The sequence below is a fragment of the Gopherus evgoodei genome, chromosome 24 (genome assembly GCF_007399415.2).
Source record: "Gopherus evgoodei ecotype Sinaloan lineage chromosome 24, rGopEvg1_v1.p, whole genome shotgun sequence".
Lineage (NCBI taxonomy): Eukaryota > Metazoa > Chordata > Testudines > Testudinidae > Gopherus > Gopherus evgoodei.
This window is the reverse complement of record NC_044345.1, coordinates 502,926-632,686: the sequence shown is the minus strand read 5'-3', so window position 1 is coordinate 632,686 and position 129,761 is coordinate 502,926. Positions and strand designations below refer to the sequence as shown.

At 58.0% G+C, this 129,761-nt stretch overlaps 6 protein-coding genes and 1 long non-coding RNA gene across 17 annotated transcripts; 1 reads left to right on the top strand and 6 right to left on the bottom strand.

Moving 5' to 3' along the window:
* Positions 1-5,545: 5,545 nt before the first annotated feature.
* Positions 5,546-10,769, bottom strand: LOC115639599 (lysosomal acid glucosylceramidase-like). Its single transcript, XM_030542581.1, has 10 exons — positions 10,703-10,769; positions 10,167-10,382; positions 9,916-10,062; positions 9,631-9,764; positions 8,271-8,443; positions 7,217-7,454; positions 6,829-7,053; positions 6,566-6,729; positions 5,954-6,079; positions 5,546-5,705 (listed from the first exon to the last, which is right to left on the bottom strand). The coding sequence occupies exons 1-10, from the start codon at positions 10,767-10,769 to the stop codon at positions 5,603-5,605; spliced, it is 1,593 nt and encodes a 530-aa protein (XP_030398441.1). The 3' UTR covers positions 5,546-5,602.
* An 11,879-nt stretch (positions 10,770-22,648) lies between these two features.
* Positions 22,649-34,911, bottom strand: LOC115639394 (lysosomal acid glucosylceramidase-like). 6 transcript variants are annotated; one of them, XM_030542088.1, is made up of 14 exons: positions 34,830-34,911; positions 32,346-32,499; positions 31,798-32,016; positions 31,189-31,322; positions 30,652-30,843; positions 30,401-30,547; positions 30,084-30,217; positions 29,297-29,469; positions 28,627-28,864; positions 26,935-27,159; positions 26,675-26,838; positions 25,529-25,654; positions 24,908-25,009; positions 22,650-22,988 (listed from the first exon to the last, which is right to left on the bottom strand). In XM_030542088.1, the coding sequence occupies exons 4-14, from the start codon at positions 31,253-31,255 to the stop codon at positions 22,982-22,984; spliced, it is 1,575 nt and encodes a 524-aa protein (XP_030397948.1). In that variant the 5' UTR covers positions 31,256-31,322; positions 31,798-32,016; positions 32,346-32,499; positions 34,830-34,911; the 3' UTR covers positions 22,650-22,981. The 6 variants fall into 6 exon arrangements, with proteins under 6 accessions (XP_030397952.1, XP_030397948.1, XP_030397949.1 ...); XM_030542089.1 differs by having other exon boundaries at positions 31,856-32,016; XM_030542091.1 differs by having other exon boundaries at positions 31,798-31,982.
* Positions 34,912-37,677: 2,766 nt separating this feature from the next.
* FAM189B (family with sequence similarity 189 member B) lies at positions 37,678-49,280 on the bottom strand. The gene is made up of 12 exons (XM_030542296.1): positions 47,395-49,280; positions 46,386-46,442; positions 46,012-46,122; positions 45,426-45,557; positions 45,003-45,110; positions 44,449-44,609; positions 43,976-44,075; positions 42,910-42,994; positions 41,994-42,584; positions 41,545-41,613; positions 40,911-41,173; positions 37,678-39,131 (listed from the first exon to the last, which is right to left on the bottom strand). Exons 1-12 carry the CDS (start codon positions 47,611-47,613, stop codon positions 38,958-38,960), a joined length of 2,070 nt encoding a protein of 689 aa, XP_030398156.1. The 5' UTR covers positions 47,614-49,280; the 3' UTR covers positions 37,678-38,957.
* Positions 49,281-50,308: 1,028 nt separating this feature from the next.
* CLK2 (CDC like kinase 2) lies at positions 50,309-81,856 on the bottom strand. 5 transcript variants are annotated; one of them, XM_030541877.1, is made up of 20 exons: positions 81,760-81,856; positions 77,302-77,471; positions 76,705-76,942; positions 74,777-74,873; positions 74,358-74,424; positions 73,911-74,027; positions 73,484-73,650; positions 72,954-73,048; positions 72,380-72,509; positions 71,990-72,072; positions 71,595-71,674; positions 70,973-71,063; positions 56,857-56,934; positions 55,137-55,280; positions 54,849-54,972; positions 54,575-54,703; positions 54,069-54,228; positions 53,429-53,530; positions 53,107-53,224; positions 50,309-52,822 (listed from the first exon to the last, which is right to left on the bottom strand). In XM_030541877.1, the coding sequence occupies exons 2-20, from the start codon at positions 77,469-77,471 to the stop codon at positions 52,676-52,678; spliced, it is 2,337 nt and encodes a 778-aa protein (XP_030397737.1). In that variant the 5' UTR covers positions 81,760-81,856; the 3' UTR covers positions 50,309-52,675. The 5 variants fall into 5 exon arrangements, with proteins under 5 accessions (XP_030397737.1, XP_030397735.1, XP_030397732.1 ...); XM_030541872.1 differs by lacking the exons at positions 50,309-52,822; positions 53,107-53,224; positions 53,429-53,530; ... (3 more) ...; positions 55,137-55,280; positions 56,857-56,934 and adding an exon at positions 69,871-70,529; XM_030541873.1 differs by lacking the exons at positions 50,309-52,822; positions 53,107-53,224; positions 53,429-53,530; ... (3 more) ...; positions 55,137-55,280; positions 56,857-56,934 and adding an exon at positions 69,871-70,529 and having other exon boundaries at positions 74,777-74,870.
* Positions 81,857-87,528: 5,672 nt separating this feature from the next.
* On the bottom strand, positions 87,529-90,829 carry LOC115639425. Its single transcript, XR_003997662.1, has 3 exons — positions 90,694-90,829; positions 89,837-89,946; positions 87,529-88,200 (listed from the first exon to the last, which is right to left on the bottom strand). It is a non-coding gene; the product is annotated as an uncharacterized LOC115639425 (long non-coding RNA).
* A 2,698-nt stretch (positions 90,830-93,527) lies between these two features.
* On the top strand, positions 93,528-118,645 carry HCN3 (hyperpolarization activated cyclic nucleotide gated potassium channel 3). Of its 2 annotated transcripts, none has more exons than XM_030542055.1 (8): positions 93,528-93,922; positions 107,806-108,235; positions 108,483-108,644; positions 109,913-110,131; positions 110,507-110,653; positions 110,801-111,041; positions 113,225-113,389; positions 114,005-118,645. In XM_030542055.1, exons 1-8 carry the CDS (start codon positions 93,528-93,530, stop codon positions 115,147-115,149), a joined length of 2,904 nt encoding a protein of 967 aa, XP_030397915.1. In that variant the 3' UTR covers positions 115,150-118,645. The 2 variants fall into 2 exon arrangements, with proteins under 2 accessions (XP_030397915.1, XP_030397914.1); XM_030542054.1 differs by having other exon boundaries at positions 113,225-113,464.
* Positions 118,646-122,322: 3,677 nt separating this feature from the next.
* Positions 122,323-129,342, bottom strand: PKLR (pyruvate kinase L/R). Its single transcript, XM_030542056.1, is given in 13 exon segments — positions 122,323-122,559; positions 122,833-123,014; positions 123,573-123,739; positions 123,992-124,144; positions 124,405-124,555; positions 125,115-125,385; positions 125,650-125,836; positions 126,191-126,322; positions 126,765-126,856; positions 127,238-127,260; positions 127,262-127,403; positions 127,745-127,902; positions 129,111-129,342. Coding segments are annotated over 12 exon segments (1,668 nt in total). The 5' UTR covers positions 127,806-127,902; positions 129,111-129,342; the 3' UTR covers positions 122,323-122,452.
* Positions 129,343-129,761: the final 419 nt, after the last annotated feature.

Here is a 129,761-nt window from a genome sequence, read left to right as displayed (position 1 = left end):
TCTCATTCTCTAGGCAGCCCGAGGCTTGGTTTGCTGTGGCCGTGCTGCATGCAGAGCCCTGCTCTGAGCTGGCCATGGTAATGCTCAGGGCCTTCCCCACACGCTTGGCCCCCGGTGCCCCGGTCAGGTTTATGAGGGGTTCATGGGGTTCCCTCCAGTGTGCGTTTCCCTGGCACTTGCTGACAGTGCAGCTTAGCTACTTCTTTCTCACTGCCTTCCCCAGGCTCAGCAAGCTAATCAGTCTGTGCCAACTGCAAACGTCACCTCCCGTCACAGGCTGGAGCCCTGTGGCAGCCACCATTAGCCATGTGCCACGCTGAAAATTCACCATTAGTCCTGTGCTTTCTCTGGAACCGTAACTAGTGTCCTACCCTCTGCAAGGGCCTTTGACAGTCCAAATGAATGTCACCTTTTGGTGCCAGATCCAAAGACTGCCAGGGCTGCACTAGGCATAGTCCTGTCCCGTTACTCAGTGCCCACGCGACGCCATGGGGCAGGCAGGGGAGACGGGCTGAAATCCAGTTGTGCACAGCCGTGTCCAGTGCTACGGCCCAGCTCAGAATGCTGCTTCCTGGAAGGTCTCCAGCCCAGCTCAGCTCAGTGACTGACCGGCCTCTATGCCCACCCCACACGATTCCCGCTAGGGCCGGTTCCACTGCAAAGCTGGCAGCTTTAGGACACTGGTGCCCCAAACACAGTAGACCCAGAATGCCAGGCCAGCACCCACACATGGGCCCTTTACTTCTGCCCCCAGGTGCCAGGAGGAGCTGCAGGAAGAGAAACACCTGTCAGGGATGGTGCAGGAAATCTTAACACTGCCTCAGCACAGGGCTCTGGATCTGCCCTCGCAAGCTCTTGCCTCACCATGCGTTGCTGTGACACCTCCAAGGGCAGCAGCATGTGCCTCAGGCCCCCACTGCCAGAGCCCCGACAGCACCACCCGCTCTCCTAAGAGCCACAGCCCTACCCCAGGGCCTGACTGGTGACCTCCTGGCTGGTTTGCAACATCTGTCCAGAGCTGCAGGCTGCACCTGGAGAGGAAACGCTTGGGCACATACTGGCTGGAGAAGTCTCTGCCAGGCTGCAGCAGGGTTTATCCCCCGCACCCTGGCCCTTGTGCCTCACCTCTGCAGGGAGGAGAGTGACCTGGGCTGAAGGGGGCAGAGAGGTACTGCTCCACTAATGCTTTTCCACAGTGGCTACTGAAAGACCAGGAGCTGGGACTGACTGTTGGTGGCAGGCGGCCTGGGCTGGCTTTGCTCTCTGAGGGAGAGGGAAGAGGTGCTGGCTCCCTGGGCAGTGGGAGCTGAGGGAAGCCCCCTTACCCCAAACTCACTGCTGTGATTTGAGAGGGGCTAGCAGGGAGCTGCTGGCCTGTTCAGGTTAGAAATTCCTCCAGTGCTGACAGCTCTGTTTGCATTCCTGTGTGCACACTGGCCAGGACAGGGGCGTTCCTTGGGGCTGCCAAGAGCGCGACGCTCCAGAGCAAGTAGCCAAGGCCCAGAAGGCGGCAGAGTGCAGCGTGAGTGGCTGGAAATGCTCATCTGAGGAAGGAGACCGTGAGATGGGGAGGGCAGGCGGTTAGTGCATGGTGCTGCACCTACCGTACAGGGCTCCCTGCCCCTCGCTTGCTCTTGGTGCTGGCAGGAGGCCCAGGATGACAAAACGCAGTGCCTCTGAGTGTGTGGCGGTGCTAGTGGAGAGCCCTAGCTTCATGTTACCTGTAACCCCAGTGCTGCATCAACTGCACCCCCCCTTATCCGAGGCTCAGCTCTCGGGGCCACGCCAGGGTTTCCTCCAGCTGCTCTCACATTCTTAGGCTCCACATGGAAAAGCGGCTCCTGGGCGACAGCTGGCAGGGGAGGCTGTTTGCACTACACAGCCCTTGCTTGTTCTGCCCTGTGGCACCTCTCCCAGGATGCCTGAATGCAGAGCTGTGGCTGCCCCAAAGAGAATGCCAGGGCCTGTTTCCCTCCAATTTAGCCAACCAGGCTGCAGCGCTGGCATGAGCCCCTGGCGCTACTTGCAGGACAGAAGCTCTTCTGCTGTGGACTCAGACAGCCTGACGTCAACCAGCGCCCACATGCCGGTTTCTACAGTGCAGCCCCCTGGGGGGGGAACACTTGCTGGGGAACCATGCATAGCAGACTCTCAGGCACTGCTACGACCCCCAGCATCAGAGGGCTGAGATTCAACTCAGTGCCATGCACTGCCCTGTGCTCAGCTTGTGAGGCCAATCAGTCTCGGGATGCCTGTAATGGGCACTTTCCCAGGGCATGACATTCACCCACCTCTCTGGGTGCCTCTTGCCTCCCAGATGTACATGTGGTAACCCCACAGTTCAGCACCCCACCCCTGCAGGTCCCCCCGTGCTGCCGCTTACCCTGCACTCCCTCCTTTGCAGCCAGCTTGGGAGTGACCATGCAGGGAGCGATGCAGGGCCCTGGGCCAGGCTTAAGGCAAGCTGTGTGTGACGACCTGGGCCCCTCCTCTGCAAAGGTGCCAGCTGAAGGTGTTGGAGACAAAGGGATCAAGTGACCTCCTGGCCTGGGAAAGGGGCTGAGCAGAGGAGGGGCTGGCTGGGGACGAGGATGAGGACAGACGTGGGGGGTCTGGCTCACTGCCCCCCAGAATGGACCCGGCTGAGGGGTCCCGTTCTCTGTACCTACAAGCTCTCTTTTAGACTGTGTTCCTGTCATCGAATAAACTCTGTGTTACTGGCTGGCTGAGAGTCACGTCTGACTGCAAAGTGGGGGTGCAGGACCCGGTGGCTTCCCCAGGACCCCGCCTGGGCAGGCTCACTGTGGGCAGCGCACAGAGGGGCAGAGGATGCTGAATGCTCCAAGGAGAGACCCAGGAGGTGAAGACGTGTGAGCTTCTTGCCCTGGAGACAGTCTGCTCCAAGGGAGAGGAGGCTCCCCAAAGTCCTGTCTGGCTTGGTGGGAAGCAGTTCCAGAGCATCGCCCGGGGACTCCCTGACACTGTGATGCAGGAGGGAGCAGGTGGATTGACCAGGGAATATTGTTTAGTTTTACTAAGGCCATGGCTACACTGGCGCTTTACAGCACTGCAACTTTCGCGCTCGGGTGTGAAAAAACACAAAAACATGTAAGGGATGTGGTTTACGTGCAGCGCTGGGAGAGCTCTCTCCCAGCGCTGGCGCTGCGACCACACTCAGACTTCAGAGCGCTGAAGTTTCAAGTGTAGCCAGACCCTGAGACTGTCTGCATGAGGGATAGGAGATCAGGGATGGCTTTAGGTGAGGGACGGTACCTGAGCCTGTAACCTGAGCCAGGAGGGGCGGGTGGGGCAAGGTGATGCCTTTGCCAGGAAACTGGACAAAGGGAGAGGGGAGAGAGAAGGAGGAGGAGAGCCTGCTGGAGGGGTTTTTGGTTTCAGTTTGGGGCTGGCTGGGAAGAGACAGAGAACCCCAAGTCTGGGGTCTAAGCTCCTTGCCCCTGAGGGACCTGGCTGAGGGGTTCTGGTTGTACCTACAAGCCCTGCTTGAGACTGTGTTCCTGTCATTTAATAAACCTTCTGTTCTACTGCTCCCCAGTCACTTACTGCAGGAAGCGCTGTCCATGGGGTTCAGTAGATCCCACTTCTGGCACCAGTTGTCATGGAATGTGGGGGATTCAGGGGCCTGCACCCCCGGCTTCCTGCGATTCACTGGGACTCTCAGCCAGCCAGTAACACAGAAGGTTTATTAGATGACAGGACCATGGTCTCAAGCAGGGCTTGTAGGTACAACCAGGACCCCTCAGCCAGGTCCCTCTGGGGGGCAAAGAGCTTAGACCCCAGACTTGGGGTTCCCTGTGTCTTCCCAGCCAGCCCCAAACTGAAACCAAAAACCCCTCCAGCAGGCTCTCCCCCTCCTTCTCTCCCCCTCTCTCTTTGTCCAGTTTCCTGGGCAAAGGTGTCACCTCGCCCCACCCCCCTTCCTGGCTCAGGTACCATCCCTCACCTAAAGTCACCCCTGCTCTCCCCTCCCCCATGCAGACCATCCCAGTAAAACTAAAGGACATTCCCAGGTCAATCCACCCCGCTCCCTACTGGGTCACACAAGCAGAGCCCCCCCACTGCAAGTCTGTGCTTGGAGCTGGGCCTGCCCTTCCTTGCACACAACCCCAGCAGGCAGGACAACTGGCAGGGGCCCTGCCCCTCACCGTGAGGGGAGAATGACTCACCCCCCTTGTCAGACTTCTGCCTCCACCCCACCCCCACTGCCCTGGATAACATCATTTTGGAAGTATGTGCTGCATTCTCCCACTTCCCATTAGCGAGGGGAGGGGAGAGCATTGCTGCAGCCTCCGGCCCCTGAGCTCCCTGCTACTGGAATTACTGATCCAGCATGAAACCGCAGCGGACGGGTTCCCGCTCCCTTTGGAAAGGAACCGCACGCTTGGCTGACGTCAACGCTTTGATTACATTCCCATCTGCCTCACTCCGCATCACCTTCCAGCATAGACGCCAGCTGGTGGGCAGGCTGGCGCTAGGCAGTGTGCAGGGATGGCACCATAGCGCGATCACAAGTGCGAATTCCCTGGCACCACCCGGTCCCAGCCTGACCCGGGGCCTGCTCCGGACGCTCCCAGCTCCCCGTGGAGACATTGGCCTCCACGTCATGGTTGGAAAGAGCCGCAGTGACAGGCTGGGCCTTGCCCACGGGCACACAGCGTGTCCCTGGCACTGCTGAGCTGGATCCCAGCCGTCCTGCGGCCAGGCCCCTCCGCTAACCACGCTGCCACCTGTTCCTCGCACGGCAGCTAACCCCCCTGTGCTGGGCCCAGGTAGAGGGGCGTGTGGCTACAGCCCAGCTCATGGAGAGGGGGTCCCAGAGCCCTAGGCAGCCCCGTTTCACATGTCTCTATGGTGGGGCAGGCAGCGGGAGAGGACTGGACAGCAAATGGGCCACAACCCTCCAAACTGACTCCGGGGAAGCAGGAAACACCCCCAACCTCCCCAGCCTGAGCAGAAGCAGGAGCCCTTGGCTTTGGAGCTGCCCACAGCCATTGATGGGCCAGTGCTTCAGGCTCTGGGCCTGCTCAGAGGGAACATTCAGCTACTCTTGGGCCACCAGCCCTGATGCTTCCTCCCCTTCACATGTCTCACCTGGGCCCTTCCCCACCTCACCTGGCCCCTCCCCAGCCCCTGACTCTGGCCAACATCCAACCAACCAGGGAGGGGTGGAGGAAAAAACACCAGGCAAAGATGTAGAAAACCTGTTTCTTGTATTAAAATATCTAGAAAACAGTGGGAGCCGGTGCTCTGGGAAGCGGCTTATCAGGCTGGGGAAGGCGGGAGCCCTGGCCCTGGAGGCAGGTACCCAGGTGGGTCGGTGCTCAGCCCAGGGTCCTGGGTCTGTCATGAGCAGATTGGCGTGTCCTAGCACGACGACACTCAGTGTGACACACACACCCCCAAGCCCCCCCCCTTGGATCCTTCAGGTCCCCTGCACTCAGGTGAGGTAGGACCCATCCCCAAGTCCCTCCCTGGAGGGATGAGGGGTTTCTGTGTTAAATGGAGAGATATCAACGCAGGGGGGTGCATCCTTCCTCCCCCCACAGCCCCAGCTGCAATCCCGCCTGCCCTGGCCTCTTCCTTAGCGTCTCCACAGGTAGGTCTGGATGGAGTCAGCTGGAGCCACAGCCTCAATGTAGCCAACACCTGGGTCTGAGATCCCGAATGGCACATCTGTGGGGTACCTGGGAAGAGCGAGGGGGGTGGTGAGGCACACGGGAGAGAGGGAGGCAGGTCTGACAGAATCGGAGGCAGATGGGGTTGAGGAGGGGCTGGAGGGCTCTGAAGGGCTTTGGGGCTCTCCCCCAGGAGGTTTCTTTTCTAAAGCACCCACATCCTGGGAATCCACCTGCCGAGCTCCTGCCCCACTCGGAGAAAGGCAGGCCGGGTCTAGCCCAGGATGCTACACTCATGGGCTGTGCCAGGCACCCACCTGTTCAGGACCACGAGCACAGCGGCACCGTCCGGGCGCAGGAAGGCTGCGTACTCCAGGCTGCACCTGTAGCATTTCTTGGAGATGACCAGCCGCACGCGCTGGGAGCCCTCGGGGATGAACTTGCTGCACAGACAAGATGGGGAGCAGTGAGTGCGCAGCACAAACAACATTTGGAAAGATCATTAAGTGGCCCGCCGAGACCCTCCGCAATTTTCGAGTGGTCCTCAAAAAAAAAAGTTTGAGAACCACTGGTTTAGCGCTCCACTCCAGCCCCAGCTGCATTAAAGGCTGAATTTAGATCCAGGAACCACCCAGGAGCTGTGCCTTTTCCTAGGCTGCTGGGATCTAGTGCACGGCTGGCTACTCGCTGCAAACCAGCACAAGGACGGGTGCTAGGAGCAGCAGGATCCCATCACAGCACTGCTGCAAGTCAGCTGGGGTCAGAAACACACACTCAGGCCAAAGGGGCACATTCAGCCTGGCGTGTCCAGGCACACGTACACACGTGACGAGCTGCACTCACCCCCCTGTTCACGTGCACAGGCCATACAGTGCCAGCTGCACCGTGCAGCTCAGCCCTCTCGGAGTCTTCGGCAGGGCCCAGCTCACCTGAAATGCCCCATGTGGTAGAACATGGGCTGCTTGTAGAAGAGATCCTTGCTGCTGTCCACGATGATCGGGCTGTCCACATAGTTCTTGCTCCAGTTGGGCCCTCCCTCCAGGTCCAGGGCCAGGTTCCAGTCGGTCCATCCAGTGACGTAGTAGTTCAGGTTCTGTGAGACGATGAAGAGGCTCAGCTGAAGGCTCGTGCGGGCCGAGCTGCTCCTGTCCCCCAGAGGAGGCTGAAGCAGTGTGCACTGGGGAGGCCTTACCATCAGGATGCTGTGGCTGTACTTGCTCCCTCGGTCCCAGCCGCCCAGAACCACCCTGGGCTCCCAGAAGTAGGACCCTGTGGAGGCCTCTGTGGAAAGCAGGTAGTAGCTGGGGAAGAGGTGGTGGGTGATGGACAACGTGAGGTCAATGGGAGCCAGGAAGTCCAGGTACCAGTGGATGCCGATGCCGTTGATGAAGCTGGCGGCCACGGGGTCATTCAGGACCTGAGAGGAGGATGGAGGAGGAGTCACCTGCTGCCAAGGCCACCACCAGGGGCAGGGAGCCAGGCTGGTGCCAACCCCCCTGCCCCCACAAGCCGCGCTGCCTGCTCGGAACAGCAGGCTCCCCAGCGAGGGAGCTGGGCAGGGCCCAGGCGTGTGGACTCACCACTTCCGCCCAATAAGGCAGCATCACTCGCTGGTCGTCCAGCATGATGAGCTGGATGCCCTTGTGCGAGCTGTTGGCCAGTGCCGGGCCCAGGTCCTGAGCGATGAAGTCCCGCTGGTGCTCGGGGGAGAAGCCCAGGCATTGGAAGGGGTAGAAGACAATTTCCCCAGCCGTGGGTTCGTTCCCAGCCGTCACCGCCCAGAACGTCAGGTTGTGCTTGGCGTATTCGTCCAGGAACCTGGGGGCCGGGGAGACAAGAAACATTAGCAGCCCCAGCCCCGCCCCCCAGTGCCCCTCCTGGGGTGCAGAGATCAGTCCCTCTGCCCCCCATCCACATAGTCTGTAGAGACCTTGTGACGCAGGAGGGAATGGGGCAGATTGACCTGGGAATGTTGTTTAGTTTTACTGGGGCTGTCTGCGTGGGGGATGGGAGATCAAGGATGACTTTAGGTGAGGGATGGTACCTGAGCCTTTAACCAGAGCCAGGAGCGGGTGGGGCGAGGTGACACTTTTGCCCGGGAAAACGGACAAAAGGAGGGAGCCTGCTGGAGGGGTTTTTGGTTTCAGTTTTGGGCTGGCTGGGAAGACACAGGGAACCCCAAGTCTGGGGTCTAAGCTCCTTTTCCCCTTGAGGGACCTGGCTGAGGGGTCCTGGTTGTACCTACAAGCCCTGCTTGGGACCATGGTCCTGTCGTCTAATAAACCTTCTGTGTTACTGGCTGGCTGAGAGTCCCGGTAAATTGCAGGAAGTGGGGGGTGCAGGGCCCTAACTCCCCCACACTCCGTGACAGACCTCACCCACAATCAGATTATTTGGGGGCAGTTCTCTGGGCTGGACGATACTGGGGGTCAGACTGATGCTCACAATGGGCCCTTCTGTGACTCTCATTCTGATGGCTCAGGGAGCTCACATGGACTCCTCTGATGCCCCGTCCCCAACACCCATCCAGCCCCTTCACTCGCACAGCCCCAGGGCCAGCTGTACCCACCGAGACCCGCGCCATCCTGCCAGCTCCTCTCCCCAGGAGAGCCCCCGCCCCAGGCTGCCCTTTACCTGATGAAGTAGTTGGCCCAGGTCTTGTGATACTTGTCCCCCGGCTTCCCCTTCAGTGTGCCCCTGCCTGTCATGGCTCCATTGGTTTTCAGCCAGGTGGGGGATGTCCAGGGACTGGCATACAGGAAGAGCGGTGTCCTGGCCACGGCCTGGGCATGCTGGAGAATGGGGATCTGAGGAGCATGGGGAGGCAGGGGATCATGTGTTGCAGTAGCCCTATAAGCAACTCTCCCCAGACCCCCTGCCCCATGGGAGCCTCCCTCCACCCGCAGCCTCTCCTATGAAATGGAGCCCCCATGTCAGGCTGCCCTGGGGCGAGGGCTGAGCAGAATTCGGACATTGTACAGGTGAGAGCAGGCACACGTGGGACATGGCACCTCATGGCCCTGACCCAACCAGCCAGCCTGGCCTTGATGGGCCTCAGGGGCCCCAGTGCCCCCAGAAGGGGCTGGGAGACACCTGCCCACGGGGCTGTCAGGAGCAGCCAAGCCAGCATCAGCTGGAGAGATGAGGGCGATGGTGATGGGGCAAGTGTCGAGCGGGGACTCAGCCCCAGCCCGTGATGGCCACAGGAAACACCTGGCATCAGGCAGGACCTGGGAGCTTGGCCAAGGAGCAAACTGAGACTGGTCCCTGTGACGAAGTGGGAGTGTTCTTAAATGTTTCCTCTGAATACTGTGGGGGGCCCTCAGTTTCTGGCTGACCCTCTGCCAGTTGGGAGCTGGCTGGGGATGAGGAGTGAGGGCAGACATGGGGGTCTGGCTCACTGGGCCCCAGAATGGACCCAGCTGAGGGGTTCTGTTCTCTGTATCTACAAGCTCTGATTTAGACCATGTCCCTGTCATCTAATAAACCTCTGTGATATTGGCTGGCTGAGAGTCATGTCTGACTGCAAAGTGGGGGTGCAGGACCCTGTGGCTTCCCCAGGACCCCGCCTGGGAGGACTCGCTATGTGAAGCGCACGAAGGGGCAGAGGATGCTGAATGCTCCAAGGAGAGACCCAGGAGGTGAAGCCGTGGGAGCTTCTTGCCCTGCAGACAGTCTGCTCCAAGGGAGAGGAGGCTACCCAAAATCCTGCCTGGCTTCGCAGGGAGCAGTTCCAGAGCATCGCCCGGTGACTCCGTGACAGTCCCTCCCTGCTCCATCCTGTGCCGGAGGCCTTGCCCTCGCCTTCCCCAGGGTAGGCTTCCCGTCCCCGCCTCCAGCACCACCCCCAGCCAGTCCCCTTTCCTCGCTTCCAACACCACCCCCCCAGCCAGCCCTCCTTCCCCTCTTCCATCACCGCCCCCCCAGCCAGTCCCCCTTCCCCACCACAGCTCCTCCCCGCCCAGGGCCCTTGCTCCCCAAGGGAACTGCTCACTTTCAGCTTTGTGTCCTCCTCAGTCAGGCTGAAGTTCCTCAGCTCAAAGTCCCCCTCGGAGTCATCATAGGTGTAGAGGCGGACCGAGAAGTCACAGCTGGCCATGGGGATGCGGACCAGGTTGTACTCGATCCCTGTGGGACAGGAAGGAGGTGATCCGGGGCCCAGAGCTGAGTGGACAGTAGGAGGAGGGAACCTGGCCCGTGGGCATTGTTTGTCCTGGGGGTCAGCAGCCCTGCTCGCCCCGCCATGCCTGTATCTCCAGGGCTCAGCCCCACAACTCACCTTCCTCTGAGAAGTACGACTTGAGTAGGTTGGTCTGGGCATCCGGGGACAGGGCCATGATGTTCATGGCGGCAGAGTCTGTGAGAGCCCCACCAAAGCCCTTCACTTTCTGGTACCGCTGCGCCATGTCCAGCTTCAGCAACAGATCTGCGGGGCAGAGAGCAGCCCAGCTCAGAGCCCTGCAGCTGGCAGCAAGAGTCAGGGACAGCGGCCAGCCCTGCCCTTGGCATCCCAAGTGCCCAAGCCGATACCTGGGGCCGTGGAGTCGCTCTGGAACCTCCCCTCGCTGCGCTCCAGCCGCTTGCCCATCTTGCTGCTCTCATACTTGGCGTACGTGCCCAGGGCCGGGACGACAACGGGGTCCAGCGTGTCACAATAGGAGGCATTGCACTCACACACCAGAGAGTCATGGCCAAAGTTCTTGGCATTGCAGGGACGGCCGCCTAGGGATGAGGAGACAGACAGGGCTGGGCAGGGCTCCGGGTACAGTTTGGGGCTTCCCCACCCCTCCTGGGAGAGGATATCCCCCCCCCCCTGACCAATCCCATTCCTCCGAGCTCTGGGGATGCCCCGAGAGAGGTCCCTCCCACACAGTCCCAGGCACCCATCCCAGGTGCAGCAGGATTCTCAGCACACCCGTTTGGTCCCTCAACCCCCAAGACTCCTGCGCCAGCCAATACCCCACTACGCCCCCCACCCCCACCCCGAGGAGAAGCGCAGAGGCTGAGCTGCACCCAGGAGGAACTCTCCCCCCGGGGCACACACATGACACATCACAAGCACTTACCTGCCACCCTGGGCACTGTCTGGATGAAAAGGAACCAGCCCATGATGCTGGCACACCCGGCCCACATGGCGCCTTTCCTGCCCAGCGCCACCCCCACAGCCAGTCCCAGCGAGCACGGCACTGGGCACCTGGGCCTGAAAGCAGGATGGAGGCTGTGAGTGTCGGGGCCGCTGCGTCACTCGCTCCCCACTCACTGCGCCCTCAGCAGCTCCAGCCTCAGCAGCAGTCAGGCGAGCCCAGCACCGTGGGGCGAAGGGGAGGGCAAGGGGCTCACGAGAGGCTGTGTCATGGAACAGAGTTGGATGCCCCAGCAGAGTCCTCTCTACCTGCGCCCCCTTGGGTAGCTTGGGCTGAGTCTGTCACCTGCCCTCAGCTCTGTGGCCCCAGGATAACCTCTGTCTGCCCTGCCCAGTTCCCCTTGCAGCCAGGGCCTGGCCCGGTCCTGCTGCTTTTCCTTTTGTGGCCCCCAGACTATCTTCCGGCTCTGCCCCCACAGCAAAGGCTCCTATCTCTGCACAGGGCTGGCACCTTGTCACGGAGTCCCCAGACAATGCTCTGGAACTGCTCCCCACAAAGCCAGGTAGGACTTTGGGGAGCTTCCTCTCCCTTGGAGCAGACTTGTTCAGGGCAAGAAGCTCACACGGCTTCACCTCCTGGGTCTGACCTTGGAGCATTCAGCATCCTCTGCCCCTCCATGCGCTTCCCACAGCGAGCCCGCCCAGGTGGGGTCCTGGGGAAGCCACAGGGTCCTGCACCCCCACTTTGCAGTCAGACGTGACTCTCAGCCAGCCAGTAAAACAGAGGTTTATTTGATGATAGGAACAGGGTCTAAAACAGAACTTGTAGGTAGAGAGAACAGGACCCCTCAGCAGGGTCCATTCTGGGGCCCAGTGAGTCAGACAATCCCATCTGCACCCACTTCTTGTCCCCAGCCAGTCCCAAACTGACTCCAGCCCCTCCTTTCTGGCCTTTGTCTCTTTCCTGGGCCAGGAGGTCACCTGTTCTCTTTGTTCACCTTTAGCCATGCCAGGAGACAGAGTGTCGGCCATTTATGCGCACTAGAGACTTAAGAAATGCATTGGGGAAACTGAGGCACCCACACAGTGTTCCAAGAAAACATTAAGAACAGTCCCACTTCGTCACACCTCTCCCCCCGATCTCAGCTCGCTCCCCTTCTGCCCGTCTCAATGCCAGGGAGCTGCTTCACTTAGGACTCTGGCCAGGATTCCTCCTTGCCCAGCGAGGACCGCTCCACCTCCTGCATGGCCAGCTCCAGCTTCTCTCTCACCTTCAAAGCACTACCCAGCTCCACTCCTGGCTCCAGCAGCGTCTCTCCACTCCTACACCTGCTCCACCCTGGCTTCTCCGGCTCCACCCAGCCGCTTGCCAGCGCTGCTCCCTTTCCCGCTCGCCCACTCTTGAATGTGAACCTTCCCACTCAGCCCCCAGCTCTTCCCATCGCCCCATCCCCGGCACAGATCCTCCGGCTGGAACACAAAGTGCCCCCATGGGACAGGCAGTAACAGCGGGCGCTCTGTATTCCCCATGGGGGGGCTCAGCAGCCGGGCATGGCTCAACCATTCCGGACACCTTGGGAGACACTATACACAAGGGCTCCCAAGTGATGGCTGCACCAGAGCCCTCAGCTCCGGAGAGAGGGGCTATTTGGTGCCTTTAACCTCAGTTTCTGAGCCCTGCTCTGCACAATTGCACCCGCAGCTAAAGCATGTCCGGGCTCCAGCTCAGCTGTGCCCACTGCTGGTCGTACGTTTTCTGGGCATCAGCAAATGCAGCATTGCCCCAGCTGGCAGTACATAGGGAGCCCAGCTGGGCCCTGCCCACCCTGCAGAACTTGCTTGGCATTAGGAACATAACTTACATAAGCGACCAAGCAATGCGTCAGCTCAGCAACCACAACTGCCTTTTGCTGGGACTGGCTGTGCCTAGGGGCAAAGCCACCACCACATCCCAGAGCTCCGGAGTGGGGCAGGCGGTGCAGCACAGCCATGCAAACGCCTCCCCTTCCCACTGCCCCAGTGTGTCATGCATGGGCCTGGGAACTCGGGGTTCACTAGGTCTAACCACGATTCTGCCACTTCTGGGACTCTGGGCAAATCTCTGTCTCCCACAGAGCCCCCGTTTGCCCATGTGTGGAATGGGGCAGCTCCTCCCTGCCTCCCTATCGGCCTGTGTGGGTTAACTAATGAACACGCTTCATATTCCCTGTGAGCAGCTTCCCACTTCCCCGAACAGCCTCAGTCAGCCCCCACGCCCAGCACAGAACAAACCGGACTAGCCCCACTCACCTGGTGAGCCAGCAAAGCAGAGACCCCCTGCTGCCAAGGCCACCGGTCCTGCTCTGCCTCTCTCCCCAGTCCCCAAGAGACTGGGATGCAGCCGCACCTGCCTGGTGGGGCAGCAGCACCGTGGGAGGAGATGAGCCGACCTGCTCAGCCAGAAGAATCTGTCACGGAGAGAGGGCGGCTCCCTGAATTCTAAAGGGAATCTGGGGAGGATTTTGCAACTTTTGCTCCAAAGTTCCCAGCAGCATTTGCAAATCTCTGGTCACACAATGCAACCCAGGAGCGGGGTAGGTCCCGAGTGCTAGTCTGGGGCAGAGGGAGAGGACCCTCAGGGGAACCCCCTGCCTGCCCCTCCATCTCCCCTGAATTCCTCCTGTGGACTTTCCCTGATGCCCCGGAGCAGCCCCAGCCCCAGTCCAGAAACCTGGGGACAGTTCAGAGTTTCTCCTCTGTAATGTGTTTGTGCCACTTCTGCTCTCATCCCTTTTCAGGCTGTTGTCTCAGGGTCCCCCAAGCTCTCCTGGGGGTCTCTGTAAATGCTCAAGTCTCCCCCAGTCTAGACAGCAAACCTAGGGCTGTCTCTGCAGACATCTCCAGTTCTCAGCATTGTCTGAGTCACCCCGACACCCACCTGGCCTCTGGCCACAAGTCTCATGGGAACAGTTCTGCAACCTAATAAGCTTTGGTTTACACGTCTCCAACTATCTCCTGCACTGGCGTCTCCCGTGAACCCCACCAATCAGCTAGTTCTCGGCTTTTGGCAGAAACCCTCCAACCCCCTCAGTGAATAGCGAGGAGCTGGCCGGCCAGAGGGTAATACGCCTGCCCGGCACGTCTGCGTCACAGTCACCCCAGCACTGGTGCCCGTGGGCTACCTTTCGCGGACTTTGTAAATAGGAATGGGCAGTGGCAGGTGCCCTGGCCTCCCAGGGAACCCCTGAGAGCAGCTCCCTCCTCAAGGACCAGTCCACTGGCTTGTCTGGAGAGCTCAGAAAAGCCCCGTGCTAGGAGCAGCGATTACCCTGGGACTTCTCAGGAGGCAGAGGTCTTACAACCTTGTTAAAACAACTGTTTATAAAAGCCACCCACACCCACACACTTTCCAGTGCTGCTGTTCACAGAGGGTGGGTCTGACTGTCCCCCCCCCAATCTCCACCTCTCTCCTAAGAGTTAAACAGGCCACAACAAACAGGTCCCCTGTCTTTCGGTTGCTCTAAAGAGCCAAGATCTGGTCAGTGCTGGCCCATTCCCGGCTGTCTCAGCTGCCCTGGCTAGCGTACCTGCCATGGACTGTGGCAGACCCAGCCCTTCCAGGCCAGCACCGAAGGGCAAACTCTGGGACATGAACCCCTCCAGTCCTGCCTGGAGCCAGCAGTGCTGGTCTTGTCTGGTAGATTGTTTCCTAGCACAGAGAAAGGGTGAGAACATCGCAGGTGTGGCAAAGGCTAAAGGGCAAAGCAGGCGGCCAAAGACGCAGCTTCCTGACACCTCTCCTGGCTTGTGAAGCAGATGCCAGCCACAGGCTCCTGTCAAGCTCTGCACCAGGTGGCAGGGGACAGCGCAGCCTGTCTGTGTTATTCAGCAGGACAGGAGACCCCAAGAGCGTCCTGTGCCCTCAGCCTGGTGGTCCCCCCCCCCCCCCAGCTGCCAGCCCCCTTTCCCCAGAGCCACTCCACAGCTTGAGAGCTCCCAGCATGGCACCTGCAGCTGCATTGCTCCAGCAGAGCAGCGGGGCCACAGTAGCACGTTGTAGTTATTGTGGTGCTCAGTGTCGGAGTGCCCCAAAGGTGCTGGCAGCAGGCCAGGTGCATCGCAGTGTAGATGCTTCAGCACCAAGGCCCTGGTGGCTCCCAGGAATCATGCAGCTGCATTGCCCAGGGAAAGGGGCTTTCCCTGGGGCAGGCCAGAAAGGGGGAGGCTGCAGAAACCCCAGGGATCAGCTGGTTCCGGTTTGGGCCCTGGGCAGTCCAGCTGAGCCAGGTCTCTGCAGGCTGGGGAGCCCTCTCCAGCTCATTATCTATTCCAGGAAAGAGGAGCTGGCAGGCTTCCAGGGCAGACTCACTGAGTCTGTCTCCTTGGCGCCCTCATGCACTGGCTTCTTGCCCAGCCACTGCTGCTCCCCTGCAAATCCCATGCAGCCTTGTACCTGGCTGTAACATCCGGCACTCGCAGTCTATCCCACACACAGTTCTGCAAAGGGTTTCTTGGGGTTCTCCGCTGCACCCAGCTCCTCTGCAGAACCTGGCTAGCCTGGGGGCCTCTGCGCCGAGCTCCTCCGCGGGGCCCAGCTAGCCTGGGGGCCTCTGCACCCAGCTCCCCTGCAGGACCTGGCTAGCCTGGGGGCCTCTGCACCCAGCTCCTCCGCGGGGCCCGGCTAGCCTGGGGGCCTCTGCGCCCAGCTCCCCTGCAGGACCTGGCTAGCCTGGGGGCCTCTGCACCCAGCTCCTCTGCGGGGCCCGGCTAGCCTGGGGGCCTCTGCGCCCAGCTCCTCTGCAGAACCTGGCTAGCCTGGGGGCCTCTGCGCCCAGCTCCTCCGCGGGGCCCAGCTAGCCTGGGGGCCTCTGCACCCAGCTCCCCTGCAGGACCTGGCTAGCCTGGGGGCCTCTGCACCCAGCTCCTCTGCGGGGCCCGGCTAGCCTGGGGGCCTCTGCGCCCAGCTCCTCTGCAGAACCTGGCTAGCCTGGGGGCCTCTGCACCCAGCTCCTCCGCGGGGCCCGGCTAGCCTGGGGGCCTCTGCGCCCAGCTCCCCTGCAGGACCTGGCTAGCCTGGGGGCCTCTGCACCCAGCTCCTCCGCGGGGCCCAGCTAGCCTGGGGGCCTCTGCACCCAGCTCCCCTGCAGGACCTGGCTAGCCTGGGGGCCTCTGCACCCAGCTCCTCTGCGGGGCCCGGCTAGCCTGGGGGCCTCTGCGCCCAGCTCCTCTGCAGAACCTGGCTAGCCTGGGGGCCTCTGCGCCGAGCTCCTCCGCGGGGCCCAGCTAGCCTGGGGGCCTCTGCACCCAGCTCCCCTGCAGGACCTGGCTAGCCTGGGGGCCTCTGCACCCAGCTCCTCTGCGGGGCCCGGCTAGCCTGGGGGCCTCTGCGCCCAGCTCCTCTGCAGAACCTGGCTAGCCTGGGGGCCTCTGCGCCCAGCTCCTCCGCGGGGCCCGGCTAGCCTGGGGGCCTCTGCACCCAGCTCCCCTGCAGGACCTGGCTAGCCTGGGGGCCTCTGCACCCAGCTCCTCTGCGGGGCCCGGCTAGCCTGGGGGCCTCTGCGCCCAGCTCCTCTGCAGAACCTGGCTAGCCTGGGGGCCTCTGCGCCCAGCTCCTCCGCGGGGCCCGGCTAGCCTGGGGGCCTCTGCACCCAGCTCCTCTGCAGGACCTGGCTAGCCTGGGGGCCTCTGCACCCAGCTCCTCCACAGGGCCCGGCTAGCCTGGGGGCCTCTGCACCCAGCTCCTCTGCAGAACCTGGCTAGCCTGGGGGCCTCTGCGCCCAGCTCCTCCGCGGGGCCCGGCTAGCCTGGGGGCCTCTGCGCCCAGCTCCTCCGCGGGGCCCGGCTAGCCTGGGGTCCTCTGCGCCCAGCTCCTCCGCGGGGCCCGGCTAGCCTGGGGGCTTCTGCGCCCAGCTCCTCCGCGGGGCCCGGCTAGCCTGGGGGCCTCTGCGCCCAGCTCCTCCGCGGGGCCCGGCTAGCCTGGGGGCCTCTGCGCCCAGCTCCTCCGCGGGGCCCGGCTAGCCTGGGGGCCTCTGCGCCCAGCTCCCCTGCGGGACCCGGCTAGCCTGGGGGCCTCTGCGCCCAGCTCCTCTGCAGAACCTGGCTAGCCTGGGGGCCTCTGCGCCCAGCTCCTCCGCGGGGCCCGGCTAGCCTGGGGGCCTCTGTGCCCAGCTCCTCTGCGGGGCCCGGCTAGCCTGGGGGCCTCTGCGCCCAGCTTCTCCGCGGGGCCCGGCTAGCCTGGGGGCCTCTGCACCCAGCTCCCCTGCAGGACCTGGCTAGCCTGGGGGCCTCTGCGCCAAGCTCCTCCGCGGGGCCCGGCTAGCCTGGGGGCCTCTGCACCCAGCTCCCCTGCAGGACCTGGCTAGCCTGGGGGGCTCTGCGCCCAGCTCCTCCTCAGGGTCATTGTGACTCTTCCCTCTGTGGCTCTTCGGCAGAGCGGGGACAGCGCATTAGTCCTTTGGAGCAGACTGTCTGCAGGGCAAGAAGCTCACACGGCTTCACCTCCCGGGTCTGACCTTGGAGCATTCAGCATCCTCTGCCCCTCTGTGCGCTTCCCACAGCGAGTCCGCCCAGGCGGGGTCCTGGGGAAGCCACAGGGTCCTGCACCCCCACTTCGCTGTCAGACGTGACTCTCAGCCAGCCAGTAACACAGAGGTTTATTAGATGACGGGAACAAGGTCTAAAACAGAGCTTGTAGGTACAGCGAATGGGACCCCTCGGCGGGGTCCATTTTGGAGCCCAGTGAGCCAGACAACGCCATCTGCCCTCACTTCCCCTCCCCAGCCAGCTCCCAACTGACACCCCCTCCAGCCCCTCCTTTCTGGCCTTTGTCTCTTTCCCAGGCCAGGAGGTCACCCAATCTCTTTGTTCACCTTTAACCATCCCCTTGCAGGGGGGGGGAGGGCCCCAGCCATTTGTTGCCAGGATACAGAGTGTCGGCCATTTATGCGCACTGGAGACTTAAAAACTGCATAGGGGAAACTGGGGCACCCACAGAGTATTCAGAGGAAACATTAAGAACATTCCCAGTTCATCACACACTGGCAGTCTCCATCGAGAGGCTGCTCCAGGTGCATGGGGTGGCATGAGGTTCTGTCTGGGTGTCACTCAGGCGCCAGATGATGGGGGTGGTACTCTTCCAAGCTCCACCCACCGAATCAGCTCCTCCCATGTGACACCCTCTCAGACATTGGTGCAAAATATGCCCATGCAGCTGGCTCCACTCTGTGGGCTTGGCTAGGCTCTGTCTTGGGTGGGTGGGGATGGCTCTCCCATGCCCGCCCACTCTGGGTGCGGCAATAAGCTGGCATGCACTGCAGCTGTTCACACCGAGCTCCTCCCCATGCGCTCTGTCCGATGAGCCGACAAACAGGAGATCGGCTACACGCTGGCACAGGGTACCGGGGTGAGCCCCACAGAGGGGATGGGCAGCGCATGCTCCGCAAAGCTAGTGGTCCCAGTTCTGCAGACCCAGACGCTGCTGCCTCCCTGGCACTGGGGCATATTTTGCAGGCTTTCTTGCAGCCCATGAGTTCAGTGTCTAGCTTAGCAGAGCCACCGTCCTGCCTGGGGCTGCCATGGCCATCGAGACGTTACATCCCAGCAAGGCTCTTAGTCAGCCGGCTGGTGCCTCCTTGCTGCCAGCCGCTTCTCTGGCCCTGGGCTGTCCATGGAGCTGCATCACAGGAGCAGCTGGAGAAAGGAGGCTCTGGCTGAACTGGCGCCATCAGACACCCAGCTAGAGGAGCTGTGGTGGGTTCATCAATCACGGGGGGGGCTCCCTACATCCCCCCCAAATGATCCCAGTCATAAACTCACCCACCCCCAGCCCGTGCCGCCTTTGCCCCCAGCCGGACAGGGCAGAGTCCAGCCCCATAGTACAATGTGATCCGCATCGAGCATGCTGGAGCACAGGCTGTGTCTCTGGCTGGGGGCTTGGCCCTGTGGCCAGGTTCCACGGTCCCCCCCCACCCCCACCCCCACCCCCAGGGGCCTCACTGGGTCATTCCATCCCCGCAGCAGCTGGGCGGGGCTGGGAAAGCTGGATTTTCTAATGACCTCCAGCTCCAAGGTCTGCAAGCAGAAACCTGCCCAGGCCTCCACCATGAGAGAGGGCCCAGCCCCCTGCCACCCCCATGGGGGGCTGGGGGAGAATCTGGATTTGATTTTGCAGCTTTGGACCCTTTCTTCCTCCCTATCCTCCCATCAATGCACCTCGTGGCGGCGGGCGTCCCACCCCGCCCCAACCATCGCCCCACTGTGCCCACCGGGCAGGGAGCCAAGGGGCTGGGTCACGCACTCCCTGGGCCGCTGCGCCCCCTGCTGGGTCACTGTTTTATAGCACCACTAGTGCATCTCACCTCTGCGCCAGGTGACCTCTGCCAGCAAACTGCCCCGGCCCTGGGGCTCCCAGCCAGGCAGGGCCCCTTGGGGGTGTCTGTGCACACAGGGCTCGATGCAGGACCAGCGGCGAGGGAATGCAGATCCCAAAGGCTGTGAGACCCAAGCCCTGGTTTGCATTACTGGCTGCTGTGCCATGCTGGGCCCTGGAGCCCGGGGAGTTCCCTGTATTTCTATTTGAGCCACACACAACCTGACCCAAATGTGAGCCACCCCACACGCCTGCCCCAGCAGGAGGCTCAGTGCCAGCGCCCCCCCCACCAGAAGTGGCCCCCTGGGGCCTGCCACTCCTGCCGGCTGGCTCTGGCACCAGTCAGAAGGGGCTGGCGCAGAACCCGCCCCTCAGCCCCATGAGTGGCTCCAGATGCTCTGAAGAGCTTGTGCAGCCACCCAGCAACACGCTGCACTCAGCCAGTCCTTGTGCAAGGTGCAGCTGGTGTGACTCTGGGAGCGCACTGCGCTGGCATCCAAACGCCTGCCTCCCTTGGCCCACATGCTGCTGCAGACCCCACTGGGACACGGGCTGCATGTTCAGCTCCATACAACGGGGGTGGGGGACGACTCCACTCTCAGGTAGAGGCACCCAGTGCCCCATGCTGTGCCCAGACAGGGTTGTGGGAGACCCAGAGACGGGCAGCTCCAGGCACCAGCACACCATGCACATCCCTGGAGCAGCAAGCCACGGGGGGGGGGACACTCTGCCGGTCGGTCGCTGCGAGGGCAGCAGGCAGGCTGCCTTTGACGGCTTGCCTGCAGAGGGTTCGCTGGTCCTGTGGCTTCGGCGGACCTCTCGCAGGCGTGCCGCCAAATCTGCAGGACCGGGGACCTCTCGCAGGCAAGCTGCCGAAGGCAGCCTGCCTGCTATGCTTGGGGCAGCAAAATACCTAGAGCCACCCCTGCCCAGAGAGACCTTTGTCCTGCTCCCCCCAGCCATCTGCCCCTGCCCCCCATTTCTCCCCATGTCCCTGCCCATCTGCCACCCAGGTTCTGTCATTCACCTCATCTGCCTCCTGCCCCACTGGGGTCTACTCCCTTCCCCTATGCCCCAGGCTCCAACCCCCCCCACCATTTGCTTTATTCTCTAGCATTCTGCCTCCCCGTGGCCTATCGCCCACCCCCCATCTGGCCCCGTTTTCCTAAGCCCCCCCCACCTGTCTGTAGCCCATGTGCTAGCTCACACTCAACTGCATCCTGACCTTCATCCCCTCTCCCCCATGTCCTGGTCTTCCTCTGGGTCCTTGCCCCCCACCATCCCTACTCTCTTTCCTGGATGTCCCTCCAGCCTCAAGTCAGGGACCACCCCCCTTGCACTCTGAGCGTTTGGGAAACTGAAAGCACAAACGTTACAGATGCCGGCAGCGTGGGCATTGCGGGCATGGGATGGGGACTGACGGGGCAGCTCCGCAGGAGCACACAGGTCCTGGGGACGAAGTGCAGAGGCTGAGCTGCCCCCAGGAGGGACCCTCCCCCCGGATCACACACGACGCATTACAAGCGCTTACCTGCCACCCCGGGGACTCTCTGGATGAGAAGGAACCAGCCCACAATAGAGCGGACGCGAGGATCCTTAGGGAGGCCAGTGCACAGGATGCACCCGACTGGCAGGCTGCAGCCAGGCCAACGTGTCCTAGGAAGACTGGGGGGGTGGGGACTGAAATCTCCAAGGAGGCTTCATGTGGAATGTGACCCACCAGAGAGAAGCCCCTTGTCCCGACCCCCCACAGCCCGCAAGGAGATGCCTGGCCAAGGGGAGCCCCTCAGCCCTCTGCCAAGCCCCATCTCAGAGACGCATTGTGATCAGCCCCTCAGCTTGTCTCTACCTGCCTGCCTGAGGGCTGGGGAGCTCCAGACGGACGGGGCCGGGCCGGGCCAGTCAGGGAGAAGGCCTCTTGGTCTCCCCTGAAGCTGCACGGGGGCTTGGGGCCCAGCCCATTCCCAGGGTAGCAATTCTGCTTTAGGAAAGTGACTTTAATAATGGCTCCAAAGCGTGACTCGGTGCACGGCCCTGCTCCGCAGTCCAGAGCCAGGCAGGCAGCAGGCCACTGACCGACCCACAGAACCATACCAGGAGCAGGAAGGTCAAAGCACCCCACCCGCTGCCTACATCACTGGTGTAGCTCCAGGCCCCAAGGCCACTGCTCGGCCTGGGCTCTCACCTCTCTGGGCCCATTTCCCCAACTCACCCCCGGAAGGGCTGCTGTGGTGCTCAGAAAACAGCCCACACTCACTGTCTGTGTATGCACCTTCCCTGTTCCCCTGCTCCCCTCAGGCCAGCCCCAGGGGCCCTGGCACCCCCCCAGGGCCACCACAGGTTCAGGTCTCACACGAGCAGCCCTGCTCACCGGGCGATTCAGCTCAAGCCACTGGCTGCCAGCCAGCAAAGCCAGACTGGCACCTGTGCAGCAGGCTGCTGAGGTGACAGGAACTAACGGGCTTTGCCCTGCTCTACAGAGCTGACAGGGACACGGTGACACCTGCCTTGCAGGCCGCACCACTCGGTGATCATTCCCTGCTCAGTCCTGGTGACAGGGCGCGTCCCTAGCTTTGCATGAACGTGAGGGGGAATCCAGGGAGGATTTCTCAACACTTGCTCCAACGTAACCGTCAAATCCTCTGGCAGCACTTGCAAATCTTTGGCTTTTCACCCACTCCAGGGGCAGGGAGCAGGCCAAGAGGATAAGACCCCTGCCCCTTCCAGCCCTTTGGGGCTTAGGGCAGATCATTCCCTAGAACCCCCCCTGCAAATCTGGCCGGACACATGGTCGTCTTACAGCTGGTCTTGGACCATGTCAGAGGATGGGGTAAAATCCCTCAGAACATACATTCCAGGAGTCCCAGCTGAATGTGGAGGTGAGTCTGAGTGCATGGCAGTGTCTTAAAACCGTTACGGGGACCACAAGCCTCACAAACCCAGGAAAGGCCAAGTGAAGGTTAAACACAAATGCAATCCAGACATGGTTATTAGGGGCTGGAAATGCCCAGCTTACAGCACCCAAACAAACGTGCGGCCGCCTTGTAGCAACATCATGCAAGAGCCAGACACTGATCCCTGTGTAACACCACTTGCACTTCCCACTTAAACAGATTTAGACATATTAGATTTTCTCCCTTCATTTCATCCTGTTGCCAAAGGCTGGAGTTAGAGATGTTTGCAAACCTTAAATTCTGCATTCCCAAGCCTTAAGGAACACGTAGCAACTGCTTTTAACTTTCTTCACTTCAGGATTTCCTGGGTTTATAATGCCTAGCTTGGTGATAATTGCAACATCCCTGTAACATTTGCAGGTTCTGATAGACACACACAGGCTTAATGCCATTTCAACAGATTGCAGCTGGTGATTTCCCTGCTTTCTATTATTATTACTACAAACTTACCATGAGAACTACACATTACTAGTGATACTGCAAATGAGGTGATGCTGGGGTACATCAACCTTCAATGTTTCATTGATGGGGCAGCTTCCCCACAGCACTTTGGCTGTGCACCCCACTCTGGAGCAGTGCAAAGTAGCCAGAGCACACAGGCCACTTCCCCCCACCCTCCACCCCCCGCCCACGAGTCCCTTGCTCACACCCAGTTCACCTCACACTCCTCTGGGTGCATGCAAGCCCAGGTCCACCCTGAAGCTTCCCCCTGTTCCCCTCCCTGAAGAGCAGATTGGGTGAAACAAGGAGCTTTTCAAAGCCATTTGTTTCTTTAGGACTGACAGTCTCTCTGCTGTCCAGCCCCACCAGCATCCCTAAGGGCAGGCTGGCTTCATTTACCATGGGTCATTTTGAAAGAGAGCATCTTTGCTGAGGGCACTTTCAGCTTTGCTGCCACTGAGCCAAAGGAGATGGGAGCCAGCCGTTGTGTACGGAACTCTCTGCAGAAGTTGATTAGTTGTCAGTCCCTGTTGAAGAAACTTGCAGTTATGAAGACCGCTGCCAAAAAATTACTATTAATCTTTTCCAAAAACAAAACAAAACAAAAAAAAGTCTTCAACTCTAGTCAATGCACCAGTTTTCAGGGAGCCTGAAGTGGGCAGTTTGAAGCATCTGTTATCCCATTAATAAGATCATTCAGGACACACAGAACAGTCTGACACCAGGTGCTAAACTTCTTAAAGGAACCATTTTAAATTAATTTTTATTCAAAGTAACCAACCAAATTACTTGGCAATGTACAGAAATTTCATTCTGTGCTCCAAAAGTAGGAGGTGGAACGTGGAGGAAAGTATGCTGTGTTCCTCACACAGAAACCAGTGGTGAAACACCTGCCTTACGTACAAAATGGCTCAGCTTCAGTCACGGGGCCACTGGTCTGCTCGTCCCTCCTAGAGCAGTAAGCCACTGGATCACACTCGGAAGCAGGAGGGGTTAGATTTTGTCCAAGCTTTGGTTTTATCCTCTCGAAATATAACTATGGGTGTTAATCAGTAGCCATATAAATGGCTAATGCTTTTTTGGAATCCTATCAGCTCTTGGCCTCAGTGAAATCTTGTGGCAGTGAGTGCCATAGGTAAATTATGCACCCTGTTAAAATTATTTCTTTTTATGTACTTTGAACATTTATTTCCTTTCAATTTCATCTGCTGGGCCCTTGCTCTGCTATTTGCAGAAAAGGTAAAGATGCTCTCTCACCCATTCCCTATTTCCTCTCCCTCAGGCCTGCTAGCCCTGGGCCAGGTGCTGTCAGAGCACCATGTTCCCTGGGCTGCTGCACCCCCTGCTAGTCAACAATTATTCAGTGTATACAGCACCATCCACAGCATGAATTCTGCCAGGCAAAGTCCCTGGCCTGGGGAGCTTGGTGGGGGTGGAACAGCATCCAGCATGCCCCACTGGAGCCCGATTCTGTCACAGAGGGACAAGGAATGCAGGGCCAAGAGGCTGAATGAGACTGGGCTCTGGTCTGTGACCCCCTCCTCCAGTTATCAGCCACTGTATGGGGTGGGAGGCCAACCTCAAGGAGCTCTCTGCCATTCCACATCTTGCAGCCTGACGGGGGAAGGCCAGAGATGCCGACAGACAGCACCAGAACAGGCAGCCCAGCAAGCCAGCGGGAGGTTGGGAGCCAGCTGTGGCACCCACCCCAAAGATGGACCTCCCTGGGGCAGACCAGTCTGCAGTGCTCAGCCTAGGGGTAATGGCTCCTGGCGGCTGCGCAACACCTGCCTACTGGATCTCCGCATGAAGCCACCGTCCTGGCCCAGGGGACTCGCTTACTACCCTGTGGACTGAGTCTCCAGCAGGGGGTTTGTAAAGGAGACTATTTACCAGCATACTAAGGTGTTTCCCCTCCAGACCCAGCTGTTCCGGTCTCCTTGGTTCAAGCCAGGTCCTGCCCCAGAGGCATCCAAGGAAGTGTCACTGGGGAGGGGGCAGCCAGGGACGCAGCACATGGGAGGGGAGAGGCAGTGAGGTTTTAACTCCCAGTTGATGTAAAGCTTCAGACAGGCACCCAGACCGCTCGCAGCCAGAGGGGGGATGCCCAAAGAGAGCTGCTGTTTGGCAGAGCAGCAGCGATCGTGGTTACAGCACGTGGCTCTCTACTCCTGTGGAGCAAAGGGAGCCAGCTCCCTCTGTCCCCTGGTCCAGTAGGGCCCACCTGGTTCTAGACATGCTGCAGGCTTGTGGCTCAGCTCTGCCCCTGCTCAGGTGCTGTGCTTTGCAAGGGGCAGATCTAGGTGAGCACTGGCCTCCCTGTCCCCCTGAGGGCTCCACCCAGACCTGCCTGCAATGGCCCCACAGAGCGACTCTCCAGAGCAGCATGCCAAGTCCTCCCCCACCCCCCACCTTCCTCTGCCCCAGGCCCCCCGAGCCTTCTCACTGCCGTCTCCACAGGTAGGTCTGGATGGAGTCAGCCGGAGCCACAGCCTCAATGAAGCCAACGCCTGGGTCTGAGATCCTGAATGGCACGTCTGTGGAGTACCTGGGGGGGTGAGGGGCAGAGTCAGTCAGACTGCATGGCTGCCCAGTAGAGCCAGCTCCACTACTGCAGTGCCATGTGGGCCGCAGGAGCAAAGGGAAGGGACCACAGCTAACCTCCCCCTGCTCCCAGGCCCCTCTCCGGATGAGGATCAGTGAATGTGACCAACAGAGCTCTCACCCACCATGTGTTCAGTGCCTCCCCTCTGCCCCCCTGCCAGCTGCTTCCACGGTTCCCCAGTCCCCTTGATTGTACTGTGAGCTCGTGGGAGCAGGGTACGTGCCTCCTGCAGGGCTGGGGGCACCTGCTAATGCTCAGGCCAGCGGCTTGGCCCTCCTCTGCCCCCACCAGCACTGTTCTTGCAGTGCAGTGAGTAGCCTGGTTATCTCCAAGTCTCTTTCGTCCTGCCTGCCCCAAAGGCCAGCTCCGGGCTCCCAACTCTCATCCCAGCACTGAGTCCCTCAGCCCCTGCCCCACTGCCTTTCTGGACGAGGCTCCCACACTCCAGGCCCAGCCACGCACCTGTTCAGGACCACAACCACAGCAGCGCCGTCCGGGCGCAGGAAGGCTGCGTACTCCATGCTGCACTTGCAGCTCTTCTTGGAGACAACCAGCCCGATGCGCTGCGAGCCCTCGGGGATGAACTTGCTGCGCAGACAAGAGGGAGTGGTGAGCATGGAGGGAAGGACAGCAACAGTCCCCAGAGACAGGGCTGGGCCAACGGCCGCGGCCTGAGGTGAGAGGGAGAAAGCCTGGCTCACTGGGCACTGCTGTCATTACTGGACCTAAAATTGATCCCCGTTGTGAGCTCTGGCGTAAAAAGGCTGCACAACTCCCTGGGGTGTCAGAGTACCTAAAACCCTGCCGGCTCAAGCGTGACCCAGGAAATAGGTCACGTTGTTTTCAATCATTAAATTGAATGGGTGCACAGAACCCAAAAGACACAAAGCACGTGAGCCCAAATGCAAAGGGCCTCCTAGCCTCACTCAAGAGCAGTGCTACAATGACGCAGGTTAAAGAACAGGAAATGTGGAACTGAAAATTAATAAAGCAAAATCGGTGTGTCAAATGTTTGGTGGGCAAAATAATGCAGGAATAAACCAGGCAGGCTGGCCACGTTTTCCCCTTTGGGCGGGGGTTCTTAAAGATACTGGGTGTGAGGGGAAGAGGGAGAACCTCAGCTTCCAGTCACCCAGCAGGCTGCCTGCCTGTTAGAAACAGGAGACATGAATACTCTTTGCAGATCAACATTAACCCTTTCCTTTCCCTCAAAGAAAGTTGTTCTAAAAATGAAAAACTAAGATTTTGCCTCCCAAAGGAGAAAAATTTTCAAGGTTTTAATTAAGTTTGTTTTGCATAATCACCCAATTTCGATTTCTGTATAAATGTTTCTTTTAACTTCTTGTTCTTCCTTGTGTTTAAATCAACAAACTTTCAACTTTAGAACAAAGGGTTTGGGTGTTGGTCAAGAAATCGAGTAAACCGAGGTCCCTCGGAGAAAACTCGGGCCTCTTGGTATCTCATTTTCTGGGCCGGACTGGAAAAGCATTTCACACACCTGTGACTCTTTTGACCCTGGGAGTTCACTCACCAGCACACGTGTACTGAGCCGGCTGTGGGCACAATCTCTGCAGCCCTCACCAGCCGACCAGGAATGTCCCAGCTCACCTGAAATGCCCCAGGTGGTAGAACATGGGCTGCTTGTAGAAGAGATCCTTTTTCCTGTCCACGATGACTGGGCTGTCCACGTAGTTCTGGACCCAGTTGGGCCCCCCCTCCAGGTCCAGGGCCAGGTTCCAGTCGATCCAGCCGGTGACAAAGTTGTTCAGGTCCTGTGAGGGGATGGCAGAGATGCTCAGCTGGAGGCAAGGGACAGGGCAGGAGATGCTCCCAAGGCAGCCTGCGTGAGGGACCCGAGCGGGCCTTACCGTCAGGATGCTGTGGCTGTACTGGTTCCCCCGATCCCAGCAGCCCAGGATAACATCCCTCTCCCAGAAGTGGGACCCAATGCAGGCCTCTGTGGCCAAGATGAAGTAATCAGGGAAGAGGTCATGGGTCGGTAACAAGGTGTCCTCTACGGGAGCAATGAAATCCAGGTACCAGTGGACGCCGATGCCATGGACGTAGCGAGCAGCATTTGGGTCACCCAGTATCTGGGAAGGAAGGAAGGAGGAGCAGTCACTTACTGGCCCAGGCCTTCAAGGGCCTTCCAGACCCACACCCTTGGAGACAGCAGCAGAAAGAATGGCCCAGCGACGCAACCCATTGGAGAGCACACTCCAGATGGGCTCTGCCCAACAGCACAGGTCCAAGCACTCTGCTGCCCTGAATGACAGCGCAGGTGCCGAGAGATCAGCCCCTATGCCAGCCGGGACACAAGAGCTGCTCACAGCTCTGCAGCTGGGAACAAGTCCAGAGACCAGGGCAGCACAGGGTGCTGGCAGGACTGTCTCAGCACTCCGCTCTGCGCTGGCCCACCCAGACATTGCGAGGGAAGGCCAGGATTTCCTGGGTGGAAAACAAAACGCAGGACAAGCCCCTGCTGCTTCCCAGGAAGCCAAGATTACTCGGGGCCCAAGAGTCCCAGGAGAACAGCCAGGGCAGGAGCCCCTGGGGCTCCCTAGCCAGCCAACTTTACCCCTGCTTCATCCAGGCTGGACATCAGGCACTTGGTTCCTAGCCAGGTCTCTACCACGGCCGGTCCCTGGGAAACCCAGAGGCTGCATCCTCGAAAGCAGAGAACAGGCAGATAGGGCCAAGCACCCCCAGCACTGAGAAGACCCTGCAGCCCAAGCAGAGAGCAAACGGGTCCCACAAATGAAAGGAGCCATCGGAGAGCTGGGAGCTCAGCGCCCTGGGTTGCTGGGTCCTGGCTCCCCCAGACCCCAGGCATCATCACACCCATGCAGATCGGCTGAGAGCACCGGATGTGTGCTTGGGAACCCCAAGCTGGGCAGCCCGTGGGGACTGGGGGGAGCCCCATGCTGGGCTTGCTATTCTCCATCAAAACTCCCCCAGGGCCAGGAGCTGCTTTGCTGCAGCAACTGCTGGTCGCCACCAGTGTCACCTCCTGCCTGCCTAAAGCACAGCCTCCTCCACACTGCGAAGCAGGGCCCAGCCTCCAGGCACTGCTGTGATAAACAACATGAATGGGAGGGCTGGCAGCTCTCCTGGGAGCAGCGGTTGCCAAGCCAGGCGGCCAGCACAGCCTCCACGCTTACAGCCAGGCCGAAAGGGCTGGAAATCAGAGGCAGCTACATGGAATCCCACTGCCCCAGCAGGCACCTTGAGGAAGGATCAGGCAGCTGTCTCTGGAGAGCTGTGCTCTCTGCCCCAGCAGGCCCGCAGTCATCCAGGGGTAATGGGAGCAGCTTTGGCAGGACTGGGGTCTCCCTGTATGTCCTGAGAGCACCCAGCCCTTGGAAGAGGGAGCACCCTGCTCAGCCTGGCGGGAAGCCCAGCAGGGCACACGCCAGGCACCGCCAGGAATGTGCCGGTTGAGTATGCTCAGACCACAGGCCAATCCCAACACGCAGTATCTCCCCACAGAGCAGAGCTCATGCACAGCCAGCCCCAGAAGAACAGGCGAAGGAGCAACAGGCCCCAGTGTGCAGACTCACCACTTTGGCCCAGCGTGGGAGCAGCATTCTGTTGTCATCCAGCATGATGAGCTGGGTGCCCTTGTGCGAGCTGTTGGCCAGCGCCGGGCCCAGGTCCTGGGCAATGAAGTCCCGCTGGTGCTCGGCAGTGAAGCCCAGGCACTGGAAGGGGTAGTTGTTTATCAGCCCAGCCGTGGGCTCGTTCTGTGCCGTCACCGCCCAGAACGTCAGGTTGTGCTTGGCGTATTCGTCCAGGAACCTGGGGGCCGGGGACGAGAAATATTAGCAGCTCCAGCCCCATCCCCCAGTGCCCCTCCTAGTGTGCAGAGACCAGTCCCCCTACCCCCCACTCGCATGGACTGTACAGACCTCGCTCACAGTCTGTCATTCTGCTGGCTCAAGGAGCTCACACCCAGGGCCGACCGGAGGGGGGGTGGGGGGGAGTCGGGACAAATTACCGGGGCCGGCAGTCCGGAAGGGGCCTGGGGTCCGGCCTTGCTGGGGGGCCCGAAAAAAATTTTTCATCGGGGCCCAAATCTGCTCTCAGCGGCCCTGCTCACACTGACTCCTTCAATGGCCCGTCCCGCCCCTTCCCTCGCACAGCCCCAGGGCCACCTGTACCCACCAAGACCCACTCCCCATCCTGCCAGCTCCTCTCCCAGGAGAGCCCCCGCCCCAGGCTGCCCTTTACCTGATGAAGTAGTTGGCCCAGGTCTTGTGATACTTGTCCCCTGGCTTCCCCTTCAGACTTCCCTTCCCTTTCATCTCCCCGTTGGTTTTCATCCAGACTGGGGATGACCAGGGACTGGCGACCAGGGACAGTGGCTTCTTGGACAAGGCCATGGCTCGATGGAGAATGGGGATCTGAAGGGACACAGCATCGGAACCAGCTCACCATATGCCGCGGGGTCTCAGGAAGGAACGTGCCTAGACACAATGGTCCCCTGAGGGCTGCTCCCTCTAAGGAGGGCAGCACGTGGCAGCTCAGGGCTGCAGACGCAGAAGTGAGCCCAGAAAGGCTGCAAGACAGGGGCGCTGGGTCACTCGCTCCCCACTCACTGCATAGATGGGACTTTCCCCTCACAACCTCACAACTCGCCACGCAGGAGGGGCTGGGAGACGCCTGCCCTGCAGGGCTGTCAAGGCAGCCAAGGAGCATCTGATGGACACCCAGAGCAATGGCTGAGGGGTGAGTGCCACAGGGGGGTGGGGGGTCATCCCCGGCCCATGATGGCCACAGAAAATACTCTAGATGAGATGGGGCCTGGGAGCTTGGTTGGGGAGCAGAAAACCTGAGCAAATTGGGACTGGCCACTCCCTGCTCCATCTTGTGCTTCAGACCTCCCCATGGTTGGCCCGCCGTGGCTAGGCTCCCTTCCCCACAGCCAGGCCCCCTCATCCTTCCTGCCTGGGCCCCCTCACTGTGGCCAGCGTCCTTCCCCCTCAGCAGGGTCCCCTCCCCATCCAGTGCTGCTCACTTTCAGCTTTGTATCCTCATCCTTCAGGGTAAAGTTGAGGAGCTGGTAGTCGTAGGGGGTGTCGTCATAGCTGTAGGGGTGGGTGGAGAAGTCACAGCTGGCCATGGGGATGCGGAGCAGGTTGTACTCGATCCCTGTGGGACAGGAAGGAGGTGACTCAGCTCCCAGTGACTGCACATGGGGACAGGGGGCCTCAGGCTGCAGGACACGGGACGTGCAGCTCCTGAGAGCCATGAGCCCAGAGCTGGGGCCTGCCTGCCCCCCACCAGCAGGTCAATTCCATACATTCCTGCCCCAAATCAGCCCCCAGCTCTCACCTTCCTCCATGAAGTAGGATGCGAGCAGGTGGCGTTGAGTCTCCTTGGACAGGGACAGGATGTTCATCGCGGCTGAGTCTGTGACGGAGCCACCAAAGCCCTTCACTTTCTGGTACCGCTGTGCCGTGTCCAACTTCAGCAACAGATCTGCAGAGCAGAGAGCAGCCCAGCTCAGAGCCCTGCAGCTGGCAGCAAGAGCCAGGGACAGCGGCCAGCCCTGCCCTTGGCATCCCAAGTGCCCAAGCTGATACCTGGGGCCATGGAGTCGCTCTGGAACCTCCCCTCGCTGCGTTCCAGCCGCTTGCCCATCTTGCTGCTCTCATACTTGGCGTACGTGCCCAGGGCCGGGATGACAACGGGGTCCAGCGTGTCACAATAGGAGGCATTGCACTCACACGCCATCAAGCCATGGCCAAAATATTGGGGGCTGCAGGGACGACTACCTAGGGATGAGGAGACAGATAGGGCTGGGGCAGGGCTCCGGGTACAGTTTGGGGCTTCCCCACCCCTCCTGGGAGAGGATATCCCCCCCGCCCTGACCAATCCCATTCCTCCGAGTTCTGGGGATGCCCCGAGAGAGGTCCCTCCCACACAGTCCCAGGCACCCATCCCAGGTGCAGCAGGGTTCTCAGCACACCCGTTTGGTCCCTCAACCCCCAAGACTCCTGCGCCAGCCAATACCCCACTACGCCCCCCACCCCCACCCCGAGGAGAAGCGCAGAGGCTGAGCTGCACCCAGGAGGAACTCTCCCCCCGGGGCACACACATGACACATCACAAGCACTTACCTGCCACCCTGGGCACTGTCTGGATGAAAAGGAACCAGCCCATGATGCTGGCACACCCGGCCCACATGGCGCCTTTCCTGCCCAGCGCCACCCCCACAGCCAGTCCCAGCGAGCACGGCACTGGGCACCTGGGCCTGAACGCAGGATGGAGGCTGTGAGTGTCGGGGCCGCTGCGTCACTCGCTCCCCACTCACTGCGCCCTCAGCAGCTCCAGCCTCAGCAGCAGTCAGGCGAGCCCAGCACCACGGGGACTCCTGGAGCAGCACAGAGAGGCGGCCACCTGCCGGCGGAGGTTGTCAGGGAGCTGAGCCGCTCTGGTAACTAGCGTCTCGATCTCACCTCCCTGTCCTGTCCTTCAGCCCAGCCAAACCCAAGCTGTGACTCAGCAAGGCCTCCACCTCCACAGCCAGCCCCAGCCTCTCTTTTAAAGGGAGCCTTGGCTCCAGTCCCTCCCACATCTGATCTCATTTCCCCAAGTCTCGTCCCAACCACTCCCCTAGTCTCCTTCAGCCACCCTGACTTTGTCCCTTCTTATCCAGCAGCCCCTGCTCCTGGGATACCAGCTAATCCTTCCCCTCACCCTGAACCCCACCTGCCCCTGAGGCTCACCTGACCCAGCACTTAAGCGGTTGTAGTGGGCACCTCAGAACTCTGGTCTTATATTTACCAACTTCATTAATGATCAGAGCAAGGGAGCAGAGAGCAGGTCCATCCCATTCCCACACAACACTGATCTGTGCATTGGTGCCGGCCCCAGCCAGAGAGAATCAGGAGGCCCTGGAACCATCAGACACCTGGGCAGGAGACGATGACAGCATGGGACTCACCCTGTGAGGGCACAGAGTGAACGACAATGGGTGGGAGAGACGGGGGAAGGCGGTGAGAGAGGAGCTGGGTGCTGACATAAGGACCCCATCCATCTTCCCTAGCCAGTAACACAGGCATCTTTTGCAATGGCTCAGTTCCACCTGACCTCGATTACGAAGGCAGCCTTAAAGAGGGACTAGCAAATGCCCAGTCATACCAAACTACATCTACTGCCACACGACTTCTTACGTGTCCTTATTAACCCTGGCATCCTGGTCAAATTCCCACTTGGGCAATACTCTGCCAAACTAGAATTCCCTGCAATGTCAGGGGATGGAGTTATTACTCACTTCCTGTAACACTTGTTGAGCCGTTCTTCCTAGTACACAACTGCTGCATTCCACCCTGGAGCTGGGCGCATTTCAGTAGTAAGTACTCACTGTGTGGAGAATATGCAAAGTGCTTACTGATGCCTCTAGCTGAAAAGCACTGTGGGACAACACACTGAAAATAAAACCAAAAAAGAAATCTTTGACCCTGCCAGCTGTAGGTTAGTTCAGGCCACATGGGGAAGAAAAGTTACTTAAAATCTGGATAATTGGTAATGTCACATTCACCTCTTGCCTGGAAATGACACCCACTCCCTCCCTGAGAACATGCATGGTCATTTATCATAGTCCAAGACTCACTCTGGTTTAGACTGCCAAGAATTCCCTTTTCCCCAAGAGATAGATTTGGAGAGGATGAGGCCACATAATTATCGCACCTTTACTGGGATTATTTTTCCTGTGGATTCCACATCAGGATTAAAATTATGAATTTGAAAGAGCCTAGATCAAAACTCCAGCACTAGCCCTGATTGACTGCAGGCCTCTGTGCTTGTCTCCACGGGTCCTTGAGGCAGGGATTCATAGATTCCAGGACTGGACGGGACCTCGAGAGGTCATCGAGTCCAGTCCCCTGCCCTCATGGCAGGACCAAATACTGTCTAGACCATCCCTGACAGACATCTAACCTACTCTTAAATATCTCCAGAGATGGAGATTCCACAACCTCCCTAGGCAATTTATTCCAGTGTTTAACCACCCTGACAGTTAGGAACTTTTTCCTAATGTCCAACCTAAATCTCTCTTGCTGCAGTTTAAGCCCATTGCTTCTTGTTCTATCATTGGAGGCTAAGGTGAACAAGTTTTCTCCCTCCTCCTTATGACACCCTTTTAGATACCTGAAAACTGCTATCATGTCCCCTCTCAGTCTTCTCTTTTCCAAACTAAACAAACCCAATTCTTTCAGCCTTCCTTCATAGGTCATGTTCTCAAGACCTTTAATCATTCTTGTTGCTCTTCTCTGGACCCTCTCCAATTTCCCCACATCTTTCTTGAAATGCGGTGCTCAGAACTGGACACAATACTCCAGCTGAGGCCTAACCAGCGCAGAGTAGAATGGAAGAATGACTTCTCGTGTCTTGCTCACAACACACCTGTTAATATATCCCAGAATCATGTTTGCTTTTTTTGCAACAGTATCACACTGTTGACTCATATTTTGCTTGTGGTCCACTATGACCCCTAGATCTCTTTCTGCCATACTCCTTCCTAGACAGTCTCTTCCCATTCTGTATGTGTGAAACTGATTGTTCCTTCCTAAGTGGAGCACTTCTCATTTGTCTTTATTAAACTTCTTCCTGTTTACCTCAGACCATTTCTCCAATTTGTCCAGATCATTTTGAATTATGACCTTGTCCTCCAAAGCAGTTGCAATCCCTCCCAGTTTGGTATCATCTGGGAACTTAACAATCGTACTTTCTATGCCAATATCTAAGTTGTTGATGAAGATATTGCCCTGTGTGCCCTTCTAATGCCATAAAGAGTCCTGGGTGAGAAACAGAGATTGGGCTAACAAAACAGAACACTGCTGGCCCCACCCCCTCATTCAGGTCCTATTGGTATCCAGGAAGCAGGCGGGCTGCTGCTAAAGGACCTCCCCCAAGCCTAAGGGGAGGATCCACAGGTCTGTGACACCAAATAATTGCGTGGGACAATCTATGAAAAAAGCAGGATTGGGAATGAGGTCACAGGACTAAATGAAGGGAACCTGATGGGGACACCGAGCAGAGAACCCCAGACAATGCCCACTGCTCCTCAAAGGTGTCAAGGGAGCCAGCGGACACCACCCAGAGGAACTCTGCCCCGATGCATGAACGGACGGAGGAGTGGAAATAGGCCCCACGGTTGCAGGAAATCCCATCGGCCAACCTCCTCTCCCCCCACTCATTCAGGTGCTAGGCAGTTGGCACCCACAAGCACCAGGAAGGATGAGGGGAGGGGCTCAGAAAAAGCCTTGATATTAATCTGACTGGCAGAGTCAAGCACTTCCCCTGGGGCTGGCTGGACAAGCTCCCACTCACTCGGCCCCTCCCTGCCAGCCACATGGGGCAGGGGAAGAGTCCCACGACTGCCCCACCAAGCTGCAGACCCGGTGGGAGAGGCTCCAGGCCCCTGAGCAGCGGGGGGAGCAGGGCTGCTGGAGCAATTTGTATAGCTAGGGTGCTGAGAGCCACTGAACCCAACTGTAAACCCACTTCAGGCCAGCGGGTGTGGCAGCCCCCCCGGACCCCTAGTTCCAGCACCTATGGGGGGGCAGCTGCTCCCCTGGCTGGGCACCCGGCGGCCGTATCCCAGCACCTGTCTAACAGCGCCAGCCTCAGTGTGCCGGGCTGAGCAATGGGAGCAGCGGCGGGGGCCGATCCCGGGCCACAAGCCGCCTCCTCCCCGCCGCACCTGTCCACGGTGAGAACCCAGGCGTCCGGGCATCCGGCTCCTCCGGCCACTCACCTGCGGGACCGGCCGGCGCCAGGGTCCGGCAGCAGCGACCGCTCCGCGGCCTCTCGCAAGCGCGGACTGGAGTGGACCGAGAGTCACATGACTGCGGTCACATGACCCTGCCAGCTGCGCCCGGAGGGGCCGGGCCGGGCCGAGCCGAGCCGGAACTGCCTGGGGCTGGGCCGGGCCGAGCCGAGCCGAGCCGGAACTGTCTGGGGCTGGGCCGAGCCGAGCCGAGCCGAGCCGAGCCGGAACTGTCTGGGGCTGGGCCGGGCCGAGCCGAGCCGAGCCAGAACTGCCTGGGGCTGGGCCGGGGCCGAGCCCGAGCCGAGCCGGAACTGCCTGGGGCTGGGCCGGGCCGAGCCGAGCCAGACTGCCTGGGGCTGGGCCGGGCCGGGCCGGGCCGGGCCGAGCCCGAGCCGAGCCAGAACTGCCTGGGGCTGGGCCGAGCCCGAGCCGAGCCGAGCCGGAACTGCCTGGGGCTGGGCCGAGCCCGAGCCGAGCCGAGCCGGAACTGTCTGGGGCTGGGCCGGGCCGAGCCGAGCCGAGCCGGAACTGCCTGGGGCTGGGCCGAGCCGAGCCGAGCCAGAACTGCCTGGGGCTGGGCTGGGCCGGGCCGGGCCGAGCCGAGCCGGAACTGCCTGGGGCTGGGCCGGGCCGAGCCGAGCCGAGCCAGAACTGCCTGGGGCTGGGCCGAGCCCGAGCCGAGCCGGAACTGCCTGGGGCTGGGCCGGGCCGAGCCGAGCCGGAACTGCCTGGGGCTGGGCCGAGCCCGAGCCGAGCCGGAACTGCCTGGGGCTGGGCCGGGCCGAGCCGAGCCGAGCCGGAACTGCCTGGGGCTGGGCCGAGCCGAGCCGAGCCGGAACTGCCTGGGGCTGGGCCGGGCCGAGCCGAGCCGAGCCGGAACTGCCTGGGGCTGGGCCGAGCCGAGCCGAGCCAGAACTGCCTGGGGCTGGGCCGGGCCGGGCCGAGCTCGAGCCGAGCCAGAACTGCCTGGGGCTGGGCCGGGCAGCCTGGGCCGGGGGCTCCGCCAGCCCATCACACCCGAGTTCCAGTGGCCCGGGGGCTCGGTCCGGCCTGCGGCCTCTTCCCACCGCTCTCCCCGGGGCGCAGAGGACACAGAGTCCCGCAGCAGGTCCCCTCTCCCTGGGCTGCGGAGAACCACGGTGCCAGCTGGGGAAGTGCAGGGGCCCGGGAGCAAGTGGGGAGACCAGGAGCCCGTCCACCTTCCAGTCCCCCCAGCAGCCCCTTCACTTATACTCAGGACCCTCAGTTCTGTGAGCAGCTCCCCCCTAGAGCTGAGAGATCCCCTTAGAAAGGCAGCAAGAGGTGGCAGATGCCCACAGCCTGCCAGCAGAGACAGCACGGTTCGCACACCCTGGCCCCAGTCCTGCAGTGAGTCCCTGGCCTGTTGTGCAAGGGCCTGGAGAGTTATGTAACGGTCGCTCTCTCTGGCACATGCACTCAGCCCACTGCCTGCACCTGCAGTTCCCCTCAAATGCCTCCCCCCCCCAGCTTGGCCCCCAGTCCCAGCAGCCTATGCTGCCCCCTTCCATCCCCCCACAATCAGCCGAGCAGTTTCCCCAAGGAGTGTGCAAGCTGCTGCTGGTAGCCCAGGCCAGTCTGGTGGCGTGTCTCAGCTGCACAGCGAGGGAAGCACTCTCTCTTTTGGCTCAGGGTAGCTCCTGCCCACCCACAGCCGAGGAAGCAGAGCCCAGGACCAAGACTCCTAAGAAGCAGCCCAATCCTCCAGCCAAAAGCTAGAGTGGGGCTGGAGCTGGGAGGGACTGGCCTCCTCCAACGCACGTGTGCACCGAACAGATCCACCCACCGAGTGCAGGCTCATAGAATGGAGGACAGGCCGGGACCTTCAGAAGTCACCTAGTCCAGGCCCCTGCCCGGAGGTAGGAGTGAGTATTATCTAACCCCGGCCTGACAGGTTTGTCTAACCTGTTCTTGAAAACCTCCAGTGACTCTGATTCCACAATCGTCCTAGGTCATTTGATCCAGTGTTTGACTCAATGCACATACCTCCCCCCGCACGGCCCTCACACTTTGTGCCCAGACACACACCTCGCCCAGCACAGCCCTCACACGTTGTGCCCAGACACACACCTCGCCCAGCACAGCCCTCACACGTTGTGCCCAGATGCACACCTCCCCACAGAGCCCTCCCAGACTGTGCCCAGACGCACACCTCCACACACACAGCCCTCACACCTTGTGCCCAGACGCACACCTCCCCCCACACGGCCCTCACACCTTGTGCCCAGACGCACACCTCCCCCCACACGGCCCTCACACCTTGTGCCCAGACGCACACCTCCCCCCGCACGGCCCTCACACCTTGTGCCCAGATGCACACCTCCCCACAGAGCCCTCACAGGCTGTGCCCAGATGCACACCTCCCCCTGCACGGCCCTCACACCTTGTGCCCAGACGCACACCTCCCCCCGCACAGCCCTCACACCTTGTGCCCAGATGCACACCTCCACCCGCACGGCCCTCACAGACTGTGCCCAGACGCACACCTCCACACACACAGCCCTCACAGGCCGTGCCCTGACACACACACCCACACACACAGCCCTCACATGCCTCCATACACAGATGCACCCCCCCCCCGCCCCACCACCTGCAATGACCAGATTCCCCCCCACACACACACAATGCCAGAATGGGACCATTGTCCCTGTCCCAGAGAGCGGTATGTTTTCTTTCTCATGACAGATTAGTGAGGGCCCCAGGGCTCCTTCCCCCACTCTCCTGGATTGAGCCAGAGCTCTTCCCAGCTGCAGAATGGAGGCAGCCAGTGCAGGTCCATGGCAGGCCGGCCAAACACCAGGCAGCCCAAGCTGGCTCCAAGGGTGTATAACTTTATTTGGTTTCTTGTATAAGTGTCAGTGCAGCTTAAAGCGCCTGCAGTGGAGACTCCCTGCAGGAGTTCCCAACATGCTTCCTGAGGTAAAAAGGTGCAACCCACACTCCCCCCACCCGCCCCAGAATGGGGAGAGCTGCATCGCGGCATGCGGCATACAAGCAAGGGCAGCGGTTGGCGGGGGGGAGGAGGAAGAGGCTGCCAGAGCCCAGGGATGGGGACTCAGTGCACAGAGGGCTTTGGTTTTGCCCCTAAACCTGGTGGGGCCAATTGACCCCAGCTCCCAGAAGCCCTGCTGGAAGCTGGGCCTTGGTTGTGCCCTGGCCGTAGCCCCATTCTCAAGCCAGAGCTCCAGCATAAGATCCAGGCCCACAGCTCAGGCCAGCCCAGGGTGGGGCGATGAGACGGGCTGGAGCAGAAGGTCACGCTCTAGGGGAAGGGGCTACGGACTTGCCAGAAGAGGAGGGCAGTTGTAGGGAAGCCCAGCTTGGTCTGCCCGGCCCCTCCTTCACCCACTCCAGAAAGGGGTGCATAGCATCTACGGGGAGCAGGGCTGAGTTGGGCTCAATCTCCCTGGCACAGATGGCGAGCATTCCCTGAAGGCAGGGGCCACATGAGGCCCAGGCCTGTCGTGGGAGGACATCACCGGGCACATTGAGCCCAGCTCCCTCACCCTGGGAACCATGTTAGCGTCTGAACCAGCAGACTGCAGAGCAGGAGGCAGGACCAGGCTCAGCCCCTGCTCTTAGGTTATTACTACAAGGAGGGCCTGTATGGACACCCCCCCCACACACACAATGCGCAATAGCCCTGTCCAATATACAGCAAGGGCTTAGCCCCAGGAACACCCCAAAGTACGCTGGCCCCTCGGAGTGAGCACGGGGGCAGGCACTGCCTCTCAGCACAAAGCAGGCTGTATCCATGTTCCCCAGTCCCCAATGCAATCTACAGACTGCAGCACCTCCTCCTTCCCAGAGTCCCACATGGAGATCTGCTGAACCAGGCCACGATGCTCTGCCCTTGGCAATCTGCGTTTGTGTCCCCAGCTTGTGCTTTCTCCCACTGTCACCTGGCAGTGAGGAACGTCTGCAGGGAATGAGCCAGCCCATGGCCCCTCCCCAGCACTGGGGGGAAGGCCTGCCCCGGCTGCTTCCAGTTCTCGCTGTGGACCCCAGGCAGAGAGCCTGATGCTGGTGGAGACTCCCAGCTGGGCTTGGGCATGAGGGGGTCAGACAAGGCTGAGGGCAGCGTGGCGGCTCCCCTCAGAGGATGCTCTCTTTGTAGACCCCGTTGAGGCTGTGCGGACGGCTGCGCTCCAGCCGGCGGGCAGACAGGAGGCGACGCAGCGAGGAGGTGGAGCTCAGGTCCCCACAGCTCTGCAAGTGAATCCCTTCTGGCAGCGTGTGCTCTTCTGCCTGCCACGGGCTCCAGGGCACCTGGCAAGCCACAGCAACAAGGGCAGGGATGAGGACAGCAGGAACCTCGCCACAAGAGCACATCCAGGAGAAGCCCTGCCAGGCAGAACAGCCCCCAGCGAGTGCTAGGATGCAGACTGGAGGGGTGGGGGCCGCCCCAAAGAGGAGCCCTGAGAACCCAGGGAGCAGGCACCTTCCCCCCAGTCACCCCTGAGCAGAGAGGCCAGAGCCAGGAGGCAGCTGGCCCTGGCGCGTGACAGTGAGAGCAGGCTGTGACTCAGCTAGGCAGCAAGCAGAGGTGGTGCCTGCTGTCCTGGCCAGGAAGGCAGAGTAGCCTTGGGACTCCCCAGAGCAGTTCCCAGTGCACAAAGTCAAGAACAGCTTCAGGGACCCAGGGAAGGATCAGAACTCTCCAGGACAAGTAAACAATCTCCTGGGCTCAGGCCCATCAGGTCTCTCACAGCGGCTTTAAGCTCCCAAAAGGGGCGAGCTGTGACCGAGCATCGTCCCAGGGACAGAGCTGCCCTGCACTAGGAGGGGAAGGTGAGTGCATAAAGTCTCAGCTCAGATGCCAAGATCGTGACCTAAAAGCTTCATTAGAGTAGGGAGCCTAACTGCAATCTGGAGAGATGGCTGCAGGATGAGGAACGTCAGCATGGGTGGCCTGGAAAGGAGAGTGCAGGGGAAGAGGGCTGGTGACATGCGGCAAAGGTATGCACTGGGCCCACAAGCTGCAATTACAGACCAGCCAAGCCCCAGAGTTCCTGGAGACTGTTACCCAATGCAGGCTGGGTCCTTCCAGAGCCTCCTGCACTGAGCAATGCAGGCAGCACCTCACCGACCTCCACTAACCTGGGAGCAGGGAAGGGTCATGGGCACCTTTTTACAAGTGGGAAACAGAGGCCAAAGTGGGACTGAGTCAGTGGCAGAGCCAGGAGCACTGAAGGACTCAGGAGTCCCCTGCTCCCAGACAGGCCCTGGACCACAGGGACACTGAGCTCCAGACTGCAGAGCCACATCCTGGCCCTACACGTCCCACTGATGTGGGACCCATCCCCTCTCCTAGCTGTAGCCGCCATTGCTTCCTCCATGAAGCCCAGGCGGGAACCAACAGAGAGAAACAGGCAGGCCCCCGGCTCCTCCAGAACAAGGGGCAAATGCTCCTGAAGCCCAGGGCATGCAGGAGCCTGAGAAGCCCTGCTCAGAGAAAAGGGAGCAGGACCGGCTCTACCATTTTTGCCGCTCCAAGCAAAAAACAGCTCTGACTGCAGCTGCCCAAACTGCAAAAAAAGCCCCCCAGGCTGTGCTCCCCCAAGAATGGATGGATGCCACGCCAGGCACATGCTTGCTCTGCTGGTGCCTGGAGCCGGCCCTGACAGGGAGGGGCAGCTGAGAGCGCCAAGGCAATGGGCAGGTGTTTGCAGGGGCTATGGCAGCCCGAGGGCCAATGTGGCCTGGGGGAGAACATACAGAGGATCATGTCCCTCTCATGAGCTCACTGTTGGGCACCCAACCAGGCAAGCATAGAGAAAGGCTGGGATAATCAAGGGTTAATAGGTTGACTCTGCAGCAAGTGGCTTCAGGACACCATCGCCCAGCAAGAAGGGACCTGGGAGCCCCCAGCCAAGCAGACTCCCCAGGGAAGGGCAAATGCAGGGGAGGCCGAGGTAGACAGGACTGGTCCTGGAAATGCCTGTAGGGGACAATCCAGGCCTGGGCCCAGGGGGATGGGCAGCACAGGGCCTGCTGGGGGTTCTCAGCAGCCCTGCATGCAGAGCGTGGCCAACACGGAGCCCCTACCTGTTTGTGGCTCTGGGAGCCATGCCCAGCCATCTCCACACCAGACGCCAGGCTGCGTTTGGATCTTTGCAGGAACCTGGCCAGCAGCCCCCGGGTACCACGACAAACCTTCAGATCCCCCAGGGAGCGTGTTGCTGCCTTCGACAGCTGCTGTGTCACCTTCTTGGGCACTGGCAGCGTGTTCTTCCTGGCAGAGGCAGCCCGGAGGAGCTGGGGCGAGTCGCAGTGCGAGAGCCGGAACAGGCAGGCCTCAGAGCACAGTCCTGTAAGGAGACTGGCCAGTGAGAACCGCAGCCGCAGGGGAACACGGTGGGGAGGGGAGAAAGCACCGGTCCCAGGGGTTCCCAGAGGCTGTGGCCAAGAGGCCCAGGCTGCAATGCACTCCGTGGGGGTGAAGGGCCTTCCTACTGAGCCAGCCTCCCCCAGCAGGGGATGCTCTAGGGAGCAGGGCAGGAGCACTGGTTGTGGGGGAGCTCCAGGCTACTCTGCTCCCAGCCGCCCCCGGAAGGGGCACTACAGCACACTGCCAGCCACTTCCAAGTAAAGGCGGTCACTCGTCAGGCCCCCAGTGATTTCCAGCCCATCCCCCAGGTCTTATGTCGGACACTCATCCTAAGCCTGACTCGGCCCTGACCTGTGTCTGCAGAAGAATTGGATGCATCATCCTCCAGCGCTTTGGTATAAAGCAGATCCCTCAAGTCAACTGGAAGGAGAAAGAAAGCCAGTGGTAAATACTCAGGCTCTACCCTCCTCCTGCCCCGATCCCATCACAGCTGTGTGCACCCGTTCCCTCACACAAGCACTGTGCATGGGTCTGCCATCGCACACACTCCAGCGCCTGCATGGGCCAGTGGCACCCACTCACTGGCAGGTGTGCACCAGTCCCCTGGCATGAGCTGCATATCAATCTGTACACCAATTCCACTCTGTGCCTGCAAACCGCACTCACCCAACCTATCAGTGACCACTGACAAGCAACCCCCAGAACACCCCTTGGTCCATCCCCCACCCCAAGTGCGTGAGTGAAAACAGACACACATGGGGACCCACATCAGCCCTGCTCCCCCTGCAATTCCCACCTACCAGGATCACCGGCAACAGCAATGCCGGGGTCGCTGTGCGACCGCACGAGCGGCCGTTGGCTCAGGCCCCAGGCTGGGCTCAGCAGGCAGGACGTCTCACTGTTGCGTCGCTGACGGCCGCGGTGCCCGCGATCTGAGTACAGGGAGCCGGTGGAGCTGGTGCCCTGATGCCCTGGCAGCAAGGTCTTGCCCTTGAGTCGCACCTCAGGGAAGCAGGGCCCAGCGCAGCGAGCCAGCCCTTCCAGACGATTGCAGCTGTGGGTGATGGCCCCGCCTGGCTCCAGGAGCCTGTCGTAACTGGGATCAGGGGTGGAGCAGGAGTAAGAGCGCTCCCCCCGCACCCGGGGCCGGGGCATATCCTCGAAGGGGCCCTGCAGGCCCAGCGTGGGGCTGTGGGGATGGTGGCCACACTGCACGCAGTCCATGCTCAGGCAGTAGTCTGCACGGCTGCGCTGGATGGAGCGGAAGAGGACGTAGTCCACCGAGCGCATGGAGCCCTGCAGCTCCAGCAGGCAGGAGTCCTCCGAGGGGCTGCTGTCGCCGGGGATGTCGATGATCTCGGACATGACCAGGGAGCCACTATCCATGGACGCTGCAAGGCATGCAGGCAGAGCGGGATGCACAGGGTTCTCTGGGAGGGATCGGAGCACGTCCCCAGGGTACCTGCCTTGGGAACTCCAAGCCCAGCCTTGTGGGGGACCAGCTCACAGGCACAGGACTCCAAGCTCCACCCCTACTGGGCACATGCCACTGTCCTTGCACCCAGCCAACAGGCACAGCGCACCCATATGGTGCTCACCAGGACTTTACCACTGCCTCTCCAGCCCCCAGCTCCCACCCAGTCATGGGCAGACGTGGGCACAGGCAGCTCCCTCCTCCCAGGACCCTGCCCCCAGCTGCTGCCCAAGAACCGTTACCTTCCCCACTGAGCACGATGGAGGGGACGTGGTCGCAGGTGCAGCCGTGCGACGGATCCGTGAGCTGCAAATCAAACAGCGTGGCCTGCAGAGTGGGCAGAATCACGTCACATTACAGAACCATACGCAGGCCGTACGGGCAGGGAGATGCTGCACACTAGGCTCTCCCCCCAGCCACTGCTCCTGCCCCACAACCCCACAATGCCCCCTGCTGGGAGAGGCTGGCACTGGCGTAGCCGGGAGCTCCCCCTAGTCAGCACTCCTGCCCTGCCCCCCCTACAGCACCCCCTGCTGGGAGAGGCTGGTACTGGCGCAGCCGGGAGCTCCCCCCAGCCAGTGCTCCTGCCCCCAACAGCCCCTGCTGGGAGAGGCCGGGGCTGGTGTAGCTGTGATAGATACAGCGAAATGTAAGCAGTGTGCTGTGGCCAGGTTGGCCCCAGGAGGTTACACAGACAGGGCAAGTGAGGTAGGCTGCTACCTCAACACCCCACCCCAGTCTCTCTAGCACCACAGTGCCGTCAGTGACTGGCTGAGGAGACAGCAGCAAGAACGTGCCACTCGCACCCTGGGCCTCAGTGGCTGGGTCCCCTGGAATCCATTACGGTTAGAACATTAGAACGGCCGTACCGGGTCAGACCAAAGGTCCATCTAGCCCAGTGTCCTGTCTTCCGACAGTGGCCAATGCCAGGTGCCCCAGAGGGAGTGAAGCTAACAGGCAATGATCAAGTGATCTCTCTCCTGCCATCCATCTCCACCCCCTGGCAAACAGAGGCTAGGGACACCATTCCTTACCCACCCTGGCTAATAGTCATTTATGGACTGATCCTCCATGAATTTATCCAGTTCTCTTTTAAACCCTGTTATAGTCCTAGCCTAGTCCTGCATCCCCTCACCCAACCCAGCTCTGGCTTCTCCCTCACCCTTCACTTTGTGGTTTGACCTGGGGATCCCTGAGCCTCTAGTGAGAGGACCGGGCCAGTCACCACCTGCTCCTCACCAGCCACACCTCTTTGCACAACGGCCCAGCCCTGGGCCTGGCCAAGCCAAGAGCCCCTGGGCTCCTTACCTGGCTGACTGCCCGGAGTCCCATGACAGTCTCATAAGATGGGGGGAAGTCGGTAGGGTAGAGAGGCACAGGGCTGTCCATGGAGCCGTTATAGGTGATGCTGTGGGTCCACATGGGAAAGGTGCATCAGCCACAGTGGGGCACCAAACCTCCCATGGAAACAGCCTAGGGGAGGTCCAGGCTGAACCCTGCCTGGAGTTACCCCTGGGTCCCCCCTAAGCCCTGCCCTGGCCTCCCCCTCCCTACCTCTGCCCCCAACCCCAGCTTGGCTCCACCCCTGCTCCCAACTACCTCAGACTTCCCTGTCCCCCAGCCCCATCTCAGGCTCTCTCCTCACTGCCCTCCCCCACCCTGCCCTGTGCTCCTGCTGATCCTGTGTGTCCCTGGGGTCCCCTCACCCACAACTCAGCAATGGGCTTCCCCTCCCTGCCTCAGAGCTCACCCCACTGCCCTCCCCTCCAGGGTGTCAGTACCTCTGGGCATCGGTCTCGGAGCTGCAGGTGTACTCCGGCGGATAGTATGGGGGCGGTGGCACCGGGGGCACAAACTCCTCCAAGTCCATCATGTTCTGCAGGAAGGGGTCTGGAGGCGATGTGCACTCCAGGGTCACTGAACTGGAGCGCTGCGGGGCCAGCTGCAGGGAGAGGGGAGTGAGGGGGAGCCTGCCAGCGCCCCAGGACAGGTGCCTAGGTTGGGTACAGGACACATCCCCTTCCCCTGCTGTTGGCCCTACTCACCCAAAGAGGTGTCGAGGGAGCAGCTCCAGTGCCCCCTACTCCAAGTCCCTGCACATTGCACCACTGCAAATTCCAAGGAGCTGCTGCTTGCGTCCCTGGGGACAGGCAAAGCATAGGGATCATGGGCAGGGGACATCCCCGCCCCCCGGGGGGAAGGAGATTGGAGGGCAGGATCCAGTCCCAGCCAGGTTCTCTCCAGCATCCCCAGGGCCTGACCCTCCAACCCTGAGCTGGATTCCTGTGGAGCGGAATTCTCTGGGAGAGGAGCCGCAGGCCAGGCTAGGGCTCACCACATGGATAATGTCCAGGGAGAAGATCTGGATGCAGCACATGACAGCTGAGAGCGTGCAGACAATGGTGGAGAAGATGGTTAGGCCACAAACACTGAATAGAAGATCCTGGGACGGAGGAGAGATGGGAATGAGTCCCAGAGATGCTGCCCAGAGTGTGCGTAGGCTCTGTGCAGAAAGCAGAGAGCTCCCCCAGACACCAAGCTGCCTACCCCAGTGCAGAGAGCTGCCCCCCAATGCAGAAAGCATAGAAAGGACCTCCCAGATACAAGCCACCCAGAGAACTGCCCCACCACAGACACCAGCAGCCTCCACCCCAGTGGAGAGAGCCCTGATCAGGCTCCAAGCCCCCCCGACTCCCCCGCAGAGAACCCCTGCAGACTGCAAGCCTCCCCACCTGCCCAGTGCAGCCAGCCCAGTTACCTTCAGAGCCATGCGGACGCTCCGGCAGTCAGGGCTGGGGAACATGGTCAGTGTCTCGCCCTGTCTGCTGCAGGCAGGTCCCATGGATGGGTACTCAGAGAGGACCTGGCAGCAGACACAGGAGTCCTTCTCCTGGAGGGAGGAGAGACCCAGCGTGAGTACGGTTGTCAATTCTGGTTGGATGTATTATTGGAGGTTTCATCATATGGCATAATCTTTCATTAAGATTAATCTTTAATTCCTGGAGGGTTGGCAACCCTCAGAGTGAGGAACGGCCAAGTTCCAAGGCCCAGACACAAGGAATCCTGCCACTGCCAGTACGTCCCCGGGAGAGCCAGCCAATAGGTCCCTTCCGCAAGAGCCAGCCCCAAGAAGTGTCCCAGCCTAGCCTCCCTTCATGCAGCTGGGATACTGCCCCTCCCTCCCATGGCCCATTGCCCTGCTCCAGGCACTCTGCTCGGCCACAGGCATTGATCTGCAGCCTCCCCCAGGTGTGCCCACTCCCCAAAGGGCTATCACCCAGCCCCGGATGCCCCAGCCCCAGGAGGCAGAGTTCCTCCAAGGGCTGGCCTGGGTCAGGCCTTACCCTAGTGCAGGCCTCCAAGGACTTCACCAGCTGAGCATTCTGGCAGGAGAGGATGGAGCCGGCGAGGCTCAGCATGATGCCCAGCACGGAGAGCAGTGTGAAGAAGGTGATCTGCAGGCAGGACAGACAGAGGCCATGAGCTGGCACATTAGGGGAATGAGAGGCAACAGGCCAGCGTGCATGTTAGAAGACTGCACATGTGATACAGGCATGTGTGCGCAGGGGATTGCCTCTTCGCTCTGCCCTCCCTGTCCTGGAGCTGGATGGGGGAGAAACAGGGGACTGTGGTGGCCCAAGACAGAAGCTGGGTGAGGGGCTGGGCCCTGCCCTGGGTCAGTGAGGACGCCCACAGCCCACACACAGCACACACCTACCACCAGGGTGAAGGGCCGCTTCCAGGAGACAATGCCGACGAGCCCGGACAGCGCCAGCTGGGGGGACAGAAGCACAGGAATTACAGTGGGAAGGAGAGAGGAAGGGCAGGAGGCCTGAGACCCCCACAGGCCATGAACCCTCCTCTGAGCCCTGTAGCCCCCAAAGCTGGTCCCAGAGGGACTGGGGCCAAGGCGGAGCCTCAGGAGTGGGGCCCATCCCGGGTGGCAGCAGCAAGGCCAACAGGCAGGAGCCAGAGAATAAGGGAGCTTGAGGAAAGTGCTGATTCAGGGCACTCTGGAGAGCCCAGGGCCTGCAGGCAGCTCCGAGCAGGACAGCAGGACCATGGCCAGGCATCCCCCGGCAGGGGTCTGTGCTGCTGGAACAGGCAGGAGGGGTGGGTCCAAGGTGAGCTGGGGGAGGGGGTGTCAAGTGTCTGGAACACAGAGCAAGAATCCAAGAGCTGCTGAGGGCCTCTCCCAGCTCCTCTAGGCTGCAGCCCCATTGGTAAGCCAGGGACCATCCTGAACCCCTGGGATAGTAAGGGGATAATAAAGGCTGTTGCACACCCTCCCCCCTGGGCCAGGGAGGGCTACGGCTGATGGCCTCGGAGATGGGGAAGTAGCAGTAGCACCATGAGGGCAGTGAGCTTGCCTGGAGGATGTACAGTGGGAAGCCAGTTCAGGGGCATTTGCCCCAAGGCCAAATTCCCAGCCCTGCCACTACCCAGTCTGGGTGTCTTGGACCAAGAAGAGCAGGGAAAATGCATTGCTGAGAAGTATTTTGGAAACTCTCCTAGCCAACAAAAGCTAGAGGGGAGGAGTCTTCCCTCCCCCTTCCCCCAGCCACACAGTAGCTCACTCCCACTGCCTCCCCAATCAGACCCCGGAAAAGCCAGCAGCACACACAGTTGGCCACCCAAGGCCTGGGCCAGCACCTCTGAGCTGCTTGGGGACTCCCTAGTTTCCCTGCAGATGGCAGCTCCTTGTCTGTGAGAACCAGGAGACTCACCAAGAAGCCGGCCCAGGAGGGGCAGGAGTGCCGGACCTTGGTGGAGGGCGTGATGGTAGCTGCCACAAGGCTGAAGGTGAAGATGAGGATGCCCAGGATGACCTGAATGAAGCCCAGCACCAGCAGGATCTGCAGCCAGGTCCTCTGCACTCGGAGATGGGTGATGCTGCGGGAGGAGCGGCCAGTCAGGGAATGGCTGGAGTCGCTGGTTGATGGCATGACTCATTTCCAGGTCAGGAAAAGACAGAGTTCTGACCTAGGTGGTGCATGGGAACCCTGGTGCAGTTAACGGAACTGATGCCAAAGGGTGCAACAGTCACGACGCGGGGCTGGCTGGCTGGCCTGCCCAGAAAAGCAGCCAGGACCAGATCAAGCAATACTTGCTTTTCTGGCTGAAATCTGTGCAGTTTTTGTTCCGTTCTCTCTGTTCCTACTGCTCTGAGCTGGCCACGTGCTGCCCCATCCACCCTGGGGCTGGGAGTGGGGATTCTGGATCAGGCAGGATTGGGGACCCTGCTTTCTGACTTTGGGGTTCACTGTACCAGCCTCAAGCACTTTGGCAAAGCCAGTCTGGATCCAACTCTTCTCAGTCACAGAACAAGCTGCCCTGGGATCCTCTGTCTCAGCATCCTGCCCGGGGCAGAGAACATCTGGCTCAATACTCCTCACCTGACACAGAACATCTTCTCAGAACCTGGGTGTCCCACTGTGTTCTGCCATCCCTGAAAGCAGCTCCAAGGACTGCATGGAGCTGAGGTTGGAAGCACCCAGGGTCAGACCTGCAGGTAAATGTTTTGCTCCATAAAGACACAGAGACGTGATGGGAGCTGCCCTCTCCAGGCCAGGGCTCTGAAACCGGAGGAGATACTGGAAAAGGGGAGCAGCCAGGCTTGATGGGGTAGAAGTGTCTCATCCACCCTCCCAATTGGGTTTAGGAGCATCCTCAAATCCAGTTCTCTCCCCAGGGAGTTTGGAGGGGGTCACAGACCAGCTAGGGAACACTGAGTTCGCCTCTCTCCCAGTGAGGGGTTCTCAGGCGACATTGACACTCCCAGCTCCAGAGACTTTCCCCAGCTTCCACTACCGAGGGTAAAAATGGACCACTCTTCCCCGAGCTGAGTGCTCCGGCTCCACGCTCACCAGACAGCCCTGCTTAGCAGGGACTTGCCCTGCTACCATCCCCACTCCCTCAGGCCTAGGGACTGAGCTGGGTTCACTTGATTGAATGCTGGGATGGTGTTTCAATCCCCAAACACCCCTTATGTTGACATCTAGGCAGCAGCCGAACAAAAGGTGGGGGAGGAGGAGATACCCAGCAAACAGGAATCCTGCCAGGCAGAGCTGAGCATAGAGTCAATTAAATGTTATCCATAAAACTGGGGGGTTCAAGACTCCTGCACCCAGCAGCTGCTGGCTACAGCCAGCCAGGCGTTGGCTCTAGTCCCGGGCGGTCTGCAGGGCAGGACAGGCCACTTCCCCCATGGCGAGTCCGCTATTAACCCATCTCCGGCAGGCAGGATGCTCAGGCACCAGATAGACAAAACTTAGTGGCTCCTAGAAGATTAATGACCAGACAGAATCCGCCCGAAGCCCATGGAGGAGCTTGGGGCGAAGAGGGAGGGAGCAGCAGCCGGTCCAGGCGCAGACAGCGGGATGGGGGAACGGCTCTGCACTGCAGCCTCTGCCCAGGGCAGTTCCAAGGCAGGCTCCCGAGAAGCGAGGCCCGAGCTGCCCCCGAAGCTGCAGCGACGCGAGGGCTCTAGCGCCAGGGTCCCAGTCTCCGCAGCGCCAGCCGGGGTCGGTGCAGGGGGCGCGGGGCTCCCGGTCTCCCCAGCCGGGCGCCAGGGAAGGTGCAAGGCTGTGGGGAGCGGAGGGGGCTGGAACCCGCTTCTGCGCCGCGCCGCGCCCCGCGCTGCAGCAGGAGCCGGCCGAGGGAGGAGCCGCGGAATCTACGCTGCCTCCGACTTGCATCGCCCCGGAACGCTCAGCACTGGGCTGATGCTGCGGGGAGGGGAGAGGGGGCGGGGGGACACGCCCCTTCGCGCTGCACCTTGGGAGTTGTAGTCTCGGGGAGGCGGGGCCGGGAGGGCCAGCGGCACCCAGATGTGAGCCACGGAGCCGGCTGGGGCCCTGCTCGGGCAAGAGAGCGACCACATGAGCATCAGGCTGCGCTGGCCAATGAGAACGCGGCCAGGCTTTCGGGGGCGGGGGGGCCTGCTCCAGCTGTGCCCAGTACTTCTTCCGAGCTGGGAGGGGGAGCCCCCTCCAGCCGTGCCCACTGAAACTCCGCTTCCCCACGCCCACACACACAGCTGGAACTGCCCCACAAGTGGAAGAACCGCTGCAGCTTGGCTCTTGGGGAGAGGGAGACAGGCATTTCAGACGGCTGAGTCAACAGGGAAAGGAATGAGCTGTGAGAGCAGTGCTGCCATTAAACACTCCCCTCTCTGCTTGCAGCCAGAACCCCAGCAGCTCCCCTGGGCCTCCCCGCCTAATGGAAATTCTTTCCTACCACAACTGCAGCCCAGCTCCTACCCCGCTGAGCAATACAATGGCCAGGAAGACTGTTCAGACAATGCACTACCCCCAAGCCTGCAGGTGCTCTGCCCCAGCGAGGATAACACAAGATAGGTCTTCCTCCCAGGAAAAGAGCAGCAGAAGGAGATGGGCTGAAGGCTGCCAACGAAGGGGAGATAGGGTCCCCCTTCCCAGTGGCTCCTGCCTCCCAGGGTGGAACTTCCAGAGCACCCCTCACCACCCATTACACCCTGCAGGTTCCACCCCCCCCTTCCCCACCCTCAGCCCAGGGGATACTCAGCTCCACCAAGGGCAGCTCACAGAAACTTGTGACTCCCCAGCTAGCTGATGCCCTGTTCCCAGCAGAGGATGATGGACATGAATCCAACACAGAAAGCCCTAGAGAACAAGGAGTTAAACTTTATTATTTTAAATAAAATCAAAGCTGACTTTTTTGCATTTGGCACAGGAAAAAAAAATCCACCACAGCTCTGGGGCAGGTGAATTGTGACCTGTAGTGTGGAAAGTCTCCATGCCAGCTGTCACCCTCTGCCTCTTGCATCCCCTGACAGCACAGGTCCCTAAGCACCCAGCCCCACCCCTCCAGAGACAGAAAGGAGGCAAAAGGGGAAACATCCCTGCCCTTCTTACAGCTGCCAGCAGCTGAGTTACAACTCCAGGGAAATCAGGGAGTGCTGAGGCCAGGCTGCTGCACTGCAGGGATACACAAATGTAGTGCTGGAAGGCAGCACTTGTGGGCAAGTCCCATCCATCTCCCTCAGCCCCTGAGGCAGGGTTGCGTAAACCTAGATCCCAACAGGTATTTTGTCCAACCTGTTCTTAAAAACCTCCAGTGACAGGGATTCCCCCACCTCCCTTGGGAGCATAGTCCAGAACTCAACCACCCTTCCAGTTTGATTAGACACTAAAAATGTTTTCCTAAGTGTCCCTAGCTGCAGATAAAGTTCACTGCTTCTGCTGTGCTGGCCACCCCCAGCAAAGGCAAGAACTCAAATCAACAGTGCAGCCTATTCTGCACCCAGCCCCCACTCTAGGGAAAGGGGCCACTGCCTCTGCCCTGGAGCCAGGAAGAGTCTTGCTTGCTGCCCCAACACACTGGCAGGATAGGAGAGGGGGTGGCTACCACTACAGCAGTTAAGTATCAGAGGGGTAGCCATGTTAGTCTGGATCTGTAAAAGCAGCAAAGAATCCTGTGGCACTAGTCTATAAGGTGCCACAGGATTCTTTGCTGCTTTTACAGCAGTTAAGTGGCTTTTAGCTAGCAGTGGAGCCTGGAGAGAGGGCACTAGGGAGTTGCCAGAACATTAGAGCTGTTTCAAGCCAACCAAACTCAGCCCCCAGGGTGGGTGGAGCACAGCTCTCCATTCCCACAAGCCAACATGCTGTGGCATCTGCCCCCACCTCCCTCTCCATTGTTTGGCTTCCTCAGGACAGCCTGTGATGAGTGCTACCAGCCAGGGCAGGAATGACCCTATACATTGTTGACCCCTGCAGCATTGGGGGAGGAGGTAGGGAGGCAGGCGGCACTAGGAGAGAACACAGTGCCAGTAGAGTAGGACACTGGGCACTATGGAGCAGAGATGTGGGGATCCCTGGGGAAAGGATGCAGATGAAAGCTAGGAGCAGGATCTCCTCCAGCTGATGCCCAGGGGCACTGAAGAATCATATAAAGATCAATCATGCTACATCAGCCAAGCCAGGCTATGCAAGGTCCATAGCATCTCCCCCACAAGAGGGGCCAGGGAAGCCAGGGCTATGGTGCCTGCTCTGCAACTTCCTCAATGACAGAGTAAACCTAGAGCCTCAAGCTTGGCTCAGCCTCCTGGTACCATGGGGCAGGCACCACAGAGGTACAGGGAGCCCCAACACCCAGAGCAGCAGCTCAGGCCTCTTGCCTGTTAATCACGTGAGGAAGGAGTTCATCATAGGGCCCTGAGGCACATGCTGGCCAAAGGCTGTAGCCACAGCACTAGGTGGGCAGCTGCAGGGCAGGGGACATTGGTGCTAATAACCTGGGCCTAAGTTACCCTTCACTGCACATATGTGCTAGGTGGCAGCCCCAAAGCTGCTCCCCATTCTCACCTCAGTATCACACTGGGCCAACAGCCAACCAGCAAGTCACCCCCACTGGGAGGTCACAGCCGCTGCAGAAGAGCATCTTTGACAGATGAGGTCCCACTCCAAAGACAGTACAGTGAGAAACCTTCACCTATGCCTAGCCCAGAGCCAGCTCCACCCTCACGGCTTTACTCCCTGAATGGACAGAGGGGAGGCTGAGATTAGGATACAAGTCTCCCCCTCTGCACAGGAGCAGCAGGCTCTCTGGGTTAAGCAGTAAGCAATTCCATGGGCTGGGAGGGGTCTGGGGATTTCAGGCCCACAGTGCAGCAGGGGCCGGGAAGAAACAGGAAATGCAACATGTCCAACACCAACTGCTTGGGTGGGGTGGGAATTGTACATGTGGGAACTGAAATGGCAAGAGCCCCTTCCTGAGCGCAAGGGGAACCCCATCTTTCCCCACAGCCTCTGTCCACAGAGGTGGCACAAACACAAGCAGCCTCCATCCATGAGGGAGGTGGTTAGAGCAGCAGAGTATCGGGGCATCCCTGCTTCCAAGCTGGGATGAGGCAGCCTGTGATTGGCCGAGGCAGACACAAAGGGACCCAATGAAAGTGCAACTTGGTTTCCTTTTCTTTAAAAATAGCCCATGTGAGAGTGATGGGGCCTTGGGCTTGGCCTGCCCCTACTGCGCCCGGAAGGCACTGCCCGCTGCCCCCGTCGCAGCATTGACTGCTGCCGTGTGCACCGCCTGGTTTGAGAAGACGCCTGCAGCAAACTCTTCCTGTGCCTTCTGGAAGCTGGCACCCGTCCGGCGGTACAGGGAGTGGATCTAGAAGAGAAACCCACGGTCAAGGGGCACTGTACTTGGGCCCAGCACCCAAACTGGGACCCCAGCACTACTATAGACTCTGAGCAGGCCACAGCAGAGGAGAGGGGGCACCCTAGTTAGAGGGCGATACCCCAGAATCTGGGCAGGCTCAGCCAAGCCCTGCAGAGCCCAGCAGGACCCACAGGGCTCCAGCATGTGCTCAAAGCAAGTTCTCTGCACCACAGGGACAGGAAAGCACTGGCTGGGATCCTGCCAGAAGGGCCAAGGCCCCACTCAGTACTCACCCTCTTCAGCATGATGATCCCCAACACGGCCACCACCGTGAAGAACACAGCCACCAAGATCATGATCACAGCAGCAGCCTGATTTTTCCTCAGCACAGTCAGACTTGCTATCCAGCCACTGCAATGAGAGAGAGAGAGAGGGCTGCCCATGCACACAGACTCCCAGCCCCCTCCCCATCATGACAGGAGCACCCAGCAACCTTGCCCAGCACCAAGTCCTGCTGGCATGGACCAGCTGGCACAGCTGGGTCTCTGCATAAGCAACACAGGGCCAGGCCAGAGAAAGGAGAGCCAGCTCCCCTGAGCCTAGGATGGCCCCTACCTGAATCCCGAGCCTGGGATGCCGATGGCCTGCAGCACATACAGAACATCCTGGACGAAGAAGATGAAAAAGAACACAAAGAAGTTGAACGAGCTGTCGCTCCTGAGAGGCGGGGGAGAGAGAGAGAGAGAGGCTGGATTAGTTAGAGCATCTCTGCTCCCAGAGGAGACTCTCCCTCCCCCCTCCAGCAGGGCCAGTGAACACAGGCCTGAGAAGCAACAGCCAGGTCCAGGAGGCACAGCCAGGCCTGTTCCTTTACCCCCCAGGAAGCACACAATTCAGTCACCCACAACTTGGGCACTTCACTCTCTTGTGGGGTGGGTGGGAAGGCTCCTCCCTAATTCCCTAAGGCAGACATGATACAGGGCCCCACCCCTCCCGGGCAGGGGCCAGTGCTACTAGGGAAGCATGGAGATCTGGTACACTCCGATCATTATCCCTTTCTCCCGTAGGAGTTTGGCTGCAAGGTCCACAGCCCAGAAGCCACGGAAGATCTGAGGTGTCACCAGTGGTGACAGCCAGGCAGACCCACTGCAGCTACAGGACATCTCTGGTGCCCTGGTAAATGAATGAATGGAGCTGCTCAAGAATCAGAGGCTCTATTGATTTGCCAGCCTCAAAACTCCCAGCAGGGACGTACCGGAAGGCTTTGTACATTGGCCTGTACCAACACAGGAAGGAGCAGGGTGTGAAGAGGAGAACCCAGAGGATAGAGAGACCAAAGTGCGAACCAGTTGCGATCTCCACGCTGAACCAGGCCAGGGAGGCCAAGAAGTTCAGGAAGAGAGTCACGGTGCTGGCTAAGAGAAACAGCAGGTTAGGAAACCCCTGGGGCAGCAGAGCCCTAACCCTCCGTGTGTCTCTCACACACACACACCCCTCCCCAACAGCAAGATCCACCCCCTTTGGTCCCAGCACTGGGAGTCAGGAATCCTGCTGCTCGAGGGGGCAAGGGAGTGCACCTCCCAGCCAACTCCCATATGCAGGGTATTCAGTCCCAGGCCCCATCCCCCTGAACATTGCAAAGTCTGTGCCTTCCCCCGACCCCCAACAACGTACAGGGATATTCACACCCCTCCAAACCCTCTCCTCTGCCCCCCACATACTTGGGGATCTGCACCTTGGTGCCCTTCTCCAGATGCTCACCCATCCAGAGATAGTACATGGAGGAGACTGTTTTCTGGAACTCCATGGGGATCTCCACAGCGATGTCCTGGTAGAAGCAGGGCTTCATGGGGCAGAAGGAGGGCAACGGAGGCCAGTTGTTTTGTCTGACTGTGAAGCAAAGCAGAAAGGATGAAGCCAGAGTGCAACCAGAGCAGTTCCCAGGAGGAGGGGAAGGCTACGTGCGTGTATGCATGCGCGCTGCACCGGGCCAGGGTGTCTGGGCTGCTGACCTTCCCCTGGCTCTAGCACTTACTTGCAGCATTGCCCAAAGCTGCGTTCTGCAGCTCCCGCTCCCGCCTGTCCAGCTCCTCTGCCTTCCGGTTCAGCTCCTCCTGACGCTTCAGCAGCTCAGCTGTGGCGGCGGCTGCTGTCAATTCCTAACAGAGAGAGAAGGGGCGACAACTCAGCTACCGGGCCCCAGAACCAGCTGCTCCCAACCCCTCTCCAAACTGTGACTCAATTCCACCAGCCCCAACTGAGAGCACAGGAGTCAACCAACCCTATTGCCAGCATGCTGGCTTCCCTGCCCTGCACCCATCACCTGAGTTCCATAGGAGCCGTAGTTCTTGGACTCTGGGGGGCTGGGCTTCTTGGGGGGCTGCATGGCAGAGGCTGGCGGCTGGGGAACTTTGGTGACCGGTGGAGTCGGCTGAGCCCCTGGCTGGGGCTGGTAGGGAGGGGGTGGCTATTGGAGACATAAGAGAATAATTAGACATGGACACTGCTCACAGTCTTCTGCTTATATCTAGGAGGCAACGGGCAAGGAGCAGGGAAAGAGACAGAACAGGCCCAGAGTGTGTAGGATGGGAGCTGCTGACATTCAAATGTCCAGAGCCGGTGTCAAGCTTCCTGGAGTGGGCAATGAGCACCAACCTCATGGCAAATTGTTAAGAAGCAGGGCACTGAACCCAAACTGGGTGTCAGGTCTACACTTAGATTTCACCAGCCAAGTGTCAACTCCTCAGGCACTGTAAGAGCCTGACCATGGAGTCATAGACAGTCCCTTTGGGGACTCCACTCCCTCTATCTTGCCGCCTAGGCAAGCTTGCCTTTCTGACAGATGGTCCCTTACACCAAAAATCACAACAATATTCAGGTTACTCCCAGCCCCGAAGGACCAGTCACTTATCCCAGTTCAATTGCACTTTAGATCTCACACTAAAGACACTTGTAGCCAGTCCTATAACTAAACTAAAGATTAGTTAGAAATGAGAGTTATTTACAGGGTTAAAGCAGGTAAACATACACACAAATGAGTTAGGGTCTTAGGTTCCAAGAGGTGGTAGAAGCTACTGTAATATGCAAGTAGTGTGTTCTTTAGGGTCAACCCAGGCTAAGTATCTGGGAATTCCTTGCTTATACTTAGAAATCTTGCCCTCTCAAAGCCCAAGCAGCACAGTGAGAGAGTTTCTTGTTAGGGATTTTTATGTGCTTCCCCCAAGAGTTCGGGGTGATGGGATGAGTTCCCATGCAAGCCTCTTCTTCATGTGTGGAATGCAATTAAAGTATTTGTTCTCTTACATTTCAGTGGGCCTTCTTGGAGGGAAGGACCTAACACCTTCTGTAGGAAGCCACCATTTTACATTCATTAATGCTCCTTTCCTGTTTGATGACTTACACAATTACAGAGGATGAGAATGCAAATACTTAATACCACCTCATAACATGGGATACAGATGTTCTAAGTGAGATTAATACATACAGCAACTTAGAAGTATTCCATAAAGTCTAAACACAAACACAATTTTGTAAATTTAAGATTTTAACAAAACTAACACCCAGGCAAGCCAGACTGGTTTCCAGCTGTGCATCTGTCAGTGTTCACAGGAGAGCTAGGGGCCTTGGCATGAGCTGGCACCAAGTCTGCCAGCCTGACAGCTGGGCATCACAGCTGCTGTGCTATCAGCTGTTAACCCACACACAAGATGCCTCTCCATGCACATGTAGCAAGCCAGCCCAGCATGAGAGGCTGTAGGGAGCAGGAGGGCTCAGCACACAGCAAGTGTGAGAAACCCAACACTATCCTCCCACCAAAACAAGAGCCCAGGGAGCCCCCTGTCCCCAAGAAACCCACATTAGCTGGCCAGTTGCCAAAGAAGCCCCAGCTGAAAGGGACAGGCCACAGACTGGTGTCTGGGATGTAACCCAGGAGAAAGTGAGCATTTCCACAGACAGCCAGACCAATGCAGAGGACTAGAACCCTGAGGCCAGTGCAGGCTCCTCCCCAATGCAGTACTCTCAGCACACAGAAGCTTCCTTACCCCTCTGTTATCGAAGGGGTTGTACACATCCAGAGTCGCATACTCCGTGCTGGGCTTGTGCTGCATCACAGCAGGATCCTGAAATGGAGCATAAACCTGCAGTCACCGAGATCAAACAGTGCTCCCATTCACCTGCTATACCCCAGGCCCTGCAGCAACCCACCAGCTCCCACTCCCAATGCTCAGGACAACATCCCCCCCCAGCCCATGCAGAGGGCAGTCTCTCACCTAGGGCACTCCCCAGGCCCTGGCAGCCAGCACAGTTCATAAATTGACTCAATCCAAGGGGAAGCTCAGGAACTGGGACACAGTCAGAACTGCTCAGGCCAACATGGGCAGCACTGGTCCGATAGCATCGCCATGCAGAATGGCGCAAACCCCGCAATAGAGCAGTTCTCCCTGGACCCCACTAAGGGACCTGTTTGGGAGTTAGAAGGGCTGAATGATGTGTACAATTCTCTCATCTAGTATTTTACGGAGATGCACACAGAGAGAAAACAGCACCCAGCAACAGACTGACTTCCCAGCAGGTCTCAGAAGCAGAATTCCCAGAAAGCCTCCACCAGCTCCCAAGGGCTTTGCTGGCAGCCAGGCAGACAATGCATCAGCCCTGGAAGGCCAACAGCCAACTCCAGTGCTCCTACATGGCTCTGGGCACCCAGCATGCGGCGCGGATGCTGGAGCACAGCCCTGGCTTGTGGAGGGCAATGGCAGTGCAGGGGCGACAGGGAAGCAGCTAAGGACCGGAGAGCAACAGGAAGCAGGACATGAGGCAAAGGCAGCGGCCCAGCCCCAAGGGGCAGCAGGGACCATCTTGCTCCCTTGCCCCCGCTCAGTCTAGGGGAAGAGCTCGCCTCCCTCCCTGGAAAACTGCACGAGCCGCCCCGCCAGACCCCACCGCCCAGGCTCCCCCCGAGCCGTTCTCCGGCGCGTCCGGCCCCGAGGATCCGGGGGAGCAGCCGCCCCGCCAGACCCCACCGCCCAGGCTCCGCCCGAGCCGTTCTCCTGCGTGTACAGCCCCGAGGATCCGGGGGAGCAGCCGTCCCGCCAGACCCCACCGCCCAGGCTCCGCCCGAGCCGTTCTCCGGCGCGTCCGGCCCCGAGGATCCGGGGGAGCAGCCGTCCCGCCAGACCCCACCGCCCAGGCTCCGCCCGAGCCGTTCTCCGGCGCGTCCGGCCCCGAGGATCCGGGGGAGCAGCCGCCCCGCCAGACCCCACCGCCCAGGCTCCGCCCGAGCCGTTCTCCGGCGCGTAGAGCCCCGAGGATCCGGGGGAGCAGCCGCCCCGCCAGACCCCACCGCCCAGGCTCCGCCCGAGCCGTTCTCCGGCGCGTCCGGCCCCGAGGGAGCAGCCGCCCCGCCAGACCCCACCGCCCAGGTTTGTTCGCTGAGCCGGGCCCGGCTCCCCCCGAGCCGTTCTCCTGCGCGTCCGGCCCCGAGGATCCGGGGGAGCAGCCGCCCCGCCAGACCCCACCGCCCAGGCTCCCCCCGAGCCGTTCTCCGGCGCGTCCGGCCCCGAGGGAGCAGCCGCCCCGCCAGACCCCACCGCCCAGGTTTGTTCGCTGAGCCGGGCCCGGCTCCCCCCGAGCCGTTCCCCTGCGCGTACGGCCCCGAGGATCCGGGGGAGCAGCCCCCCCGCCGGGTCCGTTTGCTGAGCCGCGCGGAGTCAGGAAGCTGCCCCCAGGCCCCGCCGCGATGCCCGATGACGTGGATTGGGACGGGAAGCGCTGCCGGGGGAACGCTGAGGGGCCGGGCAGCACTCCAGGGCCGCCCCGGGGTCCCCGCGCCGCGCACCTGGAAGGGGTTCGCCCCGTTCTGGGCCATGCCAGGCTCCAGCCTCAGCGACTGACTCCGCCGCCTCCGCTCCCCTCGCCTGACCGACGCTTATTGGCTACCGCCCCACTACGTCATCCGCGCTGCCCGCGTTGGGGGCGGGAACTCCGCACCTGAGGCCTTGACAAATTGGAGAAATGGTCTGAGCTAAACAGGGTGAAGTTCAATAAAGACAAATGCAAAGTGCTCCACTTAGGAAGGAACAATCAGTTTCACACATATAGAATGGGAAGAGACTGTCTAGGAAGGAGTATGGCAGAAAGAGATCTAGGGGTCATAGTAGACCACAAGCTTAATATGAGTCAACAGTGTGATACTGTTGCAAAAAAAGCAAACGTGATTCTGGGATGCATTAACAGGTGTGTTGTAAACAAGACACGAGAAGTCATTCTTTCGCTTTACTCTGCGCTGGTTAGGCTTCAACTGGAGTATTGTGTCCAGTTCTGGGCACCGCATTTCAAGAAAGATGTGGAGAAATTGGAGAGGGTCCAGAGAAGAGCAACAAGAATGATTAAAGGTCTTGAGAACATGACCTATGAAGGAAGGCTGAAGGAATTGGGTTTGTTTAGTTTGGAAAAGAGAAGACTGAGAGGGGACATGATAGCAGTTTTCAGGTATCTAAAAGGGTGTCATCAGGAGGAGGGAGAAAACTTGTTCACCTTAGCCTCCGCTGATAGAACAAGAAGCAATGGGCTTAAACTGCAGCAAGGGAGATTGAGGTTGGACATTAGGAAAAAGTTCCTAACTGTCAGGGTAGTTAAACACTGGAATAAATTGCCTAGGGAGGTTGTGGAATCTCCGTCTCTGGAGATATTTAAGAGTAGGTTAGATAAATGTCTATCAGGGATGGTCTAGACAGTATTTGGTCCTGCCATGAGGGCAGGGGACTGGACTCGATAACCTCTTGAGGTCCCTTCCAGTCCTAGAGTCTATGAGGCATGATCACACGCGGTGGCGGCGTGTGCGCATGCGTAGGGCTAGAACCGCCATGCTGCATGCTGGGATGTGGAGTTTCTCCAGCCCTTGAACTCCCGCTGCCTGTCGGGAATGTCTCTGGGTCCTTGTCCACAATGCATGCTGGGAGCTGTAGTTTCCAGGGTGACACACCCAACAGAAGGGGCGGTCAGGCAGCAGGTACTATTTTGTCTTCCTTCCCTTTCAGCGAGTGAGGCCTTGCCTGCCCCCCCCCTAGCGCGGCCGGCGCTGAGCAGGGCGGGGGCAGCTGCAGGCACCGGACCTGGTTACGTCTCCTGCACATCAAACCCAGGCCTAGTCAATGCCTGGCCAGCTCAGAGCCACCCTTACGGGAGGGGGCCTGTGAAGGACTGCCCCACCGCAGGACTTGGTGCCGCCTGGGCCAGGGCTGCTAGGCCACTTCCTGCCGTAGGCTGAGCAAGTTTGAAGAGGGAGCCAGGAAATGACACTTGATTTGTAAAGAGGATGCAAGTGTGTTTAATTCAGAGTGCAGGAGCAGCAACTCCCGGTCCAGAGAAACTTACACCCGCCGGCGAGCAAGGAACATGGCATCAGAATAAACGCTCTGGCTGACAGACTGAGGGCAGGACTGGCCCTAAGCCTTTTGCCCTTTCCTGGCTGTCACAGGATGGGTGGTCCCCGACAAGCCATTCTATGTGAGCATCCCAGGGCATTGGACTCAGATTCATTAATCACCATGACTTGCCGTCCATCCTGAAATCCACCACAACCCCCAGGCCTGCTGTCTCTGAAATCTTACACAATTACAGAGGAGCTACAAAATGTTCAGGCCCACATGCAAGTGACCTGAATACCCCCCCCCCCCCGCCAAGAATCCCAGCTCACAGGTGTGTCCAAACACAAGTGCTGTATCTTATAATTCACCATGCTTGGCATAAGCTCCTGAATCCTTCTTTCAGAGAAGCCAAAGCAGTGAGAGGTTCAGGGCTTTACCAGGAGATGGTGTGGTTGGGAGGTGAGGCATAAGAGAGTATAGGTCACTCTGCAACTTCCAGGGTGATCCCACTTCCACACTTCTCATTCCAAAAAGATACTGTGGTTAAAGTGGAGGATGGATTCCCACACCCCCAGGGAGAGATGGTTCATGGAACAGAAGCAGATGTTGCATCAGAGGAGCAGCCCAAGTCCCAACTGAACTCCACTAACCTATAGTTCCCCCAGGAGGGCGAGAACAGCAATTCTTACACAGGGCAGGGAGCAAAGCAGAGTCTGGACTGAGCAGAGAAACTGGGCTACTGTGCCCCCGCTGCTGGTTTGTTCATATGATAGGACAGCGCAGCCCCAGCCGCACGGACTGCATTGTGCTCTCTGCTGTTTTTTTCAGGGAGCTGAGATCCATAGCACTGAGGCTAGAGATGCAGGAGTCAAATTCGGGGGTGCCCTGAGGCCTCACCACAGCCACATGGTCCTGCAGCATTTTCACCTTCCCCCCAATGACCTCCAGCTGCTTCTTATCCACCTTGTTCTGAAGAGGAAATGAAAAGGAGAAAGATGTTAGTATGAGGAGTCATGCGTGGAGCCACCCAGCTGGTACCATGAGCTGGGTCCTGCCCCAACACAACTGTCCATCCAGGATCACAGGTCACTTGATCCTAAGGAAGTATCACAGCCTTACCGTATAAACAGGTTTTTCCCTCTTCCTAAATTAAATAGGGTATTTTGCAATTATCTGCACCCCATGGGCAAGTGAACAGCCCCAGAGCTGGAGCAGGGTCTGCCCAGCAGCCTATGGGGCTAGGACCTGACCAATGGGTGCAACCCAAGAGGCAAAGTTATGAGACTCTAATCCTAAGCTTCCCTGAGGAGCTAAGTCTCCTCTTCCCCAGGCTGTTGAATTGGCTCCCCTTTACCGTGGGAAGCTGGTACTTCTCTCTGATGTGGGTTCTGATGGCTGCACGCTCAGCCTTTCTCTGGAGCATAGACCACGTCCCGTTTGCTCCTGAGTTGGAAAGAACCATGTCAGCAAGCTGCTTCACCCAATCAGAACAGGGTGGTGGGTATAATGGGTTTCACTGAGCTGGAGGAAGCTTGGGACAGAGAACTGCACTTCTCATGGACTGACCAGCCTACGCAGCCCGCTGTGGGCCATGCTCTGTGCTCACTGAGGAACATCACACACAGAAGATGACTATACAGACGGGTCTGTCATTAAAGGGGTCCCCTCAATATGTGGGAGGACCCCATCAGATCCAAGCAGGGCCTAGAACATCTCATTGAGCTGGGCATGGTGAGGTGGCCAGTTGCTCTTACTTCTTATCCTGGGTCCTCTGGTTCTGTTCTGCATTGGTTTATGCAGCCTCCCAATGCCTGGCAGTCCTTGTCCCCAGGAAAGACAGCAGAGATGCAGCACTGCAGTTGTTTCACTGGGGCCCTGAAAGCAAACTTCACTACAGATCCCATAGGTGTGAGTTGGAGAGGTGAGCAGAGAGGCGGGAGCAGAGGCAGCAAGGACAGCAGCAGTCAGTGCTGTGCAAGGTGCAGAGACAGACCTCAGAAAGTGGAACAGGTCATCCGTGCTGAAAAGGAACAACAACATCCAAGCAGTTTTCTCTGAGATCGTTCCTGTCTCACAAGCAAAGGAAAACAGAAAGCAGAAGATTCTGGAAGTGAATTGCAGGCTAGGTAAGTAGCATGGAGTGGAGGAGTTTTGTCAAACATTGGTCCCCCTTCACTGGGGAGAGGTGGATGTATAGTTTAGATGGCCTTTGCCTTGGCAGAAGGGGGACTAATCTCCTAAAGGACAGGTTGGGCGGACACTTCAAGCGGGGTTTAAACTAATAGTAAAAGGGGAGGGTAAAAGAGGAAAGATATGAGTACTCGGCACAAAATTGAGATGTTAAGAACAACATTAATCAAGGAACCTAAGGACATGGGGAGAAGAAATTCTTAAATTGCCTATTCATCAGTGCTAGAAGCCAGGGTAACAAATGAAATAATTGGAATTGGTCATTTATAATTTGCATTTGTGTGACTGGAATGTTAAAAATCAATGGTTGTAACCTATTTAGGAAGGCTCAAGTGGGCAAAAAGAGAGAGAGAATGGCACTCTATGGCAAAAATTGCACTGCCTGTCTCTGATTCACTGATAACTCAGAAGAAAATTATCTTGAATGTTTACAGCTCAGTGTCCTAACAGATAAAGCACAAAATTGAGTAGTAGCTACAGATCACCAAATTCCAGGGTGGCCATCTCCTTAGGCACCTACTTAGGATGTGTAGAAAAAAAAATGATCATGGGGGACTTCAATTTGAGTGAAAAATGCTGGAGATCTCATGCTGGCAGTATTAAAACAAGCTTGAAAGGTATAAATTTTATCAATAATTATTTATTAATAATTTCCTATCTCAAAAAGTGTTGCAGTCAACATGGAGGAATTATTTAGTAGACCTTGTCCTAACAAATAGAGGAACAAATTAATTAACAGTAGCTTAGGTACAAGTAAAAGCAACGAAGAGTCCTGTGGCATCTTATAGACTAACAGACGTATTGGAGCATGAGCTTTCGTGGGTGAATACCCACTTCATCGGATGCACTCTTTGCTGCTTTTACAGATTCAGACTAACACGGCTACCCCTCTGATACTTAGGTACAAGTGATCATGACTTGGTCACATTTATACTGTGCAAGCAGAATAAAGTCCACACCTATAATATATATGCTTTGTGCTTTAAAAGGGCAGATTTCACAACGCTAAAAACAGTTTCAAGCCAAGTCAGCTGGAAGAGAGAATTTAGTCAGAAAATGTGATTGATAATTAGGAATCATTTAAGAACAGCATATAATAGATGCCCAAGAAGCCAAAATCCAACAATTGAGGAAGAAAGCAGTGCTGGGTAAAAAATCAGCCTGGTTTACAGGGAAAGTGAAAGCACGTATAAATGTGTGTGTATATATATAACAAATGGAAGAGAGGCAAAACTGATAGTAACTAATATAAATCAGAAGTATGGTATTGTAGAAAATTGATAAGGGAAACAAAAGGACACAAGGAGAAATGTATAGCCGGCAGAGTTAAGGACAATAAGAATTTTTAACAAAATATATAAAGAACAAAAAGAATCCTGACAATGATATTGATCCATTATTAGACTGAAATGGAAGTGTTATTAATAATGCAGAAAAGGCAGAAATGTTCAATAAATATTTCTGTTCTGTGTTTGGCAGAAAACCAGATGTTAGTCTCATCATATGGTGATAACATACTTTGCATTGCAATAGTATGTCTGGAGGATTTTAAGCAGAAGCTTCTAAAGTTAGATACTTTTAAATCAGCAAGTCCAGATAACTCACATCAGAGTTTTAAAAGAGCTGGCTGAGGCGCTCACTAGACCATTAATGCTGATTTTCAATAAGTCCTGGAGTACTGGCTAAGTTCTTACTGGGTAAGGTGGCACACAAGCTGATTTCCAGTGGCACTCACACTGCCTGGGTGCTGGCCACCAGTCCAGGGGGCTCTGCATTTTAATTTAATTTTAAATGAAGCTTCTTAAACATTTTAAAAACCTTATTTACTTTACATACAACAATAGTTTAGTTATATATTATAGACTTAAAGAAAAAGACCTAAAAACATGAATATGTATTACTGGCATGCAAATCCTTAAATGAGAGTGAATAAATGAAGACTCGGCACACACTTCTGGAAGGTTGCCAACCCCTGAACTAGAATGATATAAAATTTACATGGCACACATTAAATGGATAAAAAACCTGTTCGGTCTCAAAATGTAACTGTAAACGAAGAATCATCATCAAGTGGATGTGTTTACAGTGGGGTCCTGCAGGGATTGGTTCTTGGCCCTACACTATTTAACATTTTTATCAATGACCTGAAAGAAAACACAAAATCATCAGAGTTTTCACATGACACAAAAATTGTGGGCATGGTAAATAATGAAGAGGACAGGACACTGATTCAGAGCCATCTGGATTGCTTGGTAAACTGGGTGCAAACAATATGTGTTTTAATATGGCTAAATGTAAACTTAGGCTATACTTACAGGATGGAGAACTCTTAAGCAGTGACTCTGAAAAAACATGGAGGTTCTGGGGGATAATTAGTTGAAGTTGAAAGCCTAATGTGACACCATGGCCAAAAGACCTAATGCATGCCTGGGATACATAAACAGAGGACTCTTGGGTAGGAAGAGAGAGATTATTTTACCTCTTTTTGGCACTGGTGCGAATGCTGAATGGAATATGTGTCCAGTTCTAGTGCCCACGATTCAAGAAGGATGTTGATAAATAGGAGAGGGATCAGAGGGTACGTCTGCACTACGGGATTGTTCCGATTTTACATAAACCAGTTTTATAAAACAGATTGTATAAAGTCGAGTGCACGCAGCCACACTAAGCACATTAATTCGGCGGTATCCATGGTCTGAGGCTAGCGTCAATTTCCGGAGCATTGCACTGTGGGTAGCTATTCCGTAGCTATCCCATAGTTCCCGCAGTCTCCCCTGCCCCTTAGAATTCTGGGTTGAGAGCCCAGTGACTGGTGGGGCAAAAATCATTGTCGCGGGTGATTCTGGGTAAATGTCGTCAGTCATTCCTTTCCGGGAAAGCAACGGCAGACAATCATTTCACACCCTTTTCCCCTGGATTGCCCTGGCAGACGCTATAGCACGGCACCCATGGAGCCCGTTCAGCTTTTTTTTTTTTTTTTTTTTACAGTCACCGTATGTGTACTGGATGCTGCGGACAGAGGCGATACTCCAGCGCTACACAGCAGCATTCATTTGCTTTTGCACGATAGCAGAGACAGTTACCAGTGGTTCTGTACTGTCTGCTGCCGGTGTAAATTGGCAATGAGATGACGGTTATCTGTCCTTCTGTGCTGTCTGCTGCTATCATGGGGGCCCCTAGCTGAGATTGGCTGGGGGTGCAAAGGCAAAACTGGGAATGACTCCCCAAGTCAATCCCTCCTTTATGGTTTCTAAAAATAGAGTCAGTCCTGCCTAGAATATGGGGCAAGTGTGCTAGAGAACCAGTGTATCAGAGAGCACAGCTGCTCCGGGTCAGATCCCGCAGAAATGATGAGCTACATGCCATTCATGGGGGGTGCCTCTGCAACAACCCCACCTGTTGCTTCCCTCCTCCCCCAACCTTCCTGGGCTACCATGGCAGTGTCTCCTCCATTTGTGTCATGAAGTTATAAAGAATGCAGGAATAACAAACAGTGACTTGTTAGTGAGATAAAATGAGGGGGAGGCAGCCTCCCGGTGCTATGACAGTCCAGGCAGGACATTAAGCGGTGCGGGGGAGAGGAGCCCAGCATCCCGCTGCTATGGTAGTCCAGGCAGTACAGAATCTTTCCTTTACACAGGAAAGGGAGGGGGCTGATGGCGCTCAGCCCCCAGTTGCTATGATGAGGACGGTTACCAGCCGTTCTGTACCATCTACTGGGAATGACTGAGAACCATTCCTATTTTCACCCAGGCACCCCCAGCCAGCCTCACCTGAAGCCAGCCAGGAGCACTCAGGGGTCGATAACAAAGATGGTTACCAGTCCTACTGCACCGTCTGCCACCGGGCAGGGGAGAGGAGCGAATACTGCTCTTCACTGCTGCAGCATCGCGTCTACCAGCAGCATTCAGGACATAGGGTGACATTGAAAGAAGTCAAGAAACGATTTCTTTCCCTTTTCTTTCACGGTGGGGGGGGTGTTAAATTGGCGAGCTGTTCCCTCAACCACGCTGGACAATGTGTTTGACCCTACAGGCATTGGGAGCTCAGCCAAGAATGCAAATACTTTTCGGAGACTGCTTGGGACTGTGGGATAGCTGGAGTCCTCAGTACCCCCTCCAGGAGCATCCATGTGAGTCTCTGGCTTCCTGTTACGCTTGTCCCGCAGCACTGTGTAGCCTGGAGATTTTTTTCAAACACTTTGGCATTTCGTCTTCTGTAACGGAGCTCTGATAGAACAGATTTGTTTCCCCATACAGCGACCAGATCCAGTATCTCCCGTACGGTCCATTCTGGAGCTCTTTTTGGATTTGGGACTGCATGGCCACCCGTGCTGATCAGAGCTCCACACTGGGCAAACAGGAAATGAAAATCAAAATTTCACAGGGTTTTTCCTGTTTACCTGGCCACTGCATCCAAGTTCAGATTGCTGTCCCGAGTGGTCACAGTGGTGCACTGTGGGATACCACCCAGAGGCCAATACCATCGATTTGCGGCCACAGTAAGCCTAATCCGATATAGTAATACCGATTTTAGTGCTACTGCTCTCATCGGGGAGGAGTACAGAAACCGATTTAAAGAGCCCTTTATATTGATATAAAGGGCCTCATAGTGTGGATGGGTACAGCGTTAAATCGGTTTAACACTGCTAAAATCGGTTTAAACGCGTAGTGTAGACCAGGCCAGAGAAGAGCATAAGAATAAGGATTAGAAAACATGGCATAGTGATAGGCTTAAAGAGCTCATTCTATTTAGCCTAAGAAAGAGAAAGTTAAGAGGCAACTTGATTACAGTCTGTATCTACATGGGGAACAAATGTTTAATTATGGGTTCTTCAGTCTTGCTGAGAAAGGTCTAACACAATCTAATGGCTGGAAGTAGAAGCTAGACAAATTCAGACTGGAAACAAGGCGTAAATGTTTGTCCGTGAGGGTAATTAACCATTGCAACAGTTTACTGAGTCACGATAGATTCTCTGTCACTGAATTTTTAAATCAAGATTGGGTGTTTTTTAAAAATATCTGCTCTAGGAATTATTTGAGGGCATTACTCTGCCCTGTGCTATACAGGTTTGACTAGATGATCGCATTGGTTCCTTCTGTCCTTGGAGTCTATGAATCCATGTAGGGCATGGCGAGGTGCTATTTGTAGGGATGTCCCAGTCCAAAGCTGGCCTGGGAGGAATCCCTGGCATGACAAAGACAGACAGACAGGGAAATTCCAGTGGCTTTGAACCTCCTGGCCAGCTCAAGTCAGGATACAGGACACAAGGGACCCTCAGTGCTGCTAGTTCCACTAACATTTCCCATTCAGACATCATCTGAAGACACACAGCAGGAAGTGGAGTGGCTAGAGTGCCCTGATATGCCAAGGGGATTGCCACCATCCTGGGAGCTGGCTGTATGGGGCACAGAGGGCAAGCATGCCGAGCCAGACACAGGTCCAGGAATTCAGTACCTGGGCAACAGTTGCACCTGCCTCATGGCCACAGATCATCATCCATCCTCTTGGAGAGCAAGAGAGAGGAGCTAGAAGGAAAGCGTGGCCCAAATGCAGCCAGTCCCCACCCAGCCTCCAGGTTGCCAGACTGATAGCACAGGGCTTGGTAGGTCAGTGCATAATGTCCAGGGCAGAACTCTGATCCCTCTCAAGCTGCAAAGGGGGTTGGCTGTGTTGCTACCCAGGAGGCTGAGGGCAGGGCGTCAGGCTGGAAATAGGGATTCTCTCCCGGACCTCGCTGGGTACAGGGAACAGGTTACTCACTCAGATCCAGCTCCTGCTTGCCCTCAGCTGGACGCTGATGGCCGGCACGGTGGTGTCAGGCTTTCCTGTGCTCAATCCTGGATGCTCATTGTGTCACTGCAATGTGATAAGCTGCTGGTTGAGCAGCACTGTTGGAGACAGATTAATGCTCCCAGCCCAAGCTCCTTAAATTGGAATCAGGACACGAAGATGACTCAATGTCACCCCCTCCCTCACCCAAGTCTCAGCTCTCACCAACTCCAGGTGAAGCTGAGCTTTTCCTTTATCCTTCTGAGTGATGACAGGGTGCTAGGCTAGGGCACAGTCTGTCATAGCCAGATGATGCATTAGCAAAGCATCCTGCATGAGGGCTCCTCATGCATCGGTTCCGTCTTTCCCCCCAGTCCCCTATGAGACTTTCCCTGCCAAGCACTTAACCAAGAACTAACATGAAGATTCCACTATGTTTGTGGCTCCAGTGGGAGATAGCTCAGTTCAGACAACTCCTTCTGCTGTGCAGCTGGTAAAAGAGCGGAGAGGAACAGAGAGACTAGCTCAGCAGCAGAACAAGTGGCTATGCTGTGAGTTTGGGTAAGGAAAGCTCTTGTTGGGATGGCCGCCTGCAAAGGGATAGCTACAGCGCACCTAGACAGTTTTCCTGACAGCCATCACTAATACAGTCAATACCAATACATCCTGTGGGTGAGTGACACACTCTGGCAAGACCTCAAACAAACACTCAGGCTCACTTGGTGCAGACGTTAATGAGCCTGGGACACTTTAAAAATCTGGATTTGTCACAGCAACCTGGGCTTAAAGTCTCCTTTTTTTTGTCTTAGGAATTGGCTGCCAGCCCCACACCAGAGCTGGCGGCATTTCATATTTAGCACCTTCCAACCACAAAACACTGATCTTGAAATGAGGAGGCTTTTCCAGAGGAGCCAGCACATGCTCTGCTGTCCCCTGGAACAGCAACTGACGTCTCCAATCTTCTTACAGCCAACAAGCCAGGCTGGAAGACCAGGAGCCCTGCTGCAGTGACCTCTGCAGAGGTGCCAAGTCTACTAGGTAGCACATGGCAGCTACAGAAGGCACAAGAGCAAAGAACAATGCATAGGAAGTCCATCAGAGGAATGCGGACAGGAGATGGCCTCACTGCTTGGAATGGCTCACCCTCAGGAAGGAGTTCTGGCTGCAAAACTGCAGAGCCGTCTGTCCCCAGTCCGGTCTCCAACCTATAATTGAATCAGAGTCACACAGCAGTAACTCTGAAACAGGATTGAGGCATCAGGGCTTATAGCTCAGATCCAGCTGCAACCCTCACACCAAGAGCAATCCTTGGCAGGTGCGTTTTTGGGCACCAGTCAAGCATTCAAGATTGGAATGAGTTTTACAGGTGGAAATGGGTCAAGCAGAGCAGAAACCAATACAAGGATCCTATCCCCTCAAGTATCTTCTTGCTGGGACAAAGGACTCCCATCCATCCTCTGCAGAAGCAGAGTGCAGCTGATGCACAACATCAGGGCCCAAAAGAACCACCAACAGTACATTTACTACCCAATATAAGACAGCAGCTGAACCTCCATTTCCAGGGAATTAGCAAAGATCTGGGGGTTAGAGTTATTTAGGCTAACGTCCCATGCACCACATACCCCATCTTCTGGGATGCGGGAAGCAGCGCCTCAATCCCAGGGCACCGGAAAATGCCAAGATGGGCCCCCACTAGTCTGGACGCAGACTGGGAGGAAGGCCAGAAAGTTTAATTGACTTCATATTTATTTTCACAAAGACTGTACAAAATTCATATAAAACTCTGGTGCGGGGATGGGCTATGACATTGATCCAAAAAAATAATTCCCATGCAACCCCACCAGCTTCATAACTTACAAGGAAATGGATGAGCTACAGACAGCCGGGAGCCCTGGGGAGGGCAGGAGGAGAGAACAGGAGACAAAGCAACACATGAACAGAGGTATTCACAGCATGGACGTAAGAGGCCCCCTCCCCTAGGAGTAATGGCAGCAGCAGGGGCTTGGGTCCATGGAGTTCAAAGGCAGATATAGATTTGGGTATTTACAATATCTCACATATCAACAGTTTTACATAGTAATAAAAAGATCCAGGGGGTTTTGTTTGGGGTTTTTTTGTATAAAAAAAGCACCAAGTGTCCGAATAGAAATCACATAGGCCTCCACGGGGGCTAGAATCTGAGGACAGACTGGGCACCAGCAGTGTCACCGGCTGATGTCTCGGCTAGAGTCCCAAACTTTTGTGCTTGGCTCTGTTTTCAGCATGTCGAAGAATGGGTGTTTGAGTGCCTCAGCCAGAGTGATGCGCTTTGATGGCTCATACTCCAGCATGCTCTCGATGAGGTCGAAGAGATGGTGGTGGTCCTCAGCCTCAGAGGTCAGGTATCTCTGGGAAGATGAGGGGGAGAGACACAGCATGGCCCACCACCCACACTGCAGCACAGCTGGGAGCTCCCAACACGCTTCCGGGGCAAAGAGCCCAGTTAGGGATTGGGACCTAGAAGGCCCCAAAGTTGTGGAGCATTCTAATGAGCACGTGTTGTCCAGTTCTCATTTCTCCTTCGCAGGCACCTCCCCCAGGGCTTCTCAGCCCCCAACCCCCTTCCCAGCCTTCTGGCTAAGCTCCCATCATTGCCTTTTCCATTTCCTGTCTTAATCTCTAACTCAGTTCTGGTTTCCATCAAGAAGCCATGTGGACAGAGCCTTTCAGTGGCTCCCAGCAGGCTACGTTCACAGCCCTGCTGGCTACACAGAGTCCAAATTCTCAAGAGCTGGGGCAGGCATTAAGAGTTCCCGTGGGAAGGGAGGGGTGCCCCAGCTGGGAGCCTTACCCGCAGTGGTTTGCAGTTCTCCCGGACATAGCGGCCTGCGGAGGTGTTCTCGTCCCAGTCCAGGCGACCATGGTAGAAATATTTCTGCTTCCTGCCAGAGTAAGAGGTGACACAGAAGGGTACGTCTATACTGTGTCTTGTCTGGACACGATAAATCGATCCCCAAATCAGCGCCCATACTCTACCTCGGCAGGAGTAAGCGGAGTCGACAAGGAAGCCACGTAGTCGACTTGCTGCTATGAGGACGACCAGGTAAGTCAAACTAAGATACTTTGACTTCAGCTACGCGAATAGCGTAGCTGAAGTTGTGTATCTTAGTTTGAACCCCCCTGCTAGTGTAGCCCAGGCCTAAGTTACAGCAGAAGGGACTGAGCAATGAGGCCATAACAGCAAGGAGCTGGAGTGGAGACCCCCTGCCTCCATAGAGACTCAGCCACCCAGACAATACGGGGCGGGGGTCACAGGCATGCTCGGCCATTCTACTCCAGAACAGCACTGTAAACAGAGCCGATTCAGTAAGGAACCTCTGAGCCCGAGCCCGACATCAGCAGGAACTACCACAGGGAAATGAGGCAAGGAGAGCAAATGGCAGGTCCTGCAGCATCCTGCCAGCCTCTCTCACCTGGTCTTTCGGATCATCCGTGAAGGAATCGGACCCAGGATCCTCTCCATCATGGCCAGATGCTCCCGGTTGTCATGAGTCTGGAAGAGACACAGATTGGCCCAGCTCATAAGGGGATGTCATGAAGCAGACTCGGACTCCTGCATAGCTCGGGGGATTCTCCAGCTCACTGGAGCTAGGATGTCTCAGCCTCTTACTGCAGCCACAGAATGAGTGTGGTTCCTGGCTGCCAGCCAGTGCCCAGTGCACTGCTGACTGCAGCACCAGAGGACACCAATGATCAGGAGAACCCACTCCCAGGTGTGGATGTCCCAAAACAATAGTGGGAGAGTGCCAGGATTTGATTCCATCAGCTTGAAGCTGATGTGGTTGTGGAGCAAAGACGTGAGTCTCACCTGGAACAGAGTGAAGCCCACATAATACTCGAAGACAATGCAGCCGATGCTCCACACGTCACAGGGCTGGGTCCAGCCGAGTTCTAAGAAGCAGAGAGGTTATTACCAGAGGGAAAGAGCAGTCACTGCACAAGATCTGCCAACCTCCTTTTCTATAAGCTGCTGCCAAAGGAAACTTTTGCCTTGACTGACCCTCAGCATGCTCACAGCCTGTACTGAAGCCAGTGCGCTGAGCTGTGCATCTGCTGGCATTTCTAGAAAAATGGCATGGCAGGCAGGCAAACAGCCCATAGCTCAGCGAACAGAGCCCGTGGTGCCTACTCAATGTGATCCCTGGGAACTTAGGGGCCAGCACCCTGCGGCCCAGCACGCAGAGCCAGCAGTACATACCCAGAAGGACCTCTGGGGCTCGGTAGTGCCTGGTGGAGACAATGGTGCTGTGATGCTCATGATCAAACGTTGCACTGCCAAAATCAACCACTCTGATGGCCGTGCTCTTCACGCTCCGCTCATCTCGCTTCTTGGAGAGAGAAGGGACCACTTACACAGGAGTTTCACCAGGCAGCCTCAGCCCCTTGCACAGCAGGGCACCACAGAAATGGATCGCTTTGGAGGAGCATCATTAGGCCTGGCACTTGTCCTTCCACTCCTGCCCACCCACAAGCGCAAAGGCTGCTCTCACCAGCTCTCAGAGCACCGTGGGGCCACTGCTGTCTGTTTACAGAAGATGAAGGCAACTCATGTGATAACTGGGCCCTGAACAGACACAGGAACCCTATCAGTCCCATCCCATCCATCTCCCAGGGGCAGGAGACCGACATTGCAGAATTGTTCCCTACAGCACAATTCACTAGTGCTCCCACCAGGAAAACGGGTGCCCCCCACTCCTTCCTATCTGATTATAGGGCCAGGGGAGGCCAGAAAACCTCACAGGAGGCACTTAAGGTGAGGGCAGCCCCTTTACCTTTTCCAGATTATAAGTGAGTTCATAATCCGAATTCACAAAGAGGATGTTCTCGGGTTTGAGGTCCGTGTGAGTGAGTTTATTGTCATGCAGAACTGGGGAGGAAAACATGATCAGAGTCAGAGTCCATTAAACCCAGCTGACACTGACACCAGTTGGCAGTGGTCAGTGAATGTGGTTTACATTGTCAGACACTGCTCCAGCCCAGGGTGCAGGGAACTGGAGCTGATGGGCTCCACACACAGAGCTGTGGGACACAGAAAGAGAGGGTACCCAGATCTGTGGCACCTCTTTGTCCCCATCCCACATGATTACTGCTCTTACAGAGACGGGTAAAGGAGGGTGGGTTCACCCCAATGCACCATTTTCCTTCTCTTGGTAGGCAGGGAGGGCTTGGCCTTGGAATCTGCAGAAGGGAGCCCCTTCTAGTGATGGGGTGCCCTGGACCTATCAGATGCAGAGCTGGCACAGGTGTGGCCCAAAGATCCTCCCGCCTCATCCTGTCAGGGAGGGGAGCGGCTGCCACTCACATTTCACAGCCTGGCACACCTGGTAGGCCATATGCCGCACTTGGTGGATGGGGTAGGGCAAGTAGTTGTTGTCCTTCAGAAAATCGAAGGTGCTGAGCCCCAGCAGCTCAAAGGAGATGCACATGTGGCCATGGTAATCGAACCAGTCAAACATCTGCACACACAGGCTGAGAGGAGACACTTCTGTTAGAGACGGTCCTAGTCCTCCCTGGCCATTCCCCACCCCCCAACAGGGCACAGAGCAGCCAAGACTGACCTCAACCCTACAATACTTTGAATAATGAACTCAGGACCCCAGTGTGGCAGACTGGGATGGCACTGCCACCCCACACCCTGCCATGGGCTGCCAGGCAGCTCCCTAGCAGCTGGAGGGCATAGGGGCTAGGATGACACTGCTTCCCTGGCCCCACCACAGCAAGATACTCACTTCTTATTCTCTGGATCCTTCTCATTGATTTTCTCCAGCACGTTGATCTCCAGCCGAGCAGCCTCTTTATACTTCTCCACGTTTTTTATGATTTTTAGGGCGACGCGTGCGCCCCCTCTGGGGAGAGGAGGGAAGAAAGCAAGGTCACTGTGGAGCTCAGCCCATGCCCTGGGGAAGGGGTGTCATGGACTAGCCAGGTCCAGCAGAGATTTTGGTTGGCTGGACAGTGCAGGCTGAGATGGTGGGTTTATTCCACTACAAACAATCACAAGACCCACCATTGTATCCCACACCATATGGGATCAGCAGTGGGTGCCTACTGATCCACACTGGATTTGAACTGGAGTCCAGGAGGGAGGGGGCTCGTCTCCCCATAAAAGCTCCAGCTTTTACACACACATTCAGCTGGTTGCCCACCCACCGTGCAAGCCCAGTCAGCACGCTTACCTCCGGTGATCCACACACTGCACCACTCTGCCAAACGTGCCTTCCCCTAAGGTGCTAATAATCTCATCTGAGAGGGAGAGAGAGAGAGAAGGCAACATGAGGGAGTGAGCAGGACCTGGGTGCAGCGCATACACAAGGCAGAGGAGAATGCATTGCAACACCTAGCCTGCACACAGCTTGAGACACCAGTGCAGCAGAATGCTGACACCAGCTGCACAAGGCAACTGCCCTAGTTCCCTGGTATTTTGGTAACAATGCAAAATAGAAAATTAATATATTTAACGAAAGGGAAGGAGGGAGGGAAGGGGGTTTTCTCTTTAAAAACAATGAAAATAAAACAGAACAGAAAGATAAGACAGATCTGCGACTGCGATGGGAGCTTAACTAGAGAGCTAAATTATGTTACGATTCGGCTGTACATCTTTCTTGTAGCCAGTCGCCGACGCGATAGATCAGATGCCCCTCGTCGTCGTCCTCCACACTCTTGGCCCTTCTGCTGCTCTGTCGACTCCGCTGCTGGCCCAGGCAGACAGGGAATTCATCATTCACCAGCCAATCAGATTTTCAAACCAGCGCAGCAGCCAGCGTCACACATTGGTTGGTTTGGAAATTCACATGGTTGTTTGAGGAGGGGTTGCAGGAGGAGATTCCCAGCCAATTCATACGGCACAGAGGAATATATAACGATAGGGATATTGCAAGGGAACATGTCAAGATACAACACACTAGCTCAGAAAAGAAAAAAACAGTTTGCTTTTCTTTGCAGCAAAAAAAGAAAAAGGAAAAAAAAAAAGAAAAAACCTAAAACAGCCCCCCCCCCCGAACCAGTGCAAGAGCGAAGACCAGAACAGGGGCGAGCGGAGGGGATGGGGTAGTGAGAGGGAGGGGCCAGCTGCTCTCACTTCTCTGGGGCTTTGGAGAGGAGCAGTGCTGACGTTCACGTCCTGGGTCAATGCCAAGAGAGCACACAGTCACCAGCCAAGTGTTCGGTGACCACAGGGAGGGGCTCACATCAGCCCCACATCAGACACCAAGGAAAGGCAGCAGCAGATGGCGTACTGGGAAATCCGTCACAAGTAAAGAGCCAAGCTGCCCCTGCACAGACATGCCCACCCTTTTCCAACAGGCCCACCCCCCACCAACAGCCTTCCCCACCCCAACACAGAAGGAAGAACTAAGAGGTTTACAAAGCACAACGTCGCATCCAGAACCAGACAGACCTTGTGAGTAACAACCCCTGAGGCAGATCAGAGACCTCTTCATTGCCCTCCCCTAACCAAACTGGTCCTGGAGAGACTAACCCCGCAGAGAAAAGGAGCACAAAGTGGAATGGCCACAGCCTGGGATGAGGTCAGATGAGAGACTTGCATCAGAGAAGAGAGAGTTCCTGTTTTCAGTTCTTCTTCAGCTAAGTAACCCCACACTTGGGAGCAAAGAGCCAGCAGCCTGGAGGCCCCATCTCCAGCCCAGGACTCCCATCCTAGTCCTGGAACAGCCCTGAACATACAGCCAGGACACCAAGTGGAGGCAGAGAATCTTGAGCCTACAGAAAACGGAAGGCAAGCAGCAGCGTAGGCAAGAGGAAGAAGGCTGGGGACCCTACACTGGAAAAAGCCTGTTGCCTCCATCTGAACTGATTGGTGCACATGCCAAACTGTTTTGCCATAGCCCGCTGCACAACATCTTAAATAGCCAGGGGCCACCCAACAGAAGCTAAGGGATGGTTCTACTGCTCAGACACAAGAGCTGAGCACCCCAGGGACCAGGCCTCCTGCTACAGCACCACTCCGGTGGGGATGCCAGGCACTGGGGCTGCAGGGGCCAGTCCTTCAGTCACAGTGGTACTGAGCTCTCTGAGGCAAGGACCATCTTATCACTTCCATGCTGCCCTGCACAGAGACCCTGCTGCTTGGTTGTGGCCCTTAAGCAGTACTGTGATACAAACAACACACACAACTACAACAGCAGCACCCTACTGGGGGACAAGAGATGGGAACGACAGTCACAGCGTCACCGCCTGGGGAAACAAGAGGTGGGGGCTGCACAGACCCACATGGGTTGCACTGGGCCCCATGGGGTGCCCAGCTCCTCTCCTGGCTTCTCCTACTGGAGGGTGGGTAACCCAAGAGGTGCCCGAAAGCTGCCTGGGCCCATCAGGCTCAGGGCAACTGCTGCACTGGTGCATCAGGACGGCGGATGGGAGCAGCTGCCTGCACTAGGCTTTTCTATGCATTTCACAAGCTGAGTCTGAGGCTGTGTAAGAAAGTGAGTGAGTGTCCTACTTACCAAGCGCGCAACCTGGGAGAGAAAGGTTACAGGGAAAGATCTGGAGTTACAGGGTACTCACCGATGTGGAGCGGCTAAAGGACCGGCTGCGGCGCCGTCTCCGCCTGTGCTTATTACGCCGGCTGCTTTTGCAGCTGCGGTAGCTGCCGTCATGGTCCCGGGAGCGCCGGTATTCATAGGAGTGGCAGTACTCAGTTTCATAGTAGGGTTCCCCGCGTTCACGGCTGTAGTCATTCCGCCTGTAGCTGTCACAATAGCGCCTGTCATAGGCTCTCCTGTCCGAAGAGTGGTCGTCATAGCTGGGGTGAGGAAGAAGAGTAATTGGAACATGACTGGGCCCAGTTGGAAAGCAGCAGCAGCAAGCCCCAGCTTCCCTGAGTTCAGGCTTTAGTGACTGCTCACAGGCTCCCCCAGGAAGGACTAAAGCAGCTCTCCCCACAGCCCCATTGGCAATAGTCCTCCAGACACCATCCTATGCCTGCTGGCATCAGTGCACTTCCCCCAGAGTGACTGGCAGGGAGCAGCCGGTCAGTCTTTCCTCCAAACTGGGGCACCAAACTTGCCAGGCCACCTGGCTGGCAGAAACTGAGCTGACTGCAACTTCCTTCAGTGCAGTTACAGGGGTGCAGCCAGGTCCCAGCCTGCCCCCAGCACTCACCTCCTGGAGCGAACATGGTAACTGTCTTCCCGCTGGTGCCGCCGGTCATGCTCACTGCTGCTTGACCGGGACCGCGTTCGCCGCCTCTTGTGCTTGCGACTTCTGTAGCGCTCGTGATAGCTGCCTCGGCTGCTGCGCCCCGATGAGCGGTACCTTCTGGAGTGAGGCATCTAGAGGAGAGGGCAGAACCAGCAAGTGACCTCCAGGGTGTCTGACAGCAGAGAAAGCCTGAGTGGAACTGACCCCAGACAAGCATCACACGGAGCAGCAACATGAAAAATTGTCCAAAAGAGCAATGGGTCAGAAACCAACCTCCCCCCATGCCCCTTTGGAAGAGGTGACAGCCCCCCCCCCCCCCAGGAAGGCCCCTCTCTGTCAGCAGTACAGGAGTTACCATTTCACCAGGCTAGCTGCTGCCCCAGGACACCTCCCAGAGACCCATCCATCCCAAAGACAGCAACACCAGCTGCTGCGAACACGAGTACAAGCCCTGCCTGACTGGGGCTCTGTCTGGACTGTGCTAAGGGCTGTTGGACCACACACTGAATTGGGATGAAGACTCCAGCTCCAGACTTAGTTGCCAGAGAGCTCTCTGCCCTAAAGAGCTCCTGGGTAAGTATGACACCAGCGAGTGTGATCAGAATGCATTACAAGGCCAGCATGGCCCCAGGAGAGAGAGGAGAAAGAAGCTGGCTGGTCTCTAAAAACCTCTCAATTCGCCCCGCAACCCATTTTGTACTGAAATATTGTTTTTCTGACCAGCTCTGAGGGGTGGAGTGTGCTGTGTGCACACGCAGGGACACCACGTCACATGGTTATGGGAGACTGCAAACAGGGGCAAGGACAAGGGTGCAATAGAGACAGCTCTAAAGAGAAGCCAGTGCAGACTCAGTTGCATGTGACACTGATGGTGCAGCGAGAGGGGAAGGCAAAACGGTCAGCAGTGTTCTGAGCATGCTACATGGGAGAGGCAGCTTGCAGGGTGTTACTGCAGCAGGTCAAGGGCAGAGATGAACTAGGCCCAGTGCAGGGTGTGGGGGAGCGAGGATGGAGAGGGTTCAGAATCCTCAGCGCTATACTGGACATGAACATCCGCCTAGATCTGTTTTCACTTTGGTCTGTTTCCTCATTTACATTTCCCTTCCATCTCACCGCCCCCCAGGAACGGATGCGCACAGCAGGACTCAATGAAATGCCATGCACGGAAGAGGACATTGCTTTTGTCCAGCAGAATTCAGAGATACTGGCCTCTCCCTCTCAGATTCTGACAGTTTCCATTTGGGGCCTACACCCCCCATTTATCCAACACATGGCATCGGCAGCCCCAGGAAGTTAAGCCCAGCCTCTGGTGTCAGCTCTACATCAATGGAGAGTTCATCAAAAACACCCCCAGTCTCTCGTATTATCTCTAATCAGAGCCTCTCTGAGTGAAGGCAGCTGGAGGGGGCTCTCTCAAATTCTGCCTGCACAGGGATAGGTTGCAAAAGTTACGGGAACTCACGAAGCACCTCAGTGTCCTCTGGAAGGGACAAAGCCCCAGGGACATGTCAATGAGGGGTCCGGGTGCTGCAGGCTGGAAGCGTTGAAGAATACAAGCAAGTCTGGGAATCACAGCATTATTTTTGGTTCTGGGCACAGGGTGTGACGTTCTGGGCACCCAGGGCAAGGTCAGATTCATGTCCTCAGAGGACCAGGACCAGCCAGCTCCATACCAACACAGCCAAGCACTTTGCTTCCATCAAGTGAGCTTGTTTCTATCAGCTGAACTCAACAGTAGAAGGAAACTTTCCAAACAAGGAAAGGCGAGGATGCCTGGGCTGCTCACTTGTCTCTCTGAACTGGGCCAGGGGAGGGGAAGATGACTATCCAAGTGTATCAAAGTACCTCTGTGCTGGAGCAGAGCCCTAGGCTGGTACACATAGACTCTCTGGTGACAGGATCCATGCTGCTCTCTCCTTAGCAGAGTGCCTTTTTCCAGCAGAAGGGTCTATACTACTCCCCATCCCCAAGTGAAGAGGCTTTGGCTACTGCTATTCTAGTGGCAGCATCTGCATGTTCCACCCCCAATCAGTCCTTCATTTTGTAATGAGCACACTCAGAAACAGCCAACATACTCTGGAGCCCCACCGGCTTTGCTTTTTGGATCTTGGAAGGAGGCAGGTGAATGAGTGCTCTGGGTGCTGCTGGCATCTGGCCCAAATGCCTAGCGGAAGCAGGCAAGCTCCAAGGGGAACCGTCTTGGGATACTGGCGTGCAATACAGCAGTAAGCAGGCCTTGTGAACAGGCCCCATAGGACCTGTACAGCAAGGCAATCCCATGCCTCTTTGGGCACGCAGACACATTCCCAGTGTAGGCCAATTAAAATGCTAACACTGGGGACTTCCCTGATGCCTTCTTTGTTCACTGGCTCTCAAAGTTCAATCTCGCATGTCTCCCACCCCCCAAATGCAGGCAATAATCATCTCCATTTTACAGACAGGAGAACTGGAGGGACGAAATGCCTTAAGTGGATTGTACAGCCACTGAGGCAGAACCCAGGAGTTCCAATTCTCAGTCCCTCTGCTCTTGCCACCAGACTGCACTCCTTCCCAGAGCCAGGAAGACAGCCATGCCCTCTGCCCCCCCCCCACTCTTGCTAGCACCTCTAGATAACTCTGGCTCTGAAATATTAACTAGTAATTAATTGCTGCTGCCTGGTCTCCTCTGTCAGCATGTGAAATTAGAGCTCCCATCACCCACTACTGCTCACTCACATAACTTATTCATCCCAAGAGTCACTGGTCCACCTGGCTCATTCCTTGTACTTGCAACTTCACTGGTATTGAAAGCAGGTGCACAGAGACATAAAATGGCTTCTGGTCAAAGATGGTGGAGTCGCCTCCTTATGAGTAAGTAAGCTAAGATATGGAGGGCAAAGCCAGGCCTCCCTGGGCAACCCACAGCTCCCTCCCTGCTGGGTAGCTTGGACCGCAAACAAACACTTCTGAAGCCAGGACAGGAGACACAGTTCAAAGGCTGCAGCACCCATTTCACAGACAGGAGACACATTTCTTGTCTTCAATAAGAAATCAGCATTTCTGAGTTTCATCCTGGCAGCTATTCAGATGCCAAGTGATGCTCATTACAGGAAACCCAATCCAAGACCAGCATTAATGCTGGCTCACAAACCACAGCATGGTCACTGTAGAACAGTGGGGCTTCCTCGGAAAACGACAGCAGCCAGCAGAAGCCACTAAACAAGGTGCCACTCTCATGAACTGATATCGATTTTGAGCTAGCATGTCATATTCCCACTCACTGTGCAGTTATAAAAACCAGCAGAGAGATTGCAATGGAAACAGCAACCAGCTGCTGCTGATAGTGGTCCCTTCAGGGATCAATGCCACCACTGTGAGCATTTATACTGGGCTTTCCAAACACCACTGAATTAATCTAGACACCCCAACAGACAGGAAAATGTCACGGTTCCCATCTACAGACAGAGAAACTGAGGCACGGGGGAAGGCGAGTGCCATGGGCACAAAACAAGAGAGAGCTAGAATTAGAGCCCCACAATCCTAACTTCCAGACCTCTGCTCTGATCCCACCCCTGATCCCTGCTCCCAGCCAGCAGTGAGCTCTGCTGAGTGCCCCACCTGGCCCTGGATCAGGCTGCAGAGTGACCCAGATCATATGAACACTGAGCAGCCAGCAGGAAGGTAAAGCTGCTGGGTGTGTGCCTGCCACTGGGACAGGGTGGGCTGCTCCTAGAGACAGATCATAGGAAGCACCAGCCCTGGGATCCCAATATTTTCAGCCCTGGCACCGGAGAATTAGAAATGTGGCCCCACCGCCTGCTCCCCACAGGCACCTGCTCCTGTCTGGGGGCAGCAAGACATCAACAGCAACGCCTGCTAGAGACAACCACCCGAGTCCCCCTGCAGAGCTGCCAGCCCCCGCCCTGTCCCTCCCGCACCCCCAAAACTGCCAGACCCCCCCCCTCGTCCTTCCCACACCCCCTCAACTGCCAGACCCCCCACCCAGGCTGCCAGATACCCCTGTCCCTCCCGCACCCCCAAAAACTGCCAGACCCCCCCCTCGTCCTTCACACACCCCCTCAACTGCCAGACCCCCCACCCAGGCTGCCAGATACCCCTGTCCCCCCCGCACCCCCAAAACTGCCAGACCCCCCCCTCGTCCCTCCCGCACCCCCAAAACTGCCAGACCCCCCACCCAGGCTGCCAAACCTCCCTGTCCCTCCCACACCCCCAAAACTACCAGACCCCCCCCTCGTCCCTCCCGCACCCCCAAAACTGCCAGACCCCCCACCCAGGCTGCCAAACCTCCCTGTCCCTTCCGCACCCCCAAAACTGCCAGACCCCCCACCCAGGCTGCCAAACCTCCCTGTCCCTCCCGCACCCCCAAAACGGCCAGCCGCCCGGCCCCCCCCCACAGGCGAGCCCAGGCCCGACCCGCACCCTCCTCGCAGCCAGCCCGGTGCGCTTGTCCCACAGGAAGTCCGTGTTGGCGGCCGTGGGCCCCCGGCGATCCGGGCCCCGCTCCCCGCCAGGCCCCGCGCCGGGCCCGCCTCCGCTCCCTCCGGAACCGGGGCCTCCCGATCAGGCCGCGCGCGCTCCCGAGTCCGCGGGGGCGGGCGCGCACGGCGACGGACACGGAGCCCCGCCCCTACGTGGTACGGCATAAGTGACGACCCCACCCCGCCCGCATTGCGTCACACAGGTGGACCCGCCCCAGACCACCACATCTAGAGCCCCGCCCCCACTTTCCTACAGCCCCCCCATTTCCGTGTCCCTGCAGCCCCCCACCTCTATACCCCCACGTTCCTGTGTCCCCACAGCCACCCATAACCCCCTCTCTGTCCCTGCAGCCCCCCACCTCTACAGCCCCCCCATTTCCGTGTGTCCCTGCAGCCCCCTATAGCCCCACTTCTGTGTCCCTGCAGCCTCCCACCTCTATACCCCCACCCCCACGTTCCTGTGTCCCCACAGCCTCCCATAACCCCCACCTCTCTGTCCCTGCAGCCCCCCACCTCTACAGCCCCCCATATTTCTGTGTCCCTGCAGCCCCCTATAGCCCCACTTCTGTGTCCCTGCAGCCTCCCACCTCTATACCCCCAGCCCCACGTCCCTGTATCCCCACAGCCTCCCATAACCCCCACCTCTCTGTCCCTGCAGCCCCCGACCTCTACAGCCCCCCATATTCCCTGTGTCCCTGCAGCCCCCTATAGCCCCACTTCTGTGTCCCTGCAGCCTCCCACCTCTATACCCCCACCCCCACGTTCCTGTATCCCCACAGCCTCCCATAACCCCCACCTCTCTGTCCCTGCAGCCCCCCACCTCTACAGCCCCCCATATTTCTGTGTCCCTGCAGCCCCCTATAGCCCCACTTCTGTGTCCCTGCAGCCTCCCACCTCTATACCCCCAGCCCCACGTCCCTGTATCCCCACAGCCTCCCATAACCCCCACCTCTCTGTCCCTGCAGCCCCCGACCTCTACAGCCCCCCATATTTCCCTGTGTCCCTGCAGCCCCCTATAGCCCCACTTCTGTGTCCCTGCAGCCTCCCACCTCTATACCCCCACCCCCACGTTCCTGTATCCCCACAGCCTCCCATAACCCCCACCTCTCTGTCCCTGCAGCCCCCCACCTCTACAGCCCCCCCATTTCCGTGTGTCCCTGCAGCCCCCTATAGCCCCACTTCTGTGTCCCTGCAGCCTCCCACCTCTATACCCCCACCCCCACGTTCCTGTGTCCCCACAGCCTCCCATAACCCCCACCTCTCTGTCCCTGCAGCCCCCCACCTCTACAGCCCCCCATATTTCCCTCTGTCCCTGCAGCCCCCTATAGCCCCACTTCTGTGTCCCTGCAGCCTCCCACCTCTATACCCCCACCCCCACGTTCCTGTATCCCCACAGCCACCCATAACCCCAACCTCTCTGTCCCTGCAGCCCCCCACCTCTACAGCCCCCCATATTTCCCTCTGTCCCTGCAGCCCCCTATAGCCCCACTTCTGTGTCCCTGCAGCCCCCCACCTCTATACCCCCACCCCCACCCCCACGTTCCTGTGTCCCCACAGCCTCCCATAACCCCCACCTCTCTGTCCCTGCAGCCCCCCACCTCTACAGCCCCCCCATTTCCGTGTGTCCCTGCAGCCCCCTATAGCCCCACTTCTGTGTCCCTGCAGCCTCCCACCTCTATACCCCCACCCCCACTTCTGTGTCCCCACAGCCTCCCATAACCCCCACCTCTCTGTCCCTGCAGCCCCCCACCTCTACAGCCCCCCATATTTCCCTCTGTCCCTGCAGCCCCCTATAGCCCCACTTCTGTGTCCCTGCAGCCTCCCACCTCTATACCCCCACCCCCACTTCTGTGTCCCCACAGCCTCCCATAACCCCCACCTCTCTGTCCCTGCAGCCCTCCACCTCTACAGCCCCCCATATTTCCCTCTGTCCCTGCAGCCCCCTATAGCCCCACTTCTGTGTCCCTGCAGCCTCCCACCTCTATACCCCCACCCCCACGTTCCTGTGTCCCCACAGCCTCCCATAACCCCCACCTCTCTGTCCCTGCAGCCCCCCACCTCTACAGACCCACCCCCATCCCCACTTCTGTGTCCCTGCAGCCTCCCACCTCTATACCCCCACCTCTCTGTCCCTGCAGCCCCCCACCTCTACAGCCCCCCATATTTCCCTGTGTCCTTGCAGCCCCCTATAGCCCCACTTGTGTCCCTGCAGCCTCCCACCTCTATACCCCCAGCCCCACTTCTGTGTCCCCGCAGCCTCCCATAACCCCAACCTCTCTGTCCCTGCAGCCCCCCACCTCTACAGACCCACCCCCATCCCCACTTCTGTGTCCCTGCAGCCTCCCACCTCTATACCCCCACCTCTCTGTCCCTGCAGCCCCCCACCTCTACAGCCCCCCATATTTCCCTGTGTCCCTGCAGCCCCCCATAGCCCCACTTCTGTGTCCCTGCAGCCTCCCATAACTCCAACCTCTCTGTCCCTGCAGCCCCCCACCTCTACAGCCCCACCCCCACCCCCACTTCTGTGTCCCTGCAGCCTCCCACCTCTATACCCCCACCTCTCTGTCCCTGCAGCCCCCCACCTCTACAGCCCCACCCCCACTTCTGTGTCCCTGCAGCCTCCCATAACCCCCACCTCTGTCCCTGCAGCTCCCCACCTCTACAGCCCCACCCCCACCCCCACTTCTGTGTCCCCACAGCCTCCCATAACCCCAATCTCTCTGTCCCTGCAGCCCACCTCTACAGCCCCCCATATTTCCCTGTGTCCCTGCAGCCCCCTATAGCCCCACCTCTGTGTCCCTGCAGCCTCCCACCTCTATACCCCCACCCCCACATTCCTGTATCCCCACAGCCTCCCATAACCCCCACCTCTCTCTCCCTGCAGCCCCCCACCTCTACAGCCCCCCATATTTCCATGTCCCTGCAGCCCCCTATAGCCCCACTTCTGTGTCCCTGCAGCCTCCCACCTCTATACCCCCACCCCCACGTTCCTGTGTCCCCACAGCCTCCCATAACCCCCACCTCTCTGTCCCTGCAGCCCCCGACCTCTACAGCCCCCCATATTTCCCTGTGTCCCTGCAGCCCCCTATAGCCCCACTTCTGTGTCCCTGCAGCCCCCCACCTCTACAGCCCCCCATATTTCCGTGTCCCTGCAGCCCCCTATAGCCCCACTTGTGTCCCTGCAGCCTCCCACCTCTATACCCCCAGCCCCACTTCTGTGTCCCCGCAGCCTCCCATAACCCCAACCTCTCTGACCCTGCAGCCCCCCACCTCTACAGCCCCCCATATTTCCGTGTCCCTGCAGCCCCCTATAGCCCCACTTCTGTGTCCCTGCAGCCCCCCACCTCTACAGCCCCCCATATTTCCCTGTGTCCCTGCAGCCCCCTATAGCCCCACTTCTGTGTCCCTGCAGCCCCCCACCTCTACAGCCCCCCATATTTCCGTGTCCCTGCAGCCCCCTATAGCCCCACTTGTGTCCCTGCAGCCTCCCACCTCTATACCCCCAGCCCCACTTCTGTGTCCCCGCAGCCTGCATAACCCCAACGTCTCTGACCCTGCAGCCCCCCACCTCTACAGCCCCCCATATTTCCGTGTCCCTGCAGCCCCCTATAGCCCCACTTCTGTGTCCCTGCAGCCTCCCACCTCTATACCCCCACCCCCACGTTCCTGTATCCCCACAGCCTCCCATAACCCCCACCTCTCTGTCCCTGCAGCCCCCGACTCTACAGCCCCCCATATTTCCCTGTGTCCCTGCAGCCCCCTATAGCCCCACTTCTGTGTCCCTGCAGCCCCCCACCTCTACAGCCCCCCATATTTCCGTGTCCCTGCAGCCCCCTATAGCCCCACTTGTGTCCCTGCAGCCTCCCACCGCTATACCCCCACCCCCACCCCCACTTCTGTGTCCCTGCAGCCTCCCATAACCCCCACCTCTCTGTCCCTGCAGCCCCCCACCTCTACAGCCCCCCATATTGCCCTGTGTCCCTGCAGCCCCCTATAGCCCCACTTGTGTCCCTGCAGCCTCCCACCTCTATACCCCCAGCCCCACTTCTGTGTCCCCGCAGCCTCCATAACCCCAACCTCTCTGTCCCTGCAGCCCCCGACCTCTACAGCCCCCCATATTTCCGTGTCCCTGCAGCCCCCTATAGCCCCACTTCTGTGTCCCTGCAGCCTCCCACCTCTATACCCCCACCCCCACTTCTGTGTCCCTGCACCCTCCCACCTCTGTACCCCCACCCCCACGTTCGTGTATCCCCACAGCCTCCCATAACCCCAACCTCTCTGTCCCTGCAGCCCCCCATATTTCCCTGTGTCCCTGCAGCCCCCTATAGCCCCACTTCTGTGTCCCTGCAGCCTCCCACCTCTATACCCCCACCCCCACGTCCCTGTATCCCCACAGCCTCCCATAACCCCAACCTCTCTGTCCCTGCAGCCCCCGACCTCTACAGCCCCCCATATTTCCCTGTGTCCCTGCAGCCCCCTATAGCCCCACTTCTGTGTCCCTGCAGCTCCCCACCTCTATACCCCCTCCCCCACGTTCCTGTATCCCCACAGCCTCCCATAACCCCCACCTCTCTGTCCCTGCAGCCCCCGACCTCTACAGCCCCTCATATTTCCCTGTGTCCCTGCAGCCCCCTATAGCCCCACTTCTGTGTCCCTGCAGCCTCCCAACTCTATACCCCCACCCCCACGTTCCTGTATCCCCACAGCCTCCCATAACCCCAACCTCTTTCCCTGCAGCCCCCAACCTCTACAGCCCCCCATATTTCCCTGTGTCCCTGCAGCCCCCTATAGCCCCACTTCTGTGTCCCTGCAGCCTCCCACCTCTATACCCCCACCCCCACTTCTGTGTCCCTGCAGTCTCCCACCTCTATACCCCCACCCCCACGTTCCTGTATCCCCACAGCCTCCCATAACCCCAACCTCTCTGTCCCTGCAGCCCCCCACCTCTACAGCCCCTCATATTTCCCTGTGTCCCTGCAGCCCCCTATAGCCCCACTTCTGTGTCCCTGCAGCCTCCCACTCCTACACCTCCACCCCCACTTCCCTGTATCCCCACAGCCCTCCTACTCCTATACCCCCACCCCCACTTGTGTCCCTACAGCACCCCATAACCACAACCCCACATAACCCCCACCCCCACTTCCCTGTGTCCCTGCAACCCCCCACCCCTATAGCCCTACCCCCACTTCCCTGTGTCTCTACAGCCCCCACCCTACCCTTGTAAGGATAGCTAAGAGTTTGAGCATTGGCCTGGTAAACCCAGGGTTGTGAGTTCAGTCCTTGAGGAGGCCACTTAGGGATCTTTGGTCCTGCTAGTGAAGGCAGGGGGCTGGACTCTGTGACCTTTCAGGGTCCCTTCAGCTCTATGAGATAGCTACCGCCCCCACATCTCCTACAGTCCCTCCCCCCTACAGATGGTCCCAGTTCCAGCCCCACCTCCCTACATCCTGCCTGCCCAGCTACAGTCCCTCCACCTATCATCACTACAGTCCCCTTGCTCTCATATCTACTGTCCCCCAGATCCCCCACGCAGCTTCTACTCTCTCTCCTGTTCCAAGGCCTCCACATGTCCACTACTCTCCCAGCTCCCCCAACTCCAACCTCCCTTCCACTTACATGCCCTATACTGACTCCATGTCTTGCCCCCCAACACCTGCAGTTCACAATCCAGAGCTGGGGCCCAGTACAAACCCCACAAGGAGCCAGTAAGAAACCTGTACAACAGAATTGATATTGAGACGTGGCCAACACTAGTATCCAGACAGAGAAAACGTAATCCAAATGATGAGAAATAAGCATGGACTTTCCACTGAACAGCAAGGAGAATCCAGTATTGCCATTGGGTCCTTCCTGATGAGCCTTTCCCTCAGGAACCCGCCCTCTTTGGGGGAAGAAGCAAACCAGATTGTAAATAAAGACAAAGGGGCAGGCAGAGCACTCAGCGCTGTCACCTTCCCACAGTGGCTGCTACTGCCTGTGGAGGAGGCACCAGGCACCATTCTGAGGTGCCTTAGAAACAGTAGAAGCTACAGGGCCCTTGAGTCAGAGGAAACAAGGCCCAGCTCACCCGCTGCAGCCAGCATTCAGCCACAGCTTGGAATTCTCACATTACTATTTTTAAAAAAGGTAACCAACCAACCCAGTTTAATGAAGTATTGTTCTGTTTTTTCAGCCAATAACAATTTCCACAGGGCTCACTGAAGACTCAGAGAGGGATTTGCTCCCTTCCCTTATCACAGGGACCAAAATAAGTTCAGACATTCTCTGCTATGGGCACTGTGCAATCAACCAGACAATTCCCAGCTCACTTTCCAGGGGCTGCAAATGTGGGAAGACATTTCCGATGCTTGGATAAATCATTGATGTTCTCCATCCATGAGCACTATGGTGGGAGAGAAAGAGGTTAGAGTCACAGAGCTTAGTCTGCCTAACAAAGTGCCAAACTAACACTGCGAGAACAACCCATTTGTACAAACCAATGTGAACACCTCCAGTACCCACACAGACTCAGCCCTGGGACAGCAGAGCAAGGAATGAGAACCACACCCACCAAGGCATTGCAAGCCTGGGGCTTTCCTAAACAAAGCAGGCTATTTGGATAGCTGACCTGCAGTTTGTCACAGAGTTGGGGGAGACAAGGCCCTGCACCCCCGACTTCCTGCGATTCACTATGACTCTCAGCCAGACAGTAACACAGAAGGTTTATTTAGACAACAGGAACACAGTCCAAAACAGGTCTTGCCAATACAAACAACAGGACCCCCTCAGTCAGGTCCATCTTGGGGGGCCAGGGGAAGCCTGGAGACCTGTCTGGTCTCCCCTCCATTTTCCCAGCCAGCTCCAAACTGAAACTCTCCAGCCCCTCCTCTGCCTTCGTCCCTTTCCCAGGCTAGGAGGTCACCTGATCACTTTGTTCTCCAACACCTTCAGTTGGCACCTTTGCAGAGGAGGGGCCCAGGCCATGAGTTGCCAGGAGATAAGAGTGTCAGCCATTCTCTGTACAGACAGCATCACAGGGGCCCTCTTGGGCTCTGCAATAATCACACACCCTGATCTCCCCACTCAGATACCTAAGAACTGCATAGGGGAAACTGAGGCACCCACACAGTATTCAGAGAAAACATTAAGAACATTCCCACTTCATCACACAGTTTTCCTTCTGTATTTTATACCACGTCAGAGCTGAACCCCTGCCCTCTCCACAGTCAATGACTGTGTCTCTTTCTCCCCCTTTTACAAACGCAGACAGAGCTGAGGCAAGAAATGTCTGCTTTGGTCTGTGGTCTTTATTTCCATTCATCATTAGGGTTAGGTGAAGTCCCAACACACAGTCTCTTACTCTCCCTCATCTGCAGCTAGTCCAAACCCACCCCACAGAAGGATAATTTGGGATATAACTTTCAAGATGTGCAGAATGTGGGTTTAGGCTCCTAGTCGGAGTCACTATGGAATGCAGGGTGCTGGAATGACCCAGTCAGAGAAACAGACAGCTTATGGGAAGAAAACCAGCTCTCTCTCTGTCTCTCAGTGGATGGGTTCTTTGTGAGGGAGATGTTTGCCCAGTCCCAGTGGAATCTCCCTTTGCTTACAGAGTCAAGTTTGGGGTAACTGAAACTGAGTAACTTGCTGTGTAACATTTGCATCTCTGAAGAATCCTACCAATAATTCCAGAGTCCCCTCGCTGCCAGGGCAGGATCAATGATTTAGTTAACAAATGGGCAAACTCTGGGGCAGAGAAACAGAGTGATTTACCCAGGGTCACGCAACAAGTAGTGGCAGAGCCATGAGAGGGTCAGGGGGGCAGCAGGACAGATAATTCCATCCCTGCCATGTTGGGTGCCTGCTGGCCTTGTGCCTCTGCCCAGCACACCTGTGGAGAACCTGCTCTCCTGAGGGTCCTGTTAGGAAATTAAACTGCATGTGGTATTTAGCGGCCCAAGGCTGATCTGAGGAGGTGGGGTATGCACAGGCTACCCTCAGCTGGGGAAAGGGAGGGGAGGCAGCAGGAAGCTCCTCACCAGGTTCTTGTTGACGCTGAGGAGGGTGGCCTGGTACTGGGCCAGTGCCTGCAGGTTCTGGGCCAGTCTTCCCAGCTCCTGGGACAGCTCAGCCACGGCCTCTTCAAAGCCTGCAAGACAGGTCAGAATTGCTGGGGAGCAAGAGGGGAACCCCTCCACCTCCTTCAGCCTCCTTCACCACCCTCCCAGCGTGTGGGGCTCACACTCCACCCACCCCACCCTGTGCAGGGAGCACCCCCCACAGCTCTCTCAACCCCCTTCACTGTGTGGGGAGACACCCCTCTCACTGCCCTCCAGCCCCCTCAGAGTGTGAGGCACACCCCACCCCCTCCGTGCGGGGGGGGCACATCACACCCCTCCCCCTCCGTGCGGGGGGGGCACATCACACCCCACCCCCTCCGTGCATGAGGGGGGGCACATCACACCCCTTCCCCTCCGTGCGGGGGGGCACATCACACCCCTCCCCCTCCGTGCGTGAGGGGGGGCACATCACACCCCTTCCCCTCCGTGCGGGGGGGGCACATCACACCCCACCCCCTCCGTGCATGAGGGGGGGCACATCACACCCCTTCCCCTCCGTGCGGGGGGGCACATCACACCCCTCCCCCTCCGTGCGTGAGGGGGGGCACATCACACCCCTCCCCCTCCGTGCGGGGGGGCACATCACACCCCTCCCCCTCCGTGCGTGAGGGGGGGCACATCACACCCCTCCCCCTCCGTGCGTGAGGGGGGGCACATCACACCCTGTGCCCGGCACTAACACCAGTGCAAACGCCATGATTTGAGACCGGCTTCTCACAAGCGCTTTGCACGGACGGGGCGGGGGGGCGGACACCAGAGACTCCCCCTCCCATCACCTCTCAGCCCCGCCTGGGGGCCCCCGGGCTCCATCCCCCGCCCCGCGCTCTGCAGCTGGACAAGCAAAGGACCCGGCAACCCCGCCCTTCCCCCGCCAAATACTGCACGGGCCAACCGCGTCCTGCCCCGGGAGCCCCCCCCCCCACGGGCCAACCGCGTCCTGCCCCGGGAGCCCCCCCGGCCAACCGCGTCCTGCCCCGGGAGCCCCCCCCCCCCACGGGCCAACCGCGTCCTGCCCCGGGAGCCCCCCCCCCCACGGGCCAACCGCGTCCTGCCCTGGGACCCCCCCCCCGCAAGGCCAACCACGTCCTGCCCTGGGAACCCCACAAACACACACGGGCCAGCTGTGACCCTGCCCGGGGAAACCTCACCCCCAGGCAAACTGTGTCAACTCCCCACCCACACACAGGTCAGCCATGACCCAACCCCCATCACACACCCCCTCAAGGCCAGCCACGACCCCACCCAAAACATGCGCCAACCTGACCCTGCCCTATGGGTCCTTGCCCTGGGACCAGCTCCCTCCCTGCCAATCGTGTCCTGCCCCAGAACCCCCCCTCCAACCCCTGCCCCCACTGCTGCTTGGCGCTGGTTCCTAGGATGAGCTGCTGGGAATCTTTCTGGCCTCCACCCCAGGAGCATCCCAGCCTCGTGGGGATCCCGTGACACCTTTGACCTCTGTGGCTCAAGACACCCCATGGGAGAGGAGGGTGAAGCTGGGCCTGGGCAGGCAGCAGTGGAGACCCGCCTTGTCCTGCCACTCAGGGCCCCTTGCTCCCTCCATGTTCAGTGTCTGCAAGGGCAATACCATGGGGAGGGGGGCGTGACTCCCAGGCCCAGATGGGCACCAGCACCATTCTGTTTTTTATGGCTGGCAGGGCAGCGAGCACCAGGGGCTGGGGTGTGCAGTCTCTTCTCCACAGGCAGGGCCAGCTCCAGGGTTTTTGCCACCCCAAGCGGAAAAAAAAAAAAAGATGTGATCAGTGGCAGCTCCACTGTGCCGCTTTCTTCTTCAGCGGCAGGTCCTTCCCTCTGAGAGGGACTGAGGGACCTGCAGCTGAATTGCCACCAAAGAGCCCAAGGTGCCGCCCCTTCCCCATGGCCGCCCCAATCACCTGCTTGCTCGGCTAGTGCCTGGAGTCGACCCTGTCCCCAGAAGCTCTGGACTGGCCTCTCCTGTAAGCCAGGCTCCAGGGGGTCAGAAGAGGAGTCCCAGCCTTCCCAGAGCAGTCAGTCATGGAGCTCAGATGTGTTACTGGTGGGGCCATGCACATCTGTGTGGGGCCAGGGACTGGCTGGCCAGGATCGGGAGCTTTAGGGGAGCGGAGTCCTAGCATTTTTTTCTGTTGTAAAGTTGGGTGGCAGCCTGCAAAAGGCGACGAAATAGCGTCTGAAACATTGGGGTCTACATTAGCTGTTATCACGCTAGAGAGAGCTCTTGGAGTCATTGTGGATAGTTCTTCGAAAACATCCACTTAGTGTGCAGCAGCTGTCAAAAAGCGAACAGAATGTTCAGAACCATTAGGAAAGGGATAGGTAACAAGACACCAAATATCATAATGACATAATACAAATCCCTGGTACCCAACACCTTGAACATAGCCTGCAGTTCTGGTGCCCCATCTCACAAAAGATATATTAGAATTGGAAAAGGTGCAGAGAAGGACAACAAAAATGATCAGGGGGATGGAACGGGTTAGGGTTAGGGCAGAGATTAAATCTGGGACTGTTCAGGTTGGAAAAGAGCTGACTAAGGGGGATATGACAGAGGGCTGTAAATCATGAACAGCGTGGGGAAAGCCAAGAGGGAAGCACTATTTACCCCTTCACAGAACACAAGAACCAGGGGCCACCCAATGAAATTAACAGGCAGCAGGTTTAAAACAAACCTAAGGAAGTTCTTCACACAATGCACCCCTGGAACTCATTGCCAGGGGATGTTGTTCAGGCCAAAAGTACAACTGGGTTCGGAAAAGACTGGATAAGTTCATGGGGACAGGTGAGCAGGGACCCAACCCCATGCCCTGGGTGTCCGTAGCCTCTGACTGCCAGAAGCTGGGACTGGAGGCAGCAGAGGATGGATCACTGGATACTTGCCCTGTTTTGTTCACTCCCTCTGAAGCCTCTGGCATCGGCCACTATCAGAAGACAAGACACTGGGCTAGAGGGACTATTGGTCTGACCCAGTGTCGCCATTCTTATGATGTTCTTGGCCAAAGGGATGCCGAGGCTGGGGGTGCAGGGCTCAGCCAAGCCTTCCGCTCCCCAGAACTGCAATAGGGGCCTTCACTGGGGTGTTTCAAGGACAAGCGATAGAAAGGGCTTGTTTTAACAGAAGGAAGCTGAGATTCCCCCTGCGGGGGCTGGGTGCCTCCCTCCCCGCTGCAGTCTCCGGGCTCTCGTCAGGGGGCAGCACTGGCCTTGCCGAGCCCGCGGCTCGCCGCTGGCTGGGCCAAGCCGCCGCCTGCCCGCGCTCCGGAGGCTGGAGCTGCGGCTCCCCCAGCCCAGCTGACGTCTGCCCGCCTGGGCTTGTGCAACAGGCTCGCTGTGGTCGCCGGCGCCGGCACCGGCTCTGGGGCGGCCATGGGGGAGCAGCGGCCGGCGCCCCCGGCGTCCTGCGGCTGAGCCGGGTGCGGGGCAGGGAGGGGAGCGGCGCCCCCCTCCGCGGGGTCCCCAGCGCCCCCGGCAGCATCCCCAGCCGCGCCCCCGGCGGAGCGCGGAGCTGCGGCCGCCTCCGGCTCCGGCTGCGGTGAGCATGTGCCCAGGGGAGCCGGGCTGGGCGCCCGGGCAAGGGCGTTTGAAGGGAACCTGAGCAGGGCGCTTCCCCGGCAGGATGGAGGCGGCGCCGGGCTCGGAGCCCCGGGACAGGGCGCAGGGCGCCGACCCGCGGGACAAGCCCCTGGCCCTGGACGGGGAGGCCCCCGGGCGCCGCGAGGGGAGCGCAGGCTCTGGGCCAGGCCAGCCGCCCGGCGCAGTGACCCCGGGGGAGGCGCCCGCCTCGCAGCCCGGGGGCGGCAAGGCGCAGGCGGCGGAGCAGATCCTGTCGGACGCCGAGAACCCAGCCGCGCTGGCCGGCACCTTCGTGCAGCGCCAGCTCGGGGCCATGCTGCAGCCCGCGGTCAACAAGTTCTCGCTGCGCATGTTTGGCAGCCACAAGGCGGTGGAGCTGGAGCAGCAGCGGGTGAAATCGGCCGGGTCCTGGATCATCCACCCCTACAGCGACTTCAGGTGAGAGGGGCCTGGGCACCCCCTGCCCCCATCCTCCTTAGCCAGCTACCCCCTGCCACCCCTCCCCATCCACCCCTACAGCGACTTCAGGTGAGAGGGGCCTGGGCACCCCCTGCCCCCATCCTCCTTAGCCAGCCACCCCCTGCCACCCCTCCCCATCCACCCCTACAGCGACTTCAGGTGAGAGGGGCCTGGGCACCACCTGCCCCCATCCTCCTTAGCCAGCCACCCCTTGCCACCATCCTCCCTAGCCAGCCACCCCCTGCCACCCCTCCCCATCCACCCCTACAGCGACTTCAGGTGAGAGGGGCCTGGGCACCACCTGTCCCCATCCTCCTTAGCCAGCTACCCCCTGTCACCCCTCCCCATCCACCCCTACAGCGACTTCAGGTGAGAGGGGCCTGGGCACCACCTGTCCCCATCCTCCTTAGCCAGCTACCCCCTGCCACCCCTCCCCATCCACCCCTACAGCGACTTCAGGTGAGAGGGGCCTGGGCACCACCTGCTCCCATCCTCCTTAGCCAGCCACCCCTTGCCACCATCCTCCCTAGCCAGCCACCCCCTGCCACCCCTCCCCATCCACCCCTACAGCGACTTCAGGTGAGAGGGGCCTGGGCACCACCTGCCCCCATCCTCCTTAGCCAGCCACCCTCTGCCACCCCTCCCCATCCACTCCTACAGCGACTTCAGGTGAGAGGGGCCTGGGCACCCCCTGCCCCCATCCTCCTTAGCCAGCCACCCCCTGCCCCCATCCTCCTTAGCCAGCCACCCTCTGCCACCCCTCCCTATCCACCCCTACAGCGACTTCAGGTGAGAGGGGCCTGGGCACCCTCTGCCCCCGTCCTCCTTAGCCAGCCACCCTCTGCCCCCATCCTCCTTAGCCAGCCACCCTCTGCCCCCATCCTCCCTAGATAGCCACCCTCTGCCACCCCTCCCCATTCACCCCTACAGCGACTTCAAGTGAGAGGGGCCTGGGCACCCCTTGCCCCCATCCTCCTTAGCCAGCCACTCCCTGCCCCCATCCTCCCTAGCCAGCCACCCTCTGCCACTCCTCCCCATCCACCCCTACAGTGACTTGAGGTGAGGGGGGCCCTGGGACCCCTGAGGGACCCGCCTGATCGCTGGACACCCCCTGCCCCCATCCTCCCTAGCCAGCCACCCCTCCCCATGCACCCCTACAGCGACTTCAGGTGAGAAGGGCCTGGGCAGTCCCTGAGGGACCTGCGCTCGCCGGCCACCCACTGTCTCCATTCTCTCTGGTCAGCCATCCTCTGCCACCCAGCCGGGCCCTACCCACTTCCCATCTACCCCTACGGCAACTTCAGGTGAGAGGTGGCCCGGCACCTGCTAAGGACCTGCCTGCTAGCTGCCAGCCCCTGCCCCCATCCTCCTTAGCCAGCCACCCTCTGCCACCCCTCCCCATCCACCCCTACAGCGACTTCAGGTGAGAGGGTCCTGGGCACCCTCTGCCCCCATCCTCCTTAGCCAGCCACCCCCTGCCCCCATCCTCCTTAGCCAGCCACCCTCTGCCACCCCTCCCCATCCACCCCTACAGCGACTTCAGGTGAGAGTGGCCTGGGCACCCCCTGCCCCCATCCTCCTTAGCCAGCTACCCCCTGCCACCCCTCCCCATCCACCCCTACAGCGACTTCAGGTGAGAGGGGCCTGGGCACCCCCTGCCCCCATCCTCCTTAGCCAGCTACCCCCTGCCACCCCTCCCCATCCACCCCTACAGCGACTTCAGGTGAGAGGGGCCTGGGCACCACCTGCCCCCATCCTCCTTAGCCAGCCACCCCTTGCCACCATCCTCCCTAGCCAGCCACCCCCTGCCACCCCTCCCCATCCACCCCTACAGCGACTTCAGGTGAGAGGGGCCTGGGCACCACCTGTCCCCATCCTCCTTAGCCAGCTACCCCCTGCCACCCCTCCCCATCCACCCCTACAGCGACTTCAGGTGAGAGGGGCCTGGGCACCACCTGCTCCCATCCTCCTTAGCCAGACACCCCTTGCCACCATCCTCCCTAGCCAGCCACCCCCTGCCACCCCTCCCCATCCACCCCTACAGCGACTTCAGGTGAGAGGGGCCTGGGCACCACCTGCCCCCATCCTCCTTAGCCAGCCACCCTCTGCCACCCCTCCCCATCCACTCCTACAGCGACTTCAGGTGAGAGGGGCCTGGGCACCCCCTGCCCCCATCCTCCTTAGCCAGCCACCCCCTGCCCCCATCCTCCTTAGCCAGCCACCCTCTGCCACCCCTCCCCATCCACCCCTACAGCGACTTCAGGTGAGAGGGGCCTGGGCACCCTCTGCCCCCGTCCTCCTTAGCCAGCCACCCTCTGCCCCCATCCTCCCTAGATAGCCACCCTCTGCCACCCCTCCCCATTCACCCCTACAGCGACTTCAAGTGAGTGGGGCCTGGGCACCCCCTGCCCCCATCCTCCTTAGCCAGCTACCCCCTGCCACCCCTCCCCATCCACCCCTACAGCGACTTCAGGTGAGAGGGGCCTGGGCACCACCTGCTCCCATCCTCCTTAGCCAGCCACCCCTTGCCACCATCCTCCCTAGCCAGCCACCCCCTGCCACCCCTCCCCATCCACCCCTACAGCGACTTCAGGTGAGAGGGGCCTGGGCACCACCTGCCCCCATCCTCCTTAGCCAGCCACCCCTTGCCACCATCCTCCCTAGCCAGCCACCCCCTGCCACCCCTCCCCATCCACCCCTACAGCGACTTCAGGTGAGAGGGGCCTGGGCACCACCTGTCCCCATCCTCCTTAGCCAGCTACCCCCTGCCACCCCTCCCCATCCACCCCTACAGCGACTTCAGGTGAGAGGGGCCTGGGCACCACCTGTCCCCATCCTCCTTAGCCAGCTACCCCCTGCCACCCCTCCCCATCCACCCCTACAGCGACTTCAGGTGAGAGGGGCCTGGGCACCACCTGCTCCCATCCTCCTTAGCCAGCCACCCCTTGCCACCATCCTCCCTAGCCAGCCACCCCCTGCCACCCCTCCCCATCCACCCCTACAGCGACTTCAGGTGAGAGGGGCCTGGGCACCACCTGCCCCCATCCTCCTTAGCCAGCCACCCTCTGCCACCCCTCCCCATCCACTCCTACAGCGACTTCAGGTGAGAGGGGCCTGGGCACCCCCTGCCCCCATCCTCCTTAGCCAGCCACCCCCTGCCCCCATCCTCCTTAGCCAGCCACCCTCTGCCACCCCTCCCCATCCACCCCTACAGCGACTTCAGGTGAGAGGGGCCTGGGCACCCTCTGCCCCCATCCTCCTTAGCCAGCCACCCCCTGCCCCCATCCTCCTTAGCCAGCCACCCTCTGCCACCCCTCCCCATCCACCCCTACAGCGACTTCAGGTGAGAGGGGCCTGGGCACCCCCTGCCCCCATCCTCCTTAGCCAGCTACCCCCTGCCACCCCTCCCCATCCACCCCTATAGCGACTTCAGGTGAGAGGGGCCTGGGCACCCCCTGCCCCCATCCTCCTTAGCCAGCTACCCCCTGCCACCCCTCCCCATCCACCCCTACAGCGACTTCAGGTGAGAGGGGCCTGGGCACCACCTGCCCCCATCCTCCTTAGCCAGCCACCCCTTGCCACCATCCTCCCTAGCCAGCCACCCCCTGCCACCCCTCCCCATCCACCCCTACAGCGACTTCAGGTGAGAGGGGCCTGGGCACCACCTGTCCCCATCCTCCTTAGCCAGCTACCCCCTGCCACCCCTCCCCATCCACCCCTACAGCGACTTCAGGTGAGAGGGGCCTGTGCACCACCTGTCCCCATCCTCCTTAGCCAGCTACCCCCTGCCACCCCTCCCCATCCACCCCTACAGCGACTTCAGGTGAGAGGGGCCTGGGCACCCTCTGCCCCCGTCCTCCTTAGCCAGCCACCCTCTGCCCCCGTCCTCCTTAGCCAGCCACCCTCTGCCCCCATCCTCCCTAGATAGCCACCCTCTGCCACCCCTCCCCATTCACCCCTACAGCGACTTCAAGTGAGAGGGGCCTGGGCACCCCCTGCCCCCATCCTCCTTAGCCAGCCACTCCCTGCCCCCATCCTCCCTAGCCAGCCACCCTCTGCCACTCCTCCCCATCCACCCCTACAGTGACTTGAGGTGAGGGGGGCCCTGGGACCCCTGAGGGACCCGCCTGATCGCTGGACACCCCCTGCCCCCATCCTCCCTAGCCAGCCACCCCTCCCCATGCACCCCTACAGCGACTTCAGGTGAGAAGGGCCTGGGCAGTCCCTGAGGGACCTGCGCTCGCCGGCCACCCACTGTCTCCATTCTCTCTGGTCAGCCATCCTCTGCCACCCAGCCGGGCCCTACCCACTTCCCATCTACCCCTACGGCAACTTCAGGTGAGAGGTGGCCCGGCACCTGCTAAGGACCTGCCTGCTAGGTGCCAGCCCCTGCCCCTGTCCTCCCTAGTTGGCCACTCCCCGCCCGCAGTCACCCAGCCTCCCCTTCCGCTGTCTCTGTCCACGCCCAGCCTAACCACCCCTTCCTGTCCACCCAGCCAGGCCCTACCCCTGTGCCCCTTCCCATCCACCCATTCAGTGACTTCAGGTGAGAGGGGCCCTTGCCCCTCCTGACCCCACCTTCCAGCCAAGCCCCTGTCCTCCAGCTGATACACAGGGTGGTCAGGTTGCATGTATCCCTGCCCACCCCTATGCAAGGATGTCTGCCCAGGTCCCCCTCTCCCCCTATGTCCATCCTCCTGTGGGCCTGGGGCTGGCGCTGTCTTGGGTACTGAGCCTGAGGCGGCAGGCTAAGCCTGGCCTTCCTCTGCTGAGGCGGGCCCTGCTCAGCCCCGGGGGTGGGTCCCGGTGGCTCAGGTCTCAGTGGAGTGAGGGTGCTGCGTTCTGTCCTCCCTGGTCCCCATGGCCCATACCCTCTAATACTCCAACGGCTGCTCCCTCAGGCTGTGAGCATCTGTCTTCTATTCGTGCTGGTGCTCTGGGGCCTGCAGCCTCAGCCCCATTTTGCGGGGGAGGTGAGGTGGGGCTGGCCCAGGTGCCGGGGTCCTCTCACCAGGCTAGGGGCACCTGAGCCCTACAGCCCTGGTAGGAGGCCAGGGGGTGAAATCCCAAGGATGGCCAGGCAGTGAGTTGGGGAGGTGGACTCCATTCCCCAGGAGCCCTGAAGGGGCCCTTCCTCAGCAGCTTGTGCTGTTCCTGCAAGCCAGGCACCAGGGACTGGGGGAGTCAGGTCCCTCCTCCCCAGACCAGTCAGGGAGATCAGTCTTGTCACCAGGGCCCCTCTACCTCCAGGTGGGAGCAGGGCAGCAGCTGGGAGCTGTAGGGGAGTCGGGGACTAAGAACCGACAGGATACAAATCCAGTGCCGTTCACTTTGCTGTGCAGGAAGTTTCTATTCCCAAGTCCTCGCTGTCATCAGCCTTCCCTGCACCCAGACTCCCTAGCATTGCTGGACCACTGGGATTTACCCCAAGGAGGCCTCACCTAGAGTGGTCCCCCTATTCTTCTTGGGGACCCCTTTCAAGCAGGCCTGGTGTGACCCTGGGAGGCCAGCTGATCACCAGAATCAGAAACTCCCCTGCTGCCCAAAATTCACCCCCTGCCCCTTTTCTTTGGAAGGATCCTGTCCTTGACTTTCTAGGGAAGGGGCTCTGCCCAGCACGTGGTCAGGGGCGACTCTGCCACTGGAGCCACGGGACCAGCGGACCCTCCGCAGGCACATCTGTGGGAGGTCCACTGGAGCCGCCTGCCGCCCTCCCGGCGACCAGCAGAGTGCCCCTCGTGGCATGCTGCCCCAAGCACGTGCTTGGCGTGCTGGGGCCTGGAGCCGCCCCTGCACATCATTAGTCCTCCCCTCTTGCCACTACTCTCCAGTAAGGCAGAGGCTAAAAGTAACATGCAGAGATCCCAGGGTACTGACCGGGATGTGCTTCTGCTGCCCAGCAATCACTCTGCTTGAGCATTTTCCAACCAACCCTATAGAATCCCAGGCTAATTCCTCTGGCAGCAGGACATGGGGTATCCCACGCTCAGCCCTTGGGAGTGACTCAGACCCTCCTGCCCCTCCAGTCCCAAGTGTCCCAGCAATCTCTCCCCCACAGCTCGCTCCTGCATCTGACAGTGCTTCGTGTATGGGCAGGGGAGAGCTTCTAGGGAGCTGGGCCGAACCGACCCTGGGCACCGGGGCACCCCCAACAGAGGAAGCCAGATCCTTCTGTCTGCCCCTGAGTAGCCCTTCTCTCTTGCCAGTGGACTCGGAGCTGTTTTTAGTTTGTGAGTGTACTCAGTCGTCGCACCACATCCAAGGAGATTAACTCCTGTCCCAGCTCTCGCAGAAGGGGCGCTTACAGAACCCTCCCTCAGCAGGAATGGCTCTGGCTGTGCAGGCTGCTGGTGGAGTTGCACTGGGAAGGGCAATGTGACCATTTAGCGCAGGGTGTATGGCAAGAAGGCAGGCCTTCTGCTGGCAGGTCCAGGCACACTCTGTCCCTGGGGTCTCCAGGGTGTTACTGGGATGTCTACGTGGTGGGAAGGAATTGGATGTCACAGGGATGTTGAGTCACATCGGATGGGCTTTCTCTGTGAGGGTTGAAACTGCAAGACGATAATTTCTAGTGGAAAATTATGCCATGGTCACTGTGACCCAGCAGGAGGCTAGCACCTGAAACGGAAAGTAGCCTGCTCACATGTAGGTGTAACCAGGGGTCCCCCTGCAGAGAGGCCCTGATTCGCAGGGATGCTAAGGATCCTTTACACTGCTCCAGCAGAGTGTGAAGGACAGTAAAGCAGCCATGCGTCACAGCTGCACCCTCTGTAAGGGCCTCAGCAGCCCCACGTTTACAAGCTGCAGCTCCTGTGAAATCATGGTCCCTGCAGCTCTGCCTGGTGAAGGTGACAAGGTGACACGTGGGGGGGCTGGTAGGTAGCTGTCCAGGCTGGATTACGTCAATGTTGTTTATTATCCGCATTATGGTAGCAACTGAGACCAATCAAGATCAGGGCCTTGCTATGCTGGCACTGCCCGGCATAGAATAAAAGCCAGGCTTCGCCCTAAAGAGCTTACAAAGTAAATCTGAGACGAGGCGCCAGGTGGGTTTGGGCAGTCAGCAGGAGGGGAAGGACAGGGTTAGCTGGGTGAGCTTGTGCATGGCATTTGTCAGGGGCCAATGAGCTGGGGCAGATGACATTAACCCCTCCATAGCCACAGTCCTTCTGGGCTGGCACCCCTAACAAAGTACTAATCAGTAGGAAAGTTCTTGACTGCAGCTGGAAAGTCCCCAGAGTCGTGACTTGGAAAAGATTAACGCAGCATACAGCGTGGCCCCAGAGAGGCATTAGTGACCAGCTGCTCATCCTCAGCTTCTGACTGTTGGTTTCTACTGTTATGGAAATTTGGGGTCTCACCATTGTTAGCTCCCCAAAGCCCATCTCTCCCTGCAGAGGCCTTTTTTGGTGCCCACCTTAGGAGACTGGGCTGTCAGTGTACTGAGCTGGCTTTTGCACCTGCCTCTGTGCAACCCAGACACTGGGGCAGCTCTCTGGCTCTGTCTTTAACTTGTTACTTGAAACTGTTCTTGGCTGTAGGACCAGAGACACCTCGCGACAATACAGACATGGGTGTCTAGGGCTGGGTACAGTTCTGCTGGGTCACAGGAAGAGCCGGAGTGTGAGCTGGCCAGGTTACCGCAGAGAGATGGGGAAAGGAGCCACATGGGCCTGGGAGGAAGAAGCAAAACTGCCCTTGATTTCTGTGAATGATTGTGGACTCCTCCATTACTCAGTGTTTGTCATGGGGGTCTGGGGCTGTGTGGCGGAGGGGGGAAGGGGGATGTGTGTATCTGTGACTGGGAGAATGAGAACATCGATGGCCCCACTTGAGTGTGTTTAGAGAGAGAATTTTAGGGTGTAATCCAACCCCTGAAAGAGTCTATTATGGGGGTTCTTCCCCATTTCTTTGAAGCATCTGGCCACTGTCAGAGAGAGGAGTGGGGTGGATGGGCCATCTGGCGGTGTCTCTGGGGGACTGATCTCTCTCTCCCCACTTCCCTCCTGGTGTCTTTCTCATGGAAGAGCGAGTTTTGGTTCTTTTCTTTCCACCCGTTCTGAACGTGGCGGTGACTCATAGACTCTAGGACTGGAAGGGACCTCGAGAGGTCATAGAGTCCAGTCCCCTGCCCTCATGGCAGAACCAAATACTGTCTAGACCATCCCTGATAGACATTTATCTAACCTACTCTTAAATATCTCCAGAGATGGAGATTCCACAACCTCCCTAGGCAATTTATTCCAGTGTTTAACTACCCTGACAGTTAGGAACCTTTTCCTAATACCCAACCTAAATCTCCCTTGCTGCAGTTTAAGCCCATTGCTTCTTGTTCTATCATTAGAGGATAAGGTGAACAAGTTTCCTCCCTCCTCCTGATGACACCCTTTTAGATACCTGAAAACTGCTATCATGTCCCCTCTCAGTCTTCTCTTTTCCAGACTAAATAAACCCAATTATTTCAGCCTTCCTTCATAGGTCATGTTCTCAAGACCTTTAATCATTCTTGTTGCTCTTCTCTGGACCCTCTCCAATTTCTCCACATCTTTCTTGAAATGTGGTGCCCAGAACTGGACACAATACTCCAGTTGAGGCCTAACCAGCGCAGAGTAAAGCGGAAGAATGACTTCTCGTGTCTTGCTCACAACACACCTGTTAATGCATCCCAGAATCACGTTTGCTTTTTTTGCAACAGTATCACACTGTTGACTCATATTTAGCTTGTGGTCCACTATGACCCCTAGATCTCTTTCTGCCATACTCCTTCCTAGACAGTCTCTTCCCATTCTGTATGTGTGAAACTGATTGTTCCTTCCTAAGTGGAGCACTTTGCATTTGTCTTTATTGAACTTCATCCGGTTTACCTCAGACCATTTCTCCAATTTGTCCAGATCATTTTGAATTTTGACCCTGTCGTCCAAAGCAGTTGCAATCCCTCCCAGTTTGGTATCGTCTGCAAACTTAATAAGCGTACTTTCTATGCCAACATCTAAATCGTTGATGAAGATATTGAACAGAGCCGGTCCCAAAACAGACCCCTGCGGAACCCCACTTGTTATACCTTTCCAGCAGGATTGGGAGCCATTAATAACTACTCTCTGAGTACGGTTATCCAGCCAGTTATGCACCCACCTTATAGTAGCCCCATCTAAATTGTATTTGCCTAGTTTATCGATAAGGATATCATGCGAGACCGTATCAAATGCCTTACTAAAGTCTAGGTATACCACATCCACCGCTTCTCCTTTATCCACAAGGCTCGTTATCCTATCAAAGAAAGCTATCAGATTGGTCTGACACGATTTGTTCTTTACAAATCCATGCTGGCTATTCCCTATCACCTTACCACCTTCCAAGTGTTTGCAGATGGTTTCTTTAATTACTTGCTCCATTATCTTCCCTGGCACAGAAGCTAAACTAACTGATGTGTAGTTTCCTGGGTTGTTTTTATTTCCCTTTTTATAGATGGGCACTATATTTGCCCTTTTCCAGTCTTCTGGAATCTCTCCCGTCTCCCATGACTTTCCAAAGATAATAGCTAGAGGCTCAGATACCTCCTCTATTAACTCCTTGAATATTCTAGGATGCATTCCATCAGGCCCTGGTGACTTGCAGGCATCTAACTTTTCTAAGTGATTTTTAACTTGCTCTTTTTTTATTTTTATCTTCTAAACCTACCCTCTTCCCGTAAGCATTCACTATACTAGACATTCCTTCAGACTTCTCAGTGAAGACCGAAACGAGGTCATTAAGCATCTCTGCCATTTCCAAGTCTCCTGTTACTGCTTCTCCCTCGTCACTGAGCAGTGGGACTACACTGTCCTTGGTCTTCCTCTTGCTTCTAATGTATTGATAAAAACTCTTCTTGTTTCCCTTTATTCCCATAGCTAGTTTGAGCTCGTTTTGTGCCTTTGCCTTTCTAATCTTGCCCCTGCATTCCTGTGTTGTTTGCCTATATTCATCCTTTGTAATCTGACCTAGTTTCCATTTTTTATATGACTCCTTTTTATGTTGTAGGTCATGCAAAATCTCGTGGTTAAGCCCAAGGTGGTCTTTTGCCACATTTTCTATCTTTCCTACCCATCAGAAGAGCTTGCTTTTGGGCCCTTAATAGTGTCCCTTTGAAAAACTGACAGCTCTTCTCAGTTGTTTTTCCCCTCAGTCTTGATTCCCGTGGGACCTTACCTATCAGCTCTCTGAGCTCACCAAAATCCGCCTTCCTGAAATCCATTGTCTCTATTTTGCTGTACTCCCTTCTACCCTTCCTTAGAATTGCAAACTCTATGATTTCATAATCACTTTCACCCAAGCTTCCTTCTACTTTCAAATTCTCAACAAGTTCCTCCCTATTTGTTAAAATCAAGTCTAGAACAGCTTCCCCCCAGTAGCTTTTTCAACCTTCTGAAATAAAAAGTTGTCTGCAATGCAGTCCAGGAACTTATTGGATAGTCTGTGCCCCGCGGTGTTATTTTACCAACATATATCTGGATAGTTGAAGTCCCCCATCACCACCAAATCTTGGGCTTTGGATGATTTTGTTAGTTGTTTAAAAAAAGCCTCATCCACTTCTTCCACCTGGTTAGGTGGCCTGTAGTAGACTCCTAGCACAACATCACCCTTGTTTTTTACCCCTTTTATCCTAACCCAGAGACTCAACACTTCCGTCTCCTATGTCCATCTCCACCTCAGTCCAAGTGTGTACATTACGTAGGTGAAGGGCAGGGCAGGAACCCAGTAAGCCAGGCCAGCCCCCTGTGGAGGTCACAGCCTGCAAAGCCTGATGCATCCATCTGCCTGCAGAGGCCTGGATTCTAGTCTCTTCCCCAAGAGCTTGGCTTTGCAGAGTGAATTCATCTGGCACCGGCACCACATTTCCAAAGTGAGTTAGTGGGGCTGTAGCATATGGTGGGAGGCGAGTCCAGCAGGGGAAAAACCAGGCTGAGAATTGCAGGAACCTTGCCTCTCTGAAATCCAGAGCACAGCAAGATGCCCAGGCATAAAATTGGTGCTATAGGAGATACAGGGGCTCCTCTCTGCCCAGTGCAGAGCACTCCCTGCTAACCACTCCCTCTGGCACTCGAGGAGCACCCTGGAGCACCCAGGCCTGGGTAGGATGCAGCAAGGGGCGTCACTCTCCCAATGAGTGCGGCTCTTTGGTCCTGTGGCTTGTGCAGCGGGTTGCCCTCTGGCAGGGGGAGGGTGCTGGCTGCAGACATCCCTCAGCCCAACAGAGGAACGGCAGGAAGGTGCGTCTCCTTTAGCCCTCAGCCCCCACCTCTGCCTGCATGGTCACACTGTGCTCAGTACCCCGGCCTCTTCGTGGCTCTGACCGTGAGCCAGGCTTTGGGAACCCAGAGCCCTGCCCATCTCATCCTGCTTGTGTAACCAAAGAGCTTATTGTAAACCCTGTAAGCCCCTGTGGGCAGCGCCCCCCACCAATGATGGAGGGCCAGAGCCTGAGTTCCCGGGGAGGAAAGAACCTGGGACCTTCTGTTCTTGGCCACTTGTGCCTGGGCACTTCAGCAAAAGCCGATTGTCCTGAAGCGCGGAAGCGGAACCAAGTGGGGGCTTTTTTATCCTTCCCCCCTCAACCCCACCCCCAGCTACGCCTATGGGCCACACCCTAAAGCTCCCTCCTGGAAGTCGGGGCTAGCACAATAGGCGGCAGTCGGGGGGTGCTGGGGGAGAGGGAAGTTTGTGTCTTGAGTTCCAGGCAGACAGGGACAGAGTCCATCATCGGAGCTCCAACCCCAGCGCCGACCCTGCTTCACTGGGTGCAAGTCCCGTCCCCTCTCTGGGCTCAGTCTGCCCGTCCGTGGCCCTGATCTGCCTGCCTGGCAGGTGCCCACAGTGCCAGGAGTGAAGGTTTGCAAGGGGATGCTGGGAGGTCCATGCTGTTGGGTAAAGCACCACCAGGGAGGGTCTCCGTACCTTGCCTTCTCATCCACGGGAGGGAGCTCCTCTCCCTGGGCTGGCAGCAGTCAGCCTGGCACCCTCCCCAGGGGGAAGAGTTGGTTTCTGCGGGGGCTCTCCATAAGGCCCCCACTCTCCATAGCCCAGGCATCATCCTTGAACCCAAGCTTTCCTCCTCCTCCCCCGGCCGAACTGGCGATCACCATCTCGGCAACATTTCCCAAAGCCTTGCCTCCCCTCTCCTGGACTCCCCCCCGCGCCTTCAGCCCCTCTCACCGGTACTATTGCAACTCTCTTCTGCCAGGCTTGCCAAGCCCTGGTCAGCAGCATGGGCACAGTGAGATACCCACTCCGCCCTCTCCTTTCTGGGTCAGAATCACCCTCGCTGTTTTCAGAGCCTAGCCCAGGGCTAGGGAACAGATCTGGCCCACCTGTTCCTCATTAACAGCTGCACCAAGGACAGTCAGGCTCTATGCAGACCTGCTGTTTGTGAAGAGAGGGAGGCAGAAGACGGGAGAGGACGCTGGGGCAGAGGCTGTGATGAGCAGGTGGAAGGGTTTGGGCCTGGAGGCCCACATAGCTGCTGTAAGTGGATGGAAAAGGCCTAGGAGCTCCTGTGGAGATAAAGAGCAGGGCAAGATGCCAGGTGGAGAGGGAGGCCAGACCCTGTGGTGGGGTTGGTGGAGGATACATGTTGTGGAATTACTGAATGAAAGGGAAACCGAGGCAGGGTGCTACAGAGCCACCCCAGGCCACCAGATGCACTTGGCAGGCAGCCAGTGTTGTTACAGAGGCCCTCAGGTGCTGGGTCTCTGTTCTCTTCTCACCAGGCTTTGGCTGTCTTCTGCCTTCATGCATCTCCTCACTGTCAGGGCAAGAACTTTCCCCTCCACAGCTCGTACTACCAGGCCCAGCCACCCTATCCTTTGCTGCCTCAGCAGCTCTCCGGTTCCTATCATGGAGCCTCCTCTCTCTACTTCCCTGCCACTGTGGTAATTCCTTTCCCCTTGGGACCTTGGGCTGGGTGCAGACGCAGCCCCTCCGTGTGCTCATACCATGGCTCTCTGATTGTTTGGGGGCACAAAGGTTGGGAGTAGAGCTGTCTGGCCTGGCGTGTTGTGTTGCCCTTGCACACGGCTGGTGAGCAGCAGCTTGGAATGACAGGCTGCTCTCAGCCCTCTGAGGTGGAGAGACAAATGGGGTGATGCATGCATGCGTGTGTGTGCTCGTGTGCTTCCTGGCTGTGTATCTGTTTGGGGCATATGCAGTGGGAGGAGGGTGTGTGTCCGTGTCCACGCGTGTGCATCCTGGCCGAGTATCTGTTTGGGGTGTGTGCACGTAATCTCCAGAGGGTTTAGAGAGTCCAAGGCCAGAAGGGACCCTGCTGATCAGCAAGTCTGACATCCTGTGTCACGCAGGCCACAGGACTCCCTGAATCGGTTCCTGTTGGATCTACAGCTCATCTTTTTGATTAAAGTATTTCTGGTGATGGAGAATCCCCCACAGCTCTGGGTAAATTGCCCCAGTGGTTAATTACACTCACTCTTAAACATTTGCATTTCATTTCCAGTCTGAATCTGTCTCTTTTCAACTTCCAGCTGTTGGCTCATGTTAGATTTTTGGCTGCTCGACCGAAGAGCCCATGATCAAATGTCTTGTTCCCCAGGAAGGTACTTACAGACACTGAGCAAATCAACCCTTAAACTTCTCTCTAAACAGATGGAGCTGTGTCGCTGTAAGGCAGGTTTTCCAGCCCTTTCATCATTCTCATGGCTCTTCTCTGAACCCTCCAGTTTAAACTGATCCAATTTCTCACGCAGGTTTAGCTACTAGAAGGAGGTTTTCATTCTCTCTCTCCCTTTCTCCTTCCCTGGCTCCATTCCCCATCTCCTTTCTTGTTCCTCTGCTTCTCTCCCCTGCTTCGTGCCCGCTCTCCATTCCTCCTGCAGGTTTTACTGGGACCTCATCATGCTGCTGCTGATGGTGGGAAACCTGATCATCCTGCCCGTAGGCATCACCTTTTTCAAGGATGAGAACACACCACCTTGGATTGTCTTCAACGTGCTTTCAGACACCTTCTTCCTGGCCGACCTGGTGTTGAACTTCCGCACGGGCATCGTGGTGGAGGACAACACGGAGATCATCCTGGATCCACACACCATCAAGATGAAGTACCTGAGGAGCTGGTTCCTGGTCGATTTCATCTCCTCCATCCCCGTGGATTACATCTTCCTCATCGTCGACCTGGAGACTCAGGTGGACTCCGATGTCTACAAGACGGCCCGGGCCCTGCGCATCGTGCGCTTCACTAAGATCCTCAGCCTGCTGCGTCTCCTGCGCCTGTCCCGCCTTATCCGCTACATTCACCAGTGGGAGGAGGTGGGACTGCCCGGGGGAGAAGGGTGGATCAGCTAGGGGGATCCCTGCCTGGAGGGATCGGGGGGGGGGGGGGGTTCAGAACCCCTGGTTAGGGGGAGGGGCATCTTGGGGACCTGTGGCTGGGAGGCTTCAGGAGCTTTTGTGGGGAGTTAAGGGGTATGTGGGGGCTCCCTGTCCTCCCATGCGGGTACCTGGAGAAGAGAGCTGGCTTTTCACAGTCTTTCTCCCGGCTTGTGCCCTTGCTCAGATTTTCCACATGACCTACGACTTGGCCAGTGCTGTGGTGCGGATCGTTAACCTCATTGGCATGATGCTGCTGTTGTGCCACTGGGACGGCTGCCTGCAGTTCCTGGTGCCCATGCTGCAAGATTTTCCTGAGGACTGCTGGGTCTCCATCAATCACATGGTGGTGAGTGCCCGGCCCAGCTCTTCTACACTGGAGCCTGAGATCCCCAGGTTCTTTGTGTCTCCCTGGGGTGGGGCTGTTGGGCTCCAGCCTATCCCTTCCTTGTGGTATCTGCTCTCCTCAGCATCTGTCATCCCATTCTGATCTAAGAGAGCCCCAAGATGGAGCAGTGCCATCTGCTGCCCTGGTGCCCATCATGCGACATAAGGAGCAAAGCCTTTATTGTACAAGACAATTGTTTAAAACCATCCCCCATCCCAGACTGCCGCCACAGAACGGTGTTCCTGTGGGCTCCCAGAGGAGCTGTGCCCAGGAGCAGGCTGGCTGGGGATCAAAGGGGGAATCCCTGGCCAGGGCCATGGGCTCCATGCAGAGTCCCAGTCTCCACTGTGGCCGTGACACGTGCACTGTGTCACTCTGTTAACAATGAATGTGCTGGAAGGCAGATCCCCTCCCACCCTGCTCAGCGGCCAAGGGCTGCATGGGGTCGATGAGGTCAGAATTTGACCTCCCTGGCCCTGCAGGGCTAACAGGAGAACAGCCTTTGGAGAGGGGTTGATCTCCTGAGTGAGAGAATGGGGCTGTTTGCAGAGACGGGCTGCAGTCTGTGTAATGGGGATCGTGGCATGTGTATGGGGTGTGGGAGGCTTAGTGTTTATAAACTGACAGGCAGGTGATAAATAAACCTTATGCTGATGGCTCCAGCCTGGGAGACCTCATGGACCAGACTATCATGCATGTTCCAGGCTGGGAACGTCCCCTGGCACACACGCCACTAGACATACACTCTTACACACACTCAGGTGCACACTCTTACACCTGTGCTAATTACACGTGCACACATGTGCTGTCCAGCCAGGGTTTGATGGAGATCCCGGAGTCTGACTGCAGCCCTGCAGGTAACAGTCAGACGGGAATCTCTCAGTCTGGGCGTGTCCCTGCTCTAGCACGTCTCTGCTGCTAATTAAATCCGACAAGCAAGGGAAATCCCTCACGCCAGCTGCCAAGAGACAGCAGGCAGGAGGGGCTCCTGCTGCCTCCCTGGGAGCTGGGCTGGGGGCAAAGCCTCTGGTCCTTAGATCAGCCCAGAAGCCACTGCCCCCTGGGGAACGAGGCCCTGCCCCGGGTGTGTGGCCACAGACGTGCTCCCTTGCTAGCTGGGAGCTCACATTTCTCCCACCCCAGAGAGGCTGTGTGTTCAAAGAAATCCCTGGCTACAGTGGCAGGAGCTAGCCCGGCAGCAGCCTGTTCAGGTGCCCTCTTGTCTGCAGAACGACTCCTGGGGGAAGCAGTACTCCCATGCCTTGTTTAAGGCCATGAGCCACATGCTCTGCATCGGGTACGGCCAGCAGGCTCCAGAGGGGATGACCGACGTCTGGCTCACCATGCTCAGCATGATTGTGGGTGCCACCTGCTACGCCATGTTCATTGGCCACGCCACTGCCCTCATCCAGTCGCTGGACTCCTCTCGCCGACAGTACCAGGAGAAGGTGAGTGCCCCTGCAGGGCTTGGGGGCGTGAAGCTGGCCCCAAAGCTCAGGCAGGGTGATAAGGGGCAGGCCTTGAGGCAAGCAGGGGAGGTGCGTGGTGGGGAGATAGAGCCTGGGTATGAGCTGGGAATGAACAGATCCTTGTGTCACTAAACACTGCCCGACCTGTGCTGCTCCTTGCCATCTTCTTCCCTGGTTCTGTCCCCACATTGGCACAGCTGGCCCAGGGCTGCCTGGCACCATGCTGCACTCTTCATTCTTGCCCTGGGGCTCAAGCCACAGGCATGGGCCCCCTCCCAGCCACATATGGAGCCCCTGCCCTTCCCATTTGGGTGTGTCCAGCCCTGGCATGAGTGTTTCTGTCTGTCACTCCAGTACAAGCAGGTGGAGCAATACATGTCATTCCACAAGCTGCCTGGGGACACGCGCCAGCGGATCCATGAGTACTATGAGCACCGCTACCAGGGCAAGATGTTTGATGAGGAGAACATCCTGGGAGAGCTGAGTGAGCCTCTCAAAGAGGTAGGCAGTTCTGGAGCCAGGACCAGCCCCGCTGCCCCCTTTGGGTGGGTGAGTGCTGGGGCCAGCCCTGCTGCCCCTCGGGGGGTGATCGCTGGCAGGTTGCAGCTCTCAGAGAGGTAAAGTGATCCTCTGCTGCCCTCCTCCCAGGAAATCATCAACTTTAACTGTCGGAACCTGGTGGCCAACATGCCGCTGTTCGCCAGTGCCGACCCCAGCTTTGTGACAGCCATGCTGACCAAACTGCGCTTCGAGGTCTTCCAGCCTGGGGACTTCATCATCCGTGAGGGCACCGTGGGCAGGAAGATGTACTTCATCCAGCATGGTGTGGTCAGCATCCTCACCAAGGGCAACAAGGAGACCAAGCTGTCCGACGGCTCCTACTTCGGGGGTGAGGCTGGAAATGGCCATGCTGCTCCCCAGATGGGAGGGTGTGTCTGTGGTTCCAGGATCTGGGATGGAGATGTGATGGGATCCCCTGGGTACAGCGTGGGACCACTGTGCCCCCTTAACTCTCCAGCCTGGGCTGTCGCTCACAATGCCTGACTAGTGGCCAGCTGCAGCCCCTCCAGGCACTGTGATCACTCAGCACAGCCACATGTGGAGCCCCACACCTAGCTATATTGCATGAATGCTCCCAGAGCCACTCATGAATCAGACAAGGAAAGGCACCAGCCAGATCACCCCAGCTCCCAGCCTTGCACCTCAGGAATATACCATCCTGCACTGCTCAAGATGAGCAATGCAGATTTATTAATTGGTTCACCACTTCATGAATGGAAAGTGGATATACACAAGCCTTTGCAAACCTGAGCACATTTGCCACACACTTCGGGCAAACTCACTGGTAAAGATAAACAGTTAAACAAATGTATTGACTACAAAAGATAGATTTTAAGTCGTATTAAGTGATAGGCAAAAAGTCGGAGTTAGTTACCAAAAGAAAAGAAAACATTAGCACGCAGCCTAAACTCTGAACCCTACTGGACTGGGCAACATCGAGATTAAGCAGTTTTTCTCACTACACTAGATATTGCAGTTCGTAGTATGCAGATTTCACCCTTGAAATCTGGGCCAGTCTCCTCCATTGGAGTCTCTCCTCTTCAGTTTCCTTGTTGCTTGCAGCACAGGTGGGGGCAGGAGAAGGGCCAAGCAGGGGGCCCCTGTGTTCTGTTTTATACCCTTAGTCCCATGTAGACCGTAAGTCCAGGCATGTCTGGTGGCGATTGCTGAGTCCCCAGGCAAGGCTGAGCAATTCCCCTGGTGTGGCTTCATGCAGGTGAGTCGTTGCATTGTAGCTCCCTTGCAGGACAGTAGCTGGGGGGTGGGGCAAGGGCTGGCTCAGTGGTTTGAGCATTGGCCTGCTAAACCCAGGGTTGTGAGTTTAATCCTTGAGGGGCCATTTAGGGATCGGGGTAAAATCAGTCCTTGGTCCTGCTAGGGAAGGCAGGGGGCTGGACCCAATAACCTGTCACGGTCCCTTCCAGTTCTAGGAGATAGGTATATCTCCAATTATTATTATTATAGCTGCTGATGGGTTGTTTGACACCCCGCTCGGGTGTTGGTTACTTTCCTGCTGTTGACTCTGGGGGCAGGGGGCTAATATCTGGCTGATTTCCCAACTTACAGCGTGTTTTAGTGACAACCATACAACACAATTCCCATAACGTCACATGCATCAATGATACACATCTATGGAGAGAGAAATGACTTTCAGTAGATCATAACTTTTCCCCTGATACCTCACCCAGCCTGTTTTATATGCAAGTTCACAGTCATATGTAAATGAGAAAGATGGGGGTTACAGGACACTCCCCCAAGGTACAGAATGTCACAGGAGAATTCTCGCCCCAGCTCTTGTACTCCTGTGCCCATCGCCTCATGGCTCTAACTTAGGCTCCACCCACGCACCTGGGTTTACTAAGGTGCCCCTCACCCTACAATCTAAGGCTTCTTTGAGTTAAAATACTTAGTAATCTGCTGCTCATGCTGAGGAGGGGGTCTTGTCCAAGGATTTGAACTGGAGGGGCTGGGAGCCAGGACTCCTGGGTTCTCTCTCCAGCTCTGGGATGGAAAGGGAGCGGTGTCTAGGGTTAGAGCAAGGTGTGGTCATGCTGGACAGGACTCCTGGGTTCTCTCTCCAGCTCTGGGATGGAAAGGGAGCGGTGTCTAGGTTTAGAGCAAGGTGTGGTCATGCTGGACAGGACTCCTGGGTTCTCTCTCCAGCTCTGGGAAGGCAGTGGTGGTAAGAATGGGGGAGGAGGAGGGGCTGGGAGCCAGGACTCCTGGGTTCTCTCTCCAGCTCTGGATGGAAAGGGAGCAGTGTTCAGGGTTAGAGCAAGGTGTGGCAATGCCAGACAGGACTCCTGGGTTCTATTCCTGACTCTGTAAGTGGCTGTTGCGTTGCCTGGGATTGGTCCCTTCCCAACTTTGTGCTTCAATTTTGTTCAGCACACAAGCTCCTGTAACCTAAGAGGCACTAGACAAGGTAACTGTCTCCTCCTCTCTGGCTGGGGGGTCAGTGCCAGCAGGGAGATGGCCACAGCCATGGTGCCAAGCTGTGTGTCCCCACAGAGATCTGCTTGTTGACGCGGGGGAGGCGGACAGCCAGCGTGCGTGCCGACACCTATTGCCGCCTCTACTCGCTCTCGGTGGATAACTTCAACGAGGTGCTGGAGGAGCACCCCATGATGCGCAGGGCCTTCGAGACCGTGGCCATGGACCGCCTTGACCGCATCGGTGAGGGAGCGCCCACCCCAGGTGCATGCCAGCCACTCCCACGAATCTCCTTGCTCCCAGGCAGCTGCTGCACTGGCACGTACCCCCCTGCTCCCCATACCCCTTCCCCTGTCCTTGGGCCTCTAACGTCAGGGGCATTTCTTTCCCTGCCTCCTTTGGGGTTGGGCTGAGGAGCCTGCTCTGGGATTCCCTCCCTCTCCCCAGTATGAGGTAAGAGGAGCTGCTATATGACATCGCTTTTGTTCACAAAGAGGGTCTGTAAGTTACCCCTCCCAAGCTCAGCCTTCCACTGCCTCCCCCTTGCACTCCTCACTGGTGAGGGCCGACCTGACTAGCTGCTGGCCCTGGGGGAAAATGGGACCCAGGAGCGCCAGGCCTACACCCTTATTACACAGCCGTAGATAGACACTCAGCCAAGAAAACTGCTAGTGTCAGCATAACTCCATGGTAGAAGCAGGGGGCCAGGACTCCTGGGTTCTATCTCCCTGCTCCTCACCCTCCCTGTCTGTAAGACGGTGGAGATGCTCATATCTGCCTGCTACTCCCATGGTTCCCCGGCCCTGGGCACAGCTCAGGCAGGTGTTGGTGACCCTGTCTTTTCTCTCTGCCCCTCAGGTAAGAAGAACTCCATCCTCCTGCGCAAGAGAGCGGAGCACAGCTCGGGGGCCATGAACAATGAGATGATCCAGCAGATCGTCAAGCACGACCGGGACATGGCCCACAACATCCAAGACCTGCAGCAAATGGCAGTGGGCCGGGAGCTGAGTGGCAAGCCAGTGATCTGGGAGCCTCTGGTGCATGCACCGCTGCAAACGGCAGCTGCCACCACCAACGTGGCCATTGCCTTGACTCACCAGCAGAGCCTGCAGGCCCACATCTTCCTGCCACCCTCCTCCATCTCCAGCCCACTCTCGCCTGAGGCCACCCTGCTGACCAGGCAAGTGCGCAGGTCCCAGCCCAGCCTGCGGGGGGGCTCCCGGCCTTCCTCAGTGAGCTCCCAGTCCGGTGTACAGTCCCACCTGCAGACGCCTGCCGCCAACTCCCCTGCATCCCCCATGGTCCAGTCCCAGTTGCCTCTGGAAAGTGAGGGGCAGAAAGCTGGCCATGTGGGACTGCCGCAGCCAAGGCTGGTGCAGAAGGGAGAGCCCCTGGCAATAGCAAAGCAGCCCCTGATGGGCTCCCAACCCCAGCTCTCCAAGTCCCGAGGCACCTCAGTTTCCACATCCCTTCTCCAGCAGCCAGCAGGGGCTCCGTCCCCCAGCTCTGAGCAGGCACTCCCAGCAGGGAGAACTCTCCACTACAGCCTGTCCCGAGCCACTGGCTCCCACATCTCTCTGCTGATGCAGCCGCAGCAGCTGGTGAAGCACAGGAGCATCCAGGGCCTACCCATCGGGAGGCTTACCCAGGACGTCCGGCTCCTGTCGGCATCTCAGCCATCCCTGCCCAATGAAGTCGCCCAGCAAGTGGACGGGAGTTCCTCCCATCAGGGCAGAAAGTCAGCGGGGAACCTGGCTCACAGGTCATCTCCCTCAGTAGCGGGACTCGCCAAGGCACCCCCTGGGGTTCCAGGCCAGTCAGCACACCCGCAGCAGATGCCTTCAGGATCTTTGGTCCAATCCAACCAGCCCGTGAGCGGAGCGTCCACCCCGCAGTCTCCCGTCTCCATGCCCAGGCATGCGGCATGCCCCTCCCGCAAGGGTTCCGTGGCATTCAGTCCTGAGCTGGAAAGTGGGAAGCCCAAACTCCCGTCCAACATATGAGAGCCCAGGGCTGTGTCCCAGCGTGGGGGAGAGAGGAGTACGCTCTCTGGAGAGCCGTGCTCCTGGGGCTGTTGGACATGGGACTGGGGCAGGGAGAAAGGGGGCCAGCCTCCACCAAGGCCCCCACCCCGGGCTGAGGCTGACGGGGCAAGGAGAGGAGATGGCCAGGGATGACCACCTACCATAGACACCGACTCTGCCAGAGTCATGTGCCTGGCTGCAGAGCAGGCTCTGCCCAGGGGTTGCGCTGGGATTCCCCAGACTCCACTGAGAACAAGAAGCCACTAAAAGGCTTCCCCCATCTGCTCCCCACAGCAAGGGGGCAGCAGGGCCATGGGCTGGGCTGACTCCATCAGTGCACTCTGCCTCTCCCTGGGAACACTAACCTTGTAAGGGGACCTTGCCCCTACTCTGTCCCCTCACTCCACCCACTCCCAAGGGGCCCAGCCCTGCCCTGCAGGGCATAGGCCCCGCTGGGGTGAGCAGCGTCAGGAAGGCACTCGGCAGATCCTTCCACTCATATTAGGAAGTTCTCCCAGCCCCTCCACCTCGCCCATCCGTCAGCTGCGTCCTCACAATGGCCTGCTTGAAGCCTTTGCCCTGTGGGGGAGGCAGGGGGAGGGGGATAGGGCCAGAGCCCCATGGTGAGGCCTTTCCCCTCACCCACAGCAGATGGATGGACCCCATGGAGAGGCCTTTGCACTGGGGGAGGGCAGAGTGGGAGGGAGGTGGGGGGCTGCAAGGTTGCTGAGAGACTGACATCCCCCTCACTCCAGCTCCCAAGCCTCTGTACCCAGAGGAGGATGCCTGGGGCCCCATGCCGCAGGCTACCATGGCCAACCCAGAAGCCAAGATGAATCCATCCAGCACCCTGTGGTCCCAAGCAGCTCCGAGTCCCCAGGACTCCAGGTGTCTCCCCTCTCTCCCTCTCATCCCCAGCTGGTCTAGTCTGAGAGGCCAGGCCTCATTCGCTTGGCCTCTGCCCCCAGAGGCTGGCAAGTCGCTCCCACTTGTGAGCATGTCTCCGCTGCTCCATCTCTCCCATAGGTGACTTTAAATGTGTGCAGCAGGAGCCCATATGAGTGCCTCTAGCCTAGAGAACGCAGTTCCCTGGGGAAGGGAGGCATGTCTCATCCCTCAGTGCTCCGAGCACCTGGTCGTTATAGTCAGGTGGTCCCTGCAGAAAGTGGGAGATCTGGACCCAGCAGGCCAGGGCTGTCCTGGCTGTAACTGTCTGGGCTGGATTTGAGCTGGTGGGTTCCCTCCATCTCACAGCTCCTGGCCTGCCCTGGGGTCCAGGAGGCTGCCTCTGAGGACATAGGCCCAGTGCTGGCTTCCCTGAGGGGCTTATTCTTGGTATCTGTGGCTAGTCAGATGATTAATCAACCCCCCCTCTGTGCAAGAAGCCAGGCCAGGCCTGGAAATGCAAAAGCTGAATAGAAACATCCCGAGGTCCCCCAGGACCTGTGCTGGCTGGCCATAGGTGATGTGCGTTCCTATGAGACAGGCTCTGATGGATGTTCTGGGAGCCTTGGGGCAGCCAGACCCAGAGACCTGACTGAAGGGCCTCCTTGGCTGGGTCTTGTCCCCTACACTGTATTGAGGCAAGGAGCACAGGCTAAGGGCAGGGGCTGCAGCTCTCAGCATCAGCCTGAGATGTGCATTTCTCACTAGGCATGTTCTTGGCAGACCAGACGGTTTCCTGCTCCCCTCTTGTGGGAAGGGACTTGCAAACGAGTTTTGCTACCTCTGCTCTCGACTGCTAGCTCCTGCACCCCCGGAGGGTCTTTGAGAGCTGAGCCATGGGGTCTCTCTCCTCTTACCTCGCAGGCTGGTGCCCATTGCCTGGGGTTAGTCTGAGTGAGCAGCATTGTCCCAGGGAGTTGGGTGTCAGGAAGGGTTGGTCCCCACCCGCTGTCCATGGTCAAGTCTTGCTAAAGACCCAGCCCCAGTTTCTTGAGGTCAGTCCAAGATGCTCTTTGTCAGCATTAAAGTGACTCCAAGGAGATTGCAGAGGAGATGCTCACGTCCCCCCACCCCATGCTTGTCAATCACGCCCCAATCACTGCCTGGATCTCAGCTTGAAGCAATGTTGCTTCCTGCACTTGTAGCCTCCCCAGGGGGAGGATTCTGCGACCCTGTACAGAAGGGTCAGGATTTTCGGGGAGTCTCCCAGCTCAGCCCAAGCTGCCCCTCTCCAGGAACCAGTAGTTAGCAATGTGTGTGCGAGTCGTGGCTCTGCTAAGCAGCTGAATTCTGCTTACGGTGTTGCTTTTGGGTCCAAACGTGTTACTGATTCGGGTTAGAGTAGTGCCCCCACCCCCAACTCCACTGTGCTGTATAGCTTCTTTCCACTACCAGTCAGGATAATCGTATCTTGTAGTCCCTGCTCTGGGAGCACTGACAATGTCAACAATATGCAGCTCAGCCCTGTATGTACCTGTGCTAGAGGCAATAGGCCCAGCCGTGGCTAGGCACAGTGTTGGGCTAGGGGTTCTTTTCGTACAATACTTCTTGAAGGTAAGTTGTTCAGTTCTTCTCTTCATTTGTATTTTGGGATGTTGGGACCAGAGTCTTCACTGCAGGACAAAGAGGGGGAGCTCAGCCCTTGGCAGAGTTCAGTCCAGTGGGAATCACTTTGATGCCTGTATTGGAGGGAGTATTCAGCACTGCCTTCTCATGGACTTGAGTGTCCTTTCCCTCTGTCCCTGCCTCTCCCTCCTTCCACTTGGCCCCGTGTGTCTGTCCCAGCAGCTCCTCTGGAAGGGGCCTGCAGTCAGGTCACTTAGATTCAAACATTCCAGGATCTTATTGTTTACACTACGTAACGTAGAGACATTTGTAGCAATTGTGGTAGGATTCCATTGAGAGGAAGAGTGCCAAAGTGTGGGCTGGCCCAGGTGCCAACCGCAGAGCCGTGGCCCTCTTTCCACAGCATCTGGAACCTTTCTGGTCTTTCCAGAGAGGAAACCATACTCTGTGTGGCTGTGTCGCCCTGCGACTCCTCCCCTGCAGGTTCCCTGTCATTGCTAACCCCGGGCAGCCCTGCTGCTGAGAGTGCCAATGTTCACAGTGCTCTGGGTAACCCCCAGCACAGTACCACTGTGCTGCCCAGCCTTGTTCTAAGCAGGGTTACAAATGCAGCAGCCGTGTCTGTCTGCGTCACCCCAAGGAGGTGGGGGGGGGTATTAGATGCAGCAGGACATAGCTCCTGCCCTAAAGAGAGGCTGTCACTCCTATCCATATTAGCAACAGGGGGAATCGGCTGGAGAGAGGCCACAGTAGGAGAGAGAGAGAGAGAGTGTGTGTGTGTGTGTGTGTGTGCGTGCGTGCGTGTGTCTAGTCACCAAAGACCATGATCCTTCACTCTTGCACTCACAGCAGTCGATGTACAGAGCTTGTAGTTTTCATTTTGCAGAGACTTTAAAAGCGTTTTTTAATTTTTAGTCATTGTACATAACAGATTTAAATAATAAAGAGCGACTCCAAGTTGGCAGCTAACTGCACCTCTGTCAATAAAGCAGCTGGTGCCCACCCCATCACCTACTGCTGGGGTTAGAGAAGCCCCTAGCCCCTGCTCTCCAGCAGTCACAGCTCTAGATGTCTCCTGCCAGTGGCTTCTTTGGTCATGGTGCCTATTAGTGACACCAAGTCAGAGAGAAGGCAGCCCCTTGTGCCCTTTGCTCAGGTGATGCTGGGCAAGCACCTTGGTGCTGGCAGTTCAGGGTCTGCCTTGCTCTCTGGGACAGTTACGAGTAATTCTCAAAGCCCTTCAGCCCTGATGAAATTGTAATGGGGCCTGGGCTCGTCCAGAGACTGCAATGAAACAGGACAATGCTGCTTCCCTAGACCAATGGCCCATGCAAATCCAAATCTAGCTACTGGGAGGGGATGGCACATGGGCGGGGGGAAAAATTGTATCCCCCGAGCCCTCATTGGAGCCAGGAAGCTGTGCCGCAGAGGGCAGGCAAAGCCAAAAAGAGAGACCGAGAGAGCTGGGGGCAGAGGCTGGGCTCTCCCTGGGATTTCATTGAGGGCTTGATGGGCCAGCACAGTTCTAGACAGGAGGCACTGCAGAGAAGGCTCTCGCTGCACAGAGAGGAAGTGGCCAATGTTAGCTGAACAGAGGGAGCTGGGGGAGGGGGTGGCTTGACTGGGTCAAGTCTGTCATGGAATTTGAAAGCAAGGATAGAGTGCAGAGTCTGCAGTTTGCCCTTGGCCCCCGCTTCCATCTCAGGAGCCAAGCGGAGGGTGTGGCTGCATTGTACCGCCACCCCCACTCCCCAACAGGAAGCAAAGCCTGGCTGCATGGCAGCAGCAGGGACCCCCCTCCCTTCATTTTGAGATTAGTGTTTAATCTTTAGAGTTTTTCTTCCATTTATTAACTTGGGGGTGGGGGGGGGAGTTGATCTTGCCTGATTGCAGCTTGGACTTTAGGCATTAAATGGATTAAATCAAGGTCACATAGGGCACAATGGACAGGTGCTGGGGATCCAAGCGCCCCTGTAGCCAATGAACATTTCTACAGGGAGCAGAACCCTCTGTGGTGTGTGCTGCACCCAGATGAAACCATCCCCTCAGAGCAGGCCCAAAGCAAGTCCACCCGGCCCTGCCCTGGGGCATAGCTCTGACACCATCCACAGGCAGCTGCTGCAGCCTTACAGTAGCTCTCTAGCCAGGCCAAGATGGGGCAAAGCAGAGGGCATGACCCCAAAGCAGTGCTCAGCTGACTGCCAGTGCTGCAAGCTTCCCTGCAGCAGTGTCCTGGCAGGCCCCGGTTAGGCCCCCAACACAGTGAGCTAGCCCCTGGCCATACTCAGCTGGGATGCCCAGTACTGCCCCTGAGGCACAGCAGTGTCTGTCTACCTGCCCCCCGGGGGGAGGCAATGGGGAGGGGGGGCTGCACAGCAGGTGCCCATGTCTGTCTGTCCGTCCCCAGACATTTGCTCACTGGAGGCACTAGCAGCAATCTCTCATGCAGAAATAGGCTCCATGACACAGGAGGAGCTCAGCCCTGATTAGCAGGTTTCTTGTTAATTTGATTAGTTCAGATTACACTGACTCTGGGCCTTAGGCTCCCTGCATCCCAGGGGCCCCATTTAGGAACACTAGGTGTGGCGGTGCAGCCTACCAGCTGTTTGTCTGGATGGTGGTCAGTGGTGCTGACAGCCACCAGGGAGAGGACCCCCTCACTGGGGCTGGGAATCCCTCTGGAGTAAAGTGCAAGTGAGGCCCTGGCTCTCAGGCATGAAGCTCAGCCACACAGCTTACACTAGGGTCCTTCTGCTCCCTCGCCCATGTGCCCATGGAAAGGGGGGGTGCAGGGGACATCTGCTGGGAGCCCTGGAGCTGGGCCATTGTATAGAAATTGGAACAGCTTCTACCTAACCTGGCCCCTGGGGCAAGCCTGTTCTCCCGGGCTTTGCTCCTTCCAGAGGGGGCTCCCCTCAAGAGATGACTATGAGTAACCACATCACAGTTAACCCTTTGGGTCCCCTAAGAAGGTGGGAAATTACACTGCCCCCCTGCACCGATCAGCTTTGTGGGTGCAGGTCCTTGGGGCCCGGCCCAGCAGGGCCCTATCCAGGCTGTTTTCTTGCATGCACTGAGGCTGCAGGAAGGGAAAAGAGCATTTGCTCGGAAATGTCATTTCTGCCCATATGGCCCGGGTGCTGGGAGAGCTCAGATTTACCCACCAGCTCCCCAGTTCCTCTGCCTGGGTGCCACAGAGAGTGCTCAGGCTAATCACAGCCCCTGGCCTGCCCTGTGGCTGTGAAGAGAGAGCAGCTCCAGGGGCAGGCCCTGCCCCAGTCCAGAGAAGAGAGTGGTGCATCTTGGCCAATCCCAAATCCCTGTATCCCAGAGGAGCAAGCAGCCCAGTTCCCCCTCCTACAGTGCTCTCCCAGAGCCTGGTCCTGGGGGGTGTTAGATGCAGCCCCAAGGAGGCTGGTTTTGCACTGATTAGCAGAGACTCTGTCCCATCAGCTTGTCCCTTGGGAGCCAGGCACCTTCCATGGCCATTAGCCTCCAGCACTGCTATGGCCATGGAGAAGCGGGATTGGTGGGATTTAGCTTTAGGGTCCCACTGCCTCTGGGAGCAGCAGCAGTTGGTGAAAGGGATTACAGGGAGTTGGACAGAGATTGATTAAAGTGAGTTTAGTTGGAGATTAACGGCTCATGGCAGATAACAGGGAAACTGCCATTCAGCACATGGGCACAAGCAGAAATGCATGGGGTGAGTGACCGGGGGGGGCTATAGCACCAGCCCAGCTGCTCCTTGCTCCCAGAGAGGGGAAAACCTCCAGCATCAGCCCCACCCCCATCCCCTAAGCTAGAGCTGGCCCTGGGGAACCTGCAGCAGAGCACGGTCCTGAGAAAAGGGCAGGTTTCTGGCTGCTTGGAAGCAGGGCCAGTGGAGCATCTTTACTTCCTCTGCCCCTGCCCCAGCATTAGCCCCCTCCCCACACCCCAGTAGGATCCTGGCCCCATAGGAAGCCCCCAGGGGCAGGCACCTGAACATGCTACAGGGCCCTGGCAGCACCAATGATCCAGAGCCTGACCCAGCTGCTGGGACAGGCTACCTCCAGCAGCTGTGGGAGGAAGGAGCTAGTTCTGGTAACTTCCCCAGAGTCAGAGCTGGGGAGATATAGGCCTGAGGTCTCAGCCCAGGGCAACTCCAACCCTGGGGCAGGAGCTCCTCAGCTGGTGAAGCACAGGATGGGCATTCCCCTGCCCTTGATGGTGCTCTGTACTGCCCTGGCGACCTCTCCAAGGATGCCACCCATCCAGCACGCCACTGTGTGACTGAGTTCTAATTGTCTCTGCCCCGTGCTTCTGGCCCCAGTCCCAATGGCTCCGGTGCCAACACCCTACCCGCTCCATGCCTTTGTGTTCATCATCCTCACCCCAGCTGCCACCTTCCCCCCGACCCAGGGTCCCCCACGCTGCCAAGGAGGCCAGGGACCATAACAGCTCCTGGCTTGACCTCCCTGGGGCAGCGGCAGAATCCTGGCTGGGAGGACGTGGGGGTGTGGGTGGGTGGGAGGTTGTGTTGAGGAGTCTGGGACCTTCCTCCCCCATTTCCCTCTGGGTCTGGGGCAGTCCCTGTAGTGATGTTGGTGATGTATCCACAGAGTCCCTGGGTGGCGGTTCAGTAATGCCAGGGAAACAGTCTTGGGTAGGAATGTTTACTGGCTGAAGCCTGGAAGGTGTGGTACAGATAAGGCCACAGCATGGAGTGAAGCAGGGAGCTCCCAGTGTGGGAGATGGGAGAGGGGCTGGGGCAGATGCTTCCAGCAGCTTTTCACGGCACCTTCACCACCTGCATGATGTTGGTGTAGCCGGTGCCAGGTCTCCAGCCTGTCACGATAATCACGGCATCATTGGAGCACAGGAATCCACGCACTCTCCCTGGGGAGGAGAAGGAGCTGGTGAATGAGGGGATGCCAGGCTGGTGAAAGGTCAGGCAGGAGCAGTGGCGGGCAAGGTGGCCGTGGCAGGGTCCCCATGGAGCAGCAGGGGGATGGAGAGCTGGTTGGGCCAGACAGATGGCATGGGGAGGGGATTACTGGGGGCTGGGTGGAGTGGTTGGGACTAGGCACTGAGTGGTGAAGACCGTGCCAGGCATGGGGTAGAGAAGAGCTGGCTGAGCCAGGCAGGTGTTGTGGGAAGGGTCACATTTACCCATCTCTATGCTGAACTGCACTCTGCAATCCACATCATCTGCCCACACCTTCTGCTGTGCCCCCCGATAAAGAACAGGGAAGATGCCCCGGCACAGGTGTGCCTGGCGTGCCACCTGCTCATTCCGTGTCACGGCGATGATAAGGGCACGAGGCCGGTAGCGGGAGAGCAGCTGTGCAGACCTGTGAGAAAGGTGGGAGGGTAAAAGGAGTAAACTAACCCCAATTCCCATATTCATTCCTTGGATTCAGCCTGGTGTGCGGACTGGATTTCAGATTGGGAGTGCAGTGTAGTGGTTAGAGCAGAGGTCTGGGACTCGGGACTCCTGGGTTCCCTCCTGAGCCTGGGAGGTGGGGAGGGGCCTAGTGGTAAGGGATGCAAGAGGACTAGGAGTCAGGACTCCTGGAGTCTATCCCTGGCTATCACTTATAAGGACCTCAAGTCCTTTCCCCTTTCTGTGCTTCAGTTTCCCATCCATGCACTGGGGATAGCCCTGTCTCCATTGCGGTTTGTGAGATCTGGAAGTGCTGCAAGCTCCCTGCAGAAAGAGCGCTAAACAGGCCAGGGGTTAGTGATACACATTGTTCCATGGGGAAGGTTCCAACCCACTGGTCCCCTCCTCTGTGCTGCTCCCTCCCCTGGGCACCCTGAAGGGTACAGCTTCCACACAGCAGCCTGATTCCATGCTCTCTCCAAGAGCACAGCCCCAATCCCAGGAGGCCCAGCCCTTCACCTCTTACCTGCCCGAAGTGGTCAGCACAATGATGGCCGCAGCGCAGCACTTGAAGGATGCCTCCACAGCCCCAATGGCTGTCACCTCAGTGGGGTCCTGGCTCAGAGGGGTCACCTTACGCAACTCCTCAAACAGCTGCTGGTTATAGATGGCGGCCTCAGCCTCCCTGGCAATCTGCAGAGAGAAACCAAGCAGCTGGTGAATGAGCTCACTACAGCCAACACACCGCACCCTCCCTACAGCATGCCCTGCTGTGGGAGACTGATCCATGAGCTGGCAGCTCCCGCCAAAGCCACACTCCCACCCCACTGCCTCCTGATGGAAGAGAAAGCTCCTCCCAGACAGCACCCCTACTCTGCTCTCCATAGCACCTCCTGCTGGGAGAGGCCAAGCTGAAGCACTCTTATGTCTCTCCAGGGTACGCACCGCATGCTGCATGTGCACAGCTTCCACAGGGTAGGCCCCCTTGGCTGTTTCTCCTGACAACATGATGCAGTCAGCTCCGTCCAGCACAGCATTGGCCACGTCACTGCTCTCTGCCCGAGTGGGACGGGGCTTCTTGATCATGCTCTCCAGCATCTGTGGGAGAAAGGGAGGGAGACATCAAGGACATGTTTCACACGATGACATGACCTGATACTCATTGCTAGCGCCAGACCAGCACTTCACCCAGCATTTCCAGGTGGGGCCCTGTCCCCAGGGTTCCCAGGCAGATATAGGGGTTGGGGGTTTTGCCTAGTGCCCCAGACCTGGTGGGGCAGGATCTGGAGTCCCCAGCTGGGCACAGAGGGATTGGGTCTGTCCAGGTCAGCTCATGCTACTCAGGGGACCGCACTCACCTGCGTAGCACAGATCACAGGCTTCCCGGCATGGTTGCAGCGGCCAATCATCATCTTCTGAGCCAGGAAGACTTTCTCTGCTGGGATCTCGACACCCAGGTCCCCACGAGCCACCATTATCCCATCACTGGCTTCCAGGATCTCATCGAACCTGCAGCCAGGACAGAGCCAGGCTCAGTGCTATGGGCAGAGCACAGAAGAAACCTGTCCACCACCCCAGCCAGCTCACAGGGGATACTGCACTGCTGCAGAGTGTGTTAACAGAACCAGTGAGTCTAGTGGTTAGTGTGCAGCAAGGAGAGTCGGGAGCTCTGGGCAAGAGGAGGGCACAGGTAGGAGTTTCTCTTTCCCATGGCCAATTTGCAGCTGGACAGATAGGGCAGTGTTCCGGAGTGCCCGATTCCTGGGACTGCACCCAGGGATGGGTGGGAGGCAGATGGATTCCAGGTCCTGGGAACACAGATACACAGACAACAGGGCAGATCACTCAGTGCAGTGTGTAGCTGAGGGTGATCAGTGGGGCAGAAGGACAGACGGACGCAGGGCAGAGATGGGCTCACTCGGGCACAGGAACGGATGGATGCAGCGAGACTGGGAGATGGACATGGGGTGGCCAAGTGCTGTGGGACATAGGAACAGATGGATGGGGGGCAGATGGACACTGGGAGGGTGAGTACTAGGTGGGGCAGATGGGAAGACGAGAAAGTTACTTTCTGACACCCTCGTGGTTCTCAATCTTGCTGATGATCTTGATAGCGCGGCCGCGTTCACCCAGCACAGCCCGGATGGTGGCCACATCTGCGGCTTTGCGGATGAAGGAGGCAAAGATTATGTCCACGCCATGCTTCAGCCCAAAGTGCAGGTCACGGATGTCCCGCTCTGACACAGCTGGGAGGTCAACCTCTACCCCTGGCAGGTTGACCCCCTTGCGGCTGCACAGCATCCCCCCACTTTCCACCTCTGTTATGCAGCTGTCAGCACCTGGCCAGGGAGAGAGTGGCAGGGTAAGGCTGAGACACCCTGCCCAAGGGAGTAGCATGAGGCACAGAGGGAGCAGCATGGAACCTCAAGAGTGCAGCAAGGGGCACAGAGGGGGCAAGGGTGAGGGAATCGCATGGAAAGGGGACAGGTGACTTAGATGGAGGGGGCAGCACAGACATGAGGGGCAACAAGGAGCAGTGCAGACACTCTAGGAGCGTGGGCAGGGAGCCAGTGCAGAGGCCCACAGAGTGTGGGGGGACGTACTGATTTCCTTGACCAGCAGGGAGATGAGCCCATCATCCACAAAGATCTTCCCACCGACCTTGACAACGTTGGGGAGGTTCTTGTAATCCACCCAGATGGTGGCCTGGTCACAGCACTCCTTGAAGGCATCGTCAGTGGTGACCGTCACCCGGGAACCCTTCACTAGCTCCACCTCCATGTTCTCACCCTGCAGCAGCATGGATGGGATTGGGGCTCCATCACAGAGTGGCCTGCCCTGATCCAACCAGAGCAGCTCTGCTCACTGCAGCCCTTCCCGCGATGCCCCAGCCCTCCACAGTCACCTTCCCAAGCCTTCTGACAATGCTCCCCCACGCCCAGCACCCACTGTCCCATGTCCAGCTCACTGACCCCTCCAATGACGCTCTCTACAGCACAGCTGGGCAGACACCACACACACACACACTTACTCCCCCGCAGCACCCATTGCCCCCATGCCCAGCTCACTGACCCCTCCAATGACACTTTAAGCAGCGGAGCTGGGCAGACCCCAGCTTTTTGCTGCTGATCTTGCCATACTCACCACTTTCACCAGCCCCGTGCGGATTTCCGGCCCCTTGGTGTCCAGGGCGATGGCCACAGGGCGGTTGAAAAGTGGGTTGGAGGCGAAGCTCTCAGTTGCCTCCCGGATATTTTCAATGGATCTGGCATGATACTGTTGGAAAAGAAGGGCTGGGTCTTTAGGGCAGGCACCATTCAAAGGCCCTGTGCCTTGTCCCCAGGGACCCTGCCCCACCCTGGGGCTCTGCACCTTTGCCACAATCCTTACCCATCCTGGGACCCTGCCTTGCCCTTCCCCTCTCCCCAGGGTCTCTGTACTCTGCCTCTGGGACTCTATCCCCAGGGTGGGCCCCATCCTGGGTATGCCTCCAAATGTGCAGGAATCATTTCCCACCCCAGCCCCTTCCCCCAGGGCCCTAGCATGAGGAATCTTCCTCGTTCCAGCCTCAGCAGACAGGACTGTCAGCCAATCACAGGGCAGGATTGCTCCCCAGCAGTCTCCAGTGGGCAGGATATTCCCCAACTGTGCACTACAAAGATCCCACCACTATCCTGAGAGACTGGGGGTTCATGGTGTGATGTCCCTCCTCCTCTACCTCATGTGTGCCATGCGAGAAGTTGAGGCGTGCGATGTTCATCCCAGCCTTAATCATCTCCCTCAGCATCTCCACAGAGCGGGAGGCAGGACCTGCAACAGCATGGGGCTCAGGTGAGTACTGCTGATGGGCAGGTGCCTCCCACCCCACTCCCTCCCCAGGAGGTGCCTCACATCTTGTTCTTGTGCACCAGGAGCTCACCTTGCTCCTTGCTCCCCCTAGATGGGTCCCTCACACTCTTATCCAAACCCAGTGTCCCTTAGAGCCATGGTTCTCTATGACCAGCCTGAGGACCAGCACCGGTTCCTGACATCTCCCTAACACAGTTTAAGAGGGCAGCAAGCTAGCCCCTGGTATCGAAAAGGTTGAGAAACACTGCATCAGAGGAACCAGCACCCCCGCTGGGTTAGCAGCTGCTGTGAGTCCTCCCAAGGTTTAACTGCAGCAGTCCATGTGGGGGAGGGGGTGGGTACCTATGGTGCAGATGATGCCAGTCGGGCTCAGAGTTGATGTCCAGCAAACAGAGATGCTTCAGGAAGGTGTCGGCCATGGCCGCTGTCTGCTGGTGCCTCTGGAAGAAGGCCGTGCCAAGCTCCTGGGTGAGCTGGGCCATGTTGTCCAGCAGCCTCAACTCAGCACCTGCTGACACAGGGACAACTCCTGTGTTAGGACCCTGCCGGGGCGCTCTTCCAGGGGCCCTCAACCCAGGCACTGGGTCAGGCTGCTTGGCTGGGTCTCTCTCACGCAGATGGGGCAGGCAGGAAGTGGCACAGCTTATCAAGGCACCTGACAAGTGCCCTGTGATCACTACTGTGCCTCATGATCAGAGTGCTCACAGCATTGCTGCTCCCTGAGTGCTAGAACTCACTGCAGAGACTGGCCTGTGTCCCCAGGGTAATTAACACCTTGTTCAATGGATCCCCTGGATGACTGCTTCCCAGGACTCAGAGAAGGAGCAGCTGAGCAGGGCATAGACTCACCTTCCATGGTGTGGCTCCAGAATCCCCAGGGGCTCACTTGCCCACCAGCTTCTGGCTCCATGCCTCCAGTCACATGTGTCTCTGGGATGGACACTCCCAGCCCAAAGGTCACATGAACAGTTCAAAACTCACCAGATCCAGGCTGACCCTGCAGCTGACTGACAGCACAGGAGAGGCCATTACCCATCCCAAGAGATGCCAGCACCACCTGGGACACCATACAAGCTGCACACCCCTATAGAACAGGGGCTTGGGCTGCTGTCAGTCTGATAATAAACAGACCCTGAGGCCTGAGCTGTGAGTGCCACATACTCCCACCCAAACCCTCAAATCTGTCATTAGGCATCCAAGTATCTGCCTGCTGCACCTTCCTCTCCATCTGTGGCCACACAAGGACAGAAAGATGCAGAGCTGGAGTCTGTGTGGACAGAAAGGCTGCACCCATTCCAGTCTCAGTGAGAACACGGGAGTCTGCCCCAGCTGGGATAGTACGAAGGGCACATGGTCAGTCCTCAGCTGTGGGGTGACAGGTAAGGCCTGGCATTTCCATCTCAGCCACTGTTATTACTAATGCTCCTGTGGCATTATAACATCGCAGACACTCCTCAGGACCAATAGACCCCCCACCCTGGAGAAGGAGGGGTAGGCTTGGGGTGACTGGGAATAGCCCTGGGGAAGCCAGTGGAGTTATACTGCGGGAGAGTCAGGCCCCAGCTCCAAGGACCATCCCCAGGAGGAGAGATGCAAACGTGAGGGCCCCTGTCAGGATAGAGACTGCAGTCTGCGCTCCCCCTCCTCCTGGCAAGTCTGCACAGGATGGGGTGAGCTGCCTGCAGTGAATTGGAAGCCACCCATCTCGCTCAGGTTTTGCTGCTGCCTTTCCTTCTCAGCGGCTCTGTGGCGACGCCCAAGTGAAAAACAAGGAAGTGAAAGCCATTTCCTTACTCTGCCAGCCCCTCTTGAGCCGCCCATTCTCAGCCCCTCCTTACTCCCTTCCCTGCTGCTCCCTGGCCCAGGCGCTGTCCCACTCCCGCCTGGGCAGCTGGGGGCATCCTCTTCCTGAACTGTTAACCCAAACCCCATTTATTGGCTCAGCCTAATGCTGGGGTGTCTCAGTTATAGCAACTCCCAGCCCCAATCCCTGCCCCATGCACCACACATCTCTCCCCCAATGCTGGTATGTGTCCTAAGAGCCCCATGGTCCCAATTCCCCCTCTGGGCAGGTGTCAACTGGTTCTCCCATCTGCCTGTTACTGCTCCCAAGGGAAGGTCACAACACCCTTGCTTTGGCTTCCTGTCCAGGCAGGCGACTGCTGCTCCCTTTGGACAATCAGGCCTGGGGAGGAGAAGGATTATAGGGGCTTACAAGAGTCTGGCACTCCCTAGGGGCTGGGAGCCTCTTCAGCCTCTGGAGCTCAGAATCCCTTACAGACATTTTAGCCCTTCACCACCCCCGGGCTGTGCCTACTGGAGGTGCAGCCCAGAATCTCAGTCCTAGTATAGACAGGCTGCCAACCCCTGCCATGCTCAAGGGTCAAATTCCTTTCGATCATCAGACCCAATCCCCTTCCCCATCACACCCAACCCCTCCCCTCAGCCCCTCCCCTCCCACCAACCCCATCCCCTCAGCCCCCACCCCCTTCACTCCCCATCAACACCCAATCCTCTAACCTCAGCCCCCTTCTCATCCTCTTCACACCAATCCCCTCCCCTCAGTCCCCTTCCCTCCCTTCACACCAACCCCCGCCCCCCGCCCCCCCCCCCCCCCCCCCCCCCCCCCCCCCCCGCCCCCCCCCCCCCCCCCCCCCCCCGCCCCCCCCTTCACACCAATCCCCTCCTCTCAGCCCCCTTCCCCTCCCCTTCACACCAACCCCCTCCCCTCGGCCCCGCCCCCTTCCCCTCCCCATCATACCCAATCCCCTCCCCTCACCCCTTCCCCTCCCCTTCACACCAACCCCCTCCCCTCAGGCCCCGCCCCCTTCCCTCCCCTTCATACCAATCCCCTCCCCTCAGCCCC

Excerpts from the sequence above, each read along its gene's own strand:
- LOC115639599 (XM_030542581.1), bottom strand. The coding sequence starts at position 10,769 with ATGTGGGCCGGGTGTGCCAGCATCATGGGCTGGTTCCTTTTCATCCAG. Across the intron at positions 8,444-9,630 it reads AGGAGGACACAAAGCTGAAA|ATCCCCATTCTCCAGCATGC; the intron begins GTGAGCAGTTCC and ends CATGCTCCTCAG. Across the intron at positions 7,054-7,216 it reads TGCCTTATTGGGCGGAAGTG|GTCCTGAATGACCCCGTGGC; the intron begins GTGAGTCCACAC and ends TCCTCCTCTCAG.
- LOC115639394 (XM_030542092.1), bottom strand. The coding sequence starts at position 31,255 with ATGTGGGCCGGGTGTGCCAGCATCATGGGCTGGTTCCTTTTCATCCAG. Across the intron at positions 30,218-30,400 it reads ATCCTACTTCATGGAGGAAG|GGATCGAGTACAACCTGCTC; the intron begins GTGAGAGCTGGG and ends CCTGTCCCACAG. Across the intron at positions 28,865-29,296 it reads TGGGCCAACTACTTCATCAG|GTTCCTGGACGAATACGCCA; the intron begins GTAAAGGGCAGC and ends CCCGGCCCCCAG.
- FAM189B (XM_030542296.1), bottom strand. The coding sequence starts at position 47,613 with ATGCCATCAACCAGCGACTCCAGCCATTCCCTGACTGGCCGCTCCTCC. Across the intron at positions 44,076-44,448 it reads TCCGAGACCGATGCCCAGAG|CATCACCTATAACGGCTCCA; the intron begins GTACTGACACCC and ends GTGGACCCACAG. Across the intron at positions 42,585-42,909 it reads CATCGTGCTCAGTGGGGAAG|CGTCCATGGATAGTGGCTCC; the intron begins GTAACGGTTCTT and ends CATGCCTTGCAG.
- CLK2 (XM_030541877.1), bottom strand. The coding sequence starts at position 77,471 with ATGCCTCACTCCAGAAGGTACCGCTCATCGGGGCGCAGCAGCCGAGGC. Across the intron at positions 76,943-77,301 it reads TACCATGTTCGCTCCAGGAG|CTATGACGACCACTCTTCGG; the intron begins GTGAGTGCTGGG and ends TCCTCACCCCAG. Across the intron at positions 74,874-76,704 it reads CCTTTAGCCGCTCCACATCG|CAGCGGAGTCGACAGAGCAG; the intron begins GTGAGTACCCTG and ends TGCCTGGGCCAG.
- HCN3 (XM_030542054.1), top strand. The coding sequence starts at position 93,528 with ATGGAGGCGGCGCCGGGCTCGGAGCCCCGGGACAGGGCGCAGGGCGCC. Across the intron at positions 110,654-110,800 it reads TGAGTGAGCCTCTCAAAGAG|GAAATCATCAACTTTAACTG; the intron begins GTAGGCAGTTCT and ends CCCTCCTCCCAG. Across the intron at positions 111,042-113,224 it reads CGACGGCTCCTACTTCGGGG|AGATCTGCTTGTTGACGCGG; the intron begins GTGAGGCTGGAA and ends GTGTCCCCACAG.